The sequence below is a fragment of the Calonectris borealis genome, chromosome 6 (genome assembly GCF_964195595.1).
Source record: "Calonectris borealis chromosome 6, bCalBor7.hap1.2, whole genome shotgun sequence".
Taxonomy (NCBI): domain Eukaryota; kingdom Metazoa; phylum Chordata; class Aves; order Procellariiformes; family Procellariidae; genus Calonectris; species Calonectris borealis.
This window is the reverse complement of record NC_134317.1, coordinates 26,770,710-26,873,078: the sequence shown is the minus strand read 5'-3', so window position 1 is coordinate 26,873,078 and position 102,369 is coordinate 26,770,710. Positions and strand designations below refer to the sequence as shown.

The window sequence follows — 102,369 nt, the reverse complement described above, 5'->3', positions numbered from 1 at the left end:
GCCTCCCTCCCCCCGTGGAGAGGCAATCAGGGTTCATGTAGAAAAACCCTCCAGTATGAGATTTACCCGTGACTTTCACAGGTGAGTGTTTGCTGATGAATTATTCAGCCCCCAAGAAAAGGGAGATGGGAACATGAACACAATGTCTATCTGACACCGGTTTGGACTTCATTAGTGAATGCTTTTCACCTGTGACAGCTACCAAGCCATAAATCCCAGATTCCAGTTCCTTGCTGGTGCTAAATAGACTCCACTTATATTCTCCCCCTTCTCTGCTACCCATCTTTGGAACACATAAGAGCTGGGGGGTCCGTGCAAGCACAGATACTTTCTACCACCTGAGCCCTTTGTGGTGCCAGACCTGGCACCAGGCTCATAAATCAGCTTCAGTGGTTGCTCTCTGTAAATGATTTAGTGCAGGAGATACTGATTAGTGGTAGCAAAGGCACCAGGACTGTTCAAATATAGAGGGTGATAGGAATTACATCCACATTTTCAAATGCAAAAGTTAATTTTAAAAGTTATGACTTGCTGTTCCCTCTCTGGGACTGAATGCTGGGAACGCTCTGCTGCCTTCTAAATCATTGGAGCTGGCCTGCTCTGCAGTCCCCTGTCACAGGAAAAAAAAGCATTGAACAGTTTTAGTCTTCTCCTGAAAATACTTAACTCCTTACATATGTTGCCTGTCATTATTCACATCTATTTTTAAAGGGGATTAATGGAAATTTGAGATATTTTATATTTAAATTTGCATCCTGTAGCGACTGCTTGCCGTATGCCAGGATGACACTCCACCAGTAGAGAGAGGAGGCAGCAAGATGAGAGTGGGCAAGGTGGGCTGCAAGAGGAGAGGCAGCTCTCACTGCACCGGGATGGTGTATAAGCTACTGAGAGGTACAATGCACTCACAGGCATTTAAGGAGAAAAATATGTTTACGAAGGTGTGTTTTCAGACTGTCAGTTTTTGTCTTACAGTGTGAGTGAGCAAGAATTCAGTTGTGATTTGAAATGCACTTCTGTGTTGTCACTTAAAGAATATATAACTAAAGACTTAAACTAAAAAGCTGTTTGATAGACGCTTGGTAGATCTTATGAAGTCGGCCATTGAAGAGAGGACTCTACTCAGTGCCAGGAACTTCACCTGGTCACTCTAACCCATTCTACTGGCATCTCTCTTTCTGTGCACCATGGCTTGATCACCTATAAAATATATTTGCACACTAAAACCCTTAGAATTTTTTTTCAGTTTTTTTTTTCCTAGGGCTACAATTTTAACGCCAAATTTGATTCCGTGACTTGAAAAACTTCCAATATGCAATAAGTTCTATTCATTTTTCACAAGGCACATTTATATTTACTGTCAACATCACCAGAGTTGGCAAATGTTCCAAGTCAAGGAGTTACCAGAAAGCAATGAAGAAACTTGGATGCTGATGGTTATTTCTTTCTATTCTCATGCTTATTGCATGTGTTTACTCTAAAGTAGACATTCAACTCCATACTTTTGTAATAACGTAGAACATTGACCATGAAGGTAGAACTTTAAGACTAATAGAACTTGTCAGATATCACTAATATTTCAGTAAAAATGAGAAGAAAGAAATTTTCTTGTTGGCACGAGAGAAAGGAAGTCTCTCATCCTGATTCATTGGCCTTGTTGGCATAAGGCATAAGGAAGAAACACAAAATGCTACTGCATGTTGTTCCTCAGGAGGCAGCGATAGAGAACTTGAGATCACTGACAAAATGTTGGTTTCTCAACATATTAGTACGGGTATAAAGAATAAATACCTTTGCTTTTTTGCCTCATGTTCTTAGTCTGATTTGAAACCTGTTCCTGAGGCTTAAATTACATGATGTTTTTTGGATGCTGTCTTCCACTGCTAATACAAATACCAAGTGGACCGATGACAAGGTTTGAATGGGGTAACTGCTCATATTCCTCAATGTATCAAATAGGAATAACATTGAAGCAGTTAGAATACAGAATTTAAATACAGCACATCTGCTTTACAAACAGCAATCCTCTCAAGACTCTATTGACATGACCAGATATCCTTTAAAACATCCCACGTGGAAAATTTATTCCTGCCTTGATCACATCTTAAAGTATCTGATTCTTCAAAAATACATGTAGAGGTTTTCAGAGAATGAGGTCAATAGAAATGGACTCCAGATAGCAAATAAGGTTCCTTTTAAGAAGATATGAATCAAAAAATTACGATCATCCTCTTTCATTTTAGAAATATATGTCACCACATTGTCAAAGGAATTGTCTTTTCTCATCATGACAGATAGAGAAGATGAAAATCATCCAACTTTTTTTGCTTGGTATTTGGAAGGTTGATAGCAGTGAGTGTTCCCACCTTTCCTCAGAGCTTGGCTGCACGCTTTCAACAAGCAGTCACACAACGGTGCATTTTAACAGATCACCCACTTGCTTTCTAGTTTCATTTAAAATAAGAAAATTTTCAATTCTGCGAGCATCTCTTGCACACGCAGTTGAGACAAAGGGAGTTTTTTATATTGCCTGCTGATGAAAAGAAACACCAGGACCTTAAAAACAGCTAGTGATTCTTTGAAACGGGGAAAACACGGGCAGTTCTACCAGGACTGAATCAAGGCAGTCTGTGAAACAGGCTGCCAGACCCCTTTGCTGATGGGAAATTAGCCTCTCGCCCATTATCTACTATTAAAAGGAAGAGCTAAGAAAGTAAAATGGAGACCACATCACAGTTGTTTTTCTTTGCCTTATAATGGCAAGGAGGAAGGGGTGACGTCATTCTCTTCAACCAGCCAAGTGCCCTGGCCATAACTTTTGGAAATCTTGAATGCTTGGCTTCTCTGATCTCTAGCACTCATCCTGCAGATTGTGACTCTGCAGCTTGTGACTCTGCAGCCAGCCCACGGACAGGGCTCCCTTGTCATGGTAGAGGACCTGGAGCCATTTATAAGCTGATCTCTAGGAAGTATGTACAGGTATTGTAAAGAGAGAAATCCAATTTTCAAAGTTATTTGTATCTGACACCCCTTCCTCCATAAGAGTAGACCAGTCTGACTCATTTTCTTATTTCTGTGTTCTGTTAAGAAGGCATGGTATTTGGTCTGCATATACTGCTGGTGGTGGGATTTTTTTTTCCCCTATTTGCTGGGAAGGATCTTCTTATTTCTAGCAGCATTAAAACAAGTAAACAAACAAAATGCTTTGGCTGTATTGGAACTCTGTATTTTCAGAGTTAAGACTCTGACCAGAGTCTCTTTAGAGGATAAAGAAGCCAAAAAATTAACACCACCACTCCCCAGCAGAAATGCATTTCTTCTTGGCACTGATTGAATGTATAGAGGTTAAATATGTACCTCCAAAGAAATCTCTCTGTAGGCATTGTAAAGGAATTGAGAGCTAATGCCAAGTATTTCTGAAGTTCCCACAGAGTCTTCATACCAGGAGGACAACAACGGACCCCAAGGAAAGCTCAGTAGAGCTTGTCACACCTGCAACCACTGAATGTAGGTTTATAATAGAAATAGTTCAGTCTGCTAATAAGATTTCAGGTTGATTTTTTTTTAAAAAAAGAAGAAAGAAAAGGAAAAAAAAAAAAGATTATTTACTGTTGCCTGAGAACTTCACATTGATCATGCTTGTTGGTTTTCCTTTTTTTTTATGTATTTTGAGGTACTGAAAATAATCTTTAATATTCTCAAGATACAGCTAAGTTAGAAGAACTCTTCAAGCTTTTTAATTACCTAGAACTTGAATTTGTAATTAATTGTATTTTCAAAGATTCCTCCCATACTTTTATTGATCTGCACAATACCTGCACTTGGAGATAACAGCCTTGGCTGCAACTAGAAGCCTAGTGACTGAGCTACACAGCTCAGATCCATGTTCTGACGTGGCCTCTGTCCTCCTTTGCTTGGTCTCCCGTTGAAGGAAAAACACAGTGGACAAAAGTGTCACAGAACTTCTGCATAAAGGAATTTCATCTAAGGAATTTCCTTTTCTTCACTAACCCAGGAATGAAGGAAAACGGCAAAGAACCGCACTTCTAAATCTCTAAGTCGCTGTTGAGCAGAATCCTTGCAGGAACCTCCATGAAGTCAAGCCCACTGCAGCTGTCTCACCAGCTGTGCTCCTCCCATAGGCATGCCTGTTGAAAAGAAAAACAAGGATCTTCATATTAGAAATTCTGACTTGATATGCGGATAAAGACTAACAATCTGTGATTCTTTCTGATGCTTCATGCTACCTTGAAATGCAAAACTTTAGGAATAAAAGTGTAACTCTCTTGGCTATCAGTCGAGTCGGCACTAGGGATATTTGATTTACACTGCATCTCAGAATAAAGGAAGTAATGCAGATAGATGGATTTTCTTACAGCCAACTGCTGTTTTTCTAAGATGAGTGCAGTTAAACTTACAAATAGCTTTCTTTTTTCTTTTTAGAACTACAGCTTTAAGTTGCAGAAGTTCTGAATGTCTGTAAAACTGAGTCTACCAAAGCCCTGTTTAAAGTATGTTGCATATGCTTCACCCTCAAAGAATGATTTTATTAGGAGAGCCAGCTGTACCAACATTGCTTCCCTAAAAACACAGATCAATCAGAAATACATCATTAAAAGAAAAAGATACTTTTCTAAAGTACTTTCCAAATTACTTTCCTAAAGTAATTAGATTACTTCAGAGTTTACTGTTATATGTCAATAAAATTGTTTGCCGCAGAACCTAACAAGACATTTTAAAAATATAGTATACAATAAAATTTTGCTTCTTGTAAAGACACATTAAAAACTTAACATTAACCGACAGTTATCATGCTATAATAAAAATACTAGCGGTCCTTTTATATAGGCAAATACTTTTATACTTAATTAGTCAGACCCCATAAAGTAGAAAGAAAAGAAAGCCCAAAAACCAAAGATGCAAATCCCGGAATTATATATCTTAATCTAGAACCAAACTACACTGGGCTAAAATCTCTGAACAATGGAGATGCATATGCCATGATGCAGTTAGAAAATCTTTATACTTCACAGTACTATGAAATTGTATTGAAAATGTTCTGCTGAATGAAAGTATTGCAGTTTGAAAAAATAGATGGAAGCCCAAAACACCTCCAGCTGGAGAACCAATGAGGTGTAAGACCAAAAAACCTCTCTAACTGGATTATTATAGATTTTCTACAGAAATTCAAAACATAACTCAGAGTTGATGATTGAAGAGGACTAAAATTTGAAGCAAGTTGAACACGTTGGGTTTCACCCTGGATTAGGGTTTTCCCTAGAGCCAGATACTAGAAAGGTGCAGAACGCTTGAAATGGTACCACATGGATTGCAAAGGTCAGTCACTCACAGCAGATCTCATCTAACACTGCAACTCCTGCGTAGCAGCAGAAATACTCTTGGGAAGAACCTATGATCCCTCTGCCAAGTCCTGGCCTGCCTGTGCAGGAAGGAGGCAGGTACTTGTCCACTTCAGCTATGACCTTCTGAACCATCCAGAACCCCTGGTGGCAATTCCTGCCCCTTGTCTTCTTGGGTCCAACTAATAAGGGAGACAAAGAGGATGTAAATGCATACATACCTCTCAATATGTATGCTATATGCCAATTTAGACTCATTAGTCAATATGTAATTATGCCTAATTTCACATCACTTCTGAACTTGTCCTTTAAGAAAACTTAAACTAGTATAACTTATGTTCTCTGAGACAGCAACAATCTGACCTTAAATGAACTGAATGTGAAATTGCCCAGTGATGGATTTTTCAATTTAATTATTTTTTCTTTAGAAGTTAAATTTAAACGTGGCACTTTGCAGTCTACCAAATCTAGGTCAAATAGATGGGATATTAATAACAACCTATCCTGTGTGAAATCTAGGGGTTATAAGAGTAAATTCAGTTTGTGGAATCCTGTGAAGCCTGAGTTTCATGTAAGTATCCACCTCACACAAGGCAAAGGCGTAGGCCAGAGTTTCCCAGACTTCTGTACATTCTCGAACCTGACCCCGAACTCTTCCTCCCTGGCACGCTTCCCTCCTCTGTACCAATTCTGGGCATCACGGGCGCAGAAAGAAGTGGAGGGTTTCTAGAGTGAGATTCTCCTTATCCTTGTTTAATCCGTTTTCTTTCTAGCCCCAAAGAAATTAAGTGAGTGAAGGAGGCTCTGCTATCTGCCTCACATAGTAACTGCAGATGAAGACATAGGGTTGCTTCTCTTGGATCCCAGAGGGAAGCAAGAGCCCGCGCTGACCCAGCCAGACGCCAGCTGAGCTAAAAGGCGTTGGGTAGCATCCAGTCCAGGTAAACCACCTTAAAAGGTAAAAATCCAAAAAGTAGACCTTGCAGGAATGATAAATCAATGAAAATGTTTTGGCTTGTGTGAGCCGAAACAAAATAACAAACTTGAAAATATGTAATTTATTTGTGTATTGGAGCTGATTTGCTTTTCTGAAAGATACTAGAAGCTTTGATGACGCTGGTCTTTTCTACTGCAACGTGCTCTCTGTGATCTGCTAATAGAGGATATTTAAGAAAATGAAGGGGTGAATCTCTCCCTGCATTTTGCTCTTGTGAATCACCTGGCTGGTGCCAGACAAACCGAAACCAGCTCGGCAGAGCTGGCAGCGACTGGCTGCAGGACGCTGCCAGCACGGCGCAGCCCACAGAGCTGCCGCGGCGGCGGCTGACCCGCAGGCGCTGCCCGGCTGTGTCCGGCATCTGGTGGTTGTACCGCCTTGGCACACCTTTGGCTGGGTTTACTTTTCCCCCATGCACACAGCAAGTCCTACAGTGCCTGGCCGTCTGTGCGAATTCAGGGCAGGTTTATTTCTGCACTTGACAGATAATGTTTTCGTATCAGGGATATGATTAACAGTCCTGGTGAACACCTGTAATTTATTCAAGCTTCTGGTCCAGATGATTTAAAAAAAAGAAATCCCCTATGCAGTAAATGAATGTAGAAATGGAGAGCTGGACAAGTGGCAGCATACAGAAATGGGCAGTTAGACTGTGATAGGTAGAAACAGCATTCAACATTTTTGTTGAAAAAGTAAAAATTTGGGGAGGGAGAGATGGAGAACAAAGATGAAGAATTACATTTGCTTTGAAAAAGAAATTGCTTCACAATCTACTGGGCAGGGGGGTGTTAAATGCTTTTTAAGTGAAACCCTGGAATAAATGAGTATGTCCTATCCGATGCCTCTTCAATTCCTGCTTTTTTTTCATCTAGTAGATGTCATATAATTGGGAGCTCCGATGGCTTGTTGAAAAGCCAGGAAGGCCTGACACAAGGAGAAAGGCTTTTTCCGGGCATGCTGATGGGCACTGTAAATCCAGGCAGACTTTAGAAAAACTCAGTGAAACCAAAGGTAAGCTGATGTCAGCCACCCACAGTGCAAAGGTTTGGAGCGCGCTGTTTGCATCTTGTTGCTGTAATGCAAAAGTCTAGCTAAACAGAGAAAGGCATGGGGAAATCAGAAGTGTGGCCCCTTTGCTACTGTGTCAATTTATTGGCAGCTAATGAGAATTTCTCTTTCCCCCCGCCCCCGAGAATTCCCAAATCTTTCAGTAAGCGGCGAGCCGCGGTGCTGGTGCGCGTTTTGATGACACCTAGTGGCAAAATTGGAATAATGCGCCAGAAATAGAAGGCACATATGGGTGATATCAATGTTATTGAAACTAAAGGAAAATGAGATCCAGGGGGAGCATAATGTGAACTAGAGGCTGACAGCAAGAAGTGGAAAATAATATGTTATGAATGAAATGGAGAAGCTTAACAACTTTATTTTAAGAAGCAAAACCAGCTCTGATAAATGTATTACATATCTTCATAAAGTGTTCCGTACAGAGGAGCTATAATGGGCTCTACAGGATCAGTTACTGTCTGTTTAAAAACAACCATAAACAGCAATAAGATAAGATTAATTAGTTTAGTTCAGTAAAGTTTTCTCCCTGGATACCATTCAAGTGATTTCCATCATTGTTCATGTGAAATAATCGGGAATACAAGCTTCAGGGTAATAAACACAGCGTTCCAGATAACATTCGTCAAGTGGATTTGATGTGGGAAAATCTCTTTTCAGAGCAGAAGGTTTGGGGTTTGCCTTTAAACACCTTGCAGCAGGCGAGGGGAAGGGGGCAGAGGGGGAACCTGCCCAGGGCAGCGCTCCCCAGCCCAGCACCGCCGGGACCTGCCGCAGCGGTGGGGGAAGAAGCCACAAGCCTCCACAGGTAGCCTCAGTCAGCTGTGGGTAGGCTGTTCGAGGATGTTACCTATTTATTTCTTTTATTGCCAAGCTGGATCTGTGAGGCTATTAAAGTGAAATGCCAGCATCTCTGTTCTCAGGTACGAGCCCTGAGAAAGCCCTTTCACTCAAGAAAGGGTTTAATGCTTTTTGTTTTGTTTCATTCTTCGAACATACTCCTCCTGTACTTGCAGTTGAGGTCCTGAGAGAGGTCTGCCACCGGTGTTACAGACCTGCAAAATACTCCCGATCTCTACCCTACCTCACATAACAATTTCTTTCACTCTAAAGGTTTTCGGCACCTTGCTTTTTAGCTGTTCTGTGTCACATGTTTGTGTGCTATCTTCTGTTTGCTTTATGGAAACAGCCCTGAAGTCACCTAAGGAGCTTCAGTTTAGCTTCTAGTTCCCATGTGATGTCTGCTAACAGACGGCATAGATAGGGAGGTGTGTACACAGAAAAGGAGGCTGTTGTAACCCTGCCATTCCTATTATCCTCATCTCCCGCTGTCTGCCACGTAATGGAAGCACTGGGGCTGCATTCAGTGGGCTACAGTTATTGCTGAGGGCACAACTGAATTACCAGTTTGAGATTCCTCAGTCAATTGAATATTAATTTTAAAAATGTTATAACTTATGCTTCTCAGAGAAGAAGTGAAATTAAATAGTTGGTTTTCTCTTTGTTCTAAATCTCTGAAAATTTCCTGACTGGCTCCTCTTTCCAGGATATTTCTGTTCTTAACTTATATGTTGGGCTGGTTTGTTTTGGGGTTTTTTTTAGAAGATAAAGACTATTCCTCTAAATTATGGGTCTCTGAGTTGAAATATTCAATTATCTGAGGGCAGCGGTATTAATGATTTGCACGCATTGACACACACAGTTCCATTTTCCTATCAGAATGTCCTCATTTTCACTTTGTAATATCACAGTTAGAGGTCAGCAACTACTTCAGCTTCAGGACTCTAAGCTAGAAAAGAAAGCAAGCAGGAAACTTTCAAAAACTTCCCTCCTCCAACCACCTCTCAGTAATTTTTCTCCTGTTGGGACAATATCCCAAACTTTAAAAGCCCAGTTTGGGGCTTTTTTGTCTCATTCAGATTTTTTCCCAAGTTTGAATAACATATCAGTCCTGCTTATGTGTTTTTTTCTAATTATATGGTTTAAATAGGTCAAGCAAAAAAAATTGGTGAAGAAGAAATAAAATATCGATATTCTCACAATATGCAAGTGAAGTCTGTGTCCAAGCTCTAGCTAAAGCAAGAGTTAGTTATTTGTGCTTACAAGTAAGGAGAGAATTAAGTATATTATTTCCAACTTAAAGAAGTTGTATATAAGGCCAATACCTTATCAAAACTCAATGACAGCAATCCTGGATTTTAGCGCCCTCTTCTATGGGATAAATGAGAGCCTCTGCTTGGCTTAGATAGCAGAGATAGGATATGCAAAGATACGTTGGCCCTCAGGGTTGAACTAGCTATTTACAGCCCTGGAAGTGGTGCAGCCCCCCGTTCAGGCCTGCTGCCGCTCACTACAGGAGCTGTAAGACCAGCGGTTTGCACAGTGTGGCATCAGGGAAGGGTGCAGCCCTCACCAGAACCTATGCAACGTCTGTTTGTATGTCAAGTCTATGAAAGGCTGCAGCAGAAAAGAATGAAACAACCTGTTCTTCGTGTTGACTGTGGCTAGCAGAAGAGGCAACGAGCTTAAATTTGAGGAAGGAAGATTTAAATTAGATGTTAGGAAAAAATTCTCATGGTTTGGGTGAGTAAGCATTGGCATAGATTGCCCAGGCTTTGTTCTTAAAACCTACAACAGAGTAGATTTCACAACCTCTCAGCAAACTTTTGCCAAAAATGACTCACTACAGAGTAATGTGTTGACTGATGTCTTGAGATCTCTTGCCGCTCTAGATTTTAATAGTCTGTATAGGCACAGTTCATTGATTTGCTGGTTTGTTCAATCATTTGACATCTTAGCCCCAGTAATTACACCAAAAGTCCTATATCAGTTGCTAGTATGGTTGCATTACACAGTGCTTTGATGCATTTTTACTAATTGGCTGCTTCTGTATTATTATTTAGTGCGCATTAACTTTTAGCCTGACTCATAGAGAACACTTCAAGTACAAGTGCCAAACAATAATTAATGCTGTTAAAAATACGCTGCAGCAAAAAGTAGAAACTGAGAGCGACGAGTGAAATATTTGCTGATTTTCCCCAGAAGGCTCCAGCGTGAAAGATATTACAGTATCAACTGCTCACGTAACAACGAGAGCTCGTGGCTTTCCTGTTAGATCAATGCATTTCCATCCAGGATTCACTTTTTCCTGGAAAATCCTAATAATTCAAGACTTCAGAGTGCCCGAGTTAATATTAACAGCTGTGAACTGCTTTCCCCAGCCAAACAGTCCAGCAGTCTGCAGGGCCATCAACCTCTAGCAGCCTTCCTGTTCCTTTTCCTGCCACATACCTGCTAGCGTGGAATTGATGTGGGGTTACAGACAGTGACCACCAAGGGCAGCTCTTGATAGGGACAGCTTGTTAACTGAAAAAGAAGTTACATTGATATCAAAAGTAATCTCTATTTTGTCTCCAGAGAAGATGAGAACAGCTGTCTAGCTCATGTTGTGAAATGTGTCAGGAAAGCCGCTGGGACACAGTTTTAAGAAACTCAGTCCCACTTTCCCACTACCTCTAAATTAATAAAGACCCCAAGATGTGCCCATTGTTCATTCTGCAGCTGCTAGGAGGGTTTGTCACAAATACATTTTTCAGTCTCAGTCCCAGGTCTGTCTAATGGATAGGGAAACATAAATCGGGAAATAAATATTTATGATGTATAGTCGCTCAGATTCTTTTATTTATAGATTGTTCAGTGCAGATGCCTATTACAACAGTAAAACTAAAACTGAGCTAGGTTTCAGCATGTATGATTCATCCACTGTGGAAGGCTTAAATCATTAGTCCACTAAATGGAATAGTTCTGAACTAAATCGTGAAGTCTTTATAAGTGTCAGTCTTGCAAAGAAAAGAAATTTATGTTACGCAGTTTATGCATTGACCAAAAAGGCTATCTTGAACACAGGGGACTTACTAACCATCCCTTGAATACCGACAGCAAAGCTTAGAATAACTGACACTAGAAGACTAGTTATTGGAGTTGACATATTTCTAAGACGACCATGGGGTTCAGCAGCAATCCCCACCAGGCTGTCTACCAAAGGGTTTCCAAAAGTCACTTGCGCTTTGCACAACCCTGTGTCTGTCACAGATACAGTGAAAGTTGTTGTGCTGGGCAAGAGGAGTTGACAGTCAATTAAAAACATACTCTGCCTGCCATTTCACTTCTCTGAAACCCCAGATGCATATTTTTCATGCAATTTAATTTTGAAGAGACATATTCATATCTGGCCATCAGAACCTAACCTTATGAGTCTCTAGCTCTGCAACTCCCCTCTTCATGGGCAACGATTGCAGGTAAAATACCTTCGGGTAAGAAGATGGCTCTTTGTGCCTGTAGCAAAGCATTTCAGCCTCTCCTCCAAGGTCAAAAGCTTGCTACTTTGGATCTACTGACATGAACCAATCTTAAACACACAAGAAATGTAGTGTCTTAAGTTGAACACAAACAACATAAGAAAATGGTAGAAAATAGTTTAGATGCCAACCTAGCAAGCTTTCTTGCTTTTAATGTACAGTGTTGGGAAAGCAAAACTTCTGTGTGGAGCTCAAGCATCCATTATCAGCTTTTATATGCTAGGCTAGGTCACTCCTCAATCTCCCCCCCCCAGCGTTTCTTACTAAGATCACTTGTATTGCCAGTGATCTTAGTCAGCAATCAGGCCTCCACTGTGCTTGCTACTGCTTGCACACAGAAAAGATGATCTTGCCCCAGAAAGCCTACAGCTTAGGCATATGACAAATAAATTGATGTAAGAAACTACTTTTGAGCCTCTGGAGGGAAATGAATTGGGCAAAAGAATAGAGGATAATAGATAATAATAGAAATGGTGCTCCGTGTAACTACTGTACCATGACCGCATCTTTCTTCCACAGAAAGACCTGCCTGCTCTTGCCCATCCAGCTTTTGGGGATAAGTGTCCTTCCTACAGCTTCTGGAGTAATCAAATCTTATAGTCATTTTCCCTTAGTTGAAATTGGTTGCCTCTTGCTCTTAGTTGTCATTTGCTCTTGGTCTTTCTCCATAATTGTTCAGGTTACTTTAACACACAGCACTCCTGCTGGTCCTCAGCCTGGGTAGATTTTTTGTCTGACTCAGCACCTTACATTCACTTGCTTACAAAGCCCTCTCACCAAACTTTCTAGCATTGTGCTGTATAAGATATAAAATAGTAAAGAATTGTACCTCCGACGTCATGCCCACCTTGTGAGCCCTCACTTACTTGTCCCAAGATGTGTCTTCCTTGCTCTGAAACTGTGAACTGTTTTAGCATTTACCATTTTCTTTATTTTTCAGTTCTGAAGAGGGTCTTTTGCCTTTCAAGACTAGGATTAGGCTTCAAAATCAGATTGATCTCAATAATTGATTTTATGAAGACCAGATCTTCTGCTGTTCCCTTGCCACCTCTCCAAATGGCCCTCCACTTACAGGTAGGAGCCTTCATTTACAGGTACCAGAGCGGAGTAATTTTCCATCAAGAACATTATTACCTCTAAAGCTGGATCTTTACTAAGCAAGGTAGAGCTTCCCCATTTGTATAATGCATATTTGATGAGTAGTTGAATGAGTTGTGCTTTTTTGCATTGAGCTGACATGAGATCTCTAACATCTCACCCAGGCACACTGCCTGTGGCAGAATAACGGTTTGATCAGTGTAGTGTCTTTTATAGACAGTAGCAGTATGTTGTCAGTTTGCTTTTTGTGTTTTTTATCTTGTGGCCCTGCCGTAGGAAAGCAGGAAAGTTATCACTCAGGCCTGAGGAGAAAAAAATAGCCCTGCCCAATCGACCCTCAAGCTTCTGGTGCTTTCATTTTATCTTTGAGAGTATTATTCACTCTGACCATGATCAGACTGAAAATGCGCAGAAGTAGCAACAATATTTACTACAAAGATCATCTGAACAGAGGGTTAAAAAGCAGGACTTTATTGACTTTTTATTTTTTTATCAGTATTGACTTGTCTCGTTTGGTGTCAGCTCAATATATAGAGGAAGAAGTGATTCTCGTCCTAACAAATTTTTGCAAACTAAAATGGGCATTTCTTTGGATGGACCCCTACCTGAGCCTCTGTGCCATAGGAAAAGTCCATTCCTGTAGACTCTTCTGGCTTGAAGTGTAGTCAGGGCTGGTTAGAAATAAAACAAGACATCTGATAATACTGCTTATGTGTCTTTATGCTGGTTCTTTGGGAAGTAGTCTCACTTCAGTTATTGTCCGGGTTTTGGTCCAAGTCAAGCTGTTTCGACACATCTCTCATTGTGATAATTCACATGCAATTTCCCTTTTCTTGATTTAATGAAGTTGAAATCACATCATTGTGGTTGAATGTATATACTTCCTGGGTAGCAAAGCTCTACTGAATTTTTATCTGTTTAGTTGGTAACTAACACTTACTTACCAGGCTGTAATATCATTTGCTTATCTTGCCTTTTTTGGCTTCAGAAGCGAATAGCACAAAAATAGATTGGCTTGACTGAGGGAGACTGTTTTCGTGCCAGTCTAGAAATTAGTTTTGGCTGCTACTTGCCTACAGATGTTTGTCTAGGTGATAGGCTTGAAGGTCTGTCTTCCTCCTGAGCGTCCCATAGGGCCTTTTTCCAGAGGGCCCCAAATAAGTCAGTAGAGGTTTCACTGTTCAGTCTGGTTTCTTGCCATCCTGCAATTCTGAGCACCATCAGAGGTTGCCAGGTTCACAGGCAATAAATTTCCTACCAAGCAGGAGTTAGTACAGATGGTCCCTCCACCTGCCCTGTTCAGCAAGGGAGGACCCACACCTTGTCCTATACTCCCTGCAGTGTGGCGTAGCCACCTCAGCACAGCCATAAGTAGCTATGAATCTGGCCTGCTATTTTATAGGTCATTTTCATCCCTTCCCGATGACAGAGGTCAGTCTGCTTAGCTAATTGCACAGAAAAGCTGCTCTATGAGTTATGTACTCTATAAGCAAGTCTCACTAACATGATGAATCACTGAAGGGAAAGCGGCAAGTCTAAAGTGGGGAAGTTTAACAATCTATCATATCCTTCCCTTAATTAAAGGTTTGGAGTGAGGCATGTAGATATGAAGAAGAGATCATGAACTTCTCTCTTTAAAGGGGGGGAGGAAAACCAGCTGTGGATAATCTTGGCTTTAAACACCACTGGCAGTATACCAGCCTGGAACTCAAACCATCCTCCGTGCTTCAATAGTCCAGGAAGAGCACCTGGTTCCCACTAGGATGCTGGTACTTTATTTACCTGTTTATATAGAGGCTTATTTCTATTTTCTTGGAATTACATACAATTGAATTTCAGGCCTTCTAAGATTTATATAAAACATTAATCCAGCTGCAAGTAACAAAAGGGAAAATAGAAATTCTGTAAAAAACCTTCATATGATTATGTAGGAAGGATAGCAAATGTGTGCTATGAATAAAGATGCAATCATAAGAAAGATCTATCTCTCAAGCGGCTAGAAGTTTATGGGACTAAGATCATCACTGAAAGTCAATCTGTCAGCTGCTGTGCCTATTGTGAAGGACTCGACCTGCCCTTTTCAGTCTGACAGTAATACTTTCATGTTTGCCATTGCTATAGAGAACATGCAGGCAGCCTTTCAAACCTACACTGCCCCAGTGACAATTCTTGCCGTGTTCAAAGGACTAAATAAAGAGATGGATATGCATTGATACTCCTCGTTTGAGCCTGTTAAAAATGCTCGTATCTTCATCTAAGCTTTTGCAGTCCTGTTCCACTCCTCTGCTTACTGTAAATCAGAACTTTCCACCTCACTGAAACTTTGTACGGCATTCCCTGCTCTCCAGGACAAACTGTGGAGGAATCTGTATTTTTGAAGTCCAAAGGCAATGAGAGCCTCTTTTGGCAGTGACAGACTGGGATAAGAGCAGCAAGCAGACATTGATGCTGGGTACTTCTTAGTGGAGAGGGTTCCTTCCGCCAAGTGCAAACGAACACGCAGATCGGACTGGTTGCACAAAGCTGAGATGAAGCCAGCTCTTACACCGTTCAGCATCAGCCAAAATAAAATATTTCCTTGCTTTGGAAGGCTTGGAAACAAGAGAGGGAGAAATCATACGCTGTAGAATAAGTGTCCTTCAGGTCAGTTGCCTCACTTAGCAGTCAGGGCAAAGACACGGCTCCAATACTTCATCCTCTCCTAATGATGCCCCCGTGCCCTTCACAAAGCCTATGGTCTTTACAAGTCTCCTGAAACCAGCATTACTCACACTAGCAACAACTCTGTCTATTGTGTTTTAAAAGGGAATTGGTCCCCTTGAGCAACTTCAAACACCACATCAAAAAAAAGAAAAATTGTAAAATAAAACATTTGCTGTACAAGTAAAGGGATGTCAAATACGAGAAATTAGGGGGAAACAGGCTTCAGTAACGAGGCACAGCAGTCATGTTCCCGATGCCACCACCCACCATGGCTTTTCTGCGGGGACACGCTTCCCTTTAAAATGGTTGATGCTTAACTGAAATTTCAGATCAACAAAACCCCAGCTCACAAACACTTTTTGACTTTACTTTTCTCTCTCTTTGATACTTGAGAAAGACCCTTTTATTTCTCTCTTGCATTTGACAAGAAAAACTTGTTTTATAGAAATGCAGAATACGATGGTGGCAGACCTGCACCACATCAAACACTGTGGGAGAGCCCTTTGGATTTTTGTTCTGAGGTTTTGAAAAAAATTTATATTAATAGAAAGTTTTTGAAGGATGTTTTGTCCTGATATGTTTTTACCTGCCAACAAATACGAAAGCAAAACCCAGTAAATTTGTGGGTTTTATTGGCAAAAGAGTATTTCAGTGGAAAACATGAAATAAAATACTATTTTTTTCATTTTGATTCACTTGATTCCACAGAAAATGCTCAATAAATTGTAACTGCCAGTACCTTTGCTGTAATGTAACATAAAAAATAGTGTAATAATTAAGTACAGAGGTGAATGTTGGTCTCTGGCATTTTATATTTAAGACTTTCATTGCCTTGGAAGGTAATATATATTATGGCACCCTGATGAAACACTGCTGTCTTATAAAGAAAACCATAGTGCTAAATTTTCCAAACTACGATAAACGCAATTACCTCCTGCTGAGAGTCTAAGTGTTTATTCATAGCATCATTATTTTTAGTAATTAAGTCTGTAATTTCCTTCAGAATATGATTCGTTCCTTCCTAAATCATAAAAGTCAGACCAAAAACTTATATTTGATTGGTCAACGTATAGAAATTTCATTAAGTTTGCTCCATGCCAGAACGTACATTAAATCTTCACCTTTTAAAGTGAATCAAAGAAGCTTCTAAATCCTGCCTGAGCTGATATGGAGCAGTGAGGAAGGAGAGTCATCCAGTCAAGGGGGAAGGGGGAGGTGTGTCTGTCTGTCTGAGCAGATTTTAACAGTGTTCATGAAACCCACTGGTCAGCTAGGACAGGGAGCACAGAGGTGTCTCTGCTTTGTTCTGCAGCAGCCAAGTTTCCGATTCTGCAGAAGGCCCATGAACATTTGTGGTTATTCTTACTGAACACAGGGAGCAGAATTTTGCTCCCTGTAAATTCTTCCGGCTGAGGTTGCTTTCCCTTCTCAGCGCAAGGGATGGTACTCACCTACAGAAACTTTAAGTCAACACAACATTTTTCCTTTTATTGCCTCTTTCTACCTGTAATATGAAACAGAGAAGAGGATATAGTTATAAGATGGTAGATAACACTTCTTAAGGATAGGAAAATTTAAGTTAGGTTGATCTTTGATTTTAATAGCAGAAGCTGACTTAATGCTGTGCAACAGTTGCTGGTGCATACAGCAAAGACATCCCCATGTTATTATGCACGTTGAATGTTAATATGGTGTTTGCTTTTTTTTATTCAACTCAATTTGCTTCCAATTTTTCTCTTCCTTTGCATGATTTTTTTTTTTTAATTCTGTCAGGAAAGAAAAATCTTACTGGTTGCTAAGTAACTGTAGCAGTATTGCTGCAGATGTGCAATAGGCATATCTGCTTACTATGGTGGTCTTTATTTTTTAAGTAAAAAATATCTTTAAGTAAAATAAACGTGATTTTGAAAGTAACAATGGCCTGATAAAAGATGCTTTTCATTATCCCAAATGTTTCCAGCTGTGTATACATTACATCAGCTGATAGTAGAAATAGTTTTTGGGAGGAGTGGATTATTCTCGAATGGGTTATTTTAGTAGCATCAACTGCCATAGGACCACCTCTCCCCAGAGATTTATACACACATCAGATATGACATACAGGCACGCCTGGCGGCATTTGAGGTGGGAGAGACTTTCTTCACAGCATACTCACGCTAAAACAGAGTAGGCTAGAAGTTGCAAGATTGTGGACTCTGATTTTTATCAGTTTCTGCACACATTTCTAGGTAGATCATGAGTCTTATCACTGGCCAAGATCTAATATTCCTGCCCCAGGAGGCTGACAAGTCCCCCTTTGCTTTCATCAGTACAGTCCTCCAGAGCTTTAGCCAAAGTTCTATGGGAACGTAATGTGGGTAGTTATCATGGCAAAATGAAATCTCTCAATTCATCTGCATGGCTCCTCGCAGGTAGCACATATGTTATTCGAATGCTGCAGTTGTCCTTTCTGAATTCATTTCCCTGAGCACTGCAGACCCCCTTGGGCTCTTGGAAGTCAGGAATCCTCACACCAAGCAAGATCCCCCTCCATTTCACATCACCCCTTGGCACACGGCGTGGTGTGCGGTTGTTCACTGACCGGTCCATGTGAGGGCTAACAGCTATCTCCGTTATCAGCTGCTCCTCTGTGTGAGAGAACTCTGCTGATAGGCATGAAGTATAAGAGTTAAAATCCTATCAATCATTAATTTGGGAAGAAAATCCCAGAATGCATATGTAACAGTGAATGATTGCTCTACGATAGATTTCATTTTAATATTTATAATTTGGGTGTGTTTGACTTTGTACCCAAAGGATTTTAATGTAGATTTTTAGCAGTAATTATATATAGATAGACTCTCCTCCTAGTGTGGGAGGAACAGAAGAGTTGTAATTATTGACATTATTCAAAACTAATACGTGGCATTTTAAAGATGTGGATATTGTGTTAATATTTAATTTATTTTAGCTAGGTTAGGAGGGTTCTATTTATTTTGGGTTTTGTATTCAGTTTAATCAAATATGTCCATTAAGTGTAGGATGTGGCAATTGAATACTTTTAGGGCATGCTTGCAGGAGATCGATTTTTGCCTGTGTTTGCGGAGAGTGAAGGAGTTTGCCCGTGTAATCTCCAAAAAGGTCAAACCTTGACTTAATAAATGTATGATTCAGCAACATAAAGCTCATTCTTTAGGACATCACATTAATATTTATCAGGGTCTGGATACTACAAAGACCTGCTAATTAGCTACAGTGTCTTTTGTGTATTGGTTAAACTGGCTTAAATCCAGTTTTGCTCAAGAGGGATTAAAATTGCTCCCATTATGATAAATCTGCTAAGCAGGGGACTCATATTATCATTCAGTCCTATGGCTCAGAGTAGTGTGTAGGTACATCTTTCTGCCACGACTAACAGCTAGTGGTAGTCAACATTTTTAATAAATACAGCGAAGAATATTTCCAAGGAAAATCATCCCCTATTGCTGACAGTAGCGTAAGAACCAGGCAGCAGTCAGGGGGCCCAGCAGGAGCTACGCAGCTGCATCTGGAAGAGGCACCGGCTGTCCCACCCCGTGCAGCGCTCGCCCTGTGCAGGAGGGGAGCAAAGCAGCAAAGACCAGAAACCTGGGCTAGCAGTTGCCTGAAGGAAATGCTGCCAGACATAGCGCTAACAGTCAGTCCAAATTTTAAAAGTACAGAAAAATGGAGATGGCTACCGTATGGAGACAACAACAGAAAAGCAACTCTGAAACTGGAGCATGGAGAAAAGTCTACTGTCGAAGTAAAGGGCTACTATGCACAGCTATAGTTGCAGTACTGCCTGGGTGAGGGAGGATATGTGTATATATTGTGCAGGACAATATGGTACAAACATCACCAGGCTGAACTGAGCCTGCAAATCCACAAGACTCAATCAGGATCTGGTCCAGAATGAGTGCAGCTATATTTGCATAGTGCCAGCCCTAATCAAATATACCCTGCTTCTGGACTCCGTTCAGTTGTTTCTCAAATTCCTTTGATTACAGAGTTAGTGGGTTGGAAAAGATAAGATTAGACAAAGCAACTAGTAATCTCAATATTTTTGTGAAGAGGGAAAGAGAATGTATGCAGTGTAACAGCTGAAAAAAGACTTTGTGCCATGGTAGAAAATTCCTAGAATGAGTGGTCTTAAGACACACTTGCAATTAAAAGCTCATTTCTTATGTTGCAAAAAGAAACCATAGAGTCAAAACTGGATTGGAAAAATAAGGGTGGAAAGGACCTAGAAGAGAATCATACAGCACAGAAGGACACTAAGCAGAATCACCAGAATTACCGTATTTTTTTTTCCTAAAGAAATGTGGAGAATACTGTTCACAGGCATGCCACTAAAAGGTGCAAAGCAATGGGGGATGAGAGTACGTTTTGTCAGCCCAGGATGCCCCAGCTCATCCTGCTTTTTGACATTGTAGGTGGTGATACAGACCAAGGTGGGGAAGATGCTGAGGACGTAGGCTCATGCCTTGTGGGGACACTGAAGCAAAGGAAGGAAAGCAAGGACTTATGTATGTTTGAGGAAATTGAAGAGAATGCACTCAAATGTAACTGTAGTAGACCAGCTGAAGTCTTAGAGGCACTTTCTGGACCAGTTAATGGAACTTGCCTGACCTTGAATCAACAGAAACTTCTTTGTTTTCATAGAGCGTATAGCATCTGATAACACAGTGATTCAGCTGAAGAACTTTGCACCTCTACACAGTATCGTCAACACTGTGGTAAGTCTGGAGGGATAATGAGATTTTAAAAAATACTTGGATGCGGCTGTGGGAATCTTAACTCCTGTAATTTTTTTTGTTTGATTTCCTTCTGACAGGTATTACTCTAAAATAGAAAAATATTATTTCATAAAACCTCATTTAAGCCCCATGCCCCAAATCTTCAGGACTCTCACCTCTGGGTAAAAGGGAGAATAATGGGCAGAGAGCTAACCCATCTGCATAAACTATTTACCCAGAACTCCTGATGGGTTAAAACCAGAGAATAAAGTGCTCCCTGCTCTTAGTTATTGGCACACAGGGAAAAGTCAGCCATCAGAAAGCTTCATTTGCATTAACCTTCAACTCCGCACTTCCCCACTCTTGTTTTTCAGCCATCACAACAGGAAGCAAATTAAAAACTGGTTTGGATAGTGAAGCTGAACTTAAGGTAGAGTTCAGTTTGGAGTTCTTCTTCAGAGGGAGTCTCCAAACAAAGTGAAGGTTCTTCCAGAAGCTAAAGAGAATGATAGCAAATTTGGATTAGCTCCATGAGGGCCTCCTTTTCCCCAGAGCTAAACAGAGCTGAAATGGCCACTGTTAGCTGAACTGAAGGGCAGGGTCAGGCAGTGTTCCCAAGGGACTGAAGCCTCTCCATGAGCCCTCTTGGATGGTACTACACAATGAAAACCATACACCACCCAGAGAAGTAGTGGCTAACAGCATATATGACCGCTGCATGCTCTTTCCAGTGAGTGAGGAATCAAAATAATGAACTACTTCTAAAACTAGCTTAAGGGAATATATTATCTATCATCACAAACATGTTGCTGGGGGCAGTGTTCAGGTTGAAGCTGTTTCTCTAATAATGATAATCTTTGTCTTCCCACCCCAAAGAATCCAGTGCTTGGAAGGGGGATATATATGTAGTGGTTCTAGAAATTCTGGCTGAGGGCTTGAACTAAAGCTATATGCTAAGAACCCTGAAATACATTGAACTGGTCTTTTTCTGATTATTCCAATCTGCTAGGAGAGAGCTTATACGATTTGAAGCTTTTATTTCTTGCTAACACATGTTCACACACATAATGGCATTCTGTTGAATTGTATCCAGAAAATTAATTATTCTTCAGAAGGATTTTGGCTTTCTCTGAGGACAGTCTCTACTTTTTTGCATTAGAGAAATCTTTTGTCTTTGTTTAACAAATAGGTGCAGTGGGGAAATACTTGCCTGGGAAATTCCTGGAGGGAATAAGACGCACAAAGATCTTGATGCTGCAGTCCAAGATAAATAGGACATTGTAATACTCTTAGCAAATGAAAATGCAAATCACAGAAAAGTAGAGGAAGAAAAAATATATTCCCTGGCCTGAACATTCAGAGAAAGGGAGTGGGACTGGGAGGCATCTGACAAGCACATTATTTGCAGTCTCCTGCTAATTGAGTGTTATCTGAATTGCTTGCGGCTGTCATTCCATGACCAAATATATTTGTAGAAATGCCAGTAGTTTCAGAGAGATGATGCACTTACCAGGAAAAATTGTGAGCACTGTAGGGAGACTACAAGCAAATGGTAACTGATAGAAGAGATGTCCAAGAGGACTCCTTGTGCTTATCAGGAGTCCGTCGTTAAAACCTAATCAGTGTGGTGGTAATTTATCAGTTACAGCTAAAGAATCTAACTGGAATTTTCTTTGTTTGTATATGTGAGTTCAACTTACCAGTGTGCTTGGCCTCTCTACAACCTAACAATGAATTACCATCTAAGCAATGAGATTCAGGTGAGGCCAATGCAGAGAGATAGCTGGCAAAGGAAATACTTTTAAAGGGACTCAAGAAGTAAGCACACAACTCTATGAGACTTAGGAAGCAGGGGGAAAAAAAAGGAGAAAAAACATAGGGTGAGGGAAGAAGAGATGTGGGAACAATCAAAGAAGAAATTTGAGAAAAGATGTAGAAAGAAAGAGGAATAGGAGAGAAGGAAAGAACAATTGTGCAACAGAGGAAAAGTTTGGATCACAGAGGGACAAATACAGTTATGCAGAGGACAAATAGCAAATGGCATGAGAAAAGAGACTAAAATAAAAGAAAAATGTGAAAATGAGAAAATAAAAACAAATAATCAACAAACTAGTCTTATGGAATGAATAAAAGCCATACCTAACACTGTGCTCAGTGAATGTTTCACACTATTTGTCTCAGGCTTTCTGATGAAACTGTATTATTATAAACCATGAAGCCTTGATGTGCCATTGATGCACAGTGATGTGGATCTTTGTAAGATGAGGCTGCACGTAACCAAACTGAAAAATGCTTTGCCTATAAGCAGGTGTGTTGCCATGTTGTGATCCCCAAATGCAGCTTGAGGGTGCAAAGCTACCTTTTACATGCCCCCAAAAGCTTTTCTCTCTCTCTTCCATCTGTCTTTGGCTGCTACTAAATCACAGATTTGTGACAAATGTATAAGTCTGAAGGACCCTTACAAAATAACTACATCTCTGTAATTCATACTTTTATTCAGCGGATACAGTTTAACAAGTCTTCTGGCACGTATGATTTTACTCCTTGTAGGTTGTAGGAAAATTTTATGTACCTTTTAAATCCTTTTAATGACATTGAAATATATGTTCATGTTTATTTTCAACTAGAGATTATTTCATTTCCACAGTTTCTCCTTTTGGGAAAAACAGAGTTTTATGGAGATGGAGCAATACAAATGACTGCATCCGACAAATTCGCTTTCTAATTTCTGTTGTGCGGATACCGAGTAGGTGCTTTGAAAAACAAAACTCCAAATATTCCAAATTCTCCAAAATCGGATTTGCGTTGAGGCGTCCTGCTGCTAGCAATGCCACTTGCCAGCTGTCAACCCCCCTGATATATCGTATAGTTTGTGATGCTTCTGCCATGGATTATCGGTTGGGCACTGCGGTCAGCAGAGCATTGGTGATTCTGCTCCTGCCTTCGGTGACAGCCGTGTGCAGACAGGCGGGTACGCCCACGCCTGCGCCAGCCATACCAGCGCGACTCTGGTTTCAAAAGCATTAATCATTGCAGAAGAGCAAGGAGGATAATTGAAGTCCTGTGGGCATTTGAAATAGTTCAGCCCCACTCTGTACTGTGAAGACTGCCAAGCTCTATGTGTTATGAGACAAGTAGAAAATGTGGTTTGAATAGAGTGTGTGGGGAGGGAGAAATAGATTAAAAGCCACTCTCAGCACACAGCACCTTTTTCAAAGTGCTGACTAGCAGTTTGTGTTTAGACAATAATTTGGGGCTGAGAGGATACTTTCAGATCTGTTCCTACCTAGCTGAGAAGAGTATGAGGGTGTGGGGAGTGACGACTCAACAGGGTTATTTTTCCCTGAATTATGGGCTCATTCATTTCTATGCTCTATGTTCATTTTAGGTATGTTACCTCACCCTTGAAACCTCTCAGCAGATACTGCTGGTTTGTTGTTTGGAAGATGATGTCTACCACAGGTTTACGCAGATAAATTCAATAAAACAAAAACCTCAGTAGAAATGGCTGCGTGCAGCTGTATGTGCTTTAGAGGATCCCAGAAGAACAGTACTACTCAAAGCCACTATGAATGTGTAACATCTCCCAGATAATGGGAAATTGCTCCCATTCTAGAGATACCATATCTCAAAAAACCCAAACAAACCATGCCACGAAATATCAAAATAACTCGCAACCGGGAGTGGTTTCTAAAGTGAACGTGGGTGGCACTTTTTTGAGTGTCAGTAAGAATGAGGGATGTCTTCACAGTTGATGAACACTGTGAGAAGAACCAGAGAAGTTAAAAAAAAATCTATCAGAGCTTTGAGGAACTTTGGGATGTCTAACATACTTGTCCTCTTGAAATAAGAAGACATGGTATAATCGCCTTGGAACCAGTAAGAGATCACAGCTTGGTCACTGCAGCAATTAAACAAACAAACAAACAAACAAACCAAAACAAAACCCCAAAACAAAAAAAAATACCAGAAAAGGAAGGGTACGGTGCAGTTCAGCCATATATGCCCTGAAGCCATGGACGTTTTAAATCACAGAGGAATGCACATACAATTCAGTTTAAAAGGAATGGCCCTTTTCATATAAATATAGCAGAAAGTGTCCATTAAAAGAAATGAAATGTAATGATAAGCTCTGCCTACTATTATGACCAAACTGACTTCTTAATCTACACCACAATTTATGTTCGTATAAGGTTTCAGTGAAGCCATTTATTTTATCTCCTCTTTTGCTGTTTCAAGAAAGAACCAGGAAGATCGGCTAAAATTTTCTCTCATTTTAGGCAAACACAATCCTGATGGCTGTGGCCCGAAGGGAAGAGCTGCCCTCCCGCCAGAAGAGGAGGAGGGCTCTCTTGACACCTGGTGGCAGGAGGGGAACAAAGGGCTGGCTCTGAGACACGCAGTTTGCTGCCGGTGTTATAAGTCAGATATTTCTCTTCATAATGAGCAGACATGTCATAATGTGACTAAAACTGTATAGTTGCAATACTGAGTGTAAGTCTGGGCAAATCAGCTCATGTAAATGCATTTTGGGGTGCAGAAGTTGTAGATTGACAAGGCAGGATAGGAAGTCTATTTAATAAGTCTCCTTTGAGTAGCAAAGACCCGTGTGCAGTCCTGTGTGTTACACAGGCTCTTGCTGGAGAGCAGAGGGAACGGAGGAGCAGGCGCCGTTAGCAGAGCTGCAGGGATTACTGACATGACCTTGGAGCTGCAAAGGCCCTTTGAAGCGATGGGGCAGCCGAGGCAAGTGGCTGGAGGCACCAGCAGAGACAGCAAATGATGACCAGCTTGGAACCGTGGAGCTTCAGGAGCTGGAGGCCTGAAGGAGCGTGGGCAACGCAGCCCCCCAACCCAACAGCCATAACCTGCAAGACTGAGGTGTTATTACAGGATGAGAAAAACAGCCACAGGACCCAGCACAAGAGATGAAAGAGGATATGTATTATATACTTGCATTTCTGGAAAGGAGTGGTTATGTATTATATACTACCCTATCTCCCTGTTACCGCTTCCTCCTCCCCACTTCAGCGAAATACTGTTCTAATATTTGAGCTCATCTGTCATTTACAAGTGGGAATAATTAGCTCACTTAGTTTTATATTTCCAAGTTTCAGGGTACATATTTAAGCTGGTGTTTATTACAAACTCCTGAAGTTTGAACCCAGCCCTTTTTGCTGTCAGTAAAAGCCTGACAGAAGGTTTGTATTCCCCCATCTTCATAAATATGGTATTTTCTGAAATATTTTGCAGTGATCATTTGGATATTAAGCCCTAATAAATATTCAGAACAGTGTGAGAAGTTCCGTGTGCTGCCATGTACTTCCATATACTGCAGGGCATCGTTGAATCTTCAAATTTGTTCTTATTTAAATGATATGTGTCTCTCTTCTTATTACAGCTTGAATATATGCTCTAGCTATTTCTAACAAATATAAGGTCATCAACTGCCTCGCAGTTGTTTACAGCACCCAGCATTATGTTAAATGCCTCTGCCATACTCAGAAGAGTGGCTCGTCTTTCAGTGAAGAGTTTATAATGCCTAGAATGAGGCACCAGAAAGACACCAAGTGATTGGCAACCTGAGATCAATTTGTGTGAGCAGGCTGCATTCCTCCCACCTCCTTCCCTCTGGGGTCAGGGATGCAATTGGTAGAGGTGCTCATAACACGCCTTCTTCAATATGAGTGTGGGTGCTTGGCAGGGTATTCTTCACAGGGACCCCTGACAGCTTTGAGATGCTTTCTTGCTCTTGCTCTGAAATACTCTAGAGTTACTCATTTTGAGGCATGAGGCTCGGCTCATTTGTTCCAACTTTCCTTTAAAAAGGGGAACAAAGCATGAAATATAGGCTCCTGTGTCTACCTTGGATACCAGCTATTGCTTGTGGGAGAAATTAAATAGATTGCCTTTTCATTTTTGCAGCCTGAAATGGCTGATGGCACATTCAGATGTGGTAGTTAAGTGCTTTAACTATGCTATATTTCAAAAAATAGGAGAGAAAAATTTGCAATGTAACAGAAGTTACTGGTAGTTCAGGTACGATTTTAAAAAGGTACTGCACCCACTATTGGTTTAACTTACTTTTATTTTTCATTTAAATATGCATGACTTACTGTATTATTACTGTATGTGAAAATATACCTTGTTCTTTCTCAGAAAGACAAAGTTTCTCTTAACATTCCTCCTATCTGTAGTCTATGCCTACTTTCCATTTGGACCCTGACAGATAAACCTCACGTTGTGGTTTTCAGTGGTCATCAAGATATTAATTTGTAAAGCTGTATTTCTGTAAAGGCCTCTACCATGTACTAATCTCAGAGCAGAGAATGCTTGACTGTTATTTAGATCACCACACTTTTCTAGCCCATTTTCCAATGTCGAAGTTTCTAAGTCATCATCTGTTACTTCAAATAATATAAAAATAGCATGTCATTACCATTAAGCACCAACTGCAAGGATTTAATTTTAAACCATTTCTCCTTCCCCTGACTGAAGAAATGCTTCTGCGATCATTTTTAACCTTTCATCAGCATAATTGCTAAATAATTAACAATGGTTAAATGATGAGAACCTGAGAGATTTGAAAATTATTACTGAAGTATGTATTTCACTAGAGCAATGACCTATATAAATCTGTTTCAAAATAAAAGTGTGTAAAAAAAAAGTATATTCACCAGCAGCAGCACCAGCACAAATTCTTTATATGTGCTAGATCTTCTGCTATATGTGCTTATGTGTTAGTCACTTACAGCTTCCCCTGGTCCTACACCAAGGTGTAAAGACCCATCTCACTGCAAAGAACTACTTGTGCGCTGAGGCTGAGCTCTACTTCTCCAAGGTACTTCACAATGCTTTGCAATGTCTTCACTTCCACGAATACAAATTACTTATTCCACAGAATAAGCCGTGGAAAACAATCTAAAGGCTCTATAATCCCTTTCTATTTTTGTAGCAGATATTGAGTATTTCCTTGCTTCTGTTAGCTGAGCTGATTAACATGCTGAGTTTTTCTGCAGTTTCTCCACTCTTCTCAATGAGCTCCATGTGCTGATTTTGGCTATGCCTTTTATACACCCTTTAGGAGCTGACAGTTATCAGCCTCTCCATCCTGTCCCATCTCTGTGAGTCATGGGGATTTACTCACTCTCTTTTGTCTCCTAACTTGGGTACACTTAGAAGCTGCACATAGATCTGCTGGGATCCTGATGACCTGCTAATCTAGGTGCCACCAACACCTAGTTGGACATAAGGTGGGGCCTTATGTCCTCTCCTGCCCTTTGATCCAGGCTCTTCCATTCATTCTCCACTCACCCCAATCTTAACATTCCCACTGCAACTCTCTGCATAACAAGGGTAGGAACAAGGGTAGGAACAGGGGGAGGAACTGGAGGTATTTATTGGTGTGGGGAGGACAGCAAGGGTAGGAGAAACCATGGCAGCATGACATGTATAGCATAAATCTGTCAGAAGCCTTGCTGCTCCCTAAACAAATTATTTTTCCCTTTTTCTTTTTTCTTTTTTTTTTTTTTTTTTAAACTTCTGGTGGTTCATTAGTGTACACAGCGTTATGGTGACACTATTAGGGCTCCCAAATCACATCTCCATCTACAGATCTTCTTCAGGTCCTTCTGAAATTCATCTTTTTTGTAGGTAAGTTTGTCTTCCCAATAGTTTTTGGTAAAATCATGGAAAGTTCTCTGTGGTTTTCACTTCCCATTTTGAGGGTGTGGGTATATCTTATATCTAATCGCATATGTGCATCTCCCCTTTCTGCAATATTCTTCTTTTCAATTGCATCACGTACCTTTAGTGGTGGATGTGATTCTGCAGCCAGTGCTGATGCAACTACCCTTTGAATTGCAATTCCCTCTGGTTTCACCCAAACCTCTCAATAGCCACTCCTTTCTTTCTGCATGCTTTCATCTATTGCTGTGCCATTCGTATTCAGTCAAAGTTTACTTAATTTTTTTGGCTGAGGTTTTTGGGGAAGTAGTGGCAGACAGCTTGTTTTGTTTTGTTTTCCTGTTAGAGGTTCCAAGGTACGTATTCGCTGAATTACCAGTAGTGTCTGTACAATCTTAATGACCCTTCACTCCTGTCACTTTATTTATGCCTTTGAGCTGTTTAAATCAGGGGCACCTGGCTGGAAACAAAGGGAAGTGCCCGTCTGAGTGTTTTCACAAATAAAAGTAATGTGTCTGTTGCTTCCGCTATATCCCCACCACTTCCCGGTGGAGTACTTCGCACAAGGGTGTTCAGCAGGCTTCCTTAAACACCTGCTCAGAAAATCTGTTGAGTACCGGAGGCCACGGGAGTACAGCAGCCCATTAATGCTTGCTTTGGAAAATGCTGCTCTAACACTAATACAGCAGTTGTGATCCTCTGTGAGAAAGTGCTCTAAATGCAAATTTTAATCAATCCCATTTCCTCATAAATCAGTCCCTCTCGCTTCCTAATTATCAGCGCCAGGCTCTGAATTGTCATTATACTGCTCATATTGAGGTTCAGCTTGAAAGTGATATCTTCCTGTGCCGCACAGCAAAGGATTACCTCTTTGCTGCTCTACCAGGGATCTGAGCATACAACGTGAAGCTGATTAGCACGACTTACTCTCTCCTCTGCACAAGGTTCCACCACTACCGCTTTTCTACTGTGAAGCTACTTATTTGTCATTCTTCTTTAAAAAACAAACAAACAAACAAAACCTACATGATGCTTCTGCAATGCTGTTATTTATAGCTATTCTTAAGAAATGCCAAAATGAAAGTAGAGCCAACATCAGGCTTATTTTATTATGCAGTTCATAAATAATGTGACCATAACTGCTGTTTCCCTCTCCTCCTGTGCTAACATTTTTGCAGCCTCCTGCTTTTTCTGAACAACTGAAAACCTCTAGATCAATAAAAAGAAAGTGAATGTAGAATTCACTAGAATGGCTTACAGACACCTAAGCTTTCGAAACCACTGTGAAATAATTTCCCTCCCCGGTAAAATAGATGTGAAATTCGTTGGCAAGCAAGTGTATGTTCTGTTTTGTTATGTTTAAATAGAACAAAAAAAGGAAGTATGATTGCTATATATTATAATTGTTTGGAAAATAATTGCATGCAACCTGTTTCCATTACCAATAAGCAGAGGTTATTTATTGATTTAATAATGTAAAAATAATCATATGCTTTTATTAGGTTGTTTAGTTTCCTTATGATGGGATGTAACCTTGCCATACCTAACTACTATATATAAAAAATTTATTATTGCTCGTGTTTATTGTTAATAAAATAATAAATGAAAATGAAAATATGATCATATTAAAAAGTACAATCCTTTTACTTCAACAAACAGTAAATATTTTGCACATTTTAGAAAATTTATTTTTGATTCTTTAAATGGAGACTCTGAAAGAGATTTTTGCAAAGCAAAGAGAAAAATCTTTGCTTTTGCCTTTAAACCTGAAATTAGAAATGCAGATTATATTTTTAAAAGATTGTATAGTGGCTCAGCGCTCAGGATACTGTAGTTTATTAATGACTTTTGAAGGCATGCTCTCCAAGAAAGCCTAAAAACGTAATTGAAGAAAATGCATGGCGGCCACTGATAAAAATAAGGATGTTAATGAATATGCAGAATAGAAAAACTTGAAATCTATTCAAGGGTGAAAATTCTGAGGCATAATCTGGATTAAACCCAAATGCAATGTTTTATTTACCAACTACAACAACAGAAAGACTTTAGGGTTTTGTTTGCTTTCTGTTTTGCTTTGCTGCTGATTAGCTGCTGCAAAGGTTTAAAATTGTTTATCTGTGTCCCGCTCCCTGTGAGAAACAAAGAAATGCTGGGCGTTGTCAGTTATGATCTGGGATGTATACATCCCATACACTCTGGCTCTGGGAGGTAAACTGCCTTTGTTAAGAGCAACTTGGGTCTGGCCTCTAATGTCTGCTTTACAGAAAAGAGAGATCCAAAGACAGGTTTGTCGGTTTGACTCATCTTTCATGCAGCTAAAAGTTCATTGTGCTATTCCAAAAGACTTCTGGTAATTAGAAATCTGTTTTTATATCTTTTATATTGCTCATATACTTACATGGTTTATAGGTGACCTGAAGTCCTGCCAGTGGAGCTACAGAAATGTTTAAAATGAATAGGGCTTCTTGTTGGTAGTGGCTACCTATACAGATCCAATTATAAGAATTGCACTCCGATGCAAAAAGAAAGTCTAATTCTACAGATATTTTACTGCAGCAAGCAACTTCATATACATGAGTAGTCACCTTGAATCATAAATACAAGAGTACTAATTATACTGATGAGGCTTAGCAGGACTGGAACAAGACTTATGAAAAGGCTTTTCTTCCCATTCTATCAAAAATGGTTTAATTTCTTACATTGGGTTGAAAATTAAAAAGAATGAAGGAAGAGGTCATACATAACTGCCTGGGGAATCCCTCCGCAGCTTACAAATTCTGATTGATCTCAAACCATTTCTGTATTACTAAATATCACAGCGTATGTGTAACCTGCCGCATGCTGCCAGAGGTTGACACGCATTCAAGAACTGGAATATTGGAGGGCCCCTGAACTTTGCTGGTTGCACTCAAGTGGGAGCCACCTGAAGAAAGGCACAGCAGCAACTTAGAAAACCCTGGCTAGTCAACTTGTTGGACAACAGCAAAATGTTGGAAGGGGGGACCAGTGAAGTCAGGGATTGGTACCAGGAAAGGAACAAAGGACTGGCCGAGTACTCGGAGGGAAGGGCACGTGTGGCTTAACAGGAGGGATTTACTTTTTAACTCGAGGTAGAGTTTGATGAGTATTTCCTTCGGTGGAGGTGCTGGCTGAATCAACTTTGCAGGGAGGGAAAGAAGCTGCTTTTGATCTTAGTCAGTTCCTCAGCCTGGCTCACTGGGTGGCTGCACAAATTAAAATGCGGAGTGACAAGGCAGTGGTGAGCGGGGCAGGTGCAAATGGAGTTAGGGCTTATCAAACTCTGGCCTGAGATGACCAGCCACGGAGGAGAGCCTGCCTGTAGGTGGGAGGATGGAGAGCCACCTTCCAAGTCACAGAGGCACGGGTAGACTGGCAGCGTGGGCCCAGTGAGAGAATTTTGAGCTAAACCCAGAACATGTTTAGAGCAGGGAGGAAACCAAAACAGAGAAAGGCATAACAAAGTTTCTACTGTTAGCTGAAGGCAAAGCTGAGAAGGCTGTTTACTTCCCTTATGGCACGACACTGAAGTGATAAACTCTAGGCACTAAACAGGTCAGCAAGTTTGGGGTTCAGAAAAGGACTTCACTTGAGCTAGTGAGGATGTCGAGGGAGCTATAGGGGAAGAGCTGGCACAAGCACTGGTGACAACAACCAACGGGCATAAGGACAAGTTTCTGTGAAGGGGTAATAGATGGCCTAGATGGCACAGAAGCCAATGAAAACAGATGGGACCTGTTTATCCTAAGGAACTTTTAAAAGCATGCTGCTTCTGACTGCACACGCTTAGTATGCTCATGAGTTTTAAGCAGGAGGGTTCATTAGGACGATTTGCTGCAGTGTCAAGATATGGAAAACTCAAATGTTTCTTCCCAGTCCTGAGAATTCTAACTTTCTATAGGTTTTTTTCCCCTATTTTAGTCCAGATTTTTATCATACAGGCATTCGTAAATACAGGCCAGCAAATTATAAGTGAAATACTTGCTTTTAGGATAAAAAGGCAAACAGTAGTCTGGTTCCAGTTGCTGATTATAACTAGAGGACACACATGTTTTACTTATGGATAAAGTATGAAAGATAGCTACAGTCAGTTATGAAAAAGGGTTTAGGAGAAGAATGAATGAAAACCAATTATTTCATAAAATCATGTCAAACTAGCAGAGTCCTTGCAAAATGCTTAAGCCAAACAATCTCACAGCTCTGCATTTATTGCATTGTTTCAAATATGTCCACATGCCAAATATAATTCTGATTCAGTTAAACCAAACGTTTCAAAAATCCTGAAATGGGAGCCTGTGTAGAAATAAGCAATAAAAGTCAGTAATAGTATCAAACTCTTAGCAAGTAATACATCCACTAAAGAAGCACAGAACTTGAAAAGCCCTAACTAAAGCTCCAGATGTCCATTTTGTGAGGTACAAATTCTGCTTCCTCCTCCAGCTCAAAACACAATGTTGCAAAACCTGAAAAGGAATGGAACCGCCACAGTTTTGCTGAAAGATGCAAGCATATGATGTTGCAAATAGCTGTTCCTTTTCTGTAGAGTCTGAGAACAAATATAGCAGCTTGAATAGCTCACCGTAAAAGGATCTACGAACCATGCAGATCGACTGGCCAGATTTGATGGGTAGGTATAGACAGACTGTCGTGGTAGTTGTAAATCAGCTGCTGCATACCCTGTACCGGACTGTGGGAAAGAGTCCACTCAACTCCTGCCTCTCTGAAGCTAAACCAGTTAAATATTAAGAAATAACTAAACTTTAGCTCTTAATGCTGGAAAATGAAGTAGATTTAAATACCTTTATTACCATTACAAGAAAGATACTATTGAAGCAATAAGGTACGCATCAATATTTGTTACAGTATAGAAATCGGCTTGTATACAATCGAAATGACTGATTTTAAATTTCGTACCTAATGCAAGTACAGAAATGTTTTCTCCCCCTGCCATGCCCTAAAAATGGAGTTGCACACATGTACTTGAGCTGCCTCGGACTGTGCTCTCTGAGATTCCTTTCCTTTTATCTGTGTGCATCTGATAAGTTTCCTTATAGTTTGTAGTACTGAAAGTTTAATTCATAGTACCTTGGGTTTTCAACCTGCTCACTGGCTCATGGGAAGAATATGAGGAGTTTTAATGATCTTTTCTTTAGAAAGGATCATTTGCTGAAGTAAAATTTGCTATGAGTCTGTAAGGGAAGGGTTTTTATCTTTTATTTTTTTTACATGTAGAAATGTAATTTTTCATGTTTTGTAAAATTTTGTTACATACAATAACTCAGTGCATTATAACATTCCTCAACAATATTTGTTTTTATGGAAGTTTTTCAGTATTACCTTATTAAGTAAAAATTGTTGTGTGATTTTGTTCATCTCTGCCCTATTTTTCCTATCTCTTGGTATGAGCTGTTCTGAAATTATGTTCATGTACTAGAAGACAAAGTGCCAAGTACCTAATTTAGCACTCAACAGTTACATCCAAATCTCAGTTGTTGTATAACACCAAATACTGTAAAGACGAAAAGCTCAAGAAATCCTTGCCTCATACTAGAATATTACCAGCACTTTGGATTAGACAGTATTATTCATATTCCAGTTAAATAGTGCCTTATTCTCAAGGTGGCCTGAATGACTTTAACAACCTATTTGTAATGTCTGTGACCTCCGTGAGTAAAATCAGTATTGCAGCCTGATTGCCCATGACTTCTGATGTATGTGTGCAGAAAAGTGATAGAGGAAGAGGTTGACAAACCACTTGTGAACTATGCAAAACAACAACAAAACAAGGACCAATGAGTGGGATTTTAAAACACATCTGTGGATTAGAAACATGTCCCATGATTGGGCTCCTAGGGCTTTTGGATGTATTTGAAAATCCTGGCCATTCTGACTCAGATTTCAGAAATATTTTAAGTTAAAGATAAACACAATTAATTATACTTGAGACTACCCTTTCAAAATGCATTAAAGTTTGTACACAACAGTTTTGATAAAGCAATGAGAAATTACCTCTGCACATTCCAAAATGTTTTACTTTTTAATTATAATTACAGACGTAATTCCTTTCTTTGGTAAAATAGTTGGGTTTTTAGCCACGGCATTCTCTCTTTCTTGAAGAGGATTTCTGACATGCAGGGTGAACGCTGAATACTAAGTAACTGAACACCGAGTAACACTGAATCTCTATAAAATGAGCATTCTTCTACACCAAAGGTAACAATTTAAAGCTCCTAAATGTTTAATAAACATAATAAACTATAAAGTCAGGAAGCTTTAAGGACATCCATAGACTAGCAGATATAGTGATGAATTTTAACCAGCTCAGCCACTTACTCCTAAAAATGGCTTTTCTCTGAGAGTGAAGAGCTCTGGCTTATTGCCTCTAAAAATAGCTCGTATTTCTTATCCTCTTTCAATTCACTGTCGCTAACAATGGTTGTGATTAGTGTTAGTATATACCCTGGAAGCCAGCTGCTCTTTGTAAAGTTAGAAATCCAAGCCATACGAAGAGCAACCTATACAGAGAATGTATTTAAAGTCCGTAACTGATCAGTTCTTGTTAGCATAGAAAGATTTCCTATTTAGACATACAGAAAAAATGTTATCGGGAAACTCCTTTCAATTTATTCTCTTTCCAAACGATCCCCTTTCCAAACCCCAGAAGAAAACTACAGAAGTTTTTTCTCAAGAACATGCTCGTTAACACCTCCCAGTCAGAACCGCGCTAGAATCTAGCATCACCCAATATGGGGAATGCACACAAAAAGTGTAAAGCCATCTTTGTCTTCCCCTTTTCTAAGACCCCATGAAGTAGTAGCTATAGTACAGGACACCCATTTCTGGATCACTGACACACATTACCATCTAACCTCCAAATGTTAACATTTTGCTAATAGTTCATTCTGAAGCTGGAAACGAAATGTAAATCTAATGTAAGCAAAAATGGTGATGGTACTGAATGTAGCTTCTTCTACAGGCTACTGCTAATAAAATCCATGGCTAAAGAGCGAGCAAGTTGCAGAGAGACAGTAAGTAATCAAGTCTCATTAGAAAAATCCCTGTTCTTTCTTTTTTTTTGGTGCAAGCAGAAGAAAGCAGCATGGAGCTGCAAATATGGTTCCAGCAGAACGTATTAGGTGCTTTGTACAGAAGTCACTCAAAATGTCACTGGCTATCAGCACTCTCTCTGTTACTTCTATAGTTAGTATTTGAGAGTCATGTTTTTTCAGAGCTGTTATGCCTCATGTGATAACTAGTATGGTAAGTGCAGTTGTTTCCTTTCTTCAGCAAGCACCACAGCAGTAATCCCTGATCAGATTGAGCCATCAGGCGACAGAGTATGCTGTAGACATCCCACCAAACCTGCTCAGTGGTATGGCACAAGCACCTAACATGACAGGTAAGTTGGTTCTCATCTCCTTCCCCTGCAGCCACAAACGTGACCTGAGACATGCCCACCTCCGTTCTGCTGTTGTGTACCTTCTGACTGAAGCTACAGAGACAGGATCAAGATCCATACCCTTGTTATTGCACAAGACTCAGGCCAGACCCTGTGGACCGACTCCCTGTGTCGAAAGGAAGGCATTCCCTCTATATTATGGAGGCTCGGGGTCTACTGCCAGCCAGAAACCGTTTCTCCTTCACAAGATGAAAGAAATTTGTGAGGAAACTGTGTTCGTGTTTAAGAAACCTGGGCAGCAAGATACCGACCACAGATAGCTTTGCTTCCCATTAAACATTCCTCAGGTAGCTACTCAGGCAATGCAGCCTTTAGGCTTCTATTTTTTTTTTTTTTTTTTACAAGAAAGTCCTTATTTCCTCAGTAGGAAGGAAAGGACAAGTTATGAAGATTGTATTTTATAGAAAACAAAAAGTAATTAAACAAAGTAATAAAAGTCACTGCAGAGTTTGCTGCAGGACATACAGTCCAACAGCCTCTAGTACTTGGAAGGATATGATGAGATCAGGGTATGCTGTATTGTTTCTGCCTGAGCACTAAGCAGCATATGAAAAAAATACACAAACCTCCCCCAGTTTCTTCAGAATCTTGCAAGGATTCATACTGCTGTCTCATTACAGACATGTCACTCTTGCAAAGACCTTTATAAAACAAATACTGTCTCTTTTTTTTTTATAATTTAACTGAAGAACTTCAACATTATTGCCAACATGAGGTAGCTATTTAAAAGATTGTTTTATACTCCCTTTGATAAGTGTGAATATAATAAAACATAGATCCTTCAAAACCTGCTAGGCGCTGCCTACGCAGAGTGCCAGGCTTTCAGCTTGTGCTAATCAGTAAATGCAGTCTCACGGGTTTGGGCTATTTGGGACTCAAGTTTCAGATTCTATTAAGAGCACCATTTTAGGCTTTGTTGCTAATTGTTTCAGAAGAAACAATCACTCCTCAGTTCAGGATTTAAAACTTGTGTTTAAAAGGACATTTCAAATTTTTATGCTAATAGCAGGTGAATGTGGCTGCTTTCAGAAGCCAGTGAATGGTAGTTCACATACTGAGTATTGTAGCAGATCTTCTGTTTGTTTCTGTGATGTTTTGAATGTGCACTGAATGCTTATATTTTTCTGTCACTTCCACATCCCAAACCTCCTGATACTGTTTATCAACATAGAAGGGACGTTTCCCACTGTTTTGCCAACATGAATCTGGCTGGATGACAAATGCATAAGGCTTTAAAGTAATAGATGTCTCTGCTGCTTACTCGTGAATACGATGATACCATCTTGTTATGATCATAAAGCTCCACATACAAAACATTATCCAGTTTTTATTTACAATTCATCACTGCCAGCCTACACTAATCCCACCGCATATAGTTATTTGCTTATTTACTGCATATACCATTTATGAATTGCAGTGGTCTGCAAGTTACGTCTCTAGCCACTTACGCTGGATAGTGCTAGCTTACACTAATTTAACTACTCATTCATTTCTGTGCTACAGGTAAAAACGATTCTCTATCATCTGTTGCACGGAGATATGGAAGCAAGTAACAAGCAAGGCAGCAGAGTAAATCCCTCCAGGTGGAGGGTTTCCAGCCTGCCCGGTGCAAGGCCATGCCCGGCAGCGTCTCCCTGTGCCCAGTGGCAAGTGGAGCAAGAGCGAAGGTGCGCAGCGGGCCCATGGGGTGCTGCACAGGTTGGCCACTGTCACACCTGGTGGCACCTGGGACCGGTGTCATGGTGATGAGCCTGTGTCCACTAGAAGTGTGGGGGGGTTTGGTTTGTTTTTCTTTGAAGGCTGATTTTTCTGGAAGTGCAGCAACTGAAGCTGGAAGCAGTAACTCTATTGTGAGAGCACTGCTCTGCCTGTAACAAAGGCTCTGTTGTGTTGGCACGCAGCACAGCGCCCAAAGCTCAGGATGTTTTCAGCCTATTTATTTTTATTCGTATTTGAGTAAATCTGGCATGGCTGCTGGAGAATAATAGCATATATTAAGGCCCATTTTAATCAAATGGATCCTTGATAAAAAAATGTACTGTGATTTCTTTCTACTGGCAGTTTGCATGGCAAAGGAAATTAACTACAACTCTGAACTGCCGGTATGACCTTAAACAAAATTAATCATCTCAGATTCTGTTCTGGCAAATCACTCAGCAGAGCATACACGGAAAAGGAAGGTCAGAAAACCTGTTACAACGTCTCTTGATACTCAAACTAGCACAGCTCCAGCCAGAGTACAAATGAGAGTGACTTTTGGGTTGCTCTGTCTTAGAGCGTTGCAAGCCGCTGCAAGAGTTCTGCCCGTCCTCTCTGCAGGAGCAGAAGCCTCCATCAGTCATTGAGAAGAGATTCCAGTTGTGACCAGGAAAATGGAGAAGTTGGTTCTATGTCCTTTTGACCTAAATTTCTTTTCTCTTCTCTCAAAAGTACTATGAGAAATTTTATTAGGATTAATTAGTTCACGCATATTGAAAAGTGTGAGATCCACAAGCCAAACCAAAAGCACCAAAAGTGCACAATCTTGTCATAAATAGGCATACTTTCATTTATTGTATAGGCTATGTGATAGGAATGGTACACAGAATGTAATGTCTGCACTACGGAGGCTTTTAGAAGTGTGAAATAAAGAAAAACTCAGTGTGGCAGTCAGCTGTAATTTTCCCTTTGTTGATTTTAGTTTTGCTCCTTTAAAGATTAAAGATATACGTGTCAGTGACTTCCACTGGGTTTTTGTTTGTGCTGGACATTGGTGCTGGGCATCAGATCACTTATCTAGTGTTCTGAAATACTATTTGTCCTACAGTTTACAGATTACAGATTACAAAGATACAGCCCCTGGGATCTTAAGTAAGTGTTGATGAATAGTGAAAGCTTCTTTCTATTGTCTTACCTTCTGACCACAGGTATGCAATAAGTAAGCATAAAAGTAGAAGCGTGACCTAAAAGTTGTATCTGTTCTTAAACCACTAGGGCACACACTTAAAATATTGTTAAAATTTTCCTCTTTTAATAAAGTACAAAATAATTTATATGGCTCTCTACAGCAATTACTTTTGGTGGGAAGCTGATGAAGATCACTTTTCTCTGTTTATCTCTACAGGTTGTTAGGGAACTGTGTTTTCGCTCTTCCTCTTCTTTTGCTGCTGCTAAGTATTCTTCCAGGAAAGAAAGACCTGAGAGAGAAGATATGTTCTTGAGGCTGACAGGCCTTGGCTGATAGGCCTCCTCTGAAAATTTTCATGACAATTCTTTATCTTTAGCTCTTGCATGTCCGGTGGGTTGTATTGCTGAGAGAGGGACAGCTTTCTGAGTCAGCAGAAGCCCAGGGATGAGGTCAGTACCACAGGCGTGCTCCGATGGCGACGCTGAGGGCGAATCTGCAGCAGATATTGACTGGCAGCCACCAGGAAAGGGGGCAAACTGTGGCGGTTTTGCAAACTGCTTTGAGGGGAGAAACCAAGCAGTTGTAGCCTATGTGATACAGTTTTCATATTTGGAATGAGATATAGTAAATGATATTCAGTAGCTCTGCAAATAACAAGAGCAAAATTACTGTTAAGGTAGTTTGCAGAAGCCAGTTTTTTTTTTTTTAAGAGCCATTATGTAGCCTAAAAATGATGTGTTCAGCAGGAGATCTAAGACTAACAGCAACTTGACCTAGGGCGGTTAGACTAGTGTCCTAGCTGGCTTTCTTCACAGCATTTCTTCCCACATTTTTGCTTGTATTATTTTAGTCTTGGCGTGACAGAGTTTCAGGATGTTTGTCCAGGAGCCTGGACAGACGGTAGGTTCTTAGCTGCAATCTGGGGGAAACAAAATAGCGTTAGCGTTGTGGTTACTGAAACAGTGATGGCAAAGGGCCGCAGGTGGAAGCCGACATCTGCCTGAGGCACTATCAACGACCAGTTTTCACCTGCGATCAATCTGACTTGCATCAACACGCACTCACACACGTGTATCTCCAACACGACTACTGTTATCCTAACAGACTGCTAGTCCTAAGAAATCCGTAGTCAGTCAGGCTCCGGCCTGTCCTACGCTGGGTATTTACAATGGCCCCTCAGTTACTGACGGGAGGCCGGGGCGGCGGGAAGGGGGCCCGGCGGGGTCGGACCGGGCCGGGCGGTGCCTGGCGGGGCCGAGGCCTGCGGGGCGCAGCGCTCGGCACCCCCTAGCGGGGCGGCGGCGGCGCATTGTCTCCCGGTGGGGTGGGGTTTCGTCCTGCCGTCTCTCGGCCGGGCCGGGTCCCGCGCAGCTGCCGCGGACGGCTCCGCGGGAGGGGCGGGCGGTACCGTGGCTCCGCGCCCCGAAGGCGGGGGAGGCTGAGGCGAGGGCAGCGGAGCGGAGGCGGGCCCGGCAGCGCCCAGTGCTCGCTGTCTCCTTGCCGACGGGGGAGGGGTCAGAGCCGCCCCCGTCCCCGGGGGCTGCCGCCGGGCCAGCGAGGCGGTACGAGGCGGCTGAGGGCAGCTGCCGCAGCCTGGCCGGAGCGGGCGGGTCCAGGCTCCGCCCCGCGTTCACCCGCCCTGCCGCCGGCGTCCTCCCAGCCCGGGCACCCGGAGCGCCGCAGCCGGGTGAGTAGCCGCGTCTGGCGGGGCTCTTCCCTCGCCCCAGCCCCGCAGAGGGGCGGCCCGGCGACCCCGGGCGCAGCGCAGGCCCTGCGGCCTGGCCGCGCTTTGTTCCCCGGGCGGCGGCGTTGGAGCTGTGGGGCGCCCTGCTCCGTCGGGCGGTGGCTGGCTCCCGGCCCTCCCGGGGGGCGGCGGTGGCCCGGCCTTGCGGCAGGGCAGCTCTCCCGCGCCCGGCCTCCCCGGCCGGCGCCGCATCCCCGCGGCAGGCGGGCGGGCTAACGAGGTACCTGGCGGCAGGCTGCGGAGCTCGCCGCCTCCTCCTCCCCCCGCTCCCGTTTCCCTGCCCCTTTGTGGGTCCCGCCGGCTGCTCCCGGGCCGGGGGCACGGCGGGTCGGTACAGCCCAGGGGAACCCGCGCAACAGGTTTGGGTATTGTTGGTGCCGCCGCTACAGACGTGGCCGCGGTGGCGGGGGGGCTCCCGGGTGGCCGCGGCCGCCCCGCCGGGGCCTGTCTTTGTGCGGGCGGCGGGCGCGGGAGGGCGGCGGCCCCCTCCCGCCGGGCCCAGCCGCGGCCGGCCCGCGGGTGCCACGGCAGGCTCGGGAGGGAAGGCAGGAAGGAGGGGGCTTCGGGCAAGGGAGAGCTCCCCGGAGGGAGGCGGGGGCGGGAGCCGGAGCCGGCTCCCCGGCTCGCCGATCCGCTCGGCTTCTCGCGGGGATTTTCCCGGTGCGTCGCCGCTGGTCAGTGCGGCGGCGGGCTGGTGGGGACGAGTCACGGCCCTGTCACCGCCTCGGCGTCGGGCGCTCCGGGGTTTCTGGAAGCGCTGCCTGGTCGGGAAGCTGATTCACTGCTGAAGCAGTGGTTGCTCAGAGCCACGGTTGCCATTTCTTTGATTTTTGACAGGTCCATTGTCTAGCAATTTTGCCTTTCTCCTCATAACTAGCGTCCTTTGCTACCCCTTAACAGAGCTCTTTAGCCAGGCAGTTGTAGGAACGAGATGCTCTAAAGCGCCCTTTTTCTTAAAGAATTTATAGGAGTGTATGGAAGCAACTGTTTAAGAGCGGAGATGATTAGTGGAGAACGGTTCTTTGTTTTTTGAGTTTTTGTAATTTTTTTAATGAGAAAAATTGGTAAGGCTTACATGGATGGATATTAGTAGATGCTTTTGTCAGGTGTTCGTTCATCTTTCTTCATCCCAAAGGAAATACTGGTCCTCTGCATTTTAGTATTGCAGAGTCTGCATTGTCCTAACGATTGGATGTTGACTTTGTTCACACATTAAAATTCACTGTCATGAGAAATTACTGGGTTTTTCCTTCCCCTTTCCCCATTCTGTGACATTGTCTGCTAAGATTCAGTGTATAGTAAATAATGAATACTGTTATTACATTATAGGAATAGTGATGGTGATGAACTGCTGCACTAATAAGGGTTCTCATTTTTCTGAATGTGAGTTTTTATAGTCCTAGTCCCATTGTCTATACCAAGCAGGAATTTAAGGAGGAGAAAAGGGAGAAGGTGGACCACAGAATAGAACTGAAGCTTGGTCAGAGAGGCCTATTGCTTGCTGGTAAGGTGCTGATCATGCTTTGCTCTGTCAAAATAACCAAACCAAACCACCTCACCAAAACTAGGAGCGATTACAATGTGCTTTTAGTGATGGATTTTAGGATTTTGCACAATTCTCCCTTGAAGAATCCTGTAAAATGCCTCAGCCAACTGTTTTTCCTTAGTAGTATGCTAACAGATTATATTTTATTTGCAGTTTAGATGATCTGTAACATCAGTTTTCCTAGAAACAAAAGTTAAGAGAAGAAAATATGTTGTTTTAAATTTCTTACAAGAAACAGTGCCATGATGTCTCCTGGAGTTGTAGGCTATAATTTTAAATTGGCTGTGGAATTACATTTCTCAGTAAAGCTTACGTAAATGGGAAATGTACATGGCTTTGTTATTTTCCAGCAGCAGAATAAAGGAGTCAGGTGCAGTTCAGCTCGGTTGCCGTTGGCTGCTGCTTGGGAGTGGTAGTAGGGAAGGGAACTGGAGGTACTTATGGAAGAGACTAGATGCATTGATGGTGAACTTTAATACAATGCTACGTAAGTGTCAAGAGTCCTTAGGAATAGAGTATGAAGAGGAACGCCTTTATTCCCCAGTGACTATGAGTGGTTGGGGAAATACAGAATACCTTCAATAGGTAGCTTCTGATAAAGTAGGCAAAGCCTACCCTAGGGTCTTGCAGGGATAAGAAATGATGTTGCAGGACTTCCACTGTGTCTCTGTTCAAGCTAGCTTGAGCACTTGCTATGGATATTCTTGTTCCTGATCTATGGGTGTGTACTCTTGCCTTCTCTCCATCTTTTTGAGATGGCTAGTTTATTTGCCTGATGAGAAAACTTCCAGTAATGTAAGGTTTTTTTAATTTAAAACTTGTTGTGAGAGATTACTGTAATGACTGCTGCATCTGAGTAACTGTAAAATCTGTGAAATGTGTTTAGCATCGCGTCTTCACCTGTTACGCAGTATACGCTAATTTTGAGGTTTTGGGTTTCGTTGGTGGGTGGAATTTGATCAGTTACAAGGTTTCATGCAAGTCTTAAAGCATTTGCTGAGGCTTTACATTTGATGCTTATCTCTTAATTCTGCATCTTCTAATACAAATAGGGACTATTTACAATTTTTAATTCAACTTATAATTTGCTTTTTTTAATTTTATAGCAGTGATTAACTTAGTTTGTAGGAATACTTTCTTCCTCTTTTCACAAAAAAACACTAACGCTGTTCTATTTTCAATTTTGCCTCATACGCTGTGTAGATTACCTCTGACTGAAAGCATACTACAGGGATTCTGGTTCTTGTTACTTTCCCACTGCTTCCGGTGCTGCCTCAGGAGCATTGCCTGATAATTATAAACAATGTTGATGTCTACCATATGTTTTGGTAGAAAATACGGGATTCCTGCTGTCCCACTCAACTCAAATGCCTAGCTTACAAGTATTTGTGAATATATAATGGCAATGTTGACTCCTCTATCATGTAGTTTTGTAATAAACCCTTGTTTTCAGTCTCCAAGGAAATAAAGTTTTAGATTGAGTATTAACATCTAAAAATATGGTCAAATGCTTTTTTCATTTAAATTTGCAGAATCTGGGATCCAGAGCTCAAACTTGCATCTCTAACAGACAGTGTTGCATTCCAGTACCAATGGTAAGTAAGATCAATCTCTTCCAAAAATAAGATCTTTAAAATTTTCACACAATATATTTGGTTCTTATGAAGCTTTGACACTGATGAATGCACTGCATGGAACTATATCTTTGCAGTTGGTTTTGCACAAATTTACTTAGACTGTAACTCATGCCTTCTTTAACTTACCTACTTTACCTCATTTTCATCTTGTGACTTTTAAAAAGCTTTAAAAGTTGCTGTAACGTGACCAAAGTTTCTGATACTAAAGTTATGTCACATAGTTTGGCTTAGATACTATAAAATAGTGCAGCTTGTGTTACAGTGTCTCACGTAATGTTAGTTAGTGTCTCACACAGAGAGTAGTGTTTGCAAATATATTAGCGGGTGTTTAAGCATAAGACTGGAGATACAAGTGGGAGCTGTGGTTGTGGGTGAGTGTAAGGAAAGAAGTTTTAAAAGCATTGAGGTAGATTGTTGCTGCTGTGGGGTTGATAAGCTTGTGCACAGAAGAGAAATGCGATATTTGAGCGCCTTGAGTGAGCAAATAGAAAAACGCACTGGCAAAGCTTTTTACTCTTTAGACTCTCTTTAGAGAGATTTTGAAGTGAGGATATCCTTACAGCAGACTCTAAACTCTACAAGGAAGCAAGTGAAAATCAATATGGAGTGTTGTTTTCCTGTTCCTAGGTGAGAAGATGAGCTGCTGCATTTTGGACAAGCTGAAGTTTGGAACGCTGGGACATAAAGAACCCATTAAGAAGCAAATTACAATAGTTAAAAGGAGATGAAGGTATGACTTAGGGCTTCACAGAATCAATGATTCAAGGGAGATAGATGTAGTAGGCCCGTGAGAATTCAGAGCCAAGCTAAACTGTGGTGGTGGCAGAGTTGAATTTGAGATGTGTTCTTAGAGAAATATCATGAAGGGTAAATGTTGACCAGACTAAGTAAAGTTTAAAAAAAACCCAAGGTGTTGGAAGAATAAGATCAATGGATTTGATGTTAGCTTGATGTTTTGGTCACTAAATGATATGTACGGCTGAACTTGAGAAAGTAAATGGCCCTTCTTGAGGGAAGGGGTCAGGATGGACACATAATACATAGACAAAAGGTGCCATGGCTTATCTACTTTCAGGTGTTGGTAAAAGCGATGGTTTCTTTCTAATCAGTATACCCTCAATGCGGGTTGTCCGTTTTCCCTCTGCTAGGATAGTGTTTGCTAATTCTTTCATGTTACATTTCAATTTGGCCCTGGAAAATAGTATCAGTGGAAAATGTATGAGTGTTACATCTATGCAAGATGCTCCAGGTAGCAGTTTAGAGAGCTTGATTTTCTATTTTCTGAAGCATGTGACCATTTATTTATTTATGATAGTGGAATGCTACATATTTTATTTTGAGGGGGTGGGAGAGAGGGAGAGCTGCAGGTGGTTGCTGTGGCCAATTTAATTTGTGGTTTGCAGCTTAAATGTTCAGAATTTTTAACATGAGCACGAAAACTGAAGACATCTGTGCAAGTTAAGGAAAGATTTATTTCTCTTGCACGCAGTAATTCAAGGGCAGCATAGATAATTATTTTTATTTTGTATAGCAATGAATTTGTGTAATTCTGAAATATTCTGAAACTTAAAAATATGAATGAACAAGGTGTTTACATACCAGATCTGGCATATTTCAATCTCTTCTACTTTGATGTTGGGTGAAGATTAGCAAAGTTCTCAAATTACTTATTTATTCCTTATGAAGGGATTTTTATTGTTATCCTCATTGTGTCTAGCTTGTGTGTTGTGCAGTTGAGGGGGAAGCCACTACCGTAATTTTTTTTTAAAATACAGAGGAAATTGTTCAGGATGTTTAAAGGTCCACACAAAGTCTTACTCTTGAGCTGGGAACTTTTTTGGTCAGGTATCAACCCCAAAGTTTTAGAGATTTGTAAACAGTCTTTTTATTAGCCTCTCACTTGTTTTCTTCCTGGTTTGGGTGAGTTTTCTCCACCTAAAAATGATGACTGCTTTTATCTGCTACGCTTATATCTACACACCCCATCCTACTTTTCCTGTCAAATAATCCCTTGCCCTTTCATAGCCCCCGCCACTCTGTATGGCTTTTGGTTCAGAATAGCATTTCGTTTTGCTTCCATTCGGTTGTAGTGTCACTATACTGGGCTGAGAAACTATTCTGAGGGCCTGAGCCACACGCACTTGTAACCAATGCCAAATATGTGTATTGTTACGAGGTTGTAGATTGTTTTCTTATATAAATGTTATAAAAGGAACAAGAAGTTCTAATCTTGCATCCCAGAGGAAAGTTATTTTTCATTTGCTCCAGACCGCCAACAGTTGCACTCATCAGTGCAGCTGTTTGTCTTTTGACTCAACTGCTTAGGGCCTGGAATTGTACAATCTCTTTCTTCCCACTGTCTTAGTTAGTTTTATGAAGTACTGAATGTATAAGAGTCCTCTGTGATCTTTCATCACAAACTGGTTTTGGTCAGTTCCTTAAAGAACTGGTGATAAGGTACTCATTTCCCCCAGCTCATTCTTGCAAGCTTTTATGACTTGTTTGTTTTTTTTTTTTTTTTAATGGAGGGAGCTAGAAGAGGAGTATGTAATTTTATTCTACCATTCATTGATTATTTTTCTTCCCCCCAACCTGTGACTCAAAAACTATTTCTGTGGGAGAATTTACAATCTGTGTGATTTCTGTCTTATTTCCACATGATCTCTGACTAAATAAAATTTTAAGAGCTGAACCTGAGATTTATATTTTTTTATGGGTCTTAGGGAAGTGTGATGAGGAAGAGAAAACGTCTGTGCTATGCTTTGAACATAGCATTTCAATTGACCTATTGCTATGTAGAAAGTAGTGGAAAAAGCAACCTCCCAAATTGCATCATTTTGCATATTCTATGGTTACTTGATGCTGTGAAGTGAGTTGGGACTATACCAGATGACTGCAACTTCTTCTGGTTTGGCCACCTGTTGCAAAGGAGCATATAATGTAGAGTATTCTGTTGCTTGAGGTAACATCCTACAAGGGCAAGCTATAGGGTTCTGCAGGAGGGTAGACATGGGGTCTCTGTAAATGTGGCAGAAAAAGAAATGGTGGAGATGCATCCAAAACCTGTGACTTATTTTCTCTGCTATTCTAGATTAAAGAAGCCTGAAAACTGCTGTAATTTAACATATACCATATGTGTTTGGCTTGGCCTGAGGCTGGAAAGGGTACAAAATTCTAGCAAGCTATCATTTTGTATGTCATGTGTTGTAGCATCATTACCAACTTCTGCATGTGTTCCTTCGGGTTGGAGCAAGATGCTGTCTGTGGACATGGCCTTTGAATCCAAAGAAGTGCTATTCTTTGAGAGAGTGCTAATTGCTGCACAGTATCCTGTGCTTGCCCTTCTTGTGTGAAAAGACTGAGGTGTTGGTATTGTGTTTCACAGCTTACGTGCAGATGTTATTGTGAATCCTTAGTTATATTGTTTCTGTGCTCAGTACTCTTCCTTCTTTTCTTTCCCTCTGACACTTGGTCTGAGGAAAAGCACCACCATTCCGTCAAATGAAGAGTTGACTGAGATCAAAGTTAAAACTTACGAGCGCAATGTCTTTTTCTTCTCGGATGGCATAACCTCTCATTCATTTCTTCTCCATTTGCTGGTTCACTATTCATTGTATTGCTCATCGCTTCTTTTAGCCACTCATCTTTTACTTCACTTCTCACAAAATGCTGAGGGGGGGAAAAAGGGTGGGAAATGAATATGGAAGATGGGTTAAACTGAGGAAGTTAACAGACAGCTCTTCTAATGCTATTATTAGCTATAGTTAGAAGACAAAGTGTACAAGGTAAGCCTTGAACCTCCAGGTGAAAATGGGGCAGAAGAAATGGAGTTTTTCCAGGCTTAAATTCGGTATGGCTGTGACAATGTGCTTTTGGATGATGGTTGAGCAAACTGTTAACCCTAGGTTTAACCAAAAGTGAGCATGTTTTCAATCTGTCCATTCATCTGCAGTCACAAGTTGCTGAGTTAGAGTACTAACTGTGTATGTGTAATGGAACTGACATTGTATGGTTGTGTTTTGCTTTAAAATTAAACAAGCTTACATACTGGTGAGATTACTGAGGCTATGGTTTTTATTTTCTTAATCCTTTAGTGTGAATTAACAGGTTATGAAAGATCAGGAATATTTTCGTGTACAACTTGAATATCAGGCACAATATAAAACTTCAGTATGCCCTTTTTTATGGATAGTTTTTACAGATGGTCAAAAAGAAAATAATCATAACTGATCAAAATGGTTGAAAAAAGCAAAAACCTTGATTTGATCTTCCCTAAATATGTGGAGTTACCTTTTCTCCTGAGGTCTTAAAGGGCTCTAACATTAAAATTTTATTTATGCTGCTCATAATATCTTAAAGAGTAAAAACCAAACACTGCATTTGAGTATCAAAGCTGATGTTTATCTGTCGGGTTTTATTGTTATTTTGAAACTGTCCAGCTGACTAACCCAGTTCCATGTGCTTTTTAATTGAAGACAGCATTAACAAATGAATGCTCACAGGCTTTTCCTATTTTTTGGGCAGGTTTGGTGTGCTTCTCAAATTACCCTGGATTATCAGCCCTGGAGACACCTTGGTTTGTGTTCTCTCTTTGTGCCACTTAGGATGTTATCTCTCCTACAGCTTTAACGTAGCTTTAAAGAAAGGTGAAATAGTAATCTACATAGATAATTGTGATATTCAGCTTTCTCTCTGTCTTTTGCACATGGATTTTATTTCTGTGTGGGACAGATGAACTTTTTTTTTTAAGCTGATCCAAGGAAAGCGTGGGGTAATGCTTTGTGGGTTGAAGTTAGCATCTGAAAAAAAACTTGCATGCTGGCTTCAGGGAATGAAGCTGTTAATTTTGAAGGTCTGCAATTCAGAAGTTGATTTTAAAAGAAAAAAATAATTTCATCCTATATGATTGAGGCTTTTCTCTCTCTCTTTTTTTTTTTTTTTTTCTTCTTCCCTTCAGTACTTCAGAATGTCTGTTGTTATTTGTGCTATTGTTTGTGCCTGGACTTGCAAGCTGCTACAGTTTTGAATGTAACTGCCCATCTGCTTCTTGGTTATTTATAGGCAAATCTATGGAGTTCCTTCTAATCTCTCAAGTCTTCAAAAACATTAATGAATTAAACATCACAATACTCTTGTAAAATGGGAATTAATATATAACATCTCCATTTTACAGATGGAGGGACTGAATGAAGACTAAAAGGGATAAATGACTTGCTGAAAGCCATATGCATATTTCATAGCAGAACAAGGAATAGAAACCAGATTTCCCGCCCCCCCCCCGACTTTTAGTCCTGTGTTTAACAGACCAGCTATGCTCTCTTGCTTGATACACGATGAGGGAATGAAGAAAGTACTCATTCTTTGAAACTTGCAATAGATGCTCGTGAACAGACTAACCCATTTAGACCTTGCACCCTATACTGAGAATATTAAATGTTTCAGATCTAACAAATTTGGGTAAACACATGTATATTAATTCTCATTGAGCCTGAATTGGTTTTGATTGTTAATCGTTTTTGACCAGTGGTTCTCACTGAGTTGCTTAGAAAGAAAACACCTGTTAATTGCAGAGCAGCTTCTCTCTAACATCTTCAGGGCACCTTACTTCCAGTCATTTAGTCAGTGCAAGTTTGTCAACGTCTCCCTCTTCCCTCTCTCTTTAATAGACTTTAAAAATTATTTTAAACAGTGTCTGGACATTGGTTCTTATTTATTTTTTTTTATTAGATGATACTGAAGATGTGTAGCAGAAAATGCAGGTGATGTTTTTCATTCATGAGAAATTATGCACTTGAATGCTGAATTACACAGTTTATATTGTGTAGGGGTTTTGTGGCTTTTGTTTTGGTTTTTTTTTAAATAATTTCTAGAATTTTAAACTGTGTTGGGTAAAACAATGGCTTTCCAGAGCCTAGATATGAAAGGGAATGCAGCCTACGAAGTCATGATTTGATTTCACATTGGAGTGCAGCCTGAAATACTGTTTGTGTTTTTATCTGTTCTGTAAATTTTTTTTCTTTACTATTTGTTTACCGTCTCGTCAGGGTCCCATCCTCCCCCTAATGTATACCTATTTTGTTTAAGTTTCTATTTAAGAGAATTTTCTCCACAAGTAGTATTAATTTCTTGGTGGGGGTTTGGAAGAGTTTTCTATTTCACTGGAACACCTTTCAAATATTTAGGTTTGAAATACAAATATTATGTGGATTTAGTCTTGCCAATTTTCTGTGGAAATCTTCAAAAGAATGAATACATTGTTGGAGATGAACATTGCTGTATTGATTTTAAAACATGAAAGACCCGGTCATTCTAAACAAGTTCAATGAGGTTCTTCGATATAGTTCTTTTATTTAGCATGTTTCCTGTATACACAAGTTTTACAATTTGGCATATGGTATTTTAATTGGCAAAGTAGATTGCAGGTGGGCATGCAGCACTCTAGATTGTTTCTGAAATTCAGCAAACAGATTTAACCTCTAACTTGTTTCATATCTGTAAAATTTGAGCATGTAAAAGTTGTCTTTTGTTTTGGAAGTGATAAAATGCAGCTTCTTGAAGTATTTCACTTTCCTTAAGTGAAATCTGTTCTCTTCAGTGCTCTTGTTATTCTTCTGTAGCTTTTTTCTATTTAATGAGTCCAAATGCCTTTTTTTGTTGGTGAATAGACACTGGATCTGTTTCTTTCAGCTAAATAGTGGTACGATATTGAGCAACACATCATTCTTTCCTCATTCTAAATTGAGAGCTTGATGGCCAGGTTAAGAGCCTGTCGTTTTGTCTTCCTCCGAACAAGTTGAAAAGACTTTACATTTTATTTGTAGGTCTAAATATACTTATCTGCTTTTTAGCAGTGTACCGTTTTAAAACACCTTTGACAGCTCCCAGTGCAAAGTAGATGCCAGCTCTCTTGAAATTGTTTCACTTTCCAATATTAAAAAAAGACCTTTAGTTTAATTCATCCTGAGATTCTCTGGAGTGTTAAAGGTAGAGAGGGATGTTAATCCTTATTTTTAAACCTGAAGATTTTTTTTCTTGTATGTTCTGATAGCCTGCTCTGGTGAAGGTTTTCTTCTAGATGGAGCACATCAAAGCTCTCACAGAAGAGAGGTAATTGAAAACTTCAGGAGTTTCTGGAACAAAGGCTAGGTGTTTGAAATTATTGGTAATTGTTCTGACTCACCTCCCTCCACTCTCAATGAACAGAATGCTTCCTTTGGTTCCAGGAAATACCAAACAAAAGAACTATTTTGATCCATGGACAGTGCCACTACTGTGGCAGAAAGCCAGGCAGTGCTTTCATATTAAATAAATGGATCTTTTCACAACAGCAGAGAAACATGCTCCTTAGAGTCAATAAGTTGATGCAAACTTTAGTTCATATGTGAAAGTATGAAGATAATGAAGTGTGTGTGTGTAGGTTTGTGCTTTCCTCATTGATTATAGTAAAGAGCCGTTTATAATAATTTTGAAATATAACTTGGGGAGGAGAGGGAAAAATCATTACCAGGTACATGTTCCACATCTTAAAAAAAGAATACCGCCGAAGTTAAATAGCTTAGACAGGATGGTTTGGGCATGGTGTTTGAGGGACAACAATGACTGCCTGAGTCATTCTTGAGATTTGTGTTTAATGCAACAAATAACCTACAAATTTTTGTCTGAAGCATACAGGAGACTTTAATAGGATGCTTATTTGAGTAATTGCTTAAAGTGCAAGCTGTTTTGGGACTCGATTTCCTGAAAGAACTTGAATTTGTTTGTTTCCTTCAGTAACATGAGAAACGTGTATTTTATATGATTGACAAAAATGACACTTAAATATGGAGATTTTGGGATAAGGGGTGGGAGCGAACATCATGAAGCATTACACATTGGAACAGGAAGGCACAGTAAAAAGTTGTTGAAATGTTATTTCTGTTTCGTAATAAAAATAATCGTTCTCCTTTTTTTGTTTGTAATGAAGCTCATTGTTTTAACAAGAAAAGGAGTAACTATTCTGTTTTGCTTCAGGCTCTGTATTTGGAGTTCTTTGGGTTTTTTTTCTTCTTCCTGATCATTTACTGTTTTGATTCAGTTAACACTTACACCCCCCCGCCACAGGAAAAAAAAGTTCTATTTGTGTGCATGAATGCTGAAGTATCCAGATGAAGAACTCCAGGTTGCAGCCTGAAGTCCTGGAATTAAAGAAAAAAAAATTTCTATCTGTTTTTTTTCATTTTGACTGGATACTGGTGCATATCTTGAATTACGTATTTCTGTGCAGAATTAGGGTTGTTTTATTATATGGATCGATTTGTGCAAGTACAAACTTAGAACGACTTAGAAGCAGATGCCAGTTGCTACTTTGTGTAGGCTGGAAGAGGAGGTTGCAGTTCAAGCATCCTGTTGATTGTCAATGAAACACAGAAGCTTAATCATAGTGATTTGCAGTTCATAATGCAATAAAAAGGGGATGAGGTTAAGAAGGGATTTGGAGACAAAAGGAGAAGCATTTCCAGCTATGCGTTAGACATGCTTATTCTGGCTATTGGATGTTTTTCTTTAATTGAAGACCTACTAATGGCAGAGTAATGGCAGTGTCCTGACATAAATGCAGCATAATGTATTTAAATAATTATTATATTGCTGGTAATATGAAATAGACTGTGCAAAAGTGTGATTTTATTTACACTTATTTTACATCTGAATGACTGAGCAAACAGATGATCTACCTGTAAATTAATTGTGGTTTAATGGGTTGGGAAATAGGACTTTTATATAAATTATGTCAGTGTCCTTGGTTGAGATTCTGCTTTGATTTTCTTTTTTCTTCCCCTCTCCCCCCCCCTCCCCCCCCCCCAATGAGGAGGAAGAAATCTTTAAGTAAAGATTGACATGGAAAAATGCATATGATCATGTGTTTTCTTCAATTTTCACAATACTTTGGATTTTGGTTACAGTGTTCCATGTTTCCTTCAGAAGAGTACAAAAGTGTTTTGGCCAGTGCTCATTCTAGTGAAACGTTGTAATTTATTTCCCATGCTTGACAACTCTAACTTCTTGTGTTTCAGAGCTGTGAAAATTATCTGAAGTAGAATGGAAGCTTCAGTAATATTACCCATTCTGAAGAAAAAATTGGCTTTTCTTTCAGGTACGGTTTCTGTTTTCCTCAATTGGTTCCTCCCTGCATAATTTGGATGGGATGTTTAGGTTGGTTACTTGTATTTGCTGGATGTATTTAACAGAAATATATTGTTGGTTAGCTCTTTGTCATATTTCGAAAGGATCTCTGAAACTTTTAATCTAGTAGCTTTTGGCATTTAGCACTTGTTTTCACTGTAGCCTGTAACTCAACCCACAGAGTTGATGTCATGAGGTTTCAGCCCGTGTATAAAAGAATGATGATTTAGCAGACATCCAAGAATAATCCTTTCTGGGTTTTTTTTATGTGGTTTTAAAAATACAGAGTTAATATTTTCAGGATTTTCTTTACAAAATTTTTCGTTCCTTTTCACCCCTGTCTTTTCTCCAACATAGAAATGGATGGAAGCAGAATTAGCCATGCATTGTAACATTTTAATTATTGCCAAGTAGTTAATTCAGGCAAGGCTGGAATTATCGTTGTATTTATTAAAACTTCTTGAATCTTGGGTTGAAAGTAACTCTCTCTCCTTTCCATGCCAGAGAAAAACAAAAGGGAATACTTAAAATGATGAATGGCATTCTCTTGCTGATTTTACTACTGTCATAGATAGCTGTGTTAGTTCTTGGTGTTTGATTGTCTACTCTAGGGTAGGTAGATAACTTGCAGAACACTTCTCAACTTCATAAATCGACAAATGTTGCCATAAATAAATATTCTTCTGGCTTAGTTTATTTTAGCTAGTCTAGTTTAGCCTGCTCCAGTCACTTGAGAAGTGAAACCTGTTCCTTTTCTCAATAGAATTTGTTTTGCTTTGAATTTGCCCACTGTCCCCAGCAACTGCAAATCAAATAATGCCTGTTTAAAGACAAACAAACAAAAAAACCCCCAGAACTCAACTTACATTAAAGCCTGGGACAGTGGGCAATTTCTTCCGTAGTAATAGCAGATGCATAGTATGTTGGTTGTTCAGCATTATACTGCAAGGGGAAGTTCTCATTAACTAGAGTGCATTTTCAATTTGCTATTAAAGCTGCCTGATCCATTTCGAAATATAGATGTTCTTAGTGGAAAGTAATTTATTGAGTGGCAGTTTAAATGCCAGGAACCTTTTTGAACCTACATATTTCTAAGTAGGTTTGACCTTTTTGGAATTGTGTAGTACTAATGGATGCTTTAATTTAATGAATGGTAAAGATTCGTGCAGTAGTTCTTTTAAGCGTTCTTCAGTGTAAGTAAAGGAACCTGACAGAGAAATCGGTTCATCATGTCTCTCTAAAGCAATTTTATTCCATATAGTTTCATAAATAAAAACATATTAATGATTAAAACCAAATAATTAGAAAAATCATATTTTAGGAAAATGTTCTCCAGTGTTTATATGTTGAAGTCTCTTGTAATTTTTGAGTTAAATTGGTACAAATAATGTTGGCCCTGCTTTCTTTTTCTGGAAGCAAAACAGAGTGCTTTCTAATGGAGTAGTGCCTTCTCAGATTTGGAATCCATGGCTGTGTAGCTTCCATGTTGGTAGGTCATTACAAATAGCAGGGAAAAAAGGCAAGTTACTGATTCGGCAAAAAACCTGAACAACCACTTTGGTGCAAAATGAATTAAAAAATTTCTTTTTTTATGGTGCTCTGAGTTGCCTTCCTTAACTTAAACGTGTTTTCAGTTTATAAACTACAGCACTTCTGAGTTACAACACACATCAAGTTCATTTCCCTTGATTTTATTTTTCAGGTTTAATTCTAAGCCTAATTCTAAGACTCAGATAGTCTGAGTGTGTGCTTTTTTTGTAAGATGAGATGTTGTTTGCGACGCCTAAAATCACAATGTGATCAGGTTTATCTCACTAAACATTGTATTCTGAAGGTGGTGGTAAATATTTATACAATCTTTAATTTTTAGAAAGGAGCTGCAAATAGTACAACCAAGATCAAAGAACAACTTGCTTTACTACTTAATTAAATAATTCTTAGTGTTTAGTGTTAGTATCGGGAAATGTTAGACTACATCCATGACAGACATCACTTCTTAAGTGGTAACTTTAGGTAATATTCATTTAAAGCCCCATTCAGTTTTTTTCAGTATTTCCTTTAAAAAATACAGTTTTGAGTTAAAATGTTTCTTACATGGATAAAGATATACAATTATCTTTTACATAAATTACTGGCCATCATTTTTCACCGAGGGAAAAGAATCAGTGATAACTCCTACCTTGTTCTCTTTTTGTGCTATGGCAGGTTGAGTGAATATTTCCGTGATCTGTATATACTTCAGTGCAAGAAAGCTGCACAAAAATCACAGTGCAGGCAGAATACAGATGTTTGAAACTTTTCTAGTTGTGTTTACAAGCTGGGGGAAAAACCTGTCAGTTTTTACACAAGATGACCTGTCATGAAACTGAATAATTTAGATAACTATTGCGGTCTTTTTGTGAAATGTCAAGAGATTATATTTTTTGGGTTTGGTTTGTGTTTTTTTAGTCAGTTCAGCAAATGCTGTTTAAATCCAGGTATAAAAATGAGAATTTCTGTGTGTATAGTATCTTGCATGAGTGGGCTTCAAGTGCCAATTCTAAGCTTTCATTAGTGAGACCCTGTTCAACACTGGAGTCTTTCAAGTCTGTGTAAACTAAACATGAACTACTATTAATAGTTAACTACTTTTGTGGGGGCTGGTGTTTGTCTGTCTTGTGAATCCAGAAGTAACTTTGGGCAGAATAAGTCCCTCTTCCAGTTATGGGTCCACTATGGTAAGACTAACTTGCTATAAATGCAAGAAGAAAATGTGTTTTTCTACAAACCTTTTCTTCCCCAGCCATGTTCATTAAAATGAACAACTTTAGTGCTCCACTCATGAGTTCATGGGTAGCAGAGGAGAGGGAGCATTAGATACAATTACAATTCTTACAAGTATATTATCCAATATATCTTGAGCTGCTGCCATGGCTCATGGAGTTTTTGACCCTGGAAGTTGGTTCAGGTGACCCTTCTACTGGTCCCTGTAGAAATACCTTCATAACCTCTTGAGTTCTTACTTTTCCTATCGCAGGCTCACTGAGTTTGATCACCAAATTCTGTCCAGTCTGTGTTTTTAATTTTTATTAATACTTGTGACAGTGTTTTCTTCTGTTTTCTTCAGTTGCTTCCCTGCTCCAGTATTTTTTCACAGTTCCTCCATTTTACAACTTGTAACCTATTTTGGAACTTGGCTGTTTCAAGTTTTAGTTTTAAAAAGTTTATTTTCTATATTCCTAAAAACTGCTACCCTCCTTTCTTTGAGGATTTCCTTATGGATAAGGAAAGGCCAAATGATACTTGAACACTTAAGGAAAGGCTTCTTCATTCACTTTAATGTTTTATTCTTGTTGAGAGATGGTAGCTAACAAGCTATCATTGAATCAGTATGGCTTCTGAAGTATTATTTTACATCCACAAACTTACCATTTTCCCCTTATTTGTTGGATTTGATGTGCTCTCATTAAGCAGCGTAGCAAGGGGAGAGAAATTCTTTTTTTGCTCCAAGTGTACAGATGAGAGCAAATGTCCAGTTTTTAAAGCACTGAGGTATTTTTCCTTCCTTTTTCTGCTGCTTCCCCACTCCAATTTTCAGGCTTTCTGCCATTTGGAAACAGAGGACAATCTGTAAGTAACTGTTGCCTTAAACTGTGACTCCCTCTTAGTTTCTGCGGAAAGGATCTATCCATTTGTCCTTTCTTATATAGCACCATTCTCTAATTCTTCTGTTTAGAAATATAGTTACTAAAATGTGCATTGCTGTTTTCCAGCAACAATTCTCCCCCCAAAAAAGAGGAGGGGAGGGGAACACAACTATTGCAATGGACCACTTAAAGCAGTGGATCCTTTATGAAGATGTGGAAAACATGTGTATATCAGTGGATCTTTAACACTCTTTGGGGAGTTTGCACAGCTTTGGAAACAAGGAAAAAAACTACTGCAATTAAAATGCCAACATATGTTGTGTAAACAAACGGTGTTTTTTCATTATCTTGCGTGCATCTCTAACGCATGAGGGGAAAGCTTATCAAATTATGTCAATGTATGTGTATGCATCTGCAAGCATTACTGTGCTTGTGCACTTTGTCTTATTTCTGCACAGCTGTTACTATTCTGTAAAACGTTGTTCTTACTGATCAGATAGAACTTCAGTTCTACCAATATTAAGTAACTTTATGAAGCAAAAGCATGATTTAGTGGCTTTAACCATATGAATAACACACTTAATTTGAGAATAATGATGTTCTTTTTCTGGTTATGAAAGTTTACTTTGCTTCTTTTTCACCCCAAATAGAGCTGAGATTATCATTATCTTTCTACAGTTTTTCTAAAATATGGAGAAAATTTAGTAACTGCCTCCTACATGTACTTAAATGGATCCATGGTATTTCTTTTTTTTAATAAAATAGCTAATGTATTAAAACTTATTCTAAAAAATAACAGTGAATAAAATGGAAAAGGCTTTCAGCTACTCCAGGTTGTGGAAAACTTACTTTGAAACTGGTTTAATGTAGAGATGGGTATTAGTTTAAAAAAAATACTCACAGATTAAAAAAAACACCCCTAAACTTTGAGATGACTGAAGTTGTGGTTTAATAAGCTATAAACTCAAGCACTATATCCTTCTGGAGTATGTTTGGATTCATTAATGTTCTTCACTTCATGGGCAAATTTCCCTCCCCACTTCTTTTCTTGTACTTCCCCTCCTGTTCCCCCCACCAAAAAAACCCACCAAAATATTTGATTGGGTTTTGAAATTAAGATCTCTTTTCTTTTTGCTGGTTATAGCTGTTAAAAGATTCAAGGGCAGAGAGAAAAAAAAAATAGATTAGCTGGTTTGCTTAAAATGGTGAATACACAAATTAGATTACTTGCTCCAAATTAAGAGGAAAGATGCATCACAGCTACCTTTGCCCTTTTTACTTAATCCCCTGATGAGTTAACAGCCATTTAGGGGCAAATGTTTTGGTCTCAAGGCCTTCTGCCTTCAAAAGATCACCAGTGATGCCCCTGTACTTGGAGATGTGGTGATAATAGAAGTCAGCTGCACACATGCTTTCCTTCACTCTACAGTGTTTGCTGATTGACCCTTTCAGGGAGCTGTGTCAGTATTGATTTTTCATGTGATCTTGTTGTATTCAGTGGATTTGGCTTCAGTTCCAATTTAAGCTATGAGTAAGAACCTAGTCCAAATCCATTTTGGTTACTGGTTCATACCTGTGTGACTCAAAAGTCAATCTTTTAGAAGAAAGACCAGAACAGAAAACTTCAGCTTTCTTTAAAGATCCATTTTTTTGTTGTTTTTTTTTAAACTGTACCTTTCCAAAGACTTTCTTGAGAGTCTGTGTAGTCAAAACCAACCCAAATCTACGGTTGTAGAACATCTACTTAAATGCAGCACATCAGCATCACCTAACGCTTGATCTTACTGGATCTCATAATGGACATATAAATGTGAGGCCAGCTTTTTCAGTATTTTTGTTGCTGATACTGTTTGTATAACTCCTACCAGATGGATTTGAAAATGCATATGAAGATTAAAGCAACTGGATGGAAATGTTTATCTTAACTGTGAGGTGACAGTCATGTGTTTGTAAATAGGTCTGGAAATCTTAGGTGTTTGATGAATGAACTACCAATTTAGAGTATGTGCTATGGGCAGCCTGCGTGTTACAAGATCCTCCTTTGTGAAGATCGTCCTTTGTGTAGTTGATGTTTCTAGGAGGTGGTGTGTTCCAGCTGGAGCTGCTGGGTACATGCTCACCTTGAACGCTTACCAGGTTTCTGAGAGGCTGGTAGTAGAAGGTCTAGGAGATCTTTTTAAAAATGTAATCTAGATATGCAAAAATAATGCTTCTGGAAAACTTGATTTGTGGTGTTTATGTTGAAAGTACTAGATGAAAGACTGACAGCTACAGATGCTCTGAAGCATTGGTGCTGCCTTAAATATCAATGTGGTGAATGAATCCTCACAACTGAGGTGAAATGTCAGTCGTAATTTTTCACAGCAACTTTAAAGTTTAGTTTTATGATGTGTTTTGAGACCATGTAACTACAAAGTATTTCTTTTACCTTAAAGCCATTACAATACCTTTCTAATGACTTTTCCCCCCCCAAAATAGGAGGGAAGGACAGAAGAAGTGGCCTCATTCTGACAATTCCATTATGCCTTGAACAGACGAGTATGGACGAGCTGAGTGTCACACTAGACTACCTTCTAAGTATCCCAAGGTGATTTTCAAAGGCATTCTGTTCAGGGCTGCCTTCTTTTCCAGTGGTGGAAGGGATCTTTTTATTGGTTTTTCTTTTTATTTGCCTTTCAATACCAAGCAAATTTTACATAAATGTTTGTTTAAAATGTGATACTGTCTGACTGAATTAGAAACATACATCCCAATAAACTAAGGGATATCTACTAAGGCTTGCATATGTCCTTTTATTCTGTATGTCTGGCTTTGGGGGTTTTTTGCCTTGTGTATTTCCTCACTCCTTTCTTGGGATATCTTTGGCAATTTCTTTTTAATGACAGTGCACTTAAATTGCTATGTCAATTAATGAGCCATTCTAATGAAACTCCTAAGCTTACAAAGGTAGCATTGCCCAAAGTAAAAAAGCTTCATCCTCTTTCTTTGCTATGTGCCTAATCTTTGTAGCTTATAGTGCTTAAGTTTGCACTGAGTCTAAAATATATGAAGTCTTACTGAAGTTAGTGAGCAACTCAAATGTTTAAAGTTAAGATACTGCTTAAATGTGCTGAACGATGACTTGAGTATCCTGTCATCCAGACCTTGCTGTAAAATCATTGTTGATTAAGTTCTGCACATGTAATCTTGCAAGTTTATAGTGACAGTTCTTGGTCCTAGCTTTGTTAACTGCATTTTTTTCTTAAGATCCAGAGATCAATATTTATCATAGCTTTGTTTTGTTCTCGTGCCACTTATTTAAAAAGGAAAGAAGCCCCTCGGATAAATGCTTGCTTTTGTATCCTTTAATTTCCTCTTCTGAAAACAGAGGAACAGTGGCATAACTAAAGACTCTTTAGTGTACTTTGCTTATTGCAAAACACTAACTGTGTTGTAAATGTTTTTAAAACAATTAAATGATCTGATTTTTTTGTAGTTGAGACTGTTTAAAAAAATTCTGATTGGGGAGAGAGAAGCAAAGAATAAATTCAGGTTGCTTACAAGTAAAACATCAATAGGTATATGAGTATATTGCACAACATTTTAGTCGTGAAAGTTTTAGGGTTTTTGAAACAGCTTGTTGTCTTTTGTAAAGTGATGAAAATCCCAAATGGTCATCCACACAAGTCATCTCATTGACTTAAGGATTTGGCAGTATTTGTGGAACAGATGCAGGCATTGTTGTTCTAGCAAGCATTAATTATTCCACAGTCTCATCCTGATGTATGTTTTTACATATATTAGTGTAAAAATAACTGTCTGAAAATTCAACCAAAGTACTCTTTGTACTTTGTACAAACTGGGAAATCTGTTTGAAAGCAAAGTTCAGTGTTCCCACATCTAATGTTCTGTTTGTCAGTTGTGGGAAAAAATGATCCCTCTTTTATGGTGGCAGTATGGAAAAATCATTGTCGTTTTTGTTTGCATGTTGTTTTTTAGTGGGAAGTGCAAACTTCTTGGCCTAAGCGCTTGCCTTTTTTGTTCTGGAAAGACTTGCTAAACAGTGTTTGAAAAAAGGAGGGGTTTGGGGAGGCGTGTTGTCCCAAACCCAGATAGCTGTCCAAGAAACATTAATGTTACATTTTTCCCCAAGTTCTATGTGTAAGGTAACCTAACACGTTTAACTTTTAATTCAGTTGCGCATGCCATATGTTGTAACTATAACTGTTTTGAAATATGCATTCTAGTGTTGATGGATAGCTGTGTCCAAAATTTGAGAGGCATAACTGTTTATAGTGTCTTGGGTAAAATTTCTTTGGGGAGTGTGTGTGTGTAAAGCTTTCCTCAAACTGCAGACAACTTATTCCTAGTGTTTAAGTCTACTGTTAGGCCTTTCTTTGATGCTGTTTGATGATTTTCTTGGATTCTGAAGGTGTCTTCAGAATTCAAGAAAAATAAAAGTGGCGAAGTTATGCTATTGTCTGTGCATATTGAAGTTTGCTTCCTTTGTTGTATTCTCTGTATTGTAGTTCGAATCAAATGTTGTTGGTTGTGGTTTTTTTTTTTTAAACTTTCATACAAACATTTATGGTTTGAGTGTTGGCTGAACTTTTGCATTTGGTTGGGTGGTTGGTTGGGTTTTTGGTGTGGTTTTTTGTTGTTTTTTTTAATAGGTCTGGTAGTAGGGAAGAGCAGATGCTGATATTGCTAGATCCTAGTGAGCCTAAAGAAGCCATGTCTCAGGATGCTATAGTGACCCTTTTCATCTTGTTCTTAAAACTAGTGGTAGTGTGCCTTTTGCGTTCCTTCTGATTAAACATTGAATGCACAAAGCCTTGAAGTTTCACAGTGCTTCCAGAAAAATCGTATGTGTGATCTTAGAGGTTTCTTAAAACCAAAAGTATCTATGGATTGGCAGCCAACTTTGTAGTTATTTTTTCCTAAATAGACCAGTAAGGTGCCTTTTTTCCCCTTTTTTAAATTCCAAGATAACTTTGTCTTCTACCCATACCTGATGAAGCTCAGCTTAAACATGAAATAATTAACAGTTCAATTTCTCAGTGTGAAACATAATGTGTACTGTTACATGCAAGTTGCTTTGTTTTTTGTAAGCTAAGGAGATCACAGAAATGACTTTGTTTTGTAATTGCTAAAGATTACATAATGCTTTTCTACATCATGTAAATGTCATGTTTTTTAGTTACTTTATAACTTTTGCTGGAAACAAAAATTTCAACCTGAGACATGATATCTAATGTGGTAACTAATGCTAAAAATTATGGGCTCACTTCCATGTCCTCTTCTGGCTGCTGCTGTGCTGTGAGAAGTTAACGCTTCCCAGGTGTTGGTGACATCCAGAGGTTGCTGCCACCATTGAACTCTCTGCCCAGCTGTTGTGAGCATCTTGTTGCCAGCTTCAGTTAGAAATGAGCCGGAGAGGTCTTTGTAGGAATGCACAGAGAGTGAGGAAAGTTTTCACTATTTTCTCCCATTTGGTGTTTGAGCAGAAGTACCTTTGATTTTTTGTCTTTGCAGCTAACTGTTTGCAGCAGTTTTTTTGTAGTATATACAGACTCAAACCTTGTTAGAAGAAAAAGAGATGATGTCAGTCTAAAATACTCTTATAGATCCGTATGCAAAGTCTCTTCTTGAAGAGGCTTTTTGTGCACTGTAATTTCTAGTCCATTTGTTCAGGAAAGAAATTTAACCATGTTTAGATGGTTTCCTGCTTGGACATGCACTAAGTGATGTGTAGCTGTATCCTCAAATCTGTGCCAATTCACCAGTAACCTTGTGAAAACTTACATCCCTTTGTCTTCCTTATGTCAATTGGAAACTGTCAATTGACCTCTTCTTTCTGAGGGTTTTGTGAAGTTTATGGTTATGAAACCTTCTCAGATTGGCTGAAGTTTAAATAAATGCTTGTATTATGAAAAACACTTCAGTAGTACTGAGAAATTGTAATTTGGAATATCTATCAATATGCTTCAGCATTAAAATTGAAAGTTCTTTCTAAATGAGTAATCTTAAGATTTTTTAAGACAGTATTTTTATAAGTAAAAAACTATTTAGTTGTATTTTTCAGTAGAGTTGAAATCCAAAGTCATTGTGATATGACACTTGTTCATGAATTTTATTTTTTTCTAAGTGTTTTTCTTCTTTTAGTGAGAAGTGTAAAGCTAGAGGATTTACTGTGATAGTGGATGGCAGAAAATCTCAATGGAACGTGGTAAAGACGGTTGTGTTAATGCTACAGGTAAATAAATTTTTATACATTCATAGTTGATCAGTTTTATAGATGTGAACCCAATTGCTGTGTTATTGTAGAGGCGGTAATTTCTTTATTGAGAAACAGACAATTTATGGCCTTTTAAAATCACAAAATGTGGTTCTGTGACAGAGTTCTGTGCGGGAAGAAACAATCTGAAAAGCAAATGACACACCTCACTCAAGTGAGGGACAAATTCATTACGTGCTGAGAACATGCAGTTGTAGACCTTTTTCTAAAACTGTTTTAGTTAAAAAAATACAGAAATATGCTCCTGGTGTCGTCAACTGTGAGTAGTAGGAGGGGAACAATGCACACTGATAGTGCAGCTGAGCAGGTCCTGATGCAATATGCTGTACTACTTGATTTCCATTGGAGTTTGCTATAGTTGATTTTGTTGTGTATAATAATCCCAATCACAGATTATATTCTGGGTGCTATACAAAGTAGGTAAAGGAAAAAAAAGTGCCAATTCCCAACTAAAGAAATTCATAACAATTTATTATTTTAGCTTTTCAGAACTGTGGGCTTACAATAAAGTCTTATTTCTGCTAAACAGTATAGGTTATTTTCTGGTCTCAGTGGTCAAAGAAAATGCAAGATACAGCACTCTGAATAGGCTAGAGAACTTGGACTACTGCCTTTCTTGCTGTACAGATGGCTTGTCTTTATCAGAGCAGTTTTTGTCTCAGACTTAGATGAAGCCTCAGAAATTGTGTCAAATATGAATAATTTGATTTTTTTGTCCTGCTGGCTCATTGTTGCTCCTGGGCTTTTTAGTCTGTTTCAAGGTGTCTTTCACCTATTCTTAACTAAGATGGCATTCCTATTAATAGTAATAGAAACTGGATCCATTATATTCTGATTATGATCTTGACTGAGCTTTCACTTCAGCTAATGTACAGTTGTGACATTTAGTGGGAACTTCAGCTAGTGGGGAAGGTACCTATTTGCCCATGCTCAGATTTCAGTGGCTTCCTGTTGGCACACTTCCTGTGCAACATAAGTTGCAAATCCGTATCTTTAATTCGAGAAGGAAGCAATAATGAAGATTTTCATATGTAAACTAGTCACTTGTGCAGACCACTTGAGATTTCTCTCTGCTTGGACTCACGTAGTTCTCAGAGGTGCTGGTTGGTGATCAAAGAGACACTTCTGTGTTAAAAATATTGTCTACGCTTAAATAGTTTTTGTATATTCATTAAATGGTGCAAAAAATGAAATATCTTTTTTTTTTTGGTGCTATGCTTTCTGAGTTGGATGTATATAACTTTTTCAGAATTATATTTTTATAAATAAAACAGGGTGTTTGAAGAGAAATCCCATGCACTGTGTCACCTTTACGTCAGTACTGTGATTATCTAACTGTTGCTTATTGCTATAGCAGATGACTTGGGGGTAATCAGGGAGTCTCTGTTCCTTGATATACATTCAGTGTGACAACATAAAATCATCTTGGTAGATGAAATTACTGTTTTAGGCTGAGGAATGATAATACTTTTATGAATTAATATGCTGAAATGTTAATATTAAGCCCTTTCATTCTAGTCTAAGCAATATGTACTAGAGAAGTATAGGATATAATCTTGACGTGATTTAATAATAAAGTATACAATTCTTTTCTAACTTCATGATTACTGTTTCATTCTACATAGCAAATGACACTGGTAAAAGCTTTGTTGTCCTTAACTTTTTTAATGAAATGCCATAAATAAAATTAAGTCTAGGCAGTAATTCATGTTTTTCTATACTGATGTAACAGGGACTAACGGTTAGGCCTCAGAACTGGGAGTAAAGGGCTTAGATTTTTCTTTTCAGTTCTGATGCGACTTTGCTATGAAATCTAGTGCATACTACTACAAAGCAGGATGGAGCCAACATGTGATGTAGATGAGCAGACTTAGTTTAATTTCTGTCTGTAAATTTAAGTTCTTGAATAGATGATGACATGTAAGTGGAATTCAGTTCTGTGGTAAATGAAGGTTAAATCTTGAATGTTTTACTTATTTTTTTTCCTTTTGTTTTACAGAATGTTGTTCCAGCTGAGGTGTCACTTGTTTGTGTAGTAAAGCCAGATGAATTTTGGGATAAGAAGGTTACGCATTTCTGTTTTTGGAAAGAGAAGGATAGACTTGGCTTTGAGGTATGTAGAATTTTTGTCTGCTTTAATATTCCAGAAATGGTTTTTTTGACTGAAGTAATTGGATGAAAATGAATGTCTCTTTAAAAATAGTTATATTCCAGATGTTTTGTGGATATCCTTAACAAACCACTGTGGCCTTTTAATTTTTCCCTCTTTAATAAGAATATTAAATGAAGTACGTCTCAAATTAGAAATGTGTGGCGTTTAATTCTTTGCTCAGCAAGGATAAAGCTGTTTGATACATATTGCGGATGTTTTGAGTAAGAAACTGTTGTACAGGGTTTAGTGTGAATTTTTTTCATGACTGTTCTGTAATAGACTGTAGAGATGCATATTGTATGGTGTCACTAAACCAGTAGAACCATTTTGAAGAACATCTTGTTGCTGTTGCATGCATGTTGTCTCATTTTTTGAGTTCTTTGACATTAGTAACAAAGGTTGTAGGTCCCTTCAGTTTGCCAAATATAAGCTGATAGTGTTCTTGCCTTGTGAGGCAGAGTGTGTACAAGAGATTACACACTAATGTTAGCAGTTTTAGCAGTTCCGTTCTTTTATCATTTTGAGAGGTTAATGGAAACCTCAATTTTCCCTATTTTTAGAAAATTCTCTCTATCATCAATCTTTCCGATCATTTTTGAAGCTAATCTTGTTTTAACTACAACAGTCATGGAAGATGGTAGCTGAAAGGTTATGTAACTGCTAAATAATATAAACCTAAAGACTTTATTATCCAGATAAAATGCTATTAATTCATATGAATTTTGTCCTGTTAAGTCCTGTATCAGACTTTACCTAGAATAGGTGGCTTAATTTTTTGGAAGCAATTCCTGCCTCTGAAAGTGCTCTGAAGGAGTGTGGGGAGAAGATTCCTATTTTCAATCAGATGACCAAACCTTTTTTGTTTGTTTGGGTTTTTTTTGTTTTTAAAAATCTGTCTTAAGATTCCTTTTATTACATTACTTCTTTTTTTTTTTTTTTTGTAATCTGCTTTAGAGTCTTATAAGTAAGGAAATCCTGCATGTTTGCTTTCAGGTTGTTTACCTTACAGATGAAGATCTTATTTTCTTTTTGACTAGTTCTTTAAAGACACTTTTGAAAAGTAGCCCCAGTTCAACATAGCAATCCAAAGAATCCCTGAACAGCCACTTGTGCGTTTGAAAGTCTGCAGCCAGCAAGATATTCAATAATAAAGGTAGTGAAGTGCCTGAAATTTTGCTACCGGAAGTGGTTCCAACGATGATAATCTTGTGACTTGCATTACAGTTAAACTCTCTTGCATTTCCCAGATGTCTGTCTGTCCCTTCACCTGAATCCCCTGAGGGGACTGGCAAGGAGGTGTGGTCGAAGTATATTTCCATCTTGAAGTTCAGCATGTAGCAGCTCAGTCATAACTTCTTTAATCAAAAAACATGAGTATCAAAAGAAAAAGACAGGAGAATGGTGGTGTCCACCTTTTATAAGATAGCTTATTTTTTGGGCCGAGATGAGAATTAAAAAAGACCTAACCAACCGTCTGAACTCAAAAAGATGATTGAAGAGCTCGTGTTTAGAAAGTGACTTAAGTTTGCAATATTCAGTTTCACACAGATGCTTTCTGGACATAAGGTAAACACCAAAGTCCAGAAAGTGGCAGTAATAAAGGTGAACTCCCCTCCTTAGCAATCCCTACTGTCTAATGTAGGCTCTGTTTTCCCATCTGCACACCTGTAAATATGGTCCTTGGACAGTTCAGGAAGCCTTTGAAGTTGTGGTATAGAAGAATTTTATATAGTGGTTGTTACCGTATACATCATGGTCTTGCCAGTTTGGAAGATAATCCTCTAGAATAGACTCTTCTCGGGTTTTTCTTTAATATGACTCAGCTAGAATCTATTTCTAGGCAAATAAGCAGAAAGCCTACAGAAAATATGTTAACGAAGCAGGGATAATTTTACATGGCTACGATAATAAAGTGATTTTTTTGTTTGACTTTAAGGATTGGCTAACAGTCATTAAATGATAATTCTGTAATGAAACTTAGTAAGCTTGGCAATTTTATGAAGCATGTTCTGTGCCAATGATGATGTCGGCATTGTTGGAATAGACCATTGGAGTTGTGTAACTAAACCTTTTGGTTTGTGTTTCTAAACTACTTTTTTTCATTACTGAACTGTAAACATCTCTCCCTGACCTGAAATTTTGATCTAAGATTCTCTTAAATTAATAGTTCTAAAGTTTCGTGAAGAAGAAAATAGTTAAAGTATTAGAGATGCATTTCATGCAAACGTATATTAAAATGTGTCAGTTGTAAGAAAAGTAGCCAGTGATGTATCATTTTACAAGAAAAATAATCATAGCATTAAAACACAGCAGCTGCTTCCTAGGCAGGAGGAAAACTTTAGATTTGTTCCCTAGTGGCTCCTTGTATCTTGGCCTGATGCATGGGCAGATCAGGAGTTTGTGTGGGTGGGAGGATAATAGCAGGTAGTTGCTGAATTCTCATTTTGGTTGAGGGTAAGACTGCTTGCTTGCACAAGGGGCTACCATCAGCTTTGGGGCAGTTGTCATCTAACTGAGGTTGGATAATGAGCAGCTGTTGATACAGAGTTGCTATAGATGTTTCTAAAGGGACTGTGTGATACCATCCTAGCTCAAGGCTTTTGCTTGTTTTTCTATCTTCTTGGGTTTTTTGTATTTTTTTTTTCTGTGCAATAACTCATATTCTTAAATGGCATTCATCATTAAAGGACAGGGAAAGCTGAAAGAACAGTAGGAAAAACCGTGTGCTTTCCCAGATAATGAAGAATCACCCTTGGTATTAGGCAAATCTTTTGTTCTTCACCATTCATTAACTATTGGTTATCTGTTACTTGGTTATGATTAAGAAAACTGGCTCAGTAAAAATGACCCACCTTCCCTGTGCTCCAAATAATATTTGTGTTAGAGATAGTAGTATGTCTTTGCTCTATTCCTGATATGAGTGCAGAGCACTGATAAAGCTATGGAAGCCTCTAACTCATGCATAAATCTACAGCTGCATAATTGTATATTACTGGCAGTAAAAACAAAACAACACCCAACTTGTGTTTTGGATCATGGGTTAGATTTGCATAACTACTAGAAAAATCCAAGATTGCTTTTGCACTAGTGAAATAAATATGATCTAAAAATTTAAATGAAAGTATGGAATCTTTTTATTCACTTGAGAGTGTAATCTAATTTTATTTGAAGCAAGTGGTGTGTAACTGTGATTTCGAATTTCTAATGGGTCATCACATCTACCTCCTATTTCCTGTTACCTGATCTGTTTTTAATACCTTGCTTAATGTTGCCATATGAAGCCATTAATCACAATGCCTCCCTTTCTGTTCAAAGGCAGAGATCCTTTGCTTCAGGGTGAGATGTGGTGATGATGAGTTGCAAAGCACTGAAAGTAAAAAACTGAGATCAAAAGGCTACTGGGTGGATAAGTATAAAGAGGTGGGCTGATTCAGCTGAGTAAAAAAAGCACATATCCTTATTCCTGGTTAGTATTAGTGTCGGTTTTGGACCTGCCTCAGGTCAATTCCCATTCATCCTCCAGCAGAGCTTTCCTCTGTTCCTTTATTCCTCCCTAAAATGCTTATTAGCAACCAGTTCATGTGTTCATCGAAGCAGTTTTTTCTGGTCCTGTGTCCATGCTTCATAACAGGAGAGTTGCCTTAATAATTATTCCAAGGGTCTCTTTCAGCTGAAATGTGTATGTGTAATACTTAATACTGTTAATGTTTTTAAATGAATGAAGAACAGGGTTTGGATATAGAAATTTTTAACTGTGTTTTGGAGGTGTTGCTTTTTCGGTTTTTTATTAATGTACTCTACACGGTAATGTGAAACAAATCACTTTTTATTAGTAGCTGTAGTGTGTTGTATTTGGTTGTGAGCTTTTCATATGAAGATAACTAGGATAGCTGGAGGAAAATGTTTACCATAAAAGTAGAAGAAACGTACAAGTTCTGCATACATTGTGGTTTGTACACAATGCAAAATTGCCTACAGACTGGTGGAGGTTTTTTTGTGTATGCCATTCATTTAAGGGAATGGGAGGAAAAATAATCTTTGAGCCTGGTTTAGATATTAGGTTAGTCCTTTGGAAATCTGTTTGTGTCGAAAGCAGGGACGAGGAAAGTGTGCTTGTTGTTCTTATCCTTGTGGAAATCATGGAGCAAAATTTAAAAGTTCACTTAGGATTGTGAGATAAGGAATCAAGGGCTAGGTGGTTTTAAAAAAGAAAAAAAAAAAAGAGGAAGGGGAAAAAAGGTGGTAAACTACTGGGAACTAGTTGGAAAAATCAGACCTTAGAGTATATAGCAAAAGGATCCTGATAGTCCTGAAGTCCAAAGTCAGAGTAGTTCTAAATGCTTCACGGTTGCACTGTAGCAGCTAACAACTCTAAGTCTCTAGTAATAGTGTCAGAAGTTGTATGATCTCGTATCAGCAGAATCTACTCTGGAAAATCTCAAGTCTCTAATGTCAGGTCATCAGTATACAGAGGAATACAGAAACCTAAAACTCCATGTTTCCATGGAAAATTTCCTGCATATCAACCTGCTTATGGTCCATATACTTGCATATCAGAATTGCTCTGAAAGAGGTATTAGCTAGCTGACTTCTCTTTTTCCATGTTTTGTAGCTGAAAAATAGCTAGTAAGATCTTGTTATTTGTTTAAAAGTTTAGGAATTGTTGAAGAAAACAACTGGAAAGACTAAATCCAAAGTGATTAGACCATAGTTTTTCATATCAGTCCCCAATTCAAGTAAAGTAACTCTTCTGTGTCTACCTAAGTCAGTGGTACATACCTAAGTAGATACTTGCCTTCTCTAGACTAACAATCCATATTCTGAAAGTGATTAAATGCCTGTTATGTGGCTATAGCAATCCTTAATGTTCCAAAATACAAAAATCTTCACCTTAAACACTTTTTGTGCTTTTTTCTGGTACCGTTGAAAACACACTGTGGTCCAGAACTTTCTATTGTGTTACTACAAGAGGTTTTTATACTGTTCTTGTATTTTGAAATTAACTATTGTAACTACATGTATCTTTATATCTTAGCTCTCAGTATTCTACTTGGAAATTATTGTGGCACAATCATCCCCAATTTATCTTTTAAGAATAATGCTAATAAGCAGAATATTGCTCCACAGAATGAAGAATGAGTAACACTTTGTAGGAAATCTTTAATTTTTGTGTCGAATCTTCCAGTCCATTGTTGTCATGCTGAGGCACCAAAATTTCTAGCTTTCATGGGCTTTCCCAAAAATGCATATAGGAGTTCCAATTTTTTATCAAAATTATGGTTATTTAAATGCATCTCTTTTTTCATCTGCATATATCTTTGTTGCTGCTGTTTTAACACCAGAGGCGATGGGTCCTTTCTTTTAAAAACCTGGGCCAAATCAGGGAATTGTCCCTGTGGAGCTGGAGTACGTAAGTCTGCGTTTACGTCACGTTCTAAATTAAGTCCTAAAGAAGGGTGTGTTGGAAAATACTAGACTGTGTGTGCCTAACAGTCTCTTCTCCGGGATGGAAAAAAGATAGTGTGCTAATTATTATCATGAGCCCTGGAGGGGAATGTGAATGAGTGGGCAAAACCGTGAGTGCTTGAAAGTGAAGGAGACAGTTACTGAGAATGGAGTTGACAGTTAGTCTAGTGTGTATCTAGATTCTGCTAGCTGCTCTTGGGTTTCTAGTATGCCAGATTTCTGTGTGATACTGGCCAGATAAATATTTAACTTGTGTTTCTCAGTGTAATGTTAAAGCAAATGATCATTGTATAGATTAGTGTTCCATTTAACAAATATCACTCTATCTTACTCAGTGTTTAATCAAATAGTGTTTCAAAAAAATGTATTGAAATAATATTTATCATCAAACAATAGGATTATTCTTCTTCTCGAGAAGAGGAAGTCCTTGCTTTACAATTCCGTGGCAATGAATCGCTGTCAGATCAGATATATGGGCAGCTGTGTTTTGTCTGTTAAAAGTGCCATAGTTATTCTTGAAAAATCACCAGGAGAATAGTTGAGGCCATATTTAAGTTTTTCCAGCAGCTGAGTTTGCTGGAGAATAAGCACAGCTAACTTTCAAAAAAAATGCCAAAGATGAATCTGATTGTGCTTTAGAAAGCATTAGGATACACACTTAATTCAAAAAGAAAAAAAAACAAAAAAGTTGCTGTTTTTTATACAAGATCTGCCTTCAGTGTAGTGTGAAAGATGAACATAGGTGTTCTTCGGTTTGGATTTCTGCACAGGCTGCAGTGCAAAGTTATTGTCACAAAATCTCTCCCTTATTCATTGAAGCTTTCCCCGTATTTTTTCAAAGCTGTTTGGATATGTAAGCTGCTGGCATAGCAAATCATCAAGAATCAATCCACTGAGAAAACAGCTTTAATATTGAGCTCAAAGGACTTTACCAAAATTCAGCATTTTATACCTATCAATCAGGCTGTGAGTGGGGAAGAGCTACTTGGGCTTCCCAGTGTTTCTTGGCAGAATTTTTGGGAGATGAACAAAACCCCCTCTACTTACACCTGTTTGAATGAAAATTGTGCAAAATTACCAATCAGCGACCAGATAAGTATGATCAGCTTTTAGCATGCTTTTTAATGTTCTTTTAACAAAAGAAGTGTTTTAGGAATGATAGATTCTTATGTTCCAGTAAGTAAATGAAAAAAGTATTAAATATTTTGATGCTAGTTTATTAAAATTAGTAAATGAGGCAGTGAAGTTCTGTTCATATTGAGTAAATACCTTCATATACTCTTAAGAGTAGCTACATTTGTAGTCAGTTAGATCGCAATGTAACAAAGTGGAACAGGTAATTAAACATTGTATATATTATTGTATGCATCAATGTTCTTGCCATTAGTTGCATTTCTATCACTTTTGCATAACATCAAGCAGCTAATACTGTGTATAATACATACATTCTGTTATTATTAGAGTCTTTTTCTAATGATGCATCTAATTTCATACTAGCATCACTTGCTACCCACGTGATCATGAGGGTTACTTAAAATAAGAGAGCAACTGTGGCATGTGTTGGTAATGCACTTTGAGCCCATATAAACTTTTCAGTAGTTGGGCACACCTGGCTAAGAATTCTTTACAAAGAATTGTGAACTTGGTCAGACTTTTTGGTTGTTGAAGTATCAAAAAACAGAAACAAATAAACAAAAAACACCCATGAAACAAAAAAAAAAAAACCAAAACCAGACTAACAAATTATAAGCAGTATAGATATGTGTATGTAATGAATTATTTTCTCTGTTTCCATAAATTATTTTGTCAGGATTGGCTTTTTTCTATTCTGTGAAATTCAGTGTATTTTTAGGTTTACAGTGTTGTGTAAATGTCAGTTGATAATAAATATTTTTTTCTAAGAGATGACACCAATTATTCTTTTAATCTAAATCTGATTTTTAAGACCTTTTTACTCCTGAGATTAAAAATAGGATTTAGTCCCCTTACAGTGCTTCTGTACCTATTTCCCAGTATAAAGCTTTTGCTCTGATAATAGATGTAGAATATTACCATCCGATTTGTTTAGATAATTTTCTTAATTTATCCTAGTACTGGAATATATTACTCATTGATACCAAGTTATGAAGATTAATACAGATATTTATTTCTCTCAGGAGATCATATGCTTAGATTTTACTTGTTTAAATTTTGTATTCTCAAGGGACATGTGTTGTGTTCTTTTGGAAAGTAACTGCTCCTTTTTAGATTCAGTAATGTGGCTGCTGTGATATTATGCACTTAAGAAAAAAACCACCTTGTTACTGAAATTTTACACCATCCTATCTTCCAATAGCTCCTGAGTTTGACTCTGTGACATTTGTATTAAAGAGCTTTTTCATTTCTTCCCTCAAGAAAGAAAGTTCAGTTGGATGTTTTTAACATTTTGGGGGGCACTTTTATATGTCGTATTGAATATCCAGAATTCCGCTTTGATCTTGATGTCTGCCTCTATCTCATTGCAGATATCAATGAAATTAATTACAAAAAACAGCAAATGACATCGAGAGGGAGGTCAGCTTTGTACAAACAGTATTCAAAGCTCTTTTATTATGAAAGATCAGCATTAGTGGCATTGTTGCATGGGTCAGAATCATGTTACTAGAAAAAATAACTGTAGCCTCACTCCTGAGGAATAAGGGAATTTTGCAGTTGAAGCGCAAGACTTTGCAGTACGTGGGGGTTTTTTGTTTGTTTGGCAGTTCTTAAAGTTGTTTTGATTTTATTCAAGAATACACCACTTCTCCCAAAACACTGTTCTGAGTTATTTCTGCGAAGGCTTTTGCAATGTTTTAGCAGACCAATATTGTACAAAGGAAGTTCGCTGATTAGAGTAGAGCAATGATGAGAGCTGCTACCGCTCTTCTAGGTTTTAAAAAAGACTGAGTACAGATGATGATGATAGGGACTGGTCAGTAGCAAACAGGACATATTTGAAACCTACTACCGCTGTCACTGTTGTCAGAAGTGGGTGGATCAAGTGGGAAGGGAAGTAAAGATTTAAGGATTCAATAATTTATGCTTTTTTTCTGTCTTATCATCTGTGCAGATCTATTCATTTCTCTCTCAGGGAATTTAAGCTGTTCACTTTAATATCCAACTATAGTCTGCTGTCCAAAGGCTTTTACTTTGGATTAAGAAAACTTCTCTCCCCCCCGCCTCCCCTGAGTCAATGTAATAAGATGACTTTGAAAAAAAAAAAGGAAAAAAAAAAAATCAGTCCAGTTGCAAGCAAACAGTGAGTGGGATGTTTCTATTTTTATAACTGTAAATGGTCTTCATTTGTACCTGTGTCTTATCCAGGAGTATTGAGAGCTGGTCAAGCAATAGAAAGCCTCTTCACAGAAGGAGGAGAAATTAAAGATGTTCTCTGTGGTTAGTGGTCTAGTGCAGTTTGGTAATGATAACTTTAGAGGGAAGGATGACAAATAACTCTAAGTATGCCGTTAACAAAGTATTAAACTACTGAGGATTTTGAAAAGCCCATGTGACTAAAAGCTTTGTGAAGCACAGTGGACAATATGTTGATGTGTGAAATTCAAATGCAAAGGTGAAACGCTAATTCATAAAGGAAAACTTTTCAGGATGTGGTAATTTGACATTTATTTCCACAAAAGGTCAAAGACAATTACTGTGATTGGATTTTGAAAAGTTTTAGGAATTTGTGACAGCAAAAGTTTGCATGCTTCAAGTAGAATTCATACCTTTAAGACAAGTGTCTTATCTTCTCCCTGTGCAACATCACACCTACTGTTTTTCAACATTTTTTTTTTGGCTCTTGGTCTATGTTCTTATGGACTGTTTATCTGTAGTAGCTGATTAAAGCAGTATTTCAGAAGCTTCAGAGAGACAAATTGCGCTTTTGACACCTAGAAATAGCAAAGTTACTATTTAAAGCGTATAGAGGGTGTTACATTAGCACTGCCACTAGTCTAGGTCTAGAACAAGAGCTAAATTCTGTTCAGGAACCTCCTTTCTGCCACCACCTTGTCAAAATTCAAATGTTTGTTTACTTTTTGTGGTCTTCAGACAGTTAACCCAGTGAACAGTCAATAAACAGTTTAAGAAAGAAACAGTTTTTAAAAAAAGAAACCTAAAGAATGAATGGTTTTTAGAGCAACGTCTTAAGTTACAACAAGGCTTACTATTGAGGTGGAAGTTTTTCTTTTTCAAAATATTTCTAATACGGTGCAAAAGAAATTTATGTTCTTCCACCAAATATCACTTGTGGGATGTTTTTTTTGTTGGAGGATTATTTTCTCATATAGCTAATATATTTGTTACAGGCAGGTTTTGCTTTGCAGGTGAAAAATAATTTTTTAAATGTTTCTCTGGTACAAGTTTGTAAAGCATATCCCTCGCCTGCTCTACTTCCTGAAGGATCTGAGTTAAAAAAAAAAAAAATCTGAAATAAGTGGTCTCAATGCAGTCCATCCTTTTCTTCAGGCTATTTGGTTTTTTTAGAACTGGTATTTCAGTGATGTGAACCAGCTGCCCTAGTTACTCTAGTTTCCATACCAAAATGTCCTTATTGAGTAAGTTAATCTTCTCCTTTTTTATGAACTCATAGAGATGAAAAGAGAATGTAAAAATTACTTAATATATAAATAAATATATAAAGGAAGAATAAAGGCTTTCTTTTTCTTGGACCTAGAGTCATCTGGGATTTGGGCTGTTACTGGCATTACTTAAAGAAACTACAGGCTAATTCCATTTATGGCAGCTACATACCATTAGGAATGCAGGAGAATAGCCTGTATTTGCTGAATGTTGCTGGAAGATGTTCCTGTACATTAAATATTAGACCATTTGTTTGGAAATACTCTGGATCCTTTAGTTGTAAGAATTGAAAAATCACAAAGTAATTCCAATTGGAAGGGACCTCAGGAGGTCTCTAGTCCAACTTCCTGCTCAAAGCAGGATCATCTATGAGATTAGACCAGGTTATCCATTTGGGCCTTGAAAAACTTCCAAGGATGGAAACTGCGCAACCTTTACTTTCAGTTTTTAAAGGTGACCAAGTTGACTTGCATGGCTTATGATCTTAAAACCTGTCTCGGAGACATAGTATTTTCATCAATGATTTGGTATATCAAATTGGTTTAGTGATCTAAACAGATCTGAACTATCATGAAGCAGTGGAAGACAAAATGCTTGAGGTAATTTTAAGGAGAAAACCTGTAAGTTTGGGGTGGATTTCCTGTCTTCCAGAGTCTGCAGGAACACGGAGTTGGACTAGAAGTAGAAGGCTCTTTCCGCATATTCTTGTCCCCTGCAAGAATATGTGCATGATATGATAGGTTCTCAAAATTCTCTCCAGTTGGATTTTGTTTTTTTGTTGTTGTTTTTTTTGGGGGGAGGGGTGGTGTTGTTGGTTTGTGGTGGTTGTTTTTGGGTTTGTTTTTTTTTTTTTTCCCCCTGGCTATATATTGCCAATATGTCGGCTTCCATAGAGAGTTTTTTTGCACAGGAGTTATTCCAGGCTTAGCATATCATGCATCAAAGCAACCTGTGCTGCCAACTTCTGGTTTAGGTTTATATGAATAAGGCTCAGCCAGGAGCCTCTAGAATGCAGAAATTAAGAATTTAGTCTTCTGACTAGCAGTGGACCTGTGTTTTCCTTTATTTCCTGAAGTACTTGTTGTCTCCTGGGCAAATGACTCAGGCTTTTAAGCATACTAAAATTTGACTACTCATGGAAAGAGTATGGTTGATCCAACTCTTGCTGAGCATATTTGCACAGTAAATGCAGGCACTTAACTTTTATGGCACAAACTCACCTCTGGGACTCGAAGTATTGCAAGAGAGTGATAAAAATACTAAGTGCTTTGCAGTATGAAATCCTGCTACTACATTCACTAAAAATAGATCACATGGTGTATGACCTAATCAAGAAGCATCAGTTACCACCAAGAAAGCAGATATCCAAGAAACATATTTCTTTTTCCTATTGTAAATAGTCAAGGTGGTACAGATGATGCTCTTACGGGATTATGCATGAGATATACACTGCCTATCAAAATTACCTGTCTGTTTTAGGCCCACATTAATAACAACCAGCCATACTTCATTTAAACACTTGGCAATAAAAGGGTCACTTTCTGTGAATCACAGAAAGATCTGCTCAGTACCTTTGGACACACTTAACAAAACTTCACAGGTACTTAGGGAAAAATATAAGCATTGTAGTGTATCTAAAATGTCTAAAGTGTATCTAAAATTTCCTTTATTGTTGCAGGTTATTTTAGTATCTGCGAACAAGCTGACTCGATATATAGAACCATGCCAACTAACAGAAGATTTTGGAGGAACTCTCACTTATGATCACATGGATTGGTTGAATAAGAGACTGGTTAGTTTTCTGTGGTTTTTTTTTCCAAATGTCTCATTCTTGAGCCATAAATTTTTATTTGTGTAGGAACTGCTAAGTGTGTAGCAATTGTCGTATGTGTAGTAGTGCATTTCAAATGCATGAATAGTCTAACTGACATTGGATTTGCTCAAGGGATGATAAAGCTAATGTAATCAATTTGTTGAACCAACAAGTTCCTTAATGAAGCTCTCCTGTAGACCCTCACTCTAAAAGAGCCTCGTACAGTATAGTCACTACAAAGGGAAATTGTTTGGCTGCTGATAGGAGAAATCCAAAACAAGGAGGAAATACTTGGACTCTGCAGATCCTCCAAGGTTTTCTCTTGGACCTTGATTCCTGTGGACTGAGAGCCAGGTTTTAAGCTGTCCTACACTAAAACCTCTGTCAGTGCAGTTTCCCCAGTAGATACAGAGATGCAGTAAACACCTAGGAGCAAATACACCCCTAAATCATTAATAGACCCAAATTGTTTAAGCAACTGTTGGTGTGCATAGCACTCCAGAATGTTTTTTTTAATCTGTTCTTCATTGATAGTTGTTTTTCAGTTACTTAAATTGAATTTTCAAACCAATATTTAATCTTCAATGAAACAGTGTGTTCCTTTCCTGTGCAATCTAGTCTTAAAATGTGCATCTCCTTCTAGGATCTCCAGGTGGGATCCTGGACAAGGAATACTCCACAGTGTGTCCCAACCGCAACTGCCCAAAGCCTTCAAACATACAACTGCAGCCAGTTTAACAGCAGTACTTCCCCCCTCAAGAAATTTGAGGGGTTATACCATGTGTACCATGTTTCTTTTTTGCTGAATCTCGGCAAATTGTGTATTCAGACCTAAGGGCAAAGAGAGCGTAATCTGCTGTGCAGCTTTTTCCCACTGGTCTTTGCATGGCCTTTAGGTGTGTGTGGATTAGGGCAAGGCAGCTTGTTTCTTCTCTGCCTGAAACTGAGAACGCCTGGGACACAGGGGAGGGAAGGGAAATCTAATATTTTTGTTGTCCTTCATTTTTGTCTGGTATATACAAATCTGGCTTTTACTCACTTATTCCTGCATTCGTAAAACTCATAAGGACAGTACTTTCACTCTAGCTGGGACTTTTGCTTTATGTTTAGTTCAGACTACAACTGAAAATTTCTTTCTCCTGTCTCTTCTCTCTTGCCTCGTTTCACTTGTTTTGTATATTAATGAAGAACCTCCTCCATTGCAATTCCTGAATTCTGAAACTAGACAAGAGAGCAGAAAGGTTGTTTAAAGTACTAGCTGAAAAACAGTTTACAACTGTTTACATTTTAATTCTATGGGTGTTTTTTTTTCCTTTTGTAACAACTGAATTTAGCTTGTATTTTATAAACACTCTCTTATAAATTGGCTTTTAAGAGCTGTGCACCTCATGTCCTTTTTGGTTTTCCCTGAAATTTAAGTAGTCCTAGATAGGTTAAGGAAGGTTCATCTGCAGGCTATTGATTAATAATTTATTAACACCTAAAAGTTATTGCACATGTCACTTATGGCACCCGATCATGCTCAGTTCTGTTAAAAAGCAAAAAACAAACAGCCCCCCACCCCCCCACCCCCCCCCACCCACCCCCCCCGCAAAAACCAACCCTCAGAAGTCAGGTACAGAGGAACCATCTGAATGGTGTCTGACTATACAGGCCTTGTTATGTGAGATCAGAAGCTCCTATATTCAAAGAAACTGGTGAGGGTATTTCTTTCTATATAATACATCTTTCTTTTATCTTAGTTATTCATTACAATATACCCATATTAGTAGTGATTAAAAGCTGGAATCTTCACAAAGTTGATTATCTTAATCTATTCAAGTGAGCTGTCAGATGCTTGTGTAACATGCCTTGATTCTCTAGCATTATTCTTAAGATTTACTTAAAGGCTTACATGAAGATGTAGAATAAATATGTCCATAAGAACTTACAGGTTTTGCAGAAATCTCAAAACTTTTTCAGTATTTCAGAATTCAGTCTATCTTTGTTATATTCAGTGTAACATTTACTATCTCCCTAAGGAATCTTAGTGCTCTTAAGTATTCCCTGAAGTAAACTTTATAGTTTCTACTCTTTCTAGGCTACCATCTGAATGTTGGGAAATAAATACACTGTGTAAAGATTGAAGTATGCTAACAGACTAGTGGATAAATTTGCACTGATGCTTTCAATACTGCCAGTTATATAATTTTAATTTCTTAAATTAAAACCTGCCTCTTATTTAGGTATTTGAAAAGTTCACGAAAGAATCAACATCCTTACTGGATGAGCTTGCTCTAATTAACAATGGAAGCGATAAAGGAACTCAACAAGAAAAAGAGAGGTGTGTGGTTCACTTTTTGAAATCAATGCTTTTGGATTATAAAATTTCATTGGAAATCCAAACAATATTGAAAATATGATATGCCTTAAATATTTTGAAATGTGTAAAGAAATTCTGAACGATTATAATGTAGACTACAAAATTCATCAGTCTGTGTGTAGCTGGATGCTTATTTGGTTCTTGACTACATGCAGCTGCACTTCCGTTTTGGTACAATGAGCTGAAAAAATGAGGGCTTTACTGAGTGAGGAAAGAAACATACAGAAACATAAGAGCATCAGGTAGCTCTGACCTTAGTTGAAGTTTTTAGTGCTACTGTAATACAAATTATTTGTTTGTTACTTTAAGTAATTATTTAGTTTATTATTATTAATAATGTGTTTGTTACTTTATTCAAGATCAATAGATTTGAACTTCCTTCCATCAGTTGATCCTGAGACGGTATTGCAGACAGGTATAGTAAGTTGAAAAATGATAATGTTGGTCAATAAAGTAACATTATTCATTTTTAAGCCCCACAGAGGGCACAATAATTATCTTAGCCATCATCAGAATGTAACAAGCTTATCAATTAATGTTATCTGTGTTGGATTTTAAAAAAAAAGTAATGTTAACAAATAAATGGAAGAACTCCAAATGTGTCTCTTTAAAAATAGTTTTTAATAAACCTCATACCATCTTTACAGTATTACCATTATTAATATGTTTAATTTTGAGAATACCTTGTTTCTAGATGGTGTCAATATGTTGGCCTTATAGAATGAATTCGTCTCAGTAGCCACCAAATGGCTACAATTCAGATAGCATTTTCCTACACAATTCTGATAATTTGCATCAGCCTAGTTCTGAGCTGACCATCTGTAAAAGTGAAGCATACGGTCTTTTGACTCTTTGCTGCTTAGACTCTCCCTTGAGCATTAAACAATTTGGGGTTCTTTGATTGAAATGTTTTTTTTTAGGGTGAATTTCCTATTGGCAATAAAGTATAATAGCACTGTTGATTTGAACTAGAAATTTGCTTAAAGATTTGTACCTTTGTAGAATAGGAAGTAATGCATAGTGTTAAGGTGGTGATCAGAGTCTGAGTGCTCAGAAGCCTTATCTTATAGCCTCCTACAAACTAATGTGTGGATCACATGTAATATTTGCCACAGAGAACTGCTGGCTTTACATGCCCTCTGTGTAAAATTTTAGCTTATTTAAATGTAGGATAATATTGTTTGAGTTAAAAGGTGAAACAGTAGTTCCTTGCTGTGGTTTTCAAAATATGAAGTGTCTGTAGACACTGTCACTAGATTTTAGTCTAATTGTGTGTCCTCCTCTAATGGTAAGATTTTTTTGACAAAACAACACTTCAATTTTGTGGAAGTAGATGGCTCCCAAGAACGTTAGTTTATATGCATTCTCTGTTTTCTTAATTATGGCATAATGATTTTTTTTTTGAGCTATGAAGTTTAATATCTTTCATTAAATCATGGGAGTTCCTAAGAGGCAACCTTTCTCTTTGTTAGATTCACTGTGTTGAAAGTTTGAGAATAAAAAATTAAACTCTCCCCAATTAAACTTTCCTATCTCTTAAGGGTAAATATGAACAAACTGAGGTTTTAGATAAAAGGCTTCTGTCTTCCATAGTTACAAGTACTGTTGCTTGCACAAGCTCCAGATTCACATATAAAGTATAGTTCTTAGAATTTGATAAGAATCTAGTTTAAAAAAATGTTTTTACCTTGAAAATGTTAATTCTTTACTGCTGAAACAATACAATAAAAATTCAAAATTATCCCAGCAGAACTACCACCTTGTAAAAGCCTTTAAGTCTGTTTGCCCTGCAGCTATCTGTGCCTATCTGTGTAGTATTATAAAGGTGAAATCCAAGATGTTTATTTCCATAGTATTTGAATTCTTAAGACGTGTTCATTTCACAATAATATATGCTGAGTAATTTAAAGTTGCTTGCTGCAGTCTCCAAAGCCTTTGGCATTTTGATTGTATAGATAATACCAGTTGAATTTAGAGTCTATTTTTCTGCATTTTCCTTGAGGTATTACAATTTCTATTTTAGTGTTAATAATTCCTTTTTCTTTTAGTCAACTGGCAAGTCACCATTTTAAGACCTGCAGAACTGATGATGTGGAATTGGCAGATTTTCACTTTTACACCAACATTTACACCAACAGCGACTAAATGCTGTTTTATTTGCTAACTTGTTCACTGAGCTTTTGGGGAACAAATTGATAATATGGGTTTAGTGGTAGTATGATCCTGATCCTGAAAACTTTACCACAACTTAACAAGAACATTCTTCAAACGGTTTAAACAAAGGATGAAATAGTCAAAACATACTATTTTTGCATATACGAAAGTCGTTACACTTTATAGAGAGTCTGTACCCTGAAATGGTGCTTAAGAGTACAAAGAAAAAGGTGAGAAAAGTGAGAAAAAATTATTGATCAAATTACTTAGTATTCAGCTCCACACTTTCATAGAAAGTTTTGTACATGTTAAAAAATCCTGGAAGATAACAGAGAAATTATATGCTCAGTTTGTTCGTGCTTCTAGATCATTCATTTAATCTAAGAATATGAATTGTTTGAGAGAAATACTTTGGATGCTACACAGTATTTTGAAGTAAACAAGAATACTTTATAGTTGTTTCAGACTCAAGATTGTGCTTTGCAATTGTTTCTTTACATTAATCAATACTATTGTCAATATGAATGTTAAAGTCACGGTATCTCTTTTATATATCTAAAATATACCACATGATTTCTACCCTGTTTTATGACTGATACAACCTCACAAACTGTGGCCAGTGCTCTGCATGAAACGATATCATTAAATGTGCCCAATGCATGAAAGATCATTAGCTGCAAAAATGTATCACCAGCTAGTCTAAAAGCAGGCATGCTTACTAATAATTTTTGTGCTTGTTTTTTGAATCTAAATTAACCACATCATTATATGTGTTCTTAAAGGTCATGAGTTACTATCTGAGTTACAACAGCGTCGATTCAACGGTTCAGATGGAGGGGTATCCTGGTCTCCAATGGATGATGAACTACTTGCTCAGCCACAGGTCATGAAGCTACTAGACTCACTCAGAGAGCAATATACCCGCTACCAGGAAGTTTGCAGACAACGTAGCAAGCGCACACAACTAGAGGAGATTCAGCAGAAGGTAATGCAGGTAAGCTTGGAGTTGTTCTTGAATGCTGTGAGGCAGAGGTTTGAGCTGAAGTCCCAGACTGTGTTTCCTGCAAAACTTAGAATCAGAGGTGAGAGCTTCATGCTTCCTTTCACTCCTCAAACTGCAACATGCTAGTTTCACTTGATGCTTTACATAGTGGCTTCCATGGTGACTGTCCAAAGGCTGTTCTGATATGTGGAGGTGGTTAGAAACGTGCTCTCTTGCCATCACTCTGAAGAACCTCCACATTGTCCCTTTCTTGCGTACTGTAGCAGTGTACCTCTACATTGTCGGAGGGTCAAATGCCTGACCTGTTAGCAAAGAGAGGAACACTCACAAATGAGACACATTTGACTGTAATTTTGCTTGAGAGTTGGAAGCCTTCCCCTGCCCATGTTGTTTTAAGTTCCTGTTACTGAAGATAAGCCATTATTTATTCCTTTGTCTAATGCTTGGCGTTTTAACTTAAAGTGATTAAAATCTCTGTATTTCAAGGCTACCCTGACCAGAATGAATACAAATCTTCCTAATCAATTTTGTGTTAAAGGTCATAATGAATTGGTTGGGTCCTTTGGAAACAGACATGTAATTAGCACTTTCAACGTTTTGTCAGCAGAGTCTCAGTAGAGAAAATCAAGGAAATGGAATTAATTTATTCCTCTTGTGTTTATTACTTGAAAACAGACTTATATGTTTTTAAGCTATAGTTTGAATATGCATAAAATGGAATGGATATTGCTTTTAACCTTTCAACATTGACATTTCTAATGCATGAGGAGTGCAAATCAAGTACTTGCACTTCACAGTGTTCCAGGTATGGGTAATGATAAAAGCTAATCAATCTTGTTATTTCTAGCAGTGAAAATATAAATCTACTGAGGAAATAATTTTCCCTTATGTAGTCATTCAGATTATTATGAAAATATAAAAAAAGCAAATGTCATCTTTTGATATTTTGAGCTGGAAATAATAAAAATGTGTAAGAGATGAAAATAGTACTATATAGAACATATTACCACGGCTGTGGGTATAATCAGGTGAGATTTTTTTTTCCTGTGTTAAAGTTATAGTGGTTGAACAAGATGTGCTGATTGAAATGAAATTTATAACGTACTTTGGCAAACTGACATTGTTAATGCATTTAAATAGACTTGTTTACTGAGGCATCAGCCTCATTTTGCAATATTTGTATTAGAAATAGTTTTTCATTTGCTCTGTCTACACTATGGTTGCTGCATAGTAAGTGAACTGAGTCTCAGGACACAGGAAAAATCTGTTTTGCTGTTTTATCAAACTAATCAGTTTTATAAAGTGCATTTAAAAGCTCTCTAAATGGCATACAAATGTACAGGGAAAACTTACTGAATCTAGAAATTGATTTAGTTTCCTTTTGGTTTACGGGAGAAAATTAGGCTAACAGAGAAAAGTAAGAAGATAATGATGGACTGGAGGAAACCGATACAGGCAAAGTGTCATGGAATTTATTTTCCCAAAACAAACAGAAGTTGCAGTAAAACATACTTGCAGTATTTTCAGTTGGAATGGGTGTGTACATAGAAAGTTTTCCCTCTTGTGTTGCTGATTGATTGGGTTTTTAAATTTTTTTTTTTTTTTTAGTGTTTTGATTTCCTGTTAGCTTTCATTACAATTACATTCCTATTTCATTCTTTGTGTAGCTTCTTATATTGCTAACCACTCCTGGCTTGCCTTTGTGCTCCGGTTTCATTTTCACAACTTGCTGCTTCTGCTTACTGTGAACTGCTTAGTTCTTACTCCTGTCTCAAAGCCCTCTTACCCGTAACCACCTCTCTTCCCTTGTGCGTTCAATATCTTACCCTCTCTTTTTAACCACCACTCTTTCTTCTATTCCATAGTTTTATTTCCCTTTCCTTCATCTCTCATTCTGCAGTGTAAAGAAAGCAATGATTTCCAGATGTTTTCTGATGAGCAGTTCTACTAAACAGATTGCTGATGAGCAACTCTGCATGTTATGATAAATTCAAGCTTTGTCTCTCCTTAGGCAGAGGTGTTAATTACTATTTTTCTAATCTTAATTCACAAAAATTAATGCCAGGCCTTGCAGTGGTCTAGTCATTAACTATTTAAAAATATATTTTATGAAAATAACATCGCTTCTTTCTCCAGGTCCCCTAGTGACTCTCCTCAGGCCAAGTATCTGTCACACAAGAATGGCCATGTGCTAAGCTAAGCAGTCTCCGAGGCAATGCAGTAGTTGCTGGAAACTTGTAATGGGGAGGTGGTCTTGGTCAGAGAGGGCGCTGCTAAGCAGTAGTTCTTGCATACTGTTTCAGATTTGCACGAGAACTGTCGTTTCCATATGTGAGTTTTCCAGGCCACACTGAGGTCACAGGGGGACATCTGGGTGCCTTCACTTCTAGGTCCATTCCATATTTAACCAGAGACGGCTGTGCAGAGGTGCTGAGCACAACAAGAAGTTTCTCTTTAAACAAAAAGAACCTAGAACTGTAAAGTCTTAATTTGCCCTAGAAATGATAAAAGTAAGGAAGACCAGGATGCTTTTGGAGCAAAGAATATATGCTCTGAAACAGCGCTTCTTAGGCGGGCTGGGCAAAAAGAGATGGTGGGAAGACACAGCTATGATGACTAAAAGGTGGGGTGAATTGAGTGATCTTCTGTAATGGTGATGGTCATTCTTGATTACTTTGCAATGTAGCCTAGCAGCACTATAAAAATACTCCAATTAGTCCCTTTTTCATTTGTCTTCACAGTTTGGTGTTACATTGTGTATTGTGTTATATTTCCTGAAAAACTTTGTGAAGCTGTTCTGTCACCTTTGCTTAAACAAAAGTCACATTAAAGAGAGGAAGCTGGCTTCCTATGCTTTTTCATTAAGGTTCAGAATGTGGGGCTATTCCTGCATTTCCTTACTTCAGAACTCCAGTAGTAAGTGATTTTTGAGCTAAGTTTCATAGGGCTGTCTCTGTTTTCTAGATGTTTAAAAATATATCATAAAATTTTGCCATAGATATAATCTGATAATTCAAATGTGTATAAGGAAAATTTGAGATACTCTGTTTTGCTTTGAATAATATTGTCATTAAATGAAATGGTTTCAAAATAATAACAATAATAATAATAATAAAAGAAATCCATTACTGTAGTCCAAAACTGTATTGCCATGACCCTGCAAAGATTTCTGCAAAGTCAGATCCCATGAGATGTGACTATTAAGACTCTAAGAGGCTTCTGTTATTTGAATAGAGCGAGTTGAAAAGACACAAATATATAAAATACTAACTTGTGTAAATTTAGTTTTGGAATAAGTACATATCCTGTACTTGAGTGTTAATATAGTCAACAAAATAAGGAGAGAACTCTCAGGTGTGAGGTTGAATACAGCTGTGCATTGTAATTCACTTAGGCAACAAAAATTCTTGTTTGAACATGAGATGTCCATTATCAAGAAAACTGTGTTTTAAGCTCTAGCTCTTTTATTGACAGAGATATGAAATGACGAGTAGGTATGTGACAAATCTTTAGCTGCCACCTGCTTTCATGGAGCTGACAGGCTTTCATTCAGTTTAATGAAAAGTAGTTTCTACTTAAAGCTTTTGAAGATGTGAATGGATGCAACGCAAGACTTCTACAGATCCTAAAAAGATTTTTTTTTTTCATAAACATATACTTACTTCAAAATATTTCTGCTTATGTTACAGAATTCTTTTTATACCAGTTTTTGTGTAATTGATTTGCTACTTTATTTTTGTCATCTTTATCTTATTGACAGGTAGTCAATTGGCTTGAAGGACCTGGATCAGAACAGCTAAGAACCCAGTGGGGAATAGGTGATTCAATTAGAGCTTCACAAGCTTTGCAACAGAAACATGAAGAGATTGAGAGCCAGCACAGTGTGAGACTTCCCATGCCCTTTTCAAGTAGCAAAATAATTCTAAGTACATGCAGTTATGAGCAATGTGTTTTGGTTATAAGTGTCTAGGAATTTTGCGTAGTGCATGATTTTATGGGTTACAGAGGAAAGTACCTGAGCAGTTTAAGAACTTTATATGGTCAATATATATACATGGTTTTTATTTTGTTTTCCAGTGTAGAAAAATACTGATTTTTACCTATGATTTTTCTTGTTTTTATGACGTTTCAGCAGTTCTTAAATTTTCATGTTGAGTAGGAGGAGTAAATTTTCTTTTTCCTCCCTGCCAAAATGGCTGAGAAGTCCTGTACTTCTCAGGTGAATAAGTTAATATTTTTGTCTTTATTTTATTTTAAAACTACATTTACCAGTAGCTGAAACTGGCTTAACACTTTCATTGATCAAAACCCTGAGATACAGTTTACATTCATAATGAAATCTTGAAGAGACTGTTTTGTAACTATACTGACTTGATGCCTTTGCTTCTAATTTTGAAGACTTCCTAAGGTTCAGTAGAATTTTGTCTTTCCATCAGAAGAATAACTATAATTGGCATATTGTTCCCAAAGGGAGTGTTGCTCACAGTGCTTTTCCTCTTTTCCGACTTTCCTTGATGCAGACATTGACAATTCTGTCCACTTATTCCTAAGTTCCCTTTACAGTCATGACAAAGAAAATAGTCCCTGGGTTATAATTTTTCTAACCTAATTTAGGAAAAAAACCGGAACCCAAACCTTTAGTCCGAGAAACACTATGCCCTAGACTACACTGGTTCTGTTGACTACCTCTCTACTGAGTAAGGTTTCCTTGCTCAGATGCAGAAGTGTGTGTTGTAGGTGTCTGTGTTTGGTCAAGTGAATCCCATCTCCTCTGTCTTCTCATTGCTTTAAGTTCTTCAAGCAATGTTCTACTCTGAAAACCAGTACCTTCTGAAGTATAAATATCTTACAGTTAAAATCCTAATTGGAAAGAAAGGAAAAAAAATCCCCTGCCTACTTCGTTGACAAAAATAATTTTTAAAATCTTTCCGTCATACTAGCACTTCAAACTGAAAAGAGAAAACAAGATTGAATATACTTTGCTCTCACTTGGATATCTATAACGGAGAACTATGCTTTAGCTTGGGCTAAATACAGTCCTTGAAATCATTGAAATCCCACTGAAGTTTGCAGGCTGGCCTACAGTTTGCTCATCGCTAAAACACTAACAAGATGGAACGCTGCTTGGTTCTCAAATGCTGGCAGGGGTTTGTAGAAACAATAGTCAGAAAAATTGTTCTTTATTTTATACTAAAAGAAGTAATTGGGAAACCACTGGCCTACCTTAAATTTAGATGCCTGTTTTTAAATTAAAACCATTTTTTGACAACAGTACTGGAAAAACATGCTTCGCCTTTTTCTTTGAATTTTAAACATCTCATAATAGCTGAGTGTACTCTTCCTCTTTCATTATTTTCCTATTTTTTCTCTCCTACTAATTGAATTGACAGCTTGTATGCTTGTTTTCTTTCATCTTCTCCTATTTATTGATTATATTACTTCTATTCTGAAGATGCAAAAATGTTCGATTTGCTTTAAAGATAGGCTTTTTTACGTCAGTTTACTCTGAAGTGAAAAAATAATTTTCTTAGGGTGGTGGGTTTTTTTGTTTGTTTCTTACTTGTTTTTGGGGGGTTTTCTTGTTTGTTTTTTGGGGGGGAGGTTGTTTGTTTTTTGGGTTTTTTATTTTCTGATTGTTTTATTGATGAGCAATATACTACAGCTGTTATTTTTGAGCAAATGTTGGCCTTTTCTCTATTGTTTTGAGCTGTCATGTACAGCTGTGCCTGACTTTCCTCTGTGGAAAGGATCAGAAACACACTTTCTATATCTGGTTTGCCTGACTCTTAATTTCACTGACAGCTTGACCAAAATCAATTACTGCAACTATTTTACTTAATTTAATGCTAAAAATAAAAACTTAGTTATTAATCTAGATTTTTTGTTTGACTTCTCATATTATAGTTGACTTGTCACACTCAAAAGCTTGACTTGTACGTTCAGTGTCTAAAGGTAATAACAAGAGTTATGATGTGTAAACTGAGTTTATTGAACCTATATGTCTATACTACGTGTGTGACAATGGAAGGTGTTTCCATATTATGTCATTTTAGTTGCCCCTTTTGGGGTAGATGAGAGACTTATTCTGCTCTTAAATTTTTGGCTGATTGCTAATTTAACTTTTTTATTACTTTTTTTTTTCCTCCTCCTTGCATCTTTTCATACTCTGTTTCTTCCTGTGAGCAGATGATAGAGACGGCTTTGGGTAAAAAGAAAAACATTTTCAGAATATGGATATTTATACTCTATATTTTGCATGCTGTGTAAATAAATGATGCAAAAGCTGAAGGCGTAATTTTAAAAAAATTGCAAACATCCCAATAGGAGTGTGACAAGAATACTAATTAAATCAGATATTTTAGGCCAATAGATGGTGCTATTCCATAGCATTAGAAATGCATAGGGCGTTTGAAGGTCACTCTACTATAGGCCAAAATAAAAGCTGTTAAGCAAACATGTTTTGCTTTACAGGCATCTCAGTCATGCAAGATGTGAATGTGATCTTGATGTATCAAGTCATTTTCAAATCTCCCAGACTTATTAAAGATTTGAACTATTTTCTTTTTCAAATACACCACGATGACAATATAACAAACTCCTATGTATGTATTCAGTAATCAAAGCATTTGAAAAACAAAGCTACACATTTTGAACTGAGTAGTATAAAGCTTTCCTTAAATAAGAAACAAGGATAATTTTGAAGTTTCTGTACGTGGATACACTGTTTTATTCAGAAGATAGAGATTACTTCCACTTTGTCAACAGTAGTAATTTTTTCTAAATATTTTAAGAAAATTATTGCTGGTTTCAATCATGTCACTGAAAGTAACACCTACATAGTCTTATGAACAGCTTTTTTGTAATAGCTTACCACTTGGCAAGAGGTCTTTTGTTTCAGTAGAGCACTATCGACATGTAAGCATTAGAAATTTCTTTTAAAAGGTGGAATTCCTCTGTTGGTTCAGTAAAACAGTTTGAGTGGGAGTTTGTGCTGGGAGCTAGTAGCTATGCCTTGTAATCTTCCCATCTTTCTGCACCTTTTTTTGATACTACAGTACATATATTAAAATGTACTAAGCACTTTTTGAGTTGATTTGAAATTAGGAATGTTTTTTCCTCCTGTGTGAGATTTCATAATTATAGTGTAAGCTGTAATAAGTTCCTTTTTTAATCTGATTATTGATTAGTCTGCAGTTAGATGTATGCCATTTTAAGAGAAATAGAACTATGTATGGTATTATTTTAATGCTTTATTTTCTTGTGTTTGTAGGAGTGGTTTGCTGTTTATGTTGAGCTTAACCAGCAGATAGCAGCTCTTCTAAATGCAGGGGATGAGGAGGACCTTGTGGAATTGAAAGCATTGCAGCAACAGCTGAGTGATGTGTGTTACCGGCAGGCCAGTCAGCTGGAATTCAGGCAGAATCTACTACAAGCAGCACTTGAATTCCACAGTGTTGCGCAGGATGTAAGTTTTTCTTTTTAACTTTTCACAGGCTCACCTGTCAATATATTATTGCCTTAGTATTATAAAAGTTGAATACATTGGAAAAAATTTAGGGGCGTGGGGGGACATATAATGTCACTTGGAAAATACAGTAAGTCTTCATTTACTATAATTGAAACACTGAGAAGATGGATTTCCCCTTTTTTAGGAGGGAAGTGCTTTGTAATATATCTTACATTCAATAGTATTTGAAATAAAATGTTTACTAGTTAAAAAGTTGCCTTTTCCCCCTCTTGTTTTTGTTGTTGTTGTTGTTTGTTTTTTTTTTTCCTAATTAGAGGCATCTGCATTAATTGAACCGCAATGTGGTGTACTTTTCATGGTTCCTTTTTTAAATTGGCATTTATTCCTTTCCTATACTTGCCTGAAAAAAAAAAAATCTTCGCTTCCTCCTCTCTCCCCCATCTAGGGATGTATGCTCCTGGAATTTTATAAGCAGATGGGTCATTTGTCTTTTATCTTGACTTTCATTTCCTATAGATGCAAAGAGAAACTTCTAAAATAACAGATTTCTAAACATTTAGAAGAATATTGCAGACCCAACCATCTGAAGCTCAAAACTTCTTTTTAAATATCAATATTTATGTTGTTTTTCATTTTAGTTGTCTCAGCAATTGGATGGCTTACTAGGAATGTTGTGTGTAGACGTAGCACCAGCAGATGGAGCATCAATTCAACAAACTTTGAAACTACTGGAAGAGAAATTGAAAAGTGTTGGTAAGCAAAATATTTCTGCATTTCAGATACACACATTCTAATGAATGCATTACCGGAAAAAAAAACAGTAATCCCACCATCCCCTTTAAAAAAAGACAGCATAAAAAATAATATCTATCTCTTCTAATTCCTATCTAAGTAATGCTCCACTTAACTGCCTTTGACTTGCTTATGCTATTTACTGCATAGTAGTTCTATCTGGGAAAATGATCTGGAAATGTTTTCTTTTAAATGTTTTACATGTAATATATATTTGTTATATACCATTATCATGCATTTCAGCTGTAGACAAACTTTTTTCCCCACTAGTCATCCTTAGTGTCTTGGTAATATAGTGCTTAGATGATCTTTTTGTCTCCAGAACTGACCCCTTGATGATTAAGATTGTTATCCACTCAGTTTTAGAATGCTTGTACTCAGTATTTTGCAGTAGCTTGGAATGTATATGTTAATAAATGCACATTTAAGGTTGTTACACTGTCAAGCGTATAGAGTAGAGTATTTCAGTTGGAAAGGACCTACAATGATCATCTAGTCCAATATGTTGTAGGAGAAAGGGCTTTGAAGCAAAATCACATATGGTAGTAGTAGTTATGATTGGAATATGAGAGTTTGATGCATAAACTAGATATCCCTTTTAAAAAAAGAGATAGTAGAGCTGCCAAGTAATAGATGTAACAGCAGATTCTAAGGGTTGGCGTATTTCAGTGTAGAAAAATGTATCAACCATATCAGATGTATTATAAAGTAGTAACTTCTGCCAGCCATGGAAGAACATTTAAGCTACAACTGCTTAGCAGTGATAAATATTTTAGGTATTGTGCAACTGTGTGGGTGAAAGACGTTAATTAGCTATTTATGTGCTGAAAAGTTAATACTCACTGTCAGCTTTTATTCCTTTTCTTGTATCTGCTAGGTCATAAAATAGAAAAGCCTTAGCTCTTCCTTAATATAGGCAACTGCTCACTCAAACTTAAAAGTTGGAAAGGGTAGTGAAAGACAGATAGTAATGTCCTTTTCACGTTCCAACCTTCCATCTCAGATTCTGTTGCATTTCATATCTCTCCTTTGAGGGGGGGAAAAAAACCCAGACAAATTTATAAGAGTGACCATTGACTTTTTTTTTTCTTTTTTTTTCTTTAGACTTAGGCTTGCAAGGCTTGCGTGAGAAAGGTCAAAGTCTTCTTGATCAGATATCTAATCAGGCATCCTGGGCCTATGGAAAAGACGTGACTATTGAAAACAAAGAAAACGTGGACCATATCCAAGGAGTGATGGAAGATATGCAACTTAGAAAACAAAGGTAATAATAACAGTTCTAGTCATTAAGATTTTCGTGTGCTGTTAGGTCAATTATATAAAAATATATATGTGTGTGTGTATATATATAAAAAAATATATATATTTTAAAGAGACCATTTTGCTTTATCTTCAGTTAAGAGATGTAGTACAACTGTAATTTATATTTGTGGTATATTTAAATGGGATAGAAGCTTCCCTGCCTAATCTGTTGTAGCATATTCCTAAATCCAAGCACCTTTTGTATTTCGGTACTGGATGGAGTATTTGAGTGCTTTCCTGTACTTGTAAATGCTCAAGAAGTATACATTCCTTTTATATGGAGTTATGGAATGAATGCAAGAGGCATCTTTTGTATGTTAGCAGTTTGAGATGGAAGGTATACTAAGACTATAGTAGTGATGATTGCTCTAAAATTATGTATTAATTATGTACAGACTTGTTTATCCTCTTCTTTTTCACAACCTCTACCCTTTGAGCATGGCATTTTCACTCCTGAAGATAGGAAGAAAGATGAGCTGGTGTCAGGGGGACAGGATATAAAATGGAGGCACAGAGTTCAGTTTTCAAAATGTGTTTTTTTGGGACTCTTGGAAAAAGATAGAGTAGGGAAAAATGCTCGGGAGAGTTGAATTTGCAAGGAGGATGGATTTTGCCATCATCTTCTTCCAAGTCTTTCACTGATTATTTTTTCTTAAAGATGTAGTAGTACTGGATTGGCTACAGTACTGCCTTTTTTTCTACTCAACAGTGTGAAAGAATCAGATGATATTGCTCATTATTACTGCTGGAACCCCTGAGACAGTAAAGCACTCTCTATAGAAAGTGCCTGAACTTTGAGGGCAATGGCTGAACCAAGAGGTGCCTCTAGGGAACGACAAGGTCTAATGAGCATAGAGTTGCTCATTTTAGGAATTAATTCTACCACCCGCAAATTGTTTTCTTAAGCAGCTTAGTGTAAGAAATCATGTGTTTTGATAACACTTAAAGAAGGTATTGTTTTACGTATGTCCTCTGCTGTTTACGTGAGCAGCACTTGTGTTTAGAGGGCCAACTGCAAAGAGCTGTAGAGGACCACGTGTCACTATGCAATAAAATGGCAGTTGGAATTCAGTACTGAGAAATGCACACAGGAGAAGGAAAAATTTTATATACGTAGTAATGGAGTCTGAACCAGCTGTTAACTCAGGGATAAATGTTGGAAAACTTTTGCAAAAATTGCTTTAATGTTCAATCATACTGTGAGAAGCAAGTAGAATGCTACGGATTATTAGGAAAGGAATAGAAAACTAGGAAATAAGTCACTCGTATAAACAAGGACACTCATAAACAAGGAAAATGTCACTGTGTCCCTGTATAGATTTGTAGTCCATTTGTGTTTTAAGCATTACACAATTCTGGACCCTATTCTCAGAAGGGATATAGAATCGTTGGAAGTCAATTAGAGGATCAAAAAGTCAATAAAATGTTCAGAGAAAGGTATGAAACAGCTTCCAGATGATGAATGATTAAACAAGGTTCTTCAGCCTGGACAAGAGACAAAGTACAATAAGGTCTGCTATGTCTCAATAGCATTTAATAGTAACTTTTGTGACACTTTTTTTTTTCCTTCCCCTTCCCAGATTCTATTGAATGTTTCTCATTTATTTATATACACCTGTAGTATAACGTTTATTTCTAGGGGCATTTTGCTGCTTTAGTTATGCTTTTGGGAAGCCATAAACTGTTTTCCTGTGTTAACAGAGCAACAAATTTCCTTTCTGTAAAGCATCCCAGCGCTACAGGACATGTAACAAAATGCAGCATGCTAACAAACTGTTCTTTGGGATTGCTTATGTTTGCAACCAGTTAGAAAAAACAGATCTGTGCATACCATCTCTTACATTCACTTACAGAGCTAACTGTTGTTGACATTAGTAATTCCATTTGCACTGGACAGGAGTCTGAATCTTGCTGACTACTTAGTAGGCTCTGAAATTGAAGTGGAAAGGCGAAGTGGAAAGGTCATTCTGCTAAATATATTAGCTTAGCGCTCCATGTGGAAAGAAAAGAACTTCCAATAACTTTTTTTGTTTTATTCTGACTAGAGAAAGAACTGCAAAATGTGCTTAGTTCAGAACAAGAGAATTAGAATTAGTTTTTACATGAATTAGATTTTGAAATGCTTCCTGACAAGTTATAGCAAAGGACATCATCATGTAAGGGTTCAATTATTACAATCTTTAGTTAACTAAAAAGAAAAATGGAAACATGTATTAACATCTTTTAAACAGTCCTCATTTTATTTACCAAGAAAACTTTGCCACGAGCTCACAGTACAATTCAGAATTATGCCAGGTTTAAGCCAGCTTTCACCTAGACTTCAGCAGGAGAAAGCCTGTCTTAGCCATGTAAGTGTCTGCGTGGCCTGCAAATCTTACCAGTGCAACAGGGTAAGGAACCTGCAATGCAGTTGGAAGGCGTTGTAGCTACTGCTGGTATTACTATCTATAGCGTAGCCATATTGGGAGTCTTGAGAATCACGATTTCAGTGGGTTGTAGTGCTCAGTTCTATTTATTGCATGTTTCTTATTGTTATGCGAAGGATTACATATTTTGGCCAAGCTTAGCATCACAGAAATGCTTTAATCACCTTTTCGTGAACACTTGTATCTTAATGTTGCTCACTGAAAATATTGCTGTCAAACTCAGATTGTATTGTCTCTGCTATGCATGTGTCTGTGTTACTGTTTAAGGTGTGAGGATATGGTGGACGTGCGGCGACTGAAGATGCTTCAGATGGTACAGTTATTTAAATGTGAAGAGGATGCTGCTCAGGTATGGAAATGCCTACAGAATTTCATCATCCTGGTCTTTGAAGTCCGCTGGCTAAACTTATGGGGATTGATAGTTGTACAGTATTATTTATGTCACTTTCAAATGTAGTTTAATTTAGCGAATTTGTACAGTGAAAATAAAGGATATAGCAATGACTGAAAATAGTGTATTGGTGATTGCATGCGCGATATACCAGTTTGATATCTCTTTTAACTTTTTTCCATATCAAAAGTATGTGCTAGTATTGAAGTTACTTCACCCTTCTGGATTAATTTCTTTTTAATTTAGTAGTTTTTATTCCTTTAACTTCTGTTTTGAAGGCAGTAGAATGGTTAAGTGAACTGCTGGATGCTCTGCTGAAGACACACATCCGGTTGGGAGATGATGCTCAAGAAACAAAAGTTTTACTGGAGAAACATCGAAAATTTGTTGATGTTGCACAGGTGAAATGAATTACTTTTTTAGCAATATGGGTTTTGTACAGTTTCAGAAGATCTCCTAAATAGAATTGGTACCTGTATGGACAATATGGAACAGGTGTTACTAGTCTTAAGTTTGCCTCAATGCTTGAATGAAGAAATCATGATTGCTGGAATTGGTGATGAGCCTAATGAGATTTTGAAGTTCCATCAACAATAGCAACACTGCAGTTTACTACCCTAGTTTATTCTGCTTCACATAGCCAACGCAAACCACAAAACATAAAGTTCACATTGAGTTTCTTTAAAAGGCATATATTTCAAACAGTCTTTATAAAGACTTTTGAAGGACTGCAATCAAAATACTGAAATATGGATGAGCCACTTGGTTTCAGTCTATTTTGTGCTGTACTTCATGAGACAGAGGCTTTCTATTGGTTTTCCAGATAGAGTTGACTGTTGGTCTATGATGGTCCTGCTTGTACAAGGAGTTTTGGCACTAGCAGAGTTAGTGGTTGAACAGAACTGACAGCTTTAATTCTTGACCATAGCAGCCAACTAATGAATCCTGCTGTACAAGAGTCTACTGAAATTCAGTGAAGCCATAAGGCATGTTTGCACGCCTGTTTGAAAATCTTGAATATGCAAACAGGTGCCAGGTACATGTGAAAGAGTTTCACTTAAGAACAGAAAATGTACAACCTGGGCCTTTTTCAGGTGCTTTTTCAGATGGATACTGCTTTTAGGAATGACTAATACAGACTTGCCAATTAACGGATGTGATGTTTTCAAATGGCACCTGTTACTGGAACTCATTTTCTCTTTTGATGAATTAGAACTGACGATGACAGGAGGTTAGCTTGCTGTTATAATGATGTGCCACAAAGCACCTGGATGCTGGGTGACCACAAACATGGTGACAGTGAAGTTGGTGAGACAGTCATCTTGGCAGTAGATATCAAGTATCCCATGTAAGATCCAAGCAGCTATTCAATATTTTCAGGAAGCTCTGTTCTTTTGCCAGTGTGAATGCTATACAATGGGATTTTTTTGTTTGTTTTAATTTTTTTTAAAAAGCAAAAGCACTGTTTGGTGATTACAACTTTATTCATGCTTCAGCAGCTTTTTCTAGTAGATCAGATTAGTTCAATATACCTTGTGGACCTAAACTGAGGAGGTTTCGTAAACTTGTCTGCTGTAGGTTTAAGATGCTAATTAGCTCCTAAATTAAATGCAGAGTTTTTAGTGTGTTTGCTTTCCCATCCCCTCTAACTTTTAGAGTACTTACGATTATGGGAGACAGTTACTGCAGGCAACTGTTGTCCTGTGCCAGTCCCTGCGATGCACTTCAAGGTCCTCAGGGGACACACTTCCAAGACTGAACAGAGTGTGGAAACAGTTTACAATAACTTCTGAAGAAAGAGTGCACCGGCTGGAAACAGCTGTTGCATTTCATTCAAGTGCTGAAAAGGTGAGTGTTGTGTTTTTAAGAAGAAAAATTTCTTATCAGAATTTAAGCAAACAAAATGTAAGAAAAATTAGGTTGTCAGTGCGTATTTTTTTCCTTTCTAAATATTAAAAACAAAACAAACAAACAAAAAAACCAACCAAAAACAGAAAGAAGAATTTAAGCATATCTTTCTAATTGTTAATTTCAATATTTAATGCAATTATTGCATGCATACCTATATTAGTATAGGGCCTGCTTAACAAAAAGGAGAGCAGCAGCCCTGAAGTTCAGGTGCATTGAGGTGGGGGTGGGAAGAATTTTTTTTTAACTCTTCAGAGGGGAACTCTGATGTTGATCATAAAGCATTTCTTTGTGTGTTTTAGACTGTAATTCTTGAAGGCAAGGAATACTTCTTGATTTGTGTTTTTGTGCAAGGTATAATACAAAGCTATGGGGTCATTTAAGATCTTTGGAGAGTTAAAAGAAGTATTGCCTTTTAAGCTGTGTGCATTTTGAATGTGATATTCTTCTCACAAACTGTAAATGAATGAAACTGTCACCAGTTTATTTTCCATGCATGCTGTGTTGCTGCATCTTGTATTTTGCATTTGGAGGGTTTTGGACATGCTTTCTTCAAAACACACCTCTGCCTTGGTATGGTTTTCAAACTCTTGTAACCAAGTGTCTCGCCACTGTGCCCAGTTGGGTGATGCTAGAAGCCACAGAGGAGGATGAGCAATGTTATGAGGGATAGCTGTTACTATTCAGTAACAGCTTGCTGAAGGCAGGGGAATGTTGAGAGTTCTTAAACACCTGAATTCGAGACAGTGTCCATTAATGTAGATCATGAGAGGTAGGGCCTTTTTGTCCAGGAACCATTCCTTCTGTGAAGTGATACATTTTAAAAAAGCAATTTAGAGTATGTATCTCTAATATTGACAATAAAATTGCATATAACTGAAAAAAAAAGCCAACCTTGCACATGATAAAAGAAAATAAATTCATGCTGTCACTGAAGGAGAGCATGGATGCAAAGCTGATTCATATGCTCTTTGCTTTTATTAATTTCTTGTTTGTATTAATGGAAGATACTTTTAATTTGTAGGCATTGAGAGTTGCTGGAGGTTCACAAAAGCAGAAATATATCATCTATGCTGTCACAGATGGCTGAAAAATGTTTTACCTGATACCAAACTAAATTCAGTGGTTCATAAACTCCTAAAAGAGTTGTCTCAGTCCATATTGTGAGCATTCTTTCATTATTGTGGTAGTTAATTGCTATGTTTTTAGGCAATCATAAGTTTAAAAAAAAGTAAACGGAGAGCTGAAAAAAATAATGCTTTTGGTCAAAAACAATTCTCCTAGTACTATTAATGAGTCTGAGGAAAATATGCTGTTAATATCCATGCTGCTTTGGAAAAAAGTAAGAAGTGGCAGAGGGAGAAGTTGAAGAAAATATAGAACTAAGTACTAGTATTGGGTCCCAATCCCATATGGAAACACTTCCGCTCAGACTTTTTTAATCCTACCTGTTCTGTGCCAGATGTGGATTTTAGTTTTGAAACTGCTTGGAAGGGGCCCTTCGTTATTCATGTTATAGAGTAGGATACCCTATTTCAATTGGAAGGGATCTACAACGATCATCTAGTCCAACTGTGCCTGACCAATTCAGGGCTGACCAAATTAAAGCATGTTATTAAGGGCATTTTTCCAAATGCCTCTTAAACACTGACAGGCTTGGGGCATTGACCACCTCTCTAGGAAGGCTATTCCAGTGTTTGACCACCCTCTCGGTAAAGAAATGCTTCCTAATGTTCAGTCTAAACCTCCCCTGGCACAGCTTTGAACCATTCCCACATGTCCTATGACTGGATACCAGGGAGAAGAGATCAGCACCTCCCTTTCCTGTTCCCCTCCTCAGGAAGCTGTAGAGAACAATGAGGTTGCCCCTCAGCCTCCTTTTCTCCAAACTAGACAAGCCCAAAGTCCTCAGCCACTCCTCATAGGACATTCCTTCCAGCCCTTTCACCAGCTTTGTTGCCTCCCTCTGGATGCATTCAAGGATCTTCACATCCTTCTTAAGTTGTGGGGCCCAGAACTGCACACAGTGCCCAAGGTGAGGCCGCACCAATGCTGAATACAGTGGGATAATGGTTTCTTCCATTTTATATGACTGTCTTGATGCAGGTTACTATTTTTATGCATTTTATATTTGTTGATGGAATATTGTCTAGCAAGGCTATTTTTTCTTCTTTGTTCCCTCTTAGAAGTAATGTAAAATGTTCTAGTACAGAACAGTGGTAGCCCTGAACTATCTTCTCAGTGTAGCTTAATCGATATTTACCTTGAATTATATGAATATTTCAATTGATCTCATATAAATGTAGCAGTGAAGATGCTGAAAGAACATTCACTCTGCCAGTTAATGGCACTTAAAAAACTACATGCTATGCCTTGTCTACTTTGTTCTGCATTTCCTTATTTATTTTTTAACAGATTTTGCAAGAATGTCCAGAGCAGCCTGAAGCTTTTAATGAAATGGAGCAATTTGATGAAATTGAAGCAGTTGGGAAATCGCTGTTGGACAGACTAACAGTGCCTGTAGTTTATCCTGATGGGTATGCAAAATGTTTTTCTAATGCCTACTGAACATGCTTTTGGTAAAGTTTCTTAATAGTCTTGTATGCAGAAGAATCCTGAATGCTTATTCCTGAAATTAAAAAGGCAGCGCACTAACACTCATGAAAAATTCTTTCCCATCTTTTCACAGAAAGCAGGCAGGTCCAATTTCAAACTTTCCAAAGACAATATGCCCGCTTTTTCAAAGTAGTAACTTTTTCATACTCAGTAATTGTTAGATTTATGCAGTCTTTACACCAGTAAAGTATGTAGAAGTAGCAGAAGAACAACTAGTCCCAATCTCTTCTCCCTGAAAAAAGATACCAGATTTGAATTGTAGTATTTTGATTAATTTATTTGCAATTCTATCGGAAGTCTTAAGCCAGCACATTGAAGATAAATTTACGTTTGATTTATTCAGCAAACAAAACAGTACTTCCCTTGTGAGCTATTCATACTAATTTAAAATTGGTGGCTGTCTTGAGCTACAAAAGCAAATTGAATTTGGAATCTCAGCCATAGTAAAACTCGGTTCTCTGTTCTGTAAAATACACTTGTCCATTTTGATGCTGAGCTTGTCGTTAATTTCCTCTACTTGAATATAACAAGCCTTGGAACTAGTCTCTGGTTGTGTAGGATCCCGCACCATAGTGAATGAGATCTGAAATCAATATTTTGAATTAGAGGCCGAAACCTTATGAGGTGGTATCAGACAACTGCATTATATGTTGCCTGAAGTCGATCTGAAAAATACAGTTACAGGAAGCTTGTCATGAAAATTAATTTCCTGTCATCTTATTTCCAAAATATCATGCTCCCTATGCAGTATAGATTCCTTCAGTAATGAGTGCTACCCATGAAGATGGACCCAGGCCTGAACTATAGTGATTTTTACTGCCCTTTCAGTAGTGTATTTGAAAATAGTGAGGATTTTATGGCTTGGGGGAGCGGGGAGGGGAACAAAACCCAAGAAGTGTGTTATGTTTGTTAAAGTATTTTGATATGATTTTTGTATAGCAGATTTTGGTGACCTGGTAAAAGTAACAACTGTTATTTATTCTTAAAACTGATGTAATCTGCGGATAGACTATTAAAGTAAAAACAAACATTAAAACCTGGGAAAGCTCCCCATGAAAGAAGACGCTTGCCACACTTTGAGGTTTGAGTCCTAACACAATGCTTCTGTAGCTATAGGTATATATACACCTGCATTTTAATGAATCCTAAACATTATTTCTGACCCCTCTGGCTTTTCAGCAGAGTTCTGTGTGTCCCCCTTCTCAAAAGTGGGATCTTAGCTGTCCTAACTTCCAGGATCCCCTGCTCGTTGTCCCTAGGCATTCTGTTTCTGAAGCGTTTAACAAACAATTTGCAAAGGGTTCACTCATTAGAAATAGTTTAAGAAACGTAGGAACACACAAAATGTCATAAAAAGCTTGGCGACATCTTCATCAGCCTCTTTACCACTTCAGACTTTTGTCAGTATCTTCATGGAAGTCCAGGTCACTGTTCCCTGTCCTGCTCATGGCTTCTAATCTGCATCAGGAAAAACCTCTGCCTATACTGTGATCCCGTGCGCAGTTGTGCTATCTGTAGTCTTTGGAGTTCCCTAGTCAAACCAGTCCCCTCCTGTGTGAAATAACTTTTCTGTCTGCTTATGCCTGTCACCCCATTTTGTCCAAAGTCCTTTGTCCTACCACCGTTTCCAAAGTCTTCAACGTCTGTGCTTCGTAATTAGATTTGATACCTGTTCTTCTGTAACATGTATTCTGTTCAAATCCTCCTTTTGCTGACAGCTTCGTTAGTGGTTTCCCTAACATTTCAGCTGTTCTTTTGTTGTATTTAAATGGGAGAAATCGACTTACAGAGCCATGTGTTCTTTTCAGTTTGAGAGGTAGATGACATAATTTGACAGCATGTGGCTGACTTCACATACTCACAGTCCTTTAGTAATGAGCAATTGTATAGCCTCAGAATTCATGTCTAGACAGATTTCCTTGATTGTCATAGTACTCAACTGCCAGACTGACTTGGGGGGTAGCCAGAGAACGTCAGTGAAAAAAAGTGTTAGGAAGTATCTAGTTGCACTTATAGAACAGCACCCTGTTGTTGAGAGAATCTTCTGGGTATGAAAGAGTCATTTAGTAGTTGCAATAACTTCATCAAGATCTGCTGTCAAGTCTCCTCACTGAGTTTCAAAAGCCTTTTAAAGGTGGCTTTTAAATTTCAAGAGGAAAAAGTGCCTATTTTTCTTACCTGCTTTGTGTTTTCTAGTGCCATTCACGTGTATATTCACACACTGTCTTACTTTTCACTGATAACTTTTTGTGGGGTTTCTTTTTTAGGTCTGAGCAGTACTTTGGGAGCCCAAGTGATATGGCTTCTGCAGCAGAACATATTAGAGAGAAGATGAAGCTAGTTAGCCTGAAAAAGCAGCAGCTGAGACAACCAGAAGCCACTACCCCAGAGAGCTAATACTGACCCTTGTCTATGAATTCATAATAGGACTTCAGTTTGTAATCCAGCATGTTGTTTGCATATTACAAAATTTGGCATAATATATTAAAATGCATTTCACAGCCGTTATAAGTCTCATCTTTTTTTCAAAGTAAATGTTCTCAGCATCTTAACACTGTACATCTATCAAGCCATAATTATTTAACATGCTATGAAACCATAGATTCCAAGTATCTTATGAAAAGGAACTGTAAACTTTGCACTGAAATTTGCTGTAAAGCTTTACCTGACCAGTCAGCTGCTTCTTAGTTAAACAGCTGATGCAAGCTTTGAATGGTGCTAATGAAAGTGTTAGGAGTTGCATATTATGAAATTGTAGTTCTTTGCTTCCCCCTATGCCCCGGTGATGTAGTAATTTTAGACTGTAGGTGAAGTTCCTGCAGTGTAGATAGTGGTGACCCTATAATTTCAATTTGAAATACTTTAAAAAAAAAAAAAAAAAATCATTTTTATTGTGCCAGTATGCAACCTGCCCATCAAATCTTTGATATATCAAATTCATTAAACAGATGTTTTCCTATTTGTATTGATAATGTATTAAAAGCTGTTTGTGCTTAATAAAAATCATCTTTTTAAAATCTAATATAAATTTGTTCTGGTCTGTATTCCCAAATGTCATTTGTGTTAAATTTTTGTGATAAATGGTAGTGAAAATCATCACTCCCCCAATATATTTACAAAGTCTGTATAATTTTTCTTATGAAATACTCTTTAACGCACTGTAGCTATAAGGGGAACTGCTCTTGAACTATTATTAATAGGAGCGAGAGTCTGGGTTTTCTTCTTACTTTCTGATAGCAGTACTTAAACAAAAGGAAGATAGTATGTGCATAAGTCAGTGTTATATTAATAGTTTTATTCCCATGTAAGACTGGTACACATCTCTTGTGCTTTATTTCTCAGTCTTATTTCCCTTTGAATGGAGAATCTTGAATAAATGTGAATATCTCTGGTAGTACCTTTGAGGTTAAAGATTTTCATCTAATGAAAAATGATTAACATGAAGTTCATAAACAACTTAAAACCATGAGATTAGTAATAAAATGAAATTTATTAAGAGAAGGGAATTGGATTGAAACAATCAGCTGTGTGCATAATTTGATTAACTTCTTACTCTTCAGG

General features: G+C 38.2%; 1 protein-coding gene across 4 annotated transcripts; it reads left to right on the top strand.

The window, feature by feature from the left end:
- Positions 1-39,824: 39,824 nt before the first annotated feature.
- On the top strand, positions 39,825-101,828 carry SESTD1 (SEC14 and spectrin domain containing 1). 4 transcript variants are annotated; one of them, XM_075153352.1, is made up of 20 exons: positions 39,825-40,054; positions 43,190-43,252; positions 43,922-44,024; positions 52,345-52,424; positions 58,558-58,666; positions 62,224-62,314; positions 64,356-64,469; positions 76,252-76,365; positions 78,612-78,709; positions 79,108-79,163; positions 81,685-81,896; positions 85,666-85,788; positions 89,176-89,370; positions 90,012-90,126; positions 91,270-91,429; positions 94,161-94,242; positions 94,563-94,685; positions 95,941-96,132; positions 98,608-98,729; positions 101,076-101,828. In XM_075153352.1, the coding sequence occupies exons 4-20, from the start codon at positions 52,370-52,372 to the stop codon at positions 101,203-101,205; spliced, it is 2,091 nt and encodes a 696-aa protein (XP_075009453.1). In that variant the 5' UTR covers positions 39,825-40,054; positions 43,190-43,252; positions 43,922-44,024; positions 52,345-52,369; the 3' UTR covers positions 101,206-101,828. The 4 variants fall into 4 exon arrangements, with proteins under 4 accessions (XP_075009453.1, XP_075009456.1, XP_075009457.1 ...); XM_075153356.1 differs by having other exon boundaries at positions 39,924-40,054; positions 81,685-81,887; XM_075153353.1 differs by lacking the exon at positions 39,825-40,054 and adding an exon at positions 41,500-41,615.
- The last annotated feature ends 541 nt before the right edge of the window (positions 101,829-102,369 follow it).

What these genes read in the sequence shown, in the direction of transcription:
- SESTD1 (XM_075153352.1), top strand. Translation starts at nt 52,370, where the DNA reads ATGGAAGCTTCAGTAATATTACCCATTCTGAAGAAAAAATTGGCTTTT. An exon ending in GTGAAGAGGATGCTGCTCAG is followed by an intron (nt 94,243 to 94,562) that starts GTATGGAAATGC and finishes TCTGTTTTGAAG; the next exon opens with GCAGTAGAATGGTTAAGTGA. An exon ending in AATTTGTTGATGTTGCACAG is followed by an intron (nt 94,686 to 95,940) that starts GTGAAATGAATT and finishes TCTAACTTTTAG; the next exon opens with AGTACTTACGATTATGGGAG.